Source organism: Acipenser ruthenus, chromosome 37, assembly GCF_902713425.1.
Source record: "Acipenser ruthenus chromosome 37, fAciRut3.2 maternal haplotype, whole genome shotgun sequence".
In the NCBI taxonomy this organism is placed as follows: domain Eukaryota; kingdom Metazoa; phylum Chordata; class Actinopteri; order Acipenseriformes; family Acipenseridae; genus Acipenser; species Acipenser ruthenus.
Window position 1 is genome coordinate 2,111,406 of NC_081225.1, and position 119,640 is coordinate 2,231,045.

The following is a 119,640-nucleotide window of genomic DNA, read 5'->3' on the forward strand; positions in this document are numbered from 1 at the left end:
TTAGAAGGTATGCACGCTTATAGCAGCCTGTCATATCATTAAGAATCTAACTTATGTCCAGACATTGCATTCTTAGATGGGAGTGATCCTATGCGTTCTTAGAACAATGGCGTTCCTTACTCGCTCTTCTGTTTAGTTTAGGTTCTATTAAACATTTAACTGAAAAAAATAGACCTGTGTGACGAAACGGCCCAAACAGACACGCCACCTGAACCACTGGTAGTTCAGGAGATCGCTGTTTCTGTGTTGTGATTCATTTCAACACAATGCAATGCAATACCTGGCTCGGCTCGTCTCGTTATGACGCTTTCATTTTAGACAGGTGTTACTCGATTGTTTGGCACCAAGGTAGCTGATTTCTGGTGCTGCCAGTATCTGCACAAAACACATCCTTAATATAACCACCCATTTCACGTCCTCTAAGTCAATACAATGGTATTTCTCTTTCTTCAGCCCTGGTGGTGTGTTTTATTTCTGTAGAATTTGTACTTTTTTATTTTTTTTTTTTTTTTTATTTAGCAGACGCCTTTGTCCAAGGCGACTTACAGAGACTAGGGTGTGTGAACTATGCATCAGCTGCAGAGTCACTTACAACTACGTCTCACCCGAAAGACGGAGCACAAGGAGGTTAAGTGACTTGCTCAGGGTCACACAATGAGTCAGTGACTGAGGTGGGATTTGAACCGGGGACCTTCTGGTTACAAGCCCTTTTCTTTAACCACTGGACCACACAGCCTCCTTGTACTGGTAATGGGACACCCCAAACAGACCGCGGTTAATAATAAACTAAAGCACAGGACTACTACACACAGTAACAGTGTAACAGTTTGTTCCGTTTCCATACAGAAGGGTAATTATAAAACAATGCAGTACAATTGAGAGCCCCCAGGCTGAATACCTCCCGCTGGGAATGTACGGTATTTAATGGAGGCAGCTGAGAGGTGGTAACCGAAACGTTTTGGTATTTATGTCAGCGAGGGTGTAACTAAATGTGTGTGTGTGTGTGTTTGTGTGTGTGTGTGTGGGGGGGGGGGGGGGGGGGGGGGGGGGGGGGGGGGTGATCAGAATATTCATTTGTAATCCATCTGTTTTCAAACTTAGAGAAAAACCAGAAGAAAGATTGTAACTATTAAAACAGCGCGTTAGTAACTCTAATTGAAATCCTCTCTATGTACTCAGTTTATCAGACAGTGGCAAACGTTGGTTTGCACTTCCATATTCATTGACCAGTTGTGAATATTTCTTTTTATTTCCCATAAATTTAGTCGTTATAAATTATTATTTTGAAGCTCAGTTCACCGCTACCACTTTTTCTGAAGCTCAGCCGACCGCTTTCTTTCACACTGCGGACTCACCATGCAGCCACCCAAGAGCTACAGCGTCGGAGGACAACGCAGCTCTCGGGCAGCTTACAGGCAAGCCCGCAGGCGCCCGGCCAGACTACAGGGGTCGCTGGTGCGCGGTGAGCCGAGGACACCCTGGCCGACCTAATCCCCGGCTTCGCCAGTGGTTGCTACAGAGGTTGAGCACCAGGACGTGGTCATGAGCGAGGAGGTACACGATGCACTCGCCCTAGCGGCTTCTTGGGATGAGGAGTCCTTCTTGCGGACGGAGACTCAGGACCCAGACCTGACTCAGGTAACGGCCCCCAGCTCCGAGCTCGCCTCGGACCCTGAGATTCCAGTGCCCTCGAGCTCGGTTCAGGCACTGATGGAAAGGGCCACCAACTTCCTGCAGGTACCCTGGAAGGCAGGTTCTGAGCAGTGCAGGTCTGTTTACAGACCAGCGCAGACTTCGACCCCCAGCCCTTTCCAGCATTCCTGGACTTCCTGGAGGAGGTCACATCCTCTTGGCAACACCCGGCCTCAGCCGCCACACTTGCCTCCATGGAGGGAGCAGAGGCGGTACGGTTCCCCCCGGTGGACTCCACCATAGCGGCCCTAGTGCGAGCCCTCCAAGTAGGAGGTCTATCCAAGGATCCTGTATGCCCTAACGGCCAATGCAGAAGCCCACCTGAAAAAGGCTTACGTGGCCTACCTGGACGACATGCTGCGCTCTGTTAGCCTTGCCAAGCCGCTAGCTTCAGAGCGACATGCAGTCTCGGGCACCTTATTGAAAATGTCGGGGTTCCAAGAGCAAGCCCTGGGCTGAGTGCCGGCTTACCCCCACCTGGGAGGGTGGCTGCACACTCAACCAGAGGTGTGGCTACGTCATGGGCCCTCTTCAGAGGCGCCTCATTGACTGATATATGTACTGCGGCTAGCTGGACCATTCCGCATACCTTTACCAGGTTCTACCGACTTAATGTCGTAGATCCCCCTATGGCTTTAATAGGCACTAGGGTCCTTGAGGTTGCACGCTCACACCACCAACACTAGATGGTGGTAGCGAGATGTCCCTCAGGTGCTGTCCGCTCATTCTCCCTCAAGACGGCGCTGGTATACTTTCCCAAAAGTATTCAATTTGGCGGTCATCTTCTCTTTCAGGTAACCTATCGTTTCAGCTACTGCAAACTTACATTTCACGGTGATGTAAACAAGGTATGAACATGTATATACCTTAATAGAGAAAGATGTAAAGTATTGCATGCAGGCAATAAAAATGTGCATTATAAATATCATATAGGAGATACTGAAATTGAAGAAGGGAACTATGAAAAAGACCTAGTTTATGTTGACTCAGAAATGTCTTCCTCTAGACAATGTGGGGAAGCTATAAAAAAGGCCAACAAGATGCTCGGATATATTGTGAGGAGTGTTGAATTTAAATCAAGGGAAGTAATGTTAAAACTGTACAATGCATTAGTAAGACCTCACCTAGAATATTGTGTTCAGTTCTGGTCACCTCGTTACAAAAAGGATATTGCTGCTCTAGAAAGAGTGCAAAGAAGAGCACCCAGAATTATCCCGGGTTTAAAAGGTATGTCGTATGCAGACAGGCTAAAAGAATTGAATCTATTCAGTCTTGAACAAAGAAGACTACGCGGCGATCTGATTCAAACATTCAAAATCCTAAAAGGTATAGATGTCGAGCCAGGCGGCTTCTTTGACCTGAAAAAAGAAACAAATGGAGATTAGATAAAGGGGCATTCAGAACAGAAAATAGGAGGCACTTTTTTACACAGAGAATTGTGAGGGTCTGGAACCAACTCCCCAGTAATGTTGTTGAAGCTGACACCCTGGGATCCTTCAAGAAGCTGCTTGATGAGATTCTGGGATCAATAAGCTACTAACAACCAAACGAGCAAGATTATTATTATTTATTTCTTAGCAGACGCCCTTATTACAATGGTTACAAGATATCACATTATTTTTACATACAATTATCCATTTATACAGTTGGGTTTTTACTGGAGCAATCTAGGTAAAGTACCTTGCTCAAGGGTACAGCAGCAGTGTCCCCACCGGGGATTGAACCCACGACCCTCTAGTCAAGAGTCCAGAGCCCTAACCACTACTCCACACTGCTGCCCTGGCTGAATGGGCTGAATGGCCTCCTCTCGTTTGTAAACTTTCTTATGTTCTTATGTAGTTAGAAACGGCAAAATATAAACATTTAAAGACCCGAAATTAACAAAAGCACGTGACTACCACAAATAGAAACTCTAGAAGAAAATGAAACTGAAATACACGGGATCGCTCTGAGATTGTTGCGTTTCTGTTATTATTAAAAAAAAAAAAAACTGTTCAGTTTTTAAACGTCATTGTATGCAACAGTAATTCAAAAACGATTTTGAAACGCTGTTTTGATTCATTCCCTGTCTCCCATTATGACGCAGGCATATTGCCATCTCTTGAATGATCAAACCAAATGGCATCTTCAGTGATAAAGGCAATAGACAGAATCACAGTTTAGAGCACGCACGTGGACTGGTGTTTGTATTTGTGTTGCGTGTGGGTGAACTGAAACGGGACGGTATTATTTCGGGGCAAACGCGCGGATTATAAATACGCAATAGGCCTACACGCCGCTGTATTGCTTCATTAACATTGTTATATCGTTTACTGCGGCTAGCCATCAGGCGTTCAATTATACAGCAATGAATCCTTCATTGCACCTGGAGTATCGTTGTTTGTCTGATTATTGATCACCTGCACCTGCACACTGTTAACCACTGTGCCACAGACACGTATTTCAAAGAACCCCTCGATGTCAAACACATGTCTCTATCCCGGTGTTATGATGAATCCTGTACCCCCTCGATATCTTGCATCCCCGAGCAATCACCAACATGTCGCGCTTGCGCAGATCTCTCTAGATTGATTTGGAGAATGCGCATATTTCTTTAATAAAGTCTGCCTGTGTGTGGCCGTGAACGCGCATTTTCTCCGCTATTGCTGTGCTTACGAAAACGGTAGTAATGTTGCTCAACTACCCGAGCTACTTCGAGTCTTATTTCACGATGTATTTATTTTAATTTTACTGCGGTGTACCAGCTATATTATTCCCCCCCCCCCCCCCCCCCCCCTTGAGAACACTGGGATGCCAAATATTATAGTGACAAAGCCATAATATTTGGTATCCCCTGTGTTCTCAAGGCGGGGATGCCAAATATTATAGCTGGTATTCTATAAAATTTGACATCCCATCTTCTCAAATGTAAAATTAAACTGACAGGGGATACCAAATCTCATTTGGGAAACATACAAAATGTAACGCAGAAAGAACTAAAGATATGCTGAGATATTAAATCATGTTTTGTTTTTCACAGTGCAGGGAATCGATGTATCCCCTGCCATAGTTTCTAAATGCAATTTGATTCCAGTATTAGATTACACATGTTTAGAGGATGTTAGCTTCTCAATCTAACAATATCTAAGTTAGCATACAGAACGAGTAAATCATGGTTAATGTGCAGAAATCAAGCATACTAGTGGGGGTGAAACTTTAATATTGGGTTGAGTTAATATTATACGAAATATTTCAGCTTCTCTGGTGCTGTGAAAAACAAAACATGATTTAATATCGCAGTATTTCTTTATTTCTTACTGCTTTACAATTGGTATTTTTCCCAAATAATGAATTTCTTAACATTGACAGCACTGCAGCTTTTTAGATTCTGTCTGTACTGTACAGCGCAACCTTACGCTGAAAAGTTTTTGTTTTTTCAAATGCTCGGTATTAACCAGCTAAACGGCCTGCCTCCTGCCCTTGATAATTATCTTACAGCCTTGTAAACGCTGCAGTGACAGGAAGGAATGTCGGGATGGGGTAAAACGCGGAACGAGACTCAACGGAACGCTACTTTAATTAATTCAATTGCATTAAAACTAAGCATAGGAAGTTACACACACGTGAGGGGAACATTTTAGCAATCAAAACCGATTAATAACGCGCTGTCATTAACCCGGTCCGGCCCAGAACCCTCTTTTTATCACCAAAAAACTCCCGGAACAGTCGGTTCTGATGGTGCAAAGACGACAAAAATGATACACATTATACATGTAAGTGACAACAACGTAACACTGCTGAAAAAAACCCACCGAGCCCACCTTTAATTACCCATTCCGTGCAATAAACAGCTGTATAAATAAACCCGGCCAGAACACAGGGTTCTGAAGCTGCACAGAGTATGAAAATTATACACATAATCAGGGTGTCACTTCACAAAAAGCTGGGGGGGGGGGGGATAATGCATTTGGGGTTCCTCTTCATAATTATAAAACTCTGCAACAAACTTAACAGATAAAAAAAAAAAAAAACTTGCATTGCATGAATAAACCTAGTGAACCAGTGGATATCGTCTAGGCTTCATTTTTTTCACAGATATCAACCAGGACATCAAAATCAAGTTTTTTTTTTTATTTTATTTTATTTATTTATTTATTTTATCAGCGATTTTTCAGTTGCCATTACGAGCAGATCACTCAGACGAGGATTGCTCATGGAAGTTCATAAATAGGTTTTAACCAAACTTAGAAGAGAAACCAGACGCTAATTGTTGCAGTGGTTACTGGAAGAGTGATGACTCCCTTGATGAGTTTCAGTAATATTCAAGAGTGAACAGGGCTTACATTCTCAGGTTTTATAAGCATTTCTTACGTGTTTTGTTTTTCTGTTTCAGTCGCCGACTAGGAACTTGCATACAAGTACGATTAGTATGCGTGAAGATGCGTGAATCAACCACAGGTGCAACTCTGGACTTCCACGGAGAAGGTCTCCGATTCCCAACACGTTAAGTAAATTGTAACGCCTGTCTTTATAGCAATGCATTCTCAGTTTTAGATTCACACATTACTATAAAGAAAATAAAAAAAAGGTTTTCATAAACCAGTGCTCACAGTGTTCTAAATTGTTTATTGGGCCATTCAGTCAAGCTCCGTTCATAAGTAATAGCAAGTATCCTTTTAGAGTTGTACCAGCTCAAAAAGAGAATACAATCTACTGGTGGCGCGAGTTTGGCTTTTCTTTCCCCTCTTCGACTCAGTAACTTCTTAATTAGTTAACATGGCACTGGCTATTATCAGGGTGGCGGCAAGGTTTTGTGGGCTCCGGGGGCAATGGACCTCCAGTGGGCCCCCCACCTTCACCCCCAAATAAAATATTTTTCTATCAAAAAGGTTTTCATAATCAGTAGTCCCTCGCTAAACCGGACGTGTCTGGAGACATGAGTTATATGATTTTTTTTAAAAAATGTAATAAATCTGTACAGTAGGCCTGACACACAAATCAAATGAATACCTGTAGCACACTTTCTTTTTGCTTGAGCTTATCCGGTAACACACAATCAATAATGCTGCTGCATTTTACACTTTACTGTACACTGTGAATATATATATATATATATATATATATATATATATATATATATATATATATATATATATATATATATATATATATATATAATGTATATATTATTATTATTTGTTTATTTAGCAGACGCCTTTATCCAAGGCGACTTACAGAGACTAGGGTGTGTGAACTATGCATCAGCCGCAGAGTCACTTACAATTACATCTCACCCGAAAGACGGAGCACAAGGAGGTTAAGTGACTTGCTCAGGGTCACACAGTGAGTCAGTGGCTGAGGTGGGATTTGAACTGGGGACCTCCTGGTTACCCGCCCTTTTCTTTAACCACTGGACCACACAGCCTCCTCCTATATATATATATATGTGTGTGTGTGTGTGTGTGTGTGTGTGTTTAATTAAAACTACCGGTATATGATGTAATTTTTTTACTGTAGCTAACTTGGTACACAATTAAATTACACAATTCTTTTTTTTTTTAGTCTTTTCCTTTTTTGTGACATTCAGGTTTGAGTTTCTTTTTATTTGGAGGTTCCAGAGGTTTGGCAGGTTTTATTTTTGATGGTTTAAAATCGTATAATTATCAATAAAAATATCATTAAAAAAATAAAACCGTGTAATTATAATAGGCGTTCTGGCGTTATGATAATAATAGACATTATGATAGTGAGGCTCGACAAAACGCTTGTCAAAGGAAAAGAGGAAAAAAGGGGGAGATCTGAAAAGTTTCACTGCACTGCACGCTTACAGTTTAGTTTAGTTGAGTGAAAACAAAACGTTTCTAGTCCTAAAGGCTGCTGGAGTTGGGTAGCTGGCACAGAAATAGTAGATGTACTCATACAGTAGGCCCTATTTACAGTTTTATTTCTGTATGTATGTGTGGGCCCCCCTCTGGCCCCTATCATCCCCCCCCCCATAATACAACCAAGTGAGGATAAAATAATACTGCTGAAAAAACTGATAGAATCGCCATTTATTTGCCCATTCTGGGTAATAAAATGTTGTCTTTTAATATTTAGTTTTTTAGGGAACTTCACTATATATAATTTTATTTTTTTAAATTAGTCGTTGCCAATTATTTTTATTATGTTCTCCCAATTTGGAATCTGCAATTATTTTTAGGCTCAGCTCACCGCTACCACCCCTGCGCTGACTCGGGAGAGGTGAAGATGAACACACGCTGTCCTCCGAAGCGTGTGCAGTCAGCCGACCACTTTTTTTCACACTGCGGACTCACCATGCAGCCACCCAAGAGCTACAGCGTCGGAGGACAACGCAGCTCTGGGCAGCTTACAGGCAAGCCCGCAGGCGCCCGGCCAGACTACAGGGGTCGCTGGTGCGCGGTGAGCCGAGGACACCCTGGCCGACCTAACCCTCCCTCCCCCCGGACGACGCTCGGCCAATTGAGCGCCGCACCCTGGGAGCTCCCGTCCACGGTCGGCTGTGGAATAGTCTAGACTCGAACCGGCGACGTCCAGGCTATAGAGCGCATCCTGCACTCCACGTGGAGCGCCTTTACTGGCCTTTACTTGTTGCTGCAACTTTTTTGTTTTTCTTGCAATGACAGTGATAAAAGAGGGTTCTGGGCCGGAAACGGTTAATGACAGCGCGTTATTAATCGGTTTTGATTGCTAAAATATTCCCCTCACGTGTGTGTAACTTTCTGAGCTGCTTTTTAATGCAATTGAATTAATTAAAGCGTCGTTCCGGGTTTTACCACATCCCAGGAATATCCACTAGAAAGTGTGCTCAGGGCATCGGATGATTTTTAATGGTTAGGTTTAGGGTCAGGTATTGGGTTAGGGTTAGGTTTTAGGGCTGGGGTTGCTTAAGGTTAGGTTTGGGGGTGGGTTAGGGTCAGGGTGGGTTGATTTCATAGAGATGCCTCGAGCTCAGGAAGTGAAAGGTGGGAGTTCTTGGCAAATGCCCTCGAATCATCATCTGATGCCCTCAGGACAGTCATTCTAGCGGATATTCCTTTATGCTGCTGCACCCCACACTCCCACGCTTTCCGGTTTCAGGACTTCCCGTCCTTTCCCAGAATTTGACTCTGGGATGAAATTCGAACCACATTAACACACATGACACACTGTTGGGTTTTGTCAAGCGTCTGAGTCAGTTCCATTATTCCATTACATCATGATTTCTGTTGCACCTGGCTGTTCTCTAAGTCACAGTGTGTGTAAATGCACCATGTTCAGCTTCCTATCTATGTATCTATTTTATAATGCATATATGTGGTTTTTTTCTTCACAGTTTTAGCAAGGCAATTTCACACAAACTGTTTTAAAACGTCTAAAACTGTCATTTAGTAATCCTGATCGAATGGGATATATTATCAGGAGTGGAATCCTCAGAACCTCAGTATAGTATACACTTTTTTATCAGGGGTTACTATGTGCAAGAGAGCTCCTTTGCTGGTTCTATCTAAAATATTCCATCCACACTACCTAAATACAGCGATCACCACGTGCTGAGACCATGTGATCTACTTCATTCGTATATTAAAACACAGTTGGCCAGCAATGGCATGGTAACGGGACACACATAGAGACGCACACACAGAGACACACGCACACAGAGACACACCCACAGATACAGTCACATACTCACACAAAGATACACACACACACATAAACCAATATGCCACGTCTGTCAAGAGAGCAGCACCTTAGTGCAATCGGCATGTTGGAGGCTGGACTAGGGCAGCATACAGCGTAGCAATTTCAAACCTGGCGAGACTGTATAACCAGACACACTCTGTCAATGATAGGCCACAAATTGGGAGACCGAGAGTCACAACACCTGCCCAAGATCGGCAGATCATTTTGCAGCATCTTCATTATTACTATTTATTATTATTTATTTCTTAGCAGACGCCCTTATCCAGGCCGACTTACAATTGTTACAAGATATCACATTATTTTTACATAGTTATACAGTTGGGTTTTTACTGGAGCAATCTGGGTAAAGTACCTTGCTCAAGGGGACAGCAGCAGTGTCCCCCACCTGGGATTGAACCCACAACCCTCCGGTCAAGAGTCCAGAGCCCTAACCACTACTCCACGCTGCTGCCCATGATGTCAGTTGTTAAACAGCACAATAAAAAGTCACTGCACCTGCTCTAAAACAGAGTTTGTCATTTTTCGATCACATCTAGTGAATTTTATCCAAAGATAAGTGATAAGTTTCTTTTGATGCTCAGTATACATTGCGCAATTAACCGCCATTTCTGCTACTGATTAAACTGCAAAACGAGGTAAAATGAATTGCACTGTAATAAAACACTTTTTTGCAATCACTGTAAATACAAGATAAAACTTTATCAGGTAATACGAACACAGTGCCTTTGAGTCTTTCAGAATCACATACACACACGTTTGCATTGGCTCTTGTGTGTGTTTTGACTTGTTATATACCACAAGCACATAATAAATGTTTGGGCACTAGAAGAGGCTGTTGACAGTCCAGTTTGTGTATACACTCCCCATACCCCACCCACCAGAGCAGAGGGAGCTAGATGCTTCTGTGGGTAAAGAGGGGATTGGAGGATGCCCACTGGCCTTCAATTCTCCTGACTGGGGAAACGCTGCGGTGAGGGAAGCAGCACAGAGGATTATCCTTTACAAACTGTCCTCAGGGCATCCGATGATTCTTAATGTTTAGGTTTAGGGTTTGGGTTTGGGTTGTGTAAGGTTAGGGTTGGGTTTGGGTTAGAGTCAGGATGTGTTGATGTCAGAGAAGTGACGAGCTCAGGAAGTGAAAGGTGGGAGTACTTGGCAAATGCTCTCGAATCATCTGATGCCCTGAGGACAGTTTCTAGCGGATATTCCTTTCCGCTGCATGGGGGAACGTGATCAGGCATTTCTGGAAAGAAATGAAAGTAAAAAAAAAAGGAAATGCCAAATAAAATACAAATCATATATGGGGCACTCACACAGAGTACACAGAGTCTACAGCTTTAACTGGCATCTCTAAGAACCTTCTTCCAGTTTCTGTTTCCTTTCGTTGCCTTAGACTTTATTATTATTATTAATTTCTTAGCAGACGCCCTTATCCAGGGCGACTTACAATTGTTACAAGATATCACATTATTTTTACATACAATTACATTACTTTTTTTACACATTATTTTTACATACAATTACCCATTTATACAGTTGGGTTTTTACTGGAGCAATCTAGGTAAAGTACCTTGCTCAAGGGTACAGCAGCAGTGTCCCCACCTGGGATTGAACCACGACCCTCCGGTCAAGAGTCCAGAGCCCTAACCACTACTCCACACTGCTGCCCCTTTCCAATAAAAGAACAGCGGCCTGGTTGTTAGGGGACTTTGTACGTACACACCCATACACTATTGTGTCAAGAGTAGGCTTATTATTCAGGGCAAACAGCGATAACCAAAAACAAAACAGTTAGGAATAAATTAAATACTGTAAATGGAAGCTGAATATCGACAGCCTCTTATTTTAAGACTGCATTAAGATTAGACTGCTTACATTTTTAGCACTCAGTGACACACACTGTTGTGGATTTTACAGTTACCTGACATTGTGCATTGCGCAATTAACCGCCATTTCTGTTACTGATTAAACGGAAAAATGAGGCACGATGGATTGTAAAACACGTTTACAAGATAAAACTTTATGGAGGTTATCAGTTCGCTGGTTTGCACTGTCCTAAGTCTCAATTCGATATTGTTGTTTTTCACTTCAAGAACATAAGGAAAGTTTGGGAACTTGTTCCATCAAGACTGGTCCCTTGTTAGCGCACCATTCACCCCAACTGGGGGGGGGGGGGGCTAATTTAACAGGAGAGAATCGATTGTGTTTTAATGTTCCCAGTGTTTTAGATGCATCACCTGGTAGGCTAATCCATGCATTTATAACTCTATGTGTAAAAAAGTGCTTCCTACCTTCTCTTCTAAACATGCTTCCTCTCGGACCCCATTCATCCTCTTTCATTTTTTTCAGACCACAGATCAAACATCACCAATATAACATCTGCTAAGAAATAAATAATGAAACGAACAAGAAAAGACTCCGTACTTCACTCCAGCTCCTGAATTAAAAGTCTTGCTCGCTTCTTTATTTCTGGTCTGGTAACCTTATTGGGTGTGTTTCTCCTTGCTGAAAGAATTGTGCTCGAGTAAACAGTTTTGAGAATTTAGCCCGAGACCATACTTTGAGATCACAAAGGTTTGTTGCTAATTCAGTACTGTACGGGACTTCAGACTGGAACGTTTTCATTAACCATAGCTTTCACTGTGGATTGAAAAACACAAATCTAAAAATTACCGAGAACATTGGTTTAGGTCCATTTTTCTATTTTCTAATAACTGGTATTTCAATAGTTGCCGACACTGAGCACTTAAAAAGACACACACAACCATGTACACACTGTGACAGAGCAGAGACCCCGCACACACAACCATGTACACACTGTGACAGGACAGAGACCCCGCACACACAACCATGTACACACTGTGACAGGGCAGAGACCCCGCACACACAACCATGTACACATTGTGACAGGGCAGAGACCCCGCACACACAACCATGTACACACCGTGACAGGGCAGAGACCCCGCACACACAACCATGTACACACTGTGACAGGGCAGAGACCCCGCACACACAACCATGTACACACCGTGACAGGGCAGAGACCCCGCACACACAACCATGTACACACCGTGACAGGGCAGAGACCCCGCACACACAACCATGTACACACTGTGACAGGGCAGAGACCCCGCACACACAACCATGTACACACTGTGACAGGACAGAGACCCCGTACACACAACCATGTACACACTGTGACAGGACAGAGACCCCGTACACACAACCATGTACACACTGTGACAGGACAGAGACCCCACACACACAACCATGTACACACTGTGACAGGGCAGAGACCCCGCACACACAACCATGTACACACTGTGACAGGGCAGAGACCCCGCACACACAACCATGTACACACTGTGACAGGGCAGAGACCCCGCACACACAACCATGTACACACCGTGACAGGGCAGAGACCCCGCACACACAACCATGTACACACTGTGACAGGGCAGAGACCCCGTACACACAACCATGTACACACTGTGACAGGGCAGAGACCCCGTACACACAACCATGTACACACTGTGACAGGGCAGAGACCCCACACACACAACCATGTACACACCGTGACAGGGCAGAGACCCCGCACACACAACCATGTACACACCGTGACAGGGCAGAGACCCCGTACACACAACCATGTACACACTGTGACAGGACAGAGACCCCGCACACACAACCATGTACACACTGTGACAGGGCAGAGACCCCGTACACACAACCATGTACACACCGTGACAGGACAGAGACCCCGCACACACAACCATGTACACATTGTGACAGGGCAGAGACCCCGCACACACAACCATGTACACACTGTGACAGGGCAGAGACCCTGGACATGTTTTGTATTTTTATTTGTGTTAGTAGTTTTAAATAGTTTGCATTTAATTTTGGCAGGGATTATTATTATTATTATTTGTTTATTTAGCAGACGCCTTTATCCAAGGCGACTTACAGAGACTAGGGTGTGTGAACTATGCATCAGCTGCAGAGTCACTTACAACTACGTCTTACCCCAAAGACGGAGCACAAGGAGGTTAAGTGACTTGCTCACGGTCACACAATGAGTCAGTGGCTGAGGTGGGATTTGAACCTGGGACCTCCTGGTTACAAGCCCATTTCTTTAACCACTGGTATAAATGGGGTGCTGAAATCCCATTTATACCAAATCCAGGTGCAGAATGTGGCTGGTGCTTCATTGAATACTTAGTGATCAAATCAGCCCAGGCACATGCTATAAAAGAGAAGCCACATCCTTTGTCAGAGGAACAGAGACAGAGCAGGTACCGCGCTGGCTATAGCTTGGGTAGTGTTTGTTTAACCATTGTTTTGTTCCTGTGTTTGTTTTGTTTGGTTTTGTTTATTAATAAAAGTGCACAAACACGCTGATCTGCAGTTAATGTGTCTGGGTCTAATATTTCAAGGGCACAGACCAGACAAGACACACACACCCACACACACACTCACACACACACACACACACACACTCACACACACACACACTCACTCACTCACACTGACAGAAACGAAAGAGGTACTTTCCCAGTCAGTTTGAGGTACTTTTCCATTCGGCCCGCCCATTTTCTTGTAACCAATCACGTAGGATGAAGGTATTTAAGTGCACAGCAAACACACGCTGACACATTCTGTATACATACACTAGAGCACCAGACTACTTCACTGTATATCCAGTCCCATCACTGAGACACAGACTGGGTGAGAATTCAAGAGATTACCAGAACAGGATCAACCATGGGGAATCGGAACACTCTCTCGAGACTTGGTAAGACACTGATATGAATGTTTAATCATTGCATGTTGTCACTGCATACTGACTATTTAAATATATTACAGTTAATGCCCTTACAAAGGGGTTACAATGGCAAAGGAATAAAGCATAGTAAAAGCATAGCAACGTGTGATAAAGCACAGAGAGGTCTGGTAAAGCATAGAGAAGCATTGTAAAACACAGAGAGGTGTGGTAAAGCATAGGGAAGCATTGTAAAGCACAGAGAGGAATGGTAAAGCATAGGCAAGCATTGTAAAGCACAGAGAGGTCTGGTAAAGCATAGGGAAGCATTGTAAAGCACAGAGAGGTCTGGTAAAGCATAGAGAAGCATTGTAAAACACAGAGAGGTGTGGTAAAGCATAGGGAAGCATTGTAAAGCACAGAGAGGAATGGTAAAGCATAGGCAAGCATTGTAAAGCACAGAGAGGTCTGGTAAAGCATAGGGAAGCATTGTAAAGCACAGAGAGGTCTGGTAAAGCATAGGGAAGCATTGTAAAGCACAGAGAGGTCTGGTAAAGCATAGGGAAGCATTGTAAAGCACAGAGAGGTCTGGTAAAGCATAGGGAAGCATTGTAAAGCACAGAGAGGTATGGTAAAGCATAGGGAAGCATTGTAAAGCTCAGAGAGGTATGGTAAAGCATAGAGAAGCATTGTAAAGCACTGAGAGGTATGGTAAAGCATAGGGAAGCATTGTAAAGCACAGAGAGGTCTGGTAAAGCATAGGGAAGCATTGTAAAGCACAGAGAGGTCTGGTAAAGCATAGGGAAGCATTGTAAAGCACAGAGAGGTCTGGTAAAGCATAGGGAAGCATTGTAAAGCACAGAGAGGTCTGGTAAAGCATAGGGAAGCATTGTAAAACACAGAGAGGTCTGGTAAAGCATAGGGAAGCATTGTAAAGCACAGGGAAGCATTGCAAAGCACAGAGAGGTATGGTAAAGCATAGACAAGCATTGTAAAGCACAAAGAGGTATGTTAAAGCATACCATGGTAAATATTATGGTTAAATGTTTATTTATTATTAAATAATAATAATAATAATAATAATAATAATAATAATAATAATAATAATAATAATAATAATAATAATAATAATAATAATAATAATAAATTATAAATTATAAATACATTGTATAACCATGGGAAAAGCATAGGGGGAGAACTGCAAAATTACCATGCAAAAAACACCATGGCAAACTTTAATAAGGGAAAGTCTTTTAACAAATGCAATATCACAGGAATACCAGAGGAACAGAATTGTATCTGAATATGCATGTTAAAAATCCTTTGGTTGTTTGAGTTCAGTAAGTGGAAGTCATTTTCTATTGGATTCTGTTTCAAGTGGGCTGTGTGATGCGTAGTCTGGTATTGAGTTTGCAATGCAGCGCTGCTTCATTAGACTAACACTTTACCTTGTCTCTCATTACTGTGTATATAGTAGTTACTTAGTAAATACATGTGTCTTACACATCATTACAGTGGTATTATGCACAGTTACAATGTGCTGAATGTGTTAATCTTTTTGCATGATATATGTAAGTACACAAGTAGCAGAAAACGGTTAGGGTTATATCATGCAAAAAAATACACATTAAGTACAACTATGTATAATAACATTGTAACTATGTGTAAGTGCACATGTATTTACTAAGTAACTACTGTATTTACTGTTTTTACTACTGTAATTAGACACTTAATATAAAGTGTTGCTTTCATTACAAGGTAGTCTCTTATACCACTGAATCAGTTATAATGCGGTTAGGCCTCCTATTTGCTCCCAGTTCCACCTGCATTCTCGTTTATGAGGCAGACCACAAACAGCACAGTCTACAGAGCCCTGTGGACAAGGTTAGCAAGCCCCGTGCACAGCCCTGGATTTCAGAGCTCCCCTTGGTATGTTAATAAATGACCTGTGAAATGTGCTCTGACGTGATCGAACTTCTCAACACAGCATGAATCTGATAGGTTTACTGATAGAAGCTGTGGAGGGAGGAACAATTGTTCAAGCTCCTGCCTCTGATCATTGAGGGCAGTTCTGAACCCCCAGGGCTGGGGGCAGCAGCAGGGTTTGTGTGAGTTTCAAGCCATCCTCAAACCCCTGGCTCCTGATCATTTCAATGTTAATAATAATAATAATAATAATAATAATAATAATAATAGACTTCACTGAGGGGAGTTCAGAAACCCAGGGCTGGGTGCAGCAGCAGGGCTAGTGTGAGTTTCTATCCCTGCCTATGCATACCACTGCACACCACATCTCTTTGCTTTTGTCTTCTTTGGCTTAAATGCTGTATCTTATAATTTTGCTACCTTGATAACTCAGAGATTGTGCTCCTTAAGTCATCAACATGTTTATTACCTCCTTGTAGATTTTTTATCGCCACTGCTAACTGATCTACTTTCACAATGGCTCCATTAAATCAATACAGACTGACAGAATATAGCACTACAAGCTCTGTATTATACTGAGGGGTATTGGCAGCACAAAGACAGTGCAGCGTGCTAACTATACCCTTCGCAAATGATCTTCAATGGCAATGCAGACAGACAGTGTGTTACCGTATCAGGACCCCTGTCTGTGCAATATCCAATTATTCATTGGTGGTTTTTTGCAAAGGCTGTGTCAGCTCTGGGCTTCTTTGGAGTAACCAAGAAGAAAAATCTTGCTGCGTTCTTCCAGTATTCTAATACGTCTTCCACAGTTGTTTTACTAAATCAGGCTACCACACCCCACTCAAGTCGATACGTCTTTAGACACGTTTGTCAGGAGTTGGCAGCATTATAATGAATCACATGCATTTTGTTCTAAATACAAATGTCATGCCGTGCATAGTGTGCATAGTACACATACTTTACAAATCCATCATTTAATTATGCATTAATTGTTTGTATTTGTAGTGCAATATGGGGTTAGGAAAAGTGGTCTTAAATCAAGGTTTGAAAGTGCATGGATGTAGACTTATATGCAAAGAATGATTACTTTGTCACAAAAGAATAAGGGGAACACATATTTGTGGGGGGGGGGGGGGGACATATATTCTCTGACAGCAGGATCACCCCTAAAAATAAGGGGTTGATGCAACCCCAGTGGATTCCTCAGTGCTGTAAAATGATCTAACCCTAATCTCAGCCCCTTAGTTTTCCAAACTTTATTGCTGTTTGCCCAGATCAACACAGATTTTTGGCCAGTTAAAAATGTCTAAAGATAAGCACAGGAAAATAAGGGAAAGAAAGAAAACGAGGACATGGGGACCAGTTTCACAAAACACTGCGAACGAGATATCTGATTTCTACCTGTTTCAAAAAACATTTTAAGACAGAACAATAACTTTTGTAGAAATCCACTCAGCAATTCTATATGAGTAAAGGATAAATGTTTTTTTTTTCTTTAAAAAAATAAATAACGATGTGTATGGAAGTGAATTGAATTTAGCAGACTGCTACGTGGAAGTGCTTCGTGAAACCAGCCCCAGGTGTTTACTTGAGACATATAGTAAAGGTCTGGTCTAGCTCAGGATCTTGTACTTCAGTTCTATTATGAAGTTGCTATAAAAACTTTACAACAAGGGATCAAAGTGTTTATTATAAAACTAATCTCAACAAGCGCATAACATTCTAACAATGAAACTAAAACAGGCGAAAACCACCTGTCACAAAATATTACAAAACAAATAAAAGATGATTATCCTTATCCAATTACCAGAATACAGTTTGTGTATTTTTATGGCGTGCCTGATAAAGCCGACTAAAAACGAACCCAAACACCTGTCAGGCCCTAGTTTATGGAGCTGTTTGTTTTACTGATTGCTTTATTTTTATTATTTCCTGTTGGTAAAAATGTATAACACACAATGCATTCCTTCAAAGAAAGTACTGTAGCACATTCCAGTAGTACTATAGTAGAGCTATATCAAAGCTAGTTATAGGATGGCATTTCATAGTGTTTTCTAATAGCACTGTAAGACAGCATGGCTCAACTATAAGCTATAATGATACAGCAACATGAAACAAATGATATATACACAGTACAATAGTACTGCTATGGCACAGTACTGTAGTATGCTCAGGTTACTATAGTACAGTACCATAGTGTTTTTATAGTATTGTAATGCTACAGTACTTTTTTGGAAGGGACAGTTTAAATATTTCATTTTTGACCTACTGCTGCAGGTAATGACAAGAGGGTGGATTGTTTGGGATGTCACGTAGCACCTGCAGCTAACACTTCCTTTGTGGAATGTAAACAGACTAACTGTTGTGTACATAAGCATGTTTCCATGGGAAACTGAGCTTGTCTCCCTGCGGAGAAAACTATTCTGTGAACAAACCGTGTTGTGTATAGTGCGCAGGTACAGCGACAGAGACTAAGGACTCGTATCTGACTGATAAAACTGATAATACAGAATGGAATTGCCATTGCAGTGCCCCTGCCTGACTGCATTGCCATTGCAGTGCCCCTGTCTGTCTACATTGCCATTGCAGTGCCACTGTCTGTCTGCATTGCCATTGTAGTGCCCCTGTCTGACTGCATTGCCATTGTAGTGCCCCTGTCTGTCTGCATTGCCATTGCAGTGCAATTGAAAGTCATTAGCTGTAAGGGTTAAGGCTTCTCTCTCAGTGTGTTTGTTATCCAAGCTGCATCATGACACAGGATAGGGGTGTATTAGTTTCATGACCCAATGCACAGTTGCTTTTCTGAACTCTCCCTGTGGTTTCTGATTAGTCCTCATGTTGCCGAGGCAACAGTTTCCTCTTGGCCTGTCAGCTGCACTCAGTCCACTTTTATAACCTTTTTAACCCTACGTGTCCCAAAGTCTGTACTGCTTGTAGCGTTAGTCCTATTGTCTGCTCTGTGCAATTCCTGTATTGCAAATGCAAAAAAATCCCCTTTTGAAAATACCAGAAAACATTCACAATAATACCTTAGTGACTGCATGTTTGTACCATTTTAACAAGTGATCTTTAATAGCAATACAGGCACTGGCATCGCTCTGATATGTTGTCATCCTTTCAGGGTATACAGACCCCCAATTGGCATAATATTAGCGTACCTGTAGTGTGTAGTCCGAGAGTATTGTAATCAAAGTCCTTTGACACCAGATGCAATGGCATCCAAATGGTATGAACACACTATCCTTTACTCTTGATAATCCATTGCCGTGGCATGGCACAACATCAGCACAGGGATTGGGAGGGAGGGAAGCAGTGTGGCACTAGTGGTTAGAGCTGAGAGACTGGGAGGGAGGGAAGCAGTGTGGCTGTAGTGGTTAGAGCTGAGGAGAGACTGGGAGAGAGGGAAGCAGTGTGGCTCTAGTGGTTAGAGCTGAGGAGAGACTGGGAGGGAGGGAAGCAGTGTGGCTCTAGTGATTAGAGCTGAGGATGGACTGGCAGAGAGGAAAGCAGTGTAGCTCTGGTGGTTAGAGCTACAGAGAGAGAAGCTGGAGTTGAATGACTTCACATTTGTGCAATAAATATTTAAATCTTTTTAATAACAAACAGCAAACCAAACCCTTTCATTTTCACTTAAGCTAGATTCAATATTGACCTGCTATTTATCTATGGTTGCAGTTTCATTTTCAGTCACTAGCTTTTTTATTGACTTGTTTTCAAAAATAATGCAATGTTTACATGTTTTTAAATCCATATAAAAAAAACTGATATCAAATTTCCTTAAGAAAAAAAAAATGTATAATGTCCTCAATGATTTTCTTTTATTTTATTGCAGATCATTGTAAAGGGACCGGCCATGACCTACACCTCCAAACACCCTCCTCCCACGCGTGCCACAGTCAGTGCCTGGGACCCCTGAGCTTCCACCCACAAACCCACGGCTCCCAGATCACAATGCACCCGGGCCTCCACCGGGTGGAGCGGAGAGACACCTTCAGAGACGGCCTCGTGTTCACCAGCCGGCCGGTGGCGCTGATGGAGCACGTGATCCTGCGAGTGGAGGAGAGCGAGGGGCACTGGCAAGGAGCTCTGCGGCTGGGCTTCACCACTCACTGCCCCTCCTGCATGAACCCCGACTCTCTGCCCCCCTTCGCCTGCCCTAATCTGAAGGGCCGGCCTGGGTTCTGGGTGGGGGCGATCCCAGAGGAGTGCGCCCGGCAGGGGGACAGGATCGCGTATTGGGTGAACAAGAAAGGGGAGTTGCTGTACAGAGTGAACAGTGGAGAGACGTACCTGCTGCTCAGAGGGGTCAATGTGAACAGTACACTGTGGGGGCTGATGGATGTGTACGGACAGACACGCGCGCTGCAGATACTAGGTGAGGAAGGAAAGAGACCGTCGTGCTTTTACAGTTATTGTACAATAAAGAAATACACAGGCCACAAGTTTAAAGGATGCTTAGGTGTTTTAAGATGGACCTAGCTCACCCGGGATGGCACGCACTGTTTGTTTAATTATTTATTTTCTGTGGTTTTGCAGGCTCGACGAAGAGGAGTGCGTTCGGCACCCAAACCTCCTGCCCTCGAAACACGCCCTTCGACCGGCGAGACACCCCAGTGAACCCCGAACCCCGAACAGGTCAGCTGGAAAAAAAAACAAGAAATAAAGAATTGCTTTTTGCAGTTTTGCAGAGCGGGGTTCAGAGATGGTAACACAAAGCCCAGTCTATTAACATCACTGCAGAGTGTGGAAATAGAGAACAGTTCTGTGCTATTTGCACCCTGGCTGTGCCAATAACAAGATCACTGTTCTGTATACACAGCAGGGGTGTGAATAGCTTCCAAATGCACTGCTGTGTTTATTATCGGCCATAATTACAACCTTGAAGCTTGCCTTCTGCTATAAAATATATAGATTAAATGGACTCTTGTTAATTTAATGATATATAAGAACAATAAACAGGTGGACTTTAACAGGTATTGTGCCAAATGAATCTTTTGGGGTAATATTTAGGCATCAATATTGAACAACTGATTTCTTTTAAAGTTAGTTCCTTACTGTTCCTTGTTTTTACGCTGCTTTACACCGCACTATAATTCAATATTGATTCTAATAGCGGCACTGTTTCTGTTTGTCCTGCAGGGGGCGCTGAAGACTGCGTGGTTTGCCTCTCCAGTCCCGTGAGCACCGTTCTCGCTTGTGGTCACGCCTGCATGTGTGTCCCGTGTGCGGAAAACGTGTGGGACCGGATCGGAACATGTCCTTTGTGTCGGAAACTAATCGCTGAGATCACGATAACCGGCTCCAAATCTGAGAGATCGCAACTGGAACTGGAAGTGAGTGAGAAACAAGCATTAAGAAGCACTGAGAACTTGGACAGGCTCCTAGAACAAACAAGAGATGAACAGGAGACGACCCGGTAGTAGTCATTCACATCGGTACAAACAATATTGGAAAGATCCCTGAAAAACAAATTCAGAGAGCTAGGAAGGAAATTAAAAGACAAGACCAAAACTGTGGTATTTTCTGGGATACTGCCGGCACCTTGCAAAGGAAATACAAAATCAAAATGCATGGCTGAAATTGTGGTGCACACAGGAAGGCTTCACCTTTCTTGAACATTGGAAACATTGAAAGAGTGCAAAGAAGAGCAACCAAGATTATCCCAGGTTTAAAAGGCATGTCGTATGCAGACAGGCTAAAAGAATTGAATCTATTCAGTCTTGAACAAAGAAGACTAGGGGTGATCTGATTCAAGCATTCAAAATCCTAAAAGGTATTGACAATGTCGACCCAGGGGACTTTTTTGACCTGAAAAAAGAAACAAGGACCAGGGGTCACAAATGGAGATTAGATAAAGGGGTATTCAGAACAGAAAATAGGAGGCACTTTTTTACACAGAGAATTGTGAGGGTCTGGAACCAACTCCCCAGTAATGTTGTTGAAACTGACACCCTGGGATCCTTTAAGAAGCTGCTTGATGAGATTCTGGGATCAATAAGCTACTAACAACCAAACGAGCAAGATGGGCTGAATGGCCTCCTCTCGTTTGTAAACTTTCTTATGTTCTTATGTTCATACTGGATAAACTGCTGCTATATCCCTAATCCATCATTTGAATGGCAATGCAGGCAGGCAGAGAGACCGGCTCACAGACGGTGGTTCTGTACTGTCTAAGGTACAATGGTAGCACAAAGGCATCTACAATGGTACCAGAAGCCCATTCTTCCACATTCTGTCCAGGACATTTGAATTTGAAGATATTACTAAAAAAATGAAGGACATTCTAAGAAGTTATTTCAAAGCTGTGTCCCACAATCGTGAACTCAAACATGATTCCTCTGGGATTCATGCTCATCCAACCCTTACCACGCACTGCACTTGAAACATGTTGACTCTCCAGTTTGTTTACATCTACCTCTGGCAGGTCCTGCGACTGGTAAGATGGGACAAGCCGTGAGTCTATACACGCTGACACTCATGAGCCATGATGTGATTAATGCAAGAGAACTGAATACCTGTAACCAAAGTGAATGCATTGATATGCACCGTGCACGACTCCTGCAGTGAATTTCCACTGTTATTGCACAAATACTCTGAACTGTGTAAATATTGTACGTGCAATTAGTATTGTATTGTGTTGCGCAAGTATGTATTTTTATAATGTATAACATAATAGCAGACTCTGATAGTGAAGTGACTCAGATACCTGTACACTGTTGTAATGAGATAATGCCACTTTAAGAGCAGGAGACATATTTTCAAAGCGTTTCCTCAGTTTTTTAATGAAGTCCTGTGTTTTTTTTTTAAAGAGGTGTAACGCCTGGTTATTTAACAAAAACAGAACCAAGTCAAATAACCCAAGTTCTCTTCGGTATTCAAAAGGTTTCTCATTTTGAAACATTTGATTTTTTTTTCTCTTTTCATAAAGTTAATTAAAGACTGGAGTGTAAGTGCTTTTTAAAATGCGTCCCGTAGTATTTAGTTATTATCATTATTGAACTATATAGAGTATAAAGCATAGAGTGCTTTGAGATACACACTGATTCGCACCCCATTGAACGTCACAGTGACCAGATATCAGCTTGTATGAAATTCTAGATACCACCAGCTTATTGAGACTTTACTGTACTCCACTGAGTCATGTCTGACTCTAAAAAATGACATTGTAAATTATGAATATTTTGTTACTTGTTATCATGTATTGTATAAGGTTGTGTGAAGGACAATTACATTGTGAATAAACACTGTTCATTTTTCTAAAAACACATCTTTTTCTGTAAGCACTAAACTGATACAGTGTATAAGCTAGAAGAGGCTGTGCATTAACCAGCTACCTCACTATCAACCCCAAACAAGTGCACTGAAGAATGGGATCCATTTACTGAGGTAGTTAATGCATCTCAGATCCTGTTACAGTACCTCCTATCACCTGCAGCTGCGGTGTTGTCCATAAAGAAGTTCTTCACTCTACACCTATTCCAATAGCAGAGGAGAGCATTGGAAGTGCATTGCATAGGATAACCTTCTCCCTCCCAGACCATTCCAATGCAGGACTTTGTTCCAATCAGCTCCTTAATTATTTAATGAAGATCAAAGTTTTACAATGCAGCTGAAAAAGACCGGAATTAATGTTTGCTTATGGCGCAGTCAAACCTATACTTTATAATGGTTATGGCGTGGCCATCACTTAGATTTATCCATGCAAGGGTTGTCTATCCCTGGAGTGTCAATTTCTTAATATATTTTTACTTGAAAACTTACATTTAACCCTTTCATGCTTGAAATATTAAAAATAGCTGGGAGGAAAAATGGAGTTTTGGACACATTTGTATTGATTTGTTTCCCCATTGCTTTTTAAGGATGGGAATGGCATTCTCATATGAGGTCATCATGCATTTGCTTGCTAGTCTTTCATCTGTCCCCAGATATATTAAGAAAGAGGAGAGTTTTTTTAAATCCATTTATTTATTTCTTAGCAGACGCCCTTACCCAGGGCGACTTACAGTTGTATACAAAAAATACATTTCAAGAATTACAGAACAATTAAGAGCAAGATACAAAATACAATGACTTCAGTCCTAATAAGAGCAAATACAAAACACAGAACGATCTGATATTGGGGCAGCTCAAGAGCAGATAACAGTGTTGATAGTTACATCAGGGTTAGATACGAGGGCAAGTGAAATATAAAATACTACAGATTGGGTTCAGTGCAGGATTAAATACAGTAGGGAGCAGATAAGCGCAAGTTAAAGTGCATTAAAGGCGGAGTGCTATATTATCCAGAAGGGAAGAGTTACATTTTACAGGTGTTGTCTGAAGAGGTGAGTCTTCAGGAGGTGCCGGAAGGTGGTCAGGGACTGGGCAGTCCTGACATCCGTAGGAAGGTCGTTCCACCACTGCGGGGTGCGGGTGAATCCATCCCCATATGAGGTCACCATGCATACAAGGATTAAATAATTTGACACCAAGCATTGCTATTGCCAAGCACACGGTGAATCACAGACAATGCAGGACTTGTTTGAATTGAGGTCTGCCTTTGCCCTGGCATGCTTCTGTATAACCCTACCTGACACACAGCTGTGTGTGGCTTTGGCCTGTCTGGCTACTTTTCATGACTCTGCTGCAATGACAGTATTTTCCCCATGGCTGTCTTTCACACAAGAAGATGAAGAAATCCATGTGTTGATCAGCCCTGTCTATTTGTAATCTTGACGTGAAACAGGCATGTTCTGTAATTGTTTTGCCCCACGTTGCTTTGCTGTCTGTGAATCACCCTGTATAAAAGGGAGTGGAAATTCACAATGTCAAGATTTGAAACTTACAGTATTGCATTCCTTTCATTCCCTCCCAAACGTGTGCCTAGAGTCTCTGCATATCACAAGTGGAACTTCCAGTTTTTTTGGGGTTCTCTAAAAATAAATTTGGGTGCTGGAATGTTGCCTCATTCATTTATACACATACCGGTGTTGTAGGAAAAAAGTTGACCTGGAAATAAGTTGACAAAAGTAAGGCGGGGCTACAGTTTGATTAAAGGGGAGGTTCACTGCATGGCTTTTTATTTTTATCTGGCCGTTTTATTTACTAGACTGTGTGTGTTGGTGCGTGTTCGTGCCACTGTCTTTTCGTATGAACTTTAAAATGTGTGATCGACGTCTCTTTATACGGTAAAATTAGGAGGCTGTGTGGTCTAGTGGTTAAAGAAACAGGCTTGTATCCAGGAGGTCCCCGGTTCAAATTCCACCTAGCCATTGACTCATTGTGTGACCCTGAGCAAGTCACTTCACCTCCTTGTGCTCCGTCTTTCGGGTGAGACGTAGTTGTAAGTGACTCTGCAGCTGATGCATAGTTCACACACCCTAGTCCCTGTAAGTCGCCTTGGATAAAGGCGTCTGCTAAATAAACAAATAACAATCAAATGTTTTAAATCCCTGTCTTTTTATGTTTCTATAACATCGTTGTCAATCACATGTAGTTTATGTGTGATGGCAGAGATTTATTTATATATTAAATGATTTTACAAGTCAAAATGTTGTCAATCTTTAATCAAAATGAAAATGTTTCAGTAATATAATCTGATGACATGCTGCAGCCATCATATTAGCATGCCAAGGTCGTATTTTTACATTTTAATATGAGTATAGCTGTAACTTTAATACAGTTTAGACGTGGCAAAAACCACTGCCAGTTAAAAAAAATGAATAGCATATACAGGACCTTGATTTGTCTGCATGTCTTATGTTTATTTAAAAAAAGGTTCTAGGTTTAGGGTTGTGGTTTTTAAATTGGGATAGGGTGAAGAAAATGAACCACAAATACTCAGACGAAAAGGAATTGTGTCGTGTACTCAGGTTGGGAATTTAAAAAAAATCTCTCATGTTGTTTGCACACCAATACATTAACATAAATGCCATATTCTTCATAAAAATGACAAATGTATTCCTTGCAGTAATATATAGTATTACTAAGGGATAAGATTTGTACTATGTAAAAAAAAGACCCTGTCAAATCCTCTTGATAGGACAAATACAGAAATGAAAAACGTATGCCATGGTAGATATGATTGCTCGTCATGTCTTACATGGTTGTTCCACTACAGGAATTTATAATGAGGAATAGAGATATATAAAAAAGACATATATAATGAAGAAGAGAGATACTGTATATATGTGTATACATGATTTTAAATCGTGATAATTCACTTTAATTCAATATACTGTATCTCTTTCTCGTTATATGTCTTATTGGTTGTTGCACTACAAGGATTTACCATTTTAAAATGATGCTGATATAGAGTAGCCTACATATACTGTATGATCTCTCTCACAACACAAAATCTTGGTTGGTATTGAACTACAGGTATTTACCACGGTTTAGCAAAGACGTTAACTCTTTAGTTTTTAATTAATGAATGTATTGTTTCTTCCCACACTTGTAATTGAAATACATGCACTATGATAACCAGTCTCCTGTTCGTTTTCTGTCATAATTATATAAAGTACTGTATGAAAAGATAAATGAAAGAACAAATATAAAATAATAATACTGTATAAGCAACGTTTTTCAAGTACATCGTGTGACTGATGTGCACCGTGGCCTAGTTAGTAATCGCAGCATGGAGCTTAATTTTTTCCATGATTGAAACTCATGCTTTAACTTTTGGAAAATCACTTGCATACCTGCTGTCCATACTGTAGTGCTTCCCAAAACAAAAACACCTCCAGAAACGCAAAATAACGTCAATACGCAACACATTTAGCCAGATAACGTCTGTTACACAAACAGAAATACACAATCAGAAATGTACAATCATACAATTCATTTGAAATGATTTATTTGCTGCTAATATATATTACAGCGATATTCACATTCCGTTATTTAGCGTAATACTGTCGAATATATCCGATCTACACGTTGATGTAAATTATACGTACAAAAGTCATTTTAAATTATGTATTTTTGTTAGGCTAATATCGGATCTAAAGCGATATTCACATCATCTTATCTAGCAGCATACTGCCGAATAAATCCGATCTACTAATTGATATAAATTATACTTACAACATTAATTTTAAATTATTTATCGTTCATTAGTATATCCGATCAACATATTTCCTTGTCTCGATCAACTTATTTCCTGGCCTAGGCTCGTTTACATTAGAAACAATGGAACCTCCCCTTTAAATTCTAGAGCTTGATCAACTTATTTCCAGATCAACTTATTTCCAGATCAACTTATTTCCTGGGACACCGGTTTGTTGGTATTTCTATTTTCTTTTTCTGTGGGAAACACTGCCATCTGCTGGTGCGAAACTGTAATCAGATAAAAACTTGTGAGTCCAAACTCAGATGCAGACTGTTGATTCTCACAACAGATTTGGTTTTATTTGGTTCCTGTCTACCATTTGCAAATGTCACACTTTTAAATTCTGCTTCATATGTACACATAATAACAGCGACAGAAAAAACGGAGAATACAGGGGCTAGTTTTACAAAACACTGCTAGTGTTTTTTAAAACACTAATTGTTTCTTCTGACTTGTATCAAAAACACAAGCTCAGTTAGAAGAAACCATTGAGCAACCTTGACCCCCACTACGTTTACAGCTGTGTCTAATTGCTTTGTGGTGGCCAAGGTTGCTCCAATGGTTTCTTGTAACTTGGCTTGTGTTTTTGAGATCTCCACTTTAAATGGCTGGGCTCTTTTGATGACTTGGAGTTTTTTTTTCACATTTCCAATGTGTTTTGTCAATTAATCGTGTAACACTAACAGTATAACACAACACGTTTGCAAACTGAAGGTGATAGTTTCAAATTCCACGCATGCTAGTATTCCTTTTAATATTTGTAACATTTGTGTATATATAAATATACTATGCATATGCGTGGATAAAAGGAGAAGGACATTTTAACCTTACTTTGGCGACTTATTTCTCTTACTGTATGACAGGTATTGACTTTTTTTCTACATTTAACCTAAGCGTGTTCGGAACTACTAATAAAAAGTGAAATGGTGCTTTTGGCTGATTTAATTCTGCTGTGCCAATACCCTGACAACACGTGAAAACTATCTGTGCTGTCTAGAGAGTCTCCGGCAGTTCTCGCTGATAACTTGGCGCCCTCTCAATTTCGTCATGACTCGAGAACACTAATCTCAGCAACTGCATAACATTCTAAGAGCGAAACTAAAACAGGGAAAGCCTTCCCATAAATCATGTGTTACAAAATAATATAAACATAAACAACATAAATGATTACCCTTATCCAATTTACCAGAATACAGTTTGTGTATTTTTATGGCGTGCCTGATAAAGCCGACTAAAAACGAACCCAAACACCTGTCAGGCCCTAGTTTATGGAGCTGTTTGTTTTACTGATTGCTTTATTTTTTATTATTTCCTGTTGGTAAAAATGTGTAACACACAATGCATTCCTTCAAAGAAAGTACTGTAGCACATTCCAGTAGTACAGTAGTACAGTAGTGCTTCATAGTAGTGCTATATCAAAGCTAGTTATAGGATGGCATTTCATAGCATTTTATAATAGCACTGTAAGACAGCATAGCTCTGCTATGAGCTACAATGATACAGGAAAATTCAACAAATTACCCAGTAGTGCCCCTGTCTGCCTGCATGTCCATTGCAGTGTGCCCCTGTCTGTCTGCATGTCCATTGTAGTGCCCCTGTCTGTCTGCATGTCCATTGTAGTGCCACTGTCTGCCTGCATGTCCATTGTAGTGCCACTGTCTGTCTGCATGTCCATTGTAGTGCCCCTGTCTGTCTGCATGTCCATTGTAGTGCCCCTGTCTGTCTGCATTGATCGCATCGCTGCATTGATCGATTTCTGCAGTTTTGCAGAGCGGGGTTCAGAGATGGTAACACAAAGCCCAGTCTATTAACATCACTGCAGAGTGTGGAAATAGAGAGCAGTTCAGTGCTATTTGCACCCTGGCTGTGCCAATAACAAGATCACTGTTCTGTATACACAGCAGGGGTGTGAATAGCTTCCAAATGCACTGCTGTGTTTATTATCGGCCATAATTACAACCTTGAAGCTTGCCTTCTGCTATAAAATATACAGATTACATGGACACTTGTTAATTTAATGATATATAAGAACAATAAACAGGTGGACTTTAACAGGTATTGTGCCAAGTGAATCTTTTGGGGTAATATTTAGGCATCAATATTGAACAACTGATTTCTTTTAAAGTTAGTTCCTTACTGTTCCTTGTTTTTACGCTGCTTTACACCGCACTATGATTCAATATTGATTCTAATAGCGGTACTGTTTCTGTTTGTCCTGCAGGGGGCGCTGAAGACTGCGTGGTTTGCCTCTCCAGTCCCGTGGGCACCGTTCTCGCGTGTGGTCACGCCTGCATGTGTGTCCCTTGTGCGGAAAACGCGTGGGACCGGATCGGATGTCCTCTGTGTCAGGAACTTATCGCTGAGATCACGATAACCGGCTCAAGTACCATAGTATACCATAGCAAGTACCATAGTATACCATAGCAAGTACCATAGTATACCATAGCAAGTACCATAGTATACCATAGCAAGTACCATAGCAAGTACCATAGTATACCATAGCAAGTACCATAGTATACCATAGCAAGTACCATAGTATACCATAGCAAGTACCATAGCAAGTACCATAGTATACCATAGCAAGTACCATAGTATACCATAGCAAGTACCATAGCAAGTACCATAGTATACCATAGCAAGTACCATAGTATACCATAGCAAGTACCATAGTATACCATAGCAAGTACCATAGTATACCACAGCAAGTACCATAGTATACCACAGCAAGTACCATAGTATACCACAGCAAGTACCATAGTATACCACAGCAAGTACCATAGCAAGTACCATAGCAAGTACCATAGCAAGCACCATAGTATACCATAGCAAGTACCATAGTATACCATAGCAAGTACCATAGTATACCATAGCAAGTACCATAGTATACCATAGCAAGTACCATAGCAAGTACCATAGTATACCATAGCAAGTACCATAGTATACCATAGCAAGTACCATAGTATACCATAGCAAGCACCATAGTATACCATGGTAAACTTATACATGGGTATTGCATTATTATTATTTATTTATTTATTTATTTATTTATTTATTAGCAGGCACCCTTATCCACGGCGACTTACAATTGTTACAAAATATCACAGTACAAAGTATCACATTACAAAATATCACATTACAAAATATCACATTACAAGTTATCACATTATGAAATATCGCATTACAGAATATCATAATACAGATAAGAACAGTTATGAAAGTACGATAAGATCAAATTCAAGTAAGAGCAAAATAAAGAAAACAGTAAATTATAAGAAAGAGCAGTTAAAACTTATAATAAATATTTGCTTATTATTATTTATTATTATTTATTTCTTAGCAGACGCCCTTATCCAGGGCGACTTACAATTGTTACAGTTGCTTATATGAGTAAAGACCAGTAAGAACACGTAGTAAGTATGATTTGTGGATGATTTCAGATAAGAGCAATTACAGAAAACATGAGTATGGTTACCTATAAGAGTAAAATCAAATACAAGATACAGTAAGTAGTTGTAGTTAGGAGCAGTGGCTGAATGCAGCAAGGTACGGACTAGGTCAGTACAAGCTGATAAAGTACAGGTACAATTGGGTGCCATGTAGTCCAGTATAGTCGAGAGTTGTGAGGTTTACAGATGCTGTCTGAACAGGTGTGTCTTGAGGAGGTGCTGGAAGGTGGTCAGGGACAGAGCAGTCCTGATATCCGTGGGTAGGTCGTTCCACCACTGAGGGGCAAGGGTGGAGAAGGAGCGGGCTCTGGAGGCAGGGGAGTGGAGGGGGCGAGAGGGGGTGTAGGGAGAAATGATAGTCTGGAGATAGGAGGGAGCAGAAAGGTCAAGACAGCGATAGGCGCGTACAAGAGTTTTGAATTGGATGCGAGCAGCGATAGGGAGCAAGTGCAGAGAGCGGAGCAGCGGTGTAGTGTTGGTGAAACGAGGAAGGGAAAAGACAAGGTAAGAAGCAGAGTTTTGGATGAGCTGGAGTGGACAGATAGCAGAGGCAGGGAGGCTGGGCAGGAGGGAGTTGCAGTAGTCAAGGCGGGACAGTACCAGGCAGGAGATAGAGAAAATGTTACGAGGAAGACTGAATGATAGAGTGGAAGTAGGAGCATTTGGTGAGTGCAGTAGAGAAGGAAGCAAAGAGCAAGCGATAGAGATCCAAGCAGGAAGATTGGTTTCCTTCCATTTCTTTTCAGCAGAGCACAGTTCGGTATTGGAGCACAGAGGAGAGCCAGGGCTGGGGCGGGGAGAGGCGGGCAGGTCGAGGGGTGAGAGGGCAAAGGGAGTCGAGGCAGGAGGTGAGGGATGAGAAAAGGGTGGAGGTAGCCAAGTCTACAGAGTTGGGAAAAGGAGTCAACAGAGGGACATGTGAGAGAGCAGCAGAGGAGAAGAGAGAGGTGGAGAGGGAACAGAGGTTTCGATGGAAGGTGACAGAGGGGGTTGGCGGAGCAGGAAGGGATGGGAGCAACAGAGAGAAGGAGATAAAGTAGTGATCATAGATATCGAGAGGAGTGATTGAGAGGGCGGGGGGGGAAAGCAGTCCCTGGTGAAGACGAGGTCCAGTTGACGGCCCGCTGAGTGAGTGGGGAGGGGGGGATGAGGAGAGACAGAAGGCGAAGGAGTGAAGAAGGGGAAGAAATCCAGCAGAGTGGTTAGGGTTGGAGAGGTGGATGTTGAAGTCACCTGATAGAACAACAGGGGTGGAGGGAGGAGAGGAGGAAGTCAAGCTCATCAAGAAAGTGAGTAAGGGGTCCAGGACAGTAGAGAACAATGAGGAGGAGGCGACATGGGGACGTGATTTCAACAGCGTGAAACTCAAAGGTGCTAACAGAGAGAGAGAGGAGGGGGGGACAGAAAAGAGCAGGAAGGGAGAAAGCAGAAATCCTGTTCCCCCACCTTGTCCAGAAGGGCAAGGAGAGCGGGAGAGGACATAGAGAGAGGAAAGGGCGTCCGGAGTGGTAGTGTTATCAGGGGAGATCCAGGTTTCAGTGAGAGCTAGGAGGTCAAGAGAGAGGTGGGAGTCGAAGGCAGAGACGAAGTCGGCTTTGTTGGAAGCCGAGTGACAATTCCAGAGGGCGCCAGAGAGCACACAGCCGGGTGTGGGGTGGGGGGGGTGGGGTGGGGAGCAGAGGAAAGAGGGAGGGGCAGGGAGATGAGGTTAGAGGAGCGAGATTCGCGTTGGCAGGGAGGAGACAGGAACGAGAGGAGAGGATTACGGGGATATGAAGATAGTCATTATAGGGAGCAATAGAGGAAAGGAAGCAGGAATGGGTACAGAAGAGGGTGGTGCCGAGAGAGAGGCGAAAACAGACAGGTACAGGAGGAGCGAGAGCATTAAATAATAGTGAAAAGAAAAAAGAAAGAAATGTATGCAAACCTGGTCTGGAGTTGGAGCCATCAGTTCGATGCTTGAATAGAACATTTTTGTAGCCAGTCCACGTTGGCCTGTCCCTGTGTGGACTACCACAGTGTTGACTACCAGCCTGTTGGTGATAAGGACCTTTGGTGAGCTGGCTCTGAGTGCTGGCACACTAGATTAGCGTCAGTGCTTATTAAATGAGTGTCAGTGCTTATATAATGCCCTACAGGTTAAGAGTTGAATTGATTGCAAATTATTCTAAATCCAGTCAGCTGTGCCCTGTGCACGTTGCTAGATTGTTACACCAACGCAACACGCTCACGTTGCAACCTCAACTGGCAATCATTCACTTTACAAATTAAATATTATTATTTATTTACAGAGCGATCGGTCCGTCGACTGCTAGCCTTCCTGCAGGGTTGCATTCCTTTCTTTCGCTTTCCCTACCAAATGCGTGCCTACAATCTCCTCACGTCAAAGTGGAATTTCCAGGGGGGGGTCGGGTGCTGGAAAGTTGCCACATTCATTTGTACACAGAGCGGTTTGTTGGTATTTCTCTATTCTCTTTCTGTGGGAAACACTGCCATCTGCTGATAAGAAACTGTATCACACCTGTGAGTCCAGACTCAGACGCAGACTTTTGATGCTCAAAACAGATCTGTTTTTATTTTGAATAAACAAAACAAAACAAAAAAAACATGTAACACACATCATTTTTGTTCCTGTCTGCAAACTGCAAATGTCATACTTTTAAATTCTGCTTCATATGTACGCATAATAATACACCCCCCCCCCCCCCCCCCCCGTACTGAGATGCTAATTAGTTTATTTTAATATGACTTCAGTCACTCTGTGATCTAAATAGCCACACCCTTTCTACTACTTACTTACAGCAGTAACAGGTTAAAAATAAAAACAATTTTTGACGGAGCACATTTATTGACAGTAACAATGCTAAAATAATGTCTGCAAATTCCTATAGAATTTCATGGCATTAACTCAAGCTTTCTGTATTTGTTATACAGTAGTTATGAAGATTACAATAGCCATGTAACCACAATAAATTAAGGTGGACCAACACAAGTTTAAGCAAGCTGACTATAATCTGCACCAAAGGATTGATTGAGACTCAAACTCATTTCATTCTTGATCTAAGTAGCTAGATTTGAACCCAAGTCTCTGGACACGAGAGGGTAGTGAATTATCACTGCTTTATATCTGTCTGTCTGTCTGTGACACCTAGCCCCCAAAGCTCGACTTTAAAAGGAACAGTACAGCAGCCAAGCGCTCAAAAACGATAGCTTGCCTTTCTTTTGCATTTTGTTTTTTAAACCGCACAGTTTTGACGTTTAGCCCCGGCCCCTAAGTTCAGGGAGGTTTTGAAAGCTGGTTCCATTTCCTGCCAGACTAGCAGCAGATGCTGCCAAAAGGCACGTGGGCAGACAGGTAGCTTGACAACTAGGGCAAGCAGCACAAATGCAGGGCAGAGATAACTAACGACTCAGAGATGGCTGATTGTCTGAGTTAGGAGCCTGGGTCGGGCAGAGAGTTGTTTATTTTAAGTGTTAGATTTAGAGGTGAAAGCAAAGGAAAGAAAGAAAGAAAAAGAAAGAAAGAAAGAAAGAAAGAAAGAACTTAATTTTTTTTAACTATTTCAATATTTCCGGTTTTTTGCGGGTTTTGTTGTACAGTTTGTGTGACGTGACTTTTTTAACAAACATGTATATTTTTTTACAGCGATAACCGGGGCTTTCATTGTGCCATCCTGCAAAAAAACATTCATCTCTGCATTTCTACTTGCTTTGTCTTTCTTTTTTGGAAACGATGAAAGGAGCCTTCAGCAACTCCACCGCCAGCACAAGCGATCTGCAGCAGCCTTTGCCGATGTTGTTGTTTTTCAATCTCAGCCTTTATTCTCCTTGTTCCTCTGGCTCAGTCGGAACACCTGCAGATTCAGTACTGGATTAGTTACTGTGTCCACAATACAGCATTTCCGTTGTAGTGACTTCCTGCTGGATTACTGGTGGCAGGGGTGGGATTCTGCAGGGTGAAAGAGGAGGGCAGGGAATAGGCAGTCATGGCTTCTATCTTTATGAGGCTTTTTCGGTTTGGTGGAGAGAAGAAGAAAGTGAAGCACTATGAGAACCTGAAGCGGGACATCGATCCTGAAACAGACTGGGACACACTGGGAGAACTGGGAGATGGAGCCTTCGGCAAGGTCTACAAGGTAGGGAGAGACCAGCTTTAATAACCCCCTGAGTGACAGCATAGCTGCCCCAGACCGTCTCAGAAATGACTGCTACAGGGCTGATTCAAGAAACTTTTTTTGCAAACTTTCTTATTTATACTACAGGTCCCTTTTCATAAGGCGCAGATTTTTTTACAGAATTATTTTCTAGTGCATTTTGATAGACCCTGTAAAGTATTTTTGTATGGAGAAAAGCAACTATTTTGAACTACACCCTGTTCCTTGTACCAAACGCAAATTAATGATCAGCTAACACAGAGTGTTGATATCTTGGAAAGCACAGTCTAGAAAGAGTTTAAAAAGCTTCAAACTTTATTTAATTCAATTAATCTTTGTACGGTAAATGGGCCTTCAATAGATTCCCTTATAAAAGTTTTCCACACTGTAAAAGCACAGCAAAGTGTAATAAAGCACAGTGGAAGCATTGTAAAGCAGAGTGGAAGCAAGGTAAAGCATAGGGAAGCATTGTAAAGCACAGAGAGGTGTGGTAAAGCATAGGGAAGCATTGTAAAGCACAGAGAGGTGTGGTAAAGCATAGGGAAGCATTGTAAAGCACAGAGAGGTCTGGTAAAGCATAGGGAAGCATTGTAAAGCACAGAGAGGTGTGGTAAAGCATAGGGAAGCATTGTAAAGCACAGAGAGGTGTGGTAAAGCATAGGGAAGCATTGTAAAGCACAGAGAGGTGTGGTAAAGCATAGGGAAGCATTGTAAAGTACAGAGAGGTCTGGTAAAGCATATTAAAAAACAAACCATGGTAAACTAACCCTTATACAAGTTTCCCACAGTAAAAGCACAGCAAAGTGTAATAAAGCAGAGTGGAAGCAAGGTAAAGCCAGCGCGGTATGGTAAAGCACATTAATAGACATGGTAAACCATGGGAAAAGCATGGGAAAAATATCAAAATACCGTGGTAAACTTGTATAAGGGGGTTTGGGGATACATTGTCATACCAAATAGAAATCATTATAAAATTAATCATTGATAATTGAGCTTGAAACCTTTATTGGACCAACCTGCTGTACACGTGCAAAATACAAGCTTTCAAGACACTGCTTGAAAGTCGTACAATATAGAAATGCTGACTGCTGTAGTGGAAATTCAAGCCTTCTCACTCCAATTTTATTTTAAAGAGAAAAACACTTGCTAACGTTCCAGAACTTGAAATAAACAATTTCAGAATGCTGAATAGAGCTTGGGGTGTGTTTTAATGATCTGAACAGTGGTAATCTAAATACTGCCCCCCCCCCCCTCCCTCCCCCCTTAAGGGTGATTTATTGACCTTATAACATCATCAATCACGAATACAATGAAAAGAGGGGAGCAAAAAATGAGGTTTAGATTTTTTTACAGAGGGTTAATGTATTAAGATCATTAAACACTTAAATAAATAAATCATGGATGGAAATAAGGCTCCCATTGCATAGCAATTGAATCCATTCCTGTTTAAGAAGACACACCTGAGCTTGTTACCTATACTCTATGGCTAATCGAGCTCGTACTAAAACCTGGAATGGGTGAAACTGCCATGCAATAGGAGTCTTATTCCCATCCCTTTCAAGATTTGTAACTGCAGTGGGTGTTTCATTTCCCTTTCAGAAAACAACAGTCCTAACGTCCTTTGTTTTCTTTGCTATTTTTAATTATTTTCGATTAATCGCTACATAACTTTGACTTGTGCGATCATTCAATCAGATCCCCTGTTTAGCACGCTTGGTTACATGCTTGTCCCTTTGAATAGTTATTCTGCTCGGGTGATTGAGGTCTCCGACAGAGCAGAGACCGTTTTGATGGCGCTGTGCCTGTGCGCTCGCTCCTTCCTGCACCAGTTGCTGACGTGAGGTGCATGTTTGACTCAGACAGGCTTCCAATGATCAACTTAAAACCACAGACACTTCCGTTCCACCTTCAGAGCTGACTATTTTTCTCTCTCTTATAAATATGAAAAGAAACCTAATAAAACCAATTACTAAAAGAAACTCAGGGTCATATTTTCAAAGCGTTTCCACTATTCTTTCAATAATGGATGCAAATTCCTAATGAATCCTCGGTCTGAATCCCACAGGAATAACACCAGAATATCTTCTGCGCTTCCTCTGAGTTCTGAAGTGATTTATTGTGAATTCAGCCCTTGTTAATTCAGTACGGTGAATCCGCAATGCGGATGATTTAAATTGCAATTGAACAGACGATTAAATGATGCTAATGAATTTGTCCAGAGACCTTGTCCGTGGGTGCTGACAGCTATCCGCGATGCTGGCCGGCTAGCTGAAACACGATCACATCGTGTAGTCTAGTGCGGTGGATAGGAAGTGGCTCACCGAGCGACCGCCCCCCCCCCCCCCCCAAAAGACAAGGCCGCCAAACCATGACTGGAAAAAGAAATTGATGAATGGTTAACGCAACAACTGCAGTGGCGCGATGCCACCTGCCCCCCAAAAATAGGAAAAGGATGAAGAAACAGTAAGCAGCTGAAACACAGGCCTGCCCCCCATAGCGTGAAATGCACTGAGGGAGAACCCGGGGCCTGCCACACCCCCTGCAGAAACTAAATACGAACCACTCTGCACTCGGGTAAGGAAAAAACCCTACTCGCTGGTAGGAGGAAACCTTCGGGAATCCATGGCTGAGGGTAGCCCTTCCTCCAGGCTCTAAAGACGGCCGTCTCCCTGTTTGACCTCGCCTCGTGTGACTGAGAGGCCAAACAAAAAAGAAGCGACATGAATGCTGGCTATAACGTGTTGATTAGTGGGTGGATTCTCCTTCCAGGAATGCAACCACGTTTTTCCATTCATGTGGGTTTAATTACCCGGATTTATTCCATGATGAATTCCTCTTACTCGCCCACCATGAGATTGGGAGAAGTGTTAATTCCTACTTACCTTATACATGCGATCAACATCTAATTCATACAGTCTAATTGATATTTATTTCCCTCTAAAAGATAACAGAAACTTGAAATTCACTTTAAAGCAGGGGTCTCCAATCCAGGTCCTGGAGGGCCAGTGTCCCTCCTGGTTTTTGTTCCAACTGTAGCCTTAATTAATTGGACCAATTAAGAGCTTATTGGAAGCTTAATTGGTCCAATTAATTAATTTATGGTTTCAAGTTTCTAAAGTTCTGTTATTATTTTGAGGGAATCTACCTCATCGAAGACATTGAAAAAGACTTCTCGTCGAAACGTTTGTCAGCGAATGACTCAAGGGCCGTATTTACAATGCGTTTTCTCTATTCTTTAATGAATTCCTATTTTTTGAAAGAGAACTTGAAATATATAACTTGAAATATATAACTTGAAATATATAACTTAGTTGTTTGGTTCTAGTTTTGTGAAATTAACAGGTGTTTTACCTCTTTCAAAAAATATCACATTGATTTTGATTGCATGTGTAAGGTAGGCATTCATGCATGAATTCACACTTCTTCCAATCTCCTGGTGGGCGAGTATGAGGGCATGAATTCTGGGCAGCAGTGTGGAGTAGTGGTTAGGGCTCTGGACTCTTGACCGGAGGGTTGTGGGTTCAATCCCTGGTGGGGGACACTGCTGCTGTACCCTTGAGCAAGGTACTTTACCTAGATTGCTCCAGTAAAAACCCAACTGTATAAATGGGTAATTGTATGTAAAAATAATGTGATATCTTGTAACAATTGTAAGTCGCCCTGGATAAGGGTGCCTGCTAAGAAATGAATAATAATAATAATTCATCATGATTTAAAAATATTTTAAGTTGTTACAAAGACAAATCGAATGACTATGGGTAATGAAATCCACATGAATTAACAGAGCTAAATTCAATGACTTCAGAACTCAGAGAAAGTGCAGAAGGTGGGATTCGTTAGGAATTCATTAGGAATTTGCAAACATTATTTTAAAGTGTTACCAAATAATAATTGGCTCTTGGTTTTGATTTCCGATCCCTCAATCGATTTGCGTATTACTCCACAGTCCCCAAAAATCAAACCTGTAACTATCTCTAAAAAAAAGCTATGAAGAAAATTAATATTCACCAGCCACCACTGATACTTAAAAACAAAAAATGTGTCACCTTGGTAACAGAGGCTCACTTGTTGTTTGAGGGTTGAGTGCGGTTTCTTCCTTTCCAGCTGAACAGAAAAAACACAACTTCCTGTCTTTAAACTAAGACAACATCTCAAACCTGTTCGATATGCTGTCCCTCTACAGCTAGGGCTAAACCTTTTGCTTTACCTAGAATTTCAGGGTTGAAACATAATAAACTATATATATATATATATATATATATATATATATATATATATATATATATATATACATATATATATATATACAGACGTGCTCAAATTTGTTGGTACCCTTACAGCTCATTGAAATAATGCTTCATTCCTCCTGAAAAGTGATGAAATTAAAAGCTATTTTATCATGTATACTTGCATGCCTTTGGTATGTCATAGAATAAAGCAAAGAAGCTGTGAAAAGAGATGAATTATTGCTTATTCTACAAAGATATTCTAAAATGGCCTGGACACATTTGTTGGTACCCCTTAGAAAAGATCATAAATAATTGGATTATAGTGATATTTCAAACTAATTAGTTTCTTTAATTAGTATCACACATGTCTCCAATCTTGTAATCAGTCATTCAGCCTATTGAAATGGAGAAAAGTAGTCACTGTGCTATTTGGTATCATTGTGTGCACCACACTGAACATGGACCAGAGAAAGCAAAGGAGAGAGTTGTCTGAGGAGATCAGAAAGAAAATAATAGACAAGCATGGTGAAGGTAAAGGCTACAAGACCATCTCCAAGCAGCTTGATGTTCCTGTGACAACAGTTGCAAATATTATTAAGAAGTTTAAGGTCCATGGAACTGTAGCCAACCTCCCTGGGCGCGGCCGCAAGAGGAAAATCAACCCCAGATTGAACAGAAGGATAGTGTGAATGGTAGAAAAAGAACCAAGGATAACTGCCAAAGAGATACAAGCTGAACTCCAAGGTGAAGGTACGTCAGTTTCTGATCGCACCATCCGTCGCTTTTTGAGCGAAAGTGGGCTCCATGGAAGAAGACCCAGGAGGACTCCACTTTTGAAAGAAAAACATAAAAAAGCCAGACTGGAATTTGCTAAAATGCATATTGACAAGCCACAATCCTTCTGGGAGAATGTCCTTTGGACAGATGAGTCAAAACTGGAGCTTTTTGGCAAGTCACATCAGCTCTATGTTCACAGACGAAAAAATGAAGCTTTCAAAGAAAAGAACACCATACCTACAGTGAAACATGGAGGAGGCTCGGTTATGTTTTGGGGCTGCTTTGCTGCGCCTGGCACAGGGTGCCTTGAATCTGTGCAGGCCACAATGAAATCTCAAGACTATCAAGGCATTCTGGAGCGAAACGTACTGCCCAGTGTCAGAAAGCTCTGTCTCAGTCGCAGGTCATGGGTCCTCCAACAGGATAATGACCCAAAACACACAGCTAAAAGCACCCAAGAATGGATAAGAACAAAACATTGGACTATTCTGAAGTGGCCTTCTATGAGTCCTGATCTGAATCCTATCGAACATCTATGGAAAGAGCTGAAACTTGCAGTCTGGAGAAGGCACCCATCAAACCTGAGACAGCTGGAGCAGTTTGCTCAGGAAGACTGGGCCAAACTACCTGTTAACAGGTGCAGAAGTCTCATTGAGAGCTACAGAAAACGTTTGATTGCAGTGATTGCCTCTAAAGGTTGTGCAACAAAATATTAGGTTAGCGGTCCCATCATTTTTGTCCATGCCATTTTCATTTGTTTTATTATTTACAATATTATGTTGAATAAAAAATCAAAAGCAAAGTCTGATTTCTATTAAATATGGAATAAACAATGGTGGATGCCAATTACTTTTGTCAGTTTCAAGTTATTTCAGAGAAAATTGTGCATTCTTCATTTTTTGTGGAGAGGTACCAACAAATTTGAGCACGTCTGTATATATATATATATATATATATACATACACACACACATATATATATATATACACACACACATATATATATATATATATATATATACATATATATATGAACATAATTTAAATCTTTTGTTTACATTGTGTAATCAAAAGAAACTACAAAATGATATTGCAAAAGTCTACTGGAAGCCATAATAGTAGTACAGTATTTCATTTTAGTTTTTGAAACGTCACATTTTTCAGTTTATGTCAGTGTTTCGTGAAGTATATGGAAAACTACAAAGCGGTATGTAATTCAGTATATTAATGTGACATTATTCAGCAAGTTTCATTCGACTTTATGAAGCTGAATGAGTTCATTCTAAAGGGTGATGCAAAACTTTTGGCCATATCTGAAGACAAGGGCTGATTCCTGCTCCTCAGAAGACCCTCACCTGGGTGTCAGTGAACACTGAAGAAGGCACTGGCCGAAGCATCTGTCTACTTGACTAAGTTTCCTTTAAATTGTGAGCAATTTGCAGTTATTGAATATTTAACTATGTCATCGCAACAAGATACGTGCATCAAGAAAAATACAATAGCTCAGTATAATAACGAAGGCACTGGCCGAATCTTTTGTCTCAGCGTCTTCACATACTTTGATTTCTATTTTAATCTTTTCTAACAACAATTTTTCCATTTTCTTTTCTCAGGCACGCAGCAAGTCGACTGGGATCCTCGTGGCCTCCAAGGTGATCGAGGTGAAGAACGAAGAGGAGCTGGAGGATTACATCACCGAGATCGACATCCTGGCATCGTGTTGCCACGGCAACATTGTCAGGCTCTTTGATGCGCTGTTGTTCGAGAACCGCCTGTCGGTAAGGGCTGGAAGTCACTACTGTATATATATTGACCTGAGTCACTACTGTATATATACTGACCTGTTCTGCGAAAACCTAGCCAAAGTGTGGGGGGAGAGATTCTGCTTGTCCTCATTATTGGAACTAAATTATAGTCATACCCTATTACCCTATCAATAGGGCTGTTAAAGTAATGCACTACAGGAACAAGTTACTTGTAATCAGATTACTTTTTTGAGTACCAAAATACTTGTAATCAGATTACCTTTAAAGTAACTTATTACAATAAGGTATTACTTTAAAAAATGATATTGATAAGTAATACGATTCAGGGCCAAAAGTAAGAGATTACTTTTTGTTATTTTAGCATTTGCACCATTTGTGTGTAAATAAGGTTTCCTTAACAATCTGGTTTTTCTACCCTAACTGCCATTAAAATGAAGATACTGGTCAGTAAAACTGAAGTAGAAAAAGTTTCAAGCTGGTCTTAATTTCTATTACTTCTGCGCAGCGTTTTTGACACTCGTTATGAAAAAGGGGAAAGTTAAATAAGAGATTAAAAGATTAATAATTCCGTGTAAATTAGAAAGACAAATTGTCTCAAGTGTGGGCTGGTCTGTGTGTGTGTGTGTGTGTGGGGGGGGGGGGGTTGGCAGGTATTACTATCAATGTGGGAACAAAATTTGAAAAAACGACATGGGGACGTCCCCATTTTGTAAAGCACCTTTTTAAGAACTAAATACACCTCATAAAACATAAAAAAATAAGTGCCAAAATGTTTAGTTAGTTGTTGACTTTCACCCTGTGTGGAGTTTTGTCTGACTGGAGTTAGATAGTAAATACAAATATAGTGAGAGTCAATGAGAAGTCCCCACACATGATGTGAGTGTGAGTGTGCGAGTGTGCGAGTGTGTGTGTGTGTGTGTGTACGTGTGTGTGTGTGAGTGTGTGTGCATGTGTGTGTGTGTGTGTGTGTGTGTGTGAGTGTGTGTGCATGTGTGTGTGTGTGTGTGTGTGTGTGTGTGTGAGGTGTGTGTGAGGGTGTGTGTGTGTGTGTGAGAGTGTGTGTGTGTGTGAGTGTGTGTGTGTGTGAGTGTGTGTGTGAGTGTGTGTGCGTGTGTGTGTGTGTGTGTGCGTGTGTGTGAGTGTGTGTGTGTGTGTGTGTGTGTGTGTGTGTGTTTCCTGTCTCTCTCTGTGTGCTCTCGAATGTACAGGATGTTGAAGGCAGGTTTGCTTGCAACCCGAATGCTTTGTCAGCCTGTGAGGTAATGGCTGCAAATCTTTTGAACACGGTGGAAACTCTAAAAATAACCCAACCAATCTCCTGGCTTGTGTTTAATGGGGCTTTTGTTTTTTCCCTTATAAAAGTTTACCACAGTAAATCAGCACTGATTTTTAGCAGTTTTGCCATGGTTTTTCCCTTGGAGATACAGTACTATGTATTTACCATAATGTATCACAGGTTGTTTTTTTTTTACCATAACCCTCTGGGCTTACCTATGCGTTACCATGATGTCACTGTGCTTTATTACACTTTCTATGCTTTTACTGTGGGGAACATGTATAAGGGTTGTACCTTCCCAAAAGTGAATCAACTGGCTCTTTCTTTCTGCTATTGTCCAAAAGTACTGTTATGCAGTTGAGAGCTCAAGCAAATAACACAGATGAGAGTCACAGTGAGAGAGAGAGAGAGAGAGAGAGAGAGAGAGAGAGAGAGAGAGAGAGCGAGAGAGAGTGAGAGAGCGAGAGAGAGAGAGAGAGTGAGAGAGAGCGAGAGAGCAAGAGAGCGAGAGAGAGAGAGAGAGAGAGAGAGAGAGAGAGAGAGAGAGAGAGAGAGAGAGAGAGAGAGAGAGAGAGTAGCCTCCATTGTCTGTTTGTTTGCAAGACAAGCATCTGTTTTTATTTGGTTTCAGGGTAGCTTTTATTAGTGTTTCTCTGTTAAAACCAAAAACTATGTCAAGAAGTAGGGTGCTTCAAATGCCATTTTCATTTTTATTTTACATTCCTCTTCCTTACTATGTTATGCTGCTTCCAGCCATTCGGAGGGTTCTGGGTTCCGTGCTCTAAAACGGAGATGTTATCATTTTTCTCAAATTCTGCCTTTACCTGGCTTTGAGCTGCAGGGATGGCAATAAGACTCCTGGTGCACAGCAGATTCACTTATTCCAGGTTTTACTACAAGCTCGATTAGCCACAGTGTATAGGTAACAAGCTCATCTTATTAAACTCAAGGAATCAATCAAACTGCTCTGCAGCGGGAGACTTGTTTCCATCTCTGAAGTGCTTTAAGCTTATCTGGAGAATCCCAAGCACTGGGACTGAACAGCCTTCCTCATTCCATCAATCATGTCTTTTCAACTCTGCCAGCCCCGCCTACTGCACGAGTATAGATACACACCATGCTTAGGCCACGCCCACCGCTTGGGGGAAAACAAACCGGTGCCTCTCATAGGGATCCACTGAAATCCTGCTTATTTTCATAATCGATTAATACATATTTAATTTGCTATATTAACTTAAAACGTAAATAGTATGTCCCATGACTACTTTAATTCATTGGGCCCAGAACACCGGACCAGATATATTTAAAAAAAACTTAATAATATAGGGCTTGCAGACTGTCCTTTCGCATTGCAAAATTACTGCTGGAGGAACGACCCAACAAGCTGGCCAGAGGTGACCTATCCAGACATATATAGCTACTTAATCGAGTCTACCGGTATGTACTGATTTCTTTGAACTTTTTATAAATGACTTTGTGCTTTTATCTGACACGCTAGCTAGGTCAAAACGAGTTTACATTAGTTAACGAGCTAAGATACTTAGCGATTTGCGTCAGTTAGCTAGCTAGTTAAACCTAACTAGTTAAAGTTATGTCCTATGAGTCGACGTTATCAGATATACACCAGCTTACTGAATCTTTGATTATGAGGTCTCTTCTAAAGTCATGTTTGCTCATGTTGTTACTGCTATCACTGTTTTTAGGGATTTATACAAAGGCAATGAAGAACTATAGGTCTCTGGATGCCCACAATTTCTTCATCAGCGGCTGGGTGCAGGTTGTGTACCATCACAAACCTCCAGGTTCAGACAGCACAGTCTTCAAGGCAAATGGCAACCCTTCATGGAGAGTGACAGATAAACCCCATCAGAGTTAATATTACCTAATATTAACATATAATTTGCCTTCATTCCTCTTCCTCGGTAGTTTCTCTGGTATTTCGTTGTCAGGTTTTCTTTGACATGGTTACAAACTAAAGGGACAGCTAGCCAGCTGAACAAGTCTGACATTGTTGTCATGTAGCTAGCTAAGTTAGACAACTCTAACATCGTTGGCTTTGGTATAGTTTAGTCTACATACATAGCCTGCAGTCGATAAATTGTAAAGTTATTTCTTACCAGTGACCAAGTGTTTGCTGCACACATACGCATATTGGGTGCTGGGATCCCAAATTTTGCCACCCTCCTCCTGATGAATAGCTTGCAACCACCGAGTCCTTCTCTCCAGCTCCGTACGGCGACGTGGAATTATGTAAAACTTGAATTCTTGTTTTTTTAGCTTGTTAGCTGTGCAAAATGGAACACAGCAGCTTTTCGGCATTGTTATGAATTTACCAGATTTGAGTCTGATGGATGGTGTTGAGTGGGCAATGGGGTAGTAGGCTAGCCCTCGGCTTTTCTATGGCTTTGGGTTGGCTTTGTTTTCCTCCAAACGGTAGGCGTGGTCTGAAATGTGACGCGATGTGGTGTGTATCTATACAGACAGAGAGTGGGTGTGGCTGACAGTGGGTGTGGCTGACAGAGTGGGTGTGGCTGACAGAGTGGGTGTGGCTGACAGAGTGGGTCACGTGCTTTAAATGGAATGACGAAGGCTGTTCAGTCCAAATTAATTTCTCAAAGTAGCTCACAGTCAGATAGAGGCAGATTTAAAGAAACGTGGCCCTAATAACTCAATGTTGGATTAACAGAGCCCACAGCCGCACGCAATCAGGGTCGGATTAGCCCATCATGGGGCCCTAGGCAAACATACACTTCTGGGCCCCTATCTTCTTATATGAATAACAACAAACATACGATATGTATATATAAGCTTAACTCACGCTCCACCAATATGCAAAAGGTATCATTTTTAAGTTATTATACATGGTTTTGATCAGAAACGGTCAATTATGGTTATTAATTATGATGAAAGTTTCACACACAGCTCTGAAGGATTGACCGAATCTGCCAGAAACAGTTAATTTGAAGGCAGTGTGCTAAATACATTTCAAAATATATTCGGAGAAACCTGAAGCCTACGTCAAATCTCATAGCGCAGCTTGATAATCTCCTTTCACGATTTACTGAATAAAAACACAACAGTTCAAATATGGACAAGAGTACCATATTGATCGTTATCTAATTAAAAAAAAACAAAAAAAAACCATGGTACTTCTATATTCAGAATTCCATTCAGAATGCCTGTAGACAATTGATTTCTTACGTCTGTTTTTACAAGGTCATATGTCCTAACCCTGAGCGTTGCTGCTTGTCTCCCTGCAGATCCTCATTGAGTTCTGTCCCGGTGGAGCTCTCGATGCTATAATGCTGGGTAAGTACTGCAGTGTGTGGGCTGCTGCTGCCCATTAAATGTTCTCTCATTGTAGTCTCCTTTGCCCCATTGGAAACTAGTGAATGAATGGCACTCACAAAGCCACAATTGAACTTATTCATCATATTTTGTTATGCCGTTCCCTTCCCACTCAGAGAAAGCTCAGCTGGGATCCACTACAGCAGCTGAAATGTTTTTCATGTTAGTATTGCTGTATGATTGCCTAATTTTAAAGATCTTATTTGGGAATTGCTTCGAACCTCCTGCCAATGCTTCTCCTCCAGTCCACATTAACACCTAGATGCATGTCTCATTTAGTCTGGTCTTTGATCTCAGTGTGCTGCTGATTCAGTTTGATCCGCACATGTTTTCATTGTGTAGTTTGTACTTCCCGATTGTCCTTCTATTGTTTTCCAGGACCCCCCTCTTTCTCGATGGGTAAATCTCCTGGTTAAATAAATTAATTAGTTAATAATATTGTTGCATGCATGTCTAATTAGCTTTGATTATGATCCCTATTGCTTCAAATGTATTACAAAGTATCTTTTTTTGGGATATCTGCTGTATATTTTATGAGTGGTCGATTGAAATTACATTTGCAGATTACATTTCCAGATTACATTTTCTGATTACATTTTCTGATTACATTTTTTCTATTACATTTGCATGACTTTTGCCATCATTCTTTGTGGTCCTTATCGCAATTATATTCGGCTTTCACTCTGAGTTCATGAGCTGCTCTTCAGCTCTAGATATCAGCCGCACACATATATAAAGCAGGCTTGTGAAACCCAGTGTATTGCCAGAAAAACAAAAGTATGGCTCTTACTTGTACAAACACTTTGGTAGAACCTGTGTTCCATGCTGTATACCTACAGCAGGCAGCTAGACCCAAAGAGCAGCTCCTGAACTCACACAAAACACAGTATTTTCGTCACTGCAGTAAGAAGCACTCAAAATAATTGTGGACTGCAATCAGAGATGGCAATGAATCTCCTCCCAGCATCTGATGAGTTCATAACACTGACATTGTGTGTCTGTGTGGGTGTGCGTGGGTGTGCTTGTATTCCTGTGTCTGTGTGCCTGTGTGTGTCTGTGTGTGTGTGTATTCCTGTGTCGGTGTGCGTGTGCATGTTTGTGTTTGTGTGGGGGTGTGTGCATGCTTGTATTTCTGTGCGTGTGTGTGTGTTGTGGGTGTGTGTGTGTGTGTCTGTGCGGGTGTGTGTGTGTGTTCGTGTCTGTGCCCTTCTCTTCACAGAGCTGGAGAGGGGTCTGTCGGAGCCCCAGATTCAAGTGGTCTGTAAACAAACGCTGCAGGCCCTAGAATATCTCCATGGCAACAAGATCATCCACAGAGACCTGAAGACAGGGAACATCCTGCTCACAATGGAGGGAGACGTGAAGCTGGGTGAGTGAACCAGTAAACCAGTAAACCAGTAATCCAGCCCACAGCACGAAGAAGCAATTCGACTCCACAACACAATTAAAAACACAGGGAAGCATTGTGAGCCGAGGTTCCCAAACCTTTTAGGCTCTCAGATCCTCCATTAAATCCCTTATAGAGGTTTCTCACAGTAATTTAGCACTGTCCCTTATACAAGCATACCTTAGTAACATTAAAGTAAAGTGTAAAGTGCAATATGGTCAAGTACAGGTAAATATAGGTCTGGTTAAGCATATTAATAAACATGGCAAGCCAGGGTAAGCTGTTGTAAACGTACAGTAGAGCCATGTGAAAAGCATGGGAGTAAAACTGCAAAAATACCGTTAGAAACTTATAGAAGGGGTAGTTTTGCAGTTATACTTTGCATTTATCATGGTTTGCCATGGTTTTTGTATATGCGTTACCAGACCTCTCTGTGCTTTACAATGCTTCCCTATGCTTTATCAGACCTCTCTGTGCTTTACAATGCTTCCCTATGCTTTACCAGACCTCTCTGTGCTTTACAATGCTTCCCTATGCTTTACCAGACCTCTCTGTGCTTTACAATGCTTCCCTCTCTGTGCTTTACAATGCTTCCCTATGCTTTACCAGACCTCTCTGTGCTTTACAATGCTTCCCTATGCTTTACCAGACCTCTCTGTCCTTTACAATGCTTCCCTATGCTTTACCATACCTCCCTGTGCTTTACAATGCTTCCCTATGCTTTACCAGACGTCTCTGTGCTTTACAATGCTTCCCTCTCTGTGCTTTACAATGCTTCCCTCTCTGTGCTTTACAATGCTTGCCTGTGCTTTACCAGACCTCTCTGTGCTTTACAATGCTTCCCTATGCTTTACCAGACCTCTCTGTGCTTTACAATGCTTCCCTCTCTGTGCTTTACAATGCTTGCCTATGCTTTACCATCCCTCTCTGTGCTTTACAATGCTTCCCTATGCTTTACCATACCTCTCTGTGCTTTACAATGCTTCCCTATGCTTTACCAGACCTCTCTGTGCTTTACAATGCTTCCCTATGCTTTACCAGACCTCTCTGTGCTTTACAATGCTTCCCTATGCTTTCACTGTGCTTTGTTACACTTTTCTGTGCTTTTAGTATGTGAAGCTTGCAGAGACTAGGCTTCCTATCCAGTCAATCCTGAATTTTCAACCCCATTTTATTAAGTTATGCTCCAAATGCCTCGTCATTAAAAAAAATTAAAAAATTACATTTTCAAACTGGGTGAAGCTGTACAGTAAAATACAGCACTAGCCCAACTGACTGTCAACACTGTTTGATTATTGTTCCTTTCCCAGCTGATTTCGGTGTGTCTGCTAAAAACACCAGCACTCAACAGAAAAGAGCAACCTTCATCGGCACCCCCTACTGGTGAGTCTGCGGTACAGTCCCTAATGTTTGCACAGAGAACCCATTCTCTTGTAAGGTATGCGTGCATCTGTGTGGAGTGTATTTTTGATCTCCTGAACATTTTTGGGGTAAATTCCTGTTTTTTAATTCAAATCCAATCCTTTTTAAAATCTATTCCCAATGCCAGTAGTTCCCATTCCCTATTTATCCATTCCACCACATCGTTGATCAAAATTGCAATCCGCAGTATTCTGTTACAATGAGCTTCTCACCGTGGCAACACATGACTTTAAATTGAAGTCACTGATTGTTTGTCAATTAAACTGGCTTCAAATGAAAGCAGTTGAACAATCACAAAAATTATTATGACTCTAAAATATCAATTCCAATTCCTTCGAAGGGATTGGAAATGCAATTAACCCCAACCCTGCTCCTGAATATCCCAGATCCACAAGGATGAAAAAAAGAGCTTTCATTTGAAATTGAACTTCAAGCAATTACTTTGTTTGCCTAATTGTCCAGTGTCCAAAAATCATATTAAATATTAAAGGATAGATTTCCAGGGAACACTGTAGACCATAATAGCCACGGAAATGGATTTCCTTGGGCAGAAACCCTTTGGGAAGGGGCGGGCAGTGATAATGTTGTTGCTTATGCAAACAGCAAAGAAAAGGAATTTAAAAGCCTTGCTTTGCAAACCTTCAGATCCCACCCTTACTATGCAACCCCCTAAAATGCAGACTGGCTGATCGTTGGGTGCACACTGCTCCCTGTGAAAATGAATTCACTCATCCAGTTTACTGTATTGACCCTGAAGGAAAGCACAAAACATGGAGGGCTAATGCATCTGTATTTTAGACCATATCAAGTTTCCTGTTTATAAATCTATTTTCCACTGTTCTAAATTACGTTGCTAAGGAGATGCGGTGCTTGACCTATGGAAAGTAATTCTGCGAATAATATACTTCCTTTTCTGTACGCTGCACTGTGTTATATAATGTTCACAGAGTGCAGGGTTTGTTTCACTCTTCAGGAGGGCCGCAGACACCTCACTCCACCCGTTCAGGGGCTCCTCAGGGTTATTCGTGGAATAACTACAGGACTCCATGAAAGTTCATGTTGTATCCTAGATAGGTAGATAGATAGACATCCATCTCTCTCTCTCTCTCTCTCTCTCTCTCTCTCTCTCTCTCTCTCTCTCTCTCTCTCTCTCTCTCTCTATATATATATATATCTATATATCTATATAGATATATATATATATACATATAAACATATTCTTGAAAAATAAGTTTACACAGCTGAAGGGCTTTTGTCCATAATCATTTAATCATTTAAACCTTTTGTGTACATCAAAAAAACAAAGAGTTTTATTTTATATATGTACACACAATATATGTATGTATGTATGTATGTATGTGCATATATATATCTGAAGAAGGTGGTAGCGTCACATTGTAGCTAATTATTAAAATAGTGAGTTTTCAGTTTATCAGTTGCTTTTCTTCAGAAGTATTTCTAGTGATTGATGAGTATCCTGTTGGATCCTTGGATATAGAGCTGTTTCTGTTTTTTAATTCTCTTTCTCTCTCTCCACACACACACACACACACACACGCACACACACGCACACACACATGCACATACACACACGCACACACACACACACACACACACACACACTCACGTTGTACCCGTGTTCAGGATGGCTCCAGAGGTGATTCAGTGCGAGACCTCGAAGGACGCCCCGTACTCCTGCAAGGCGGATATCTGGTCTCTGGGGATCACGCTGATCGAGGCTGCGGAGATGGAGCCCCCCTATCACGATCTGAACCCCATGAGAGTGCTGCTGAAGATCACCAAGTCCGAGCCCCCCTCCCTGTCCCAGCCCCGCCTCTGGTAAGCGAGCTGCAGTGATGTTAAAATGGTTCCACTGAGGTTTTGGGGTTCTCAGAACTCTTCAACCTGATCCATACACAGCTAAACAACAGGTAGTCACCATCTTTGTTCTCACTCCCTTGTGCCCTCACTCTAGCCTAAACTAATCAATCCCTGAGTTGATCCCTCAGGCATGGCAAGTCAAATACTATTGAATGAACATTGTGTCACAGCTGTACAAGTAGTTAACATTAACATTAGCTTTGGAAGCGTTGCACATTACGTGTCACAGTATGTACTCATTGGTATCTACGATGAAATCGCTCTGCTTTGAATCTGGAGGTTTTAATTAGATGTTTTAATTGCCCCTCGAGCAGTTTCCCATAGTAAAAGCACAGCAAAGTCTAATCAAGCGCAGTGAAAGCATGGTAAAGCACAGGTAAGCATTATAAAGAATAGCGAGGTATGGTAAAGCATATTAATAAACAGGGTAAACTATGGTAAATGCAAAGTATGACCATGGGAAATGCATGGGAGTAAAACTGCAAAAATGGCGTGGTAAACTTTTATAAGGGGTAATTGTACAGTTATGCTATGCATTTACCCTGGTTTGCCATGTTTCTTTTAAATATGCTTTACCACATCTCTCTATGCTTTACAATGCTTCCCTATGCTTTACCAGACCTCTCTGTGCTTTACAATGCTTCCCTATGCTTTACCATACTTCTCTGTGCTTTACAATGCTTCCCTATGCTTTACCATACCTCTCTGTGCTTTACAATGCTTCCCTATGCTTAACCAGACCTCTCTGTGCTTTACAATGCTTCCCTATGCTTTACCATACCTCTCTGTGCTTTACCATACCTCTCTGTGCTTTACAATGCATCCCTATGCTTTACCATACCTCTCTGTGCTTTACAATGCTTTACCATACCTCTGTGCTTTACAATGCTTCCCTATGCTTTGCCATGCTTTCACTGTGCTTCATTACGCTTTGCTATGCTTGTACTATGGGAGACTTGTAGGGATTAGGCATCCTACCCAATAAATAATCTCTGGAGGTGACTGTTTGTCACGGGTCTTTGTTGCTGTTCATTTTTATGAACGCGACGCTAATGGAAAGCGCTCCTCTCGGCTCCGGCAGGTCATCTGATTTCAAGGACTTCCTGCGGCGTGCTCTGGAGAAGAACGTGGAGGCCCGGGGGACGGCGGGCCAGCTGCTGCAGCACAGCTTCGTGTCGGGGGTCTGCGGAAACGGACCCCTCAAGGAGCTCATCGCAGAGGCCAAGGCTGAGGTCATGGAGGAGGTGGAGGACGGGGGTAAGGCCGAGGCCGGCCAACAGCCTTCAGGGTCAGAGGCCACGCCGGTCAGTACCAGGAGCGTTTTAGAGTCAAACTTATGCAATGTTATTTACACTGTTGAAGCCACTAATAGAAACATTTCTCTGCTTCACTTGGTCGATTTGACCAACCTATATTAGCTTTTACAGCACCAGGGAATCCTTCTGGATTATTATTTTGAGGGGCTTATTTTTCAAGATCCCAAATCGCATGTTTTGTTTTCTGACAGCAGCTGCTTTGAGTAGTATACAGTGCAGTGCAAAAGCATTCATTTAACATAGAGTATAAATAAACAGCAGAAATAGCTCAAATTAATGGTACATAAATAAAGCATGTTTATTCATTAATTTATTGCCTCATTAAAGTGATACCTTTGCATTAAATTATATTCTCAAGAGTGAGTTGATCTAATTCATACTCTATCTTGTCTCTCCCACACAGGCTTCTCAGAATTACACACAACATCTTTCCGGAACCAGCGAAGGCGAGACGCCCTCGAAAATACGGCGCGTTTCCTTGGAAACGGGGGGAGGAGCTACCATGCCCCGCCAGGGAACTGTCCCTCCCGAAACTGGAGGGACAGAGGGGGCAGGGGGTGAGGAATCAGCAACGCAAACCCCCGCTGAGCCTACGGGACTCACAGACGCAGTTGAGAACGTACCCGAAGATACTGTCAGCAAACCAGAAATCAGCTCCCCTGATCAGACCCAAACTCTAGGGGGAGAAGCAGAACTAAGCTCAGCTGGTCCGTCCCAAACCGTACAGGAAGGGTCTGCAGGAAACCTAAAACGGGCCAGACGCCTGTCCGACCCCATTGCCTCACTGCCTCCCTCTTCCTGCAGCCAAAGGCGTTGCAAATCCTACTACTGGGATGAAGACAGGATCCAGGATCAAGAGTCTGTTATCAGGATGTTAAAGGGGGTCGATTCACCCAATGTGCTCAATCTCCCCCCACCCTCAAGCTCAGAACACCTCGTACCCAATGACCAGGCTGGGAGCATCGTGTCTGCTTGTACCTACAGAGGGGCACTGCCTGGAACGGAAGGCAATAGTTCCTTCACAGGGGAAGTCACCAAGGAACTGCAAAGTCAAGCAGCATCTGCAGAGGGGTCTGGGATAAGCAGAGTGGAGAATGGGGTACACTGGGGTTCGGATGGACCTCCTCAGGGAGATACAGTCATCACTGACTATGAAACTGAGAAGGACAGTGTGGTTGGGCTGCTGGGCTCGGACTGTGCTATTGGGGAGGGTATGGAGAGTGTACAGAGAGTGGATGAGACACCAGGGGTTCCTGTTGCTGAGCTTTGCAAACCAGACCAACATGATTTAGAAGATCTACAAGAAGCAGATCAGCCATTGGAGTTCTGTTCTGGAGATACCAAAGACTTCAAAACACTAGGGGAGAAAGCAGAGGGTCATTCCACAGCTGGGGTGGACAGTGATAGGGAAGACAGCGCAGACGGGGACACACAGAAATCTGAGGTTGCCACCTTAGAGAACCATGATGGTGTAACTCTAGCCCAACAACTGCTGCCTGTGGTTCAAACTGACCCCCTTGGTCCCGCTTCTAAAGGGCACCTGGATCTTCCTGGTAGCAGGTCAGCCAAACGCCCTCCTGACTTCACGGAGCAGTCGTACTTAGACTTGGCAGGGGCTCCCTGTGTATTACGGGCATCTGGGCACACTTGTCCTGTTGTGGACTCACTGGACTTGGCTGTGAAAGGTGTGCTGGTTGAACTTAAAGCAGCCCCCCTGGAGAAACCAAAGCGTGTTTTAGACTTGGGCAGGCTGAGCAAGGAAGAGGTCAGTGGTGTTGTCTCCCCAACTAGCATAGAGGAGACTCCAGGACTGTTAGGAGTAGAGGAATTCACAAAGGCACAGGTTGAGACTGAACCTGACAGGTGTATGGATGGGGAAAGCTTGGGTCAGGGGACCACACAAACTGAAGACACTGAAAAACCAGAAGTGGAGAAGACATCTTCACAAGGGGAGGCCAAAGACTCCCTGACTGGAGAAGGGAAAGCTACGCATGAGGAAAACCTGGAGAGGGATTTGACACCACAGCTAGATCTGAATTCCCGGGATTCTGGGATCAGGATTAAGGAAGGTCCAGGAGGAATAGGACCAGCCGAAGATTCCTTAAAGCCGACTGGGATCCAACCTGGGAATGACAAAGAAGACTCTCCTAGAAGTGGGAATTCAAACGGGATGAACCAGGAGCCACCAATCTCCCTTTCTCCCGACGAAACTGATCCCGCCAAACCGAAGAAATCTGTGAAAAGAGTGAACTTCATCTGCCAGGAAGAGGACCAGAGACAGGCAACAGTCAGGCTAAGAAACGATGAGGAGGAGTCGCAATTGGGCAGAGCCGCAGTCAATGGCATAGCAGGATCAGATGGGAATCTCGCCCCACCCGGGGAGCAAGAAGACCCCCCAGAGAGGAACTGTGTCAACGAAAACACAGAGGATCAGGAGAACTCTGCCAGTGGAAATGGGGCTGGCCTTTATTTCAAGGTTAGGAATATTACAGAAGCAACACTTTGCTTGGCAGTAGTTTTTCTAATTGATTTGGAATTGCCAATTTAGTTCAGAAGTTCAGTTCCCAAAACAGTAGTCTTGCAGTAAGGAAATGCAAGACATCAGTATTATTCCAAAACTGAAGTCATTATATAGGTTTTATTTATTGTAATATAATATGTTGTTGTGGCTTCATAATATGTTTAACCACATGGTATATTTGCTTTATCTTCCAGAGTGCCCTGGTAAACGAGGGGGTAAGTTATTCTGCTATAACAAATACAATCTCTGAAATATTAGTTCATTAACTGTAGACAACTCTGTGCGAATTGTTAGTTAACATATGTAGAAACTAATAAAACAATGTATAATAATATAAAGCGTGTGTTGATCATGAATAGATACAAATAGGAACGGAACGTTTCGCTAAATTGGCAGGACCCTTTTTCTTGTTCCTCAAAAAAGAAATTCTGCATGCTATGCAAGCCAATAATCTTGTGCAAAATCTTACAATACAAGTAGCACAAGAGAAAATCGTCTTGTATTTTACACAGCACGCTGTATTTAATTTTTTATATGTATACATGATCTTTTTATATTTTACATATTTACATATTATATTTTACATATGCTATTTACACATTGTATTTGATATTTGATGTTTATGTATTATATTTTAGATTAGATTTTTTATATTTGATAATTATACATTATATTTTAGATTTAATAATTTGACATTTGATATTGTATATTTATATATTACATTTTGCCGCAGGAGACTACTATAAACAGGAAGACGGTTAAGAAGACCCGGAAGTTCATCGTGGATGGAAAGGAAGTGAGCGTGACGACGTCCAAGATTGTGAGCGACAACGACAAGAAGGACGAGCAGCTGCGATCGGTCAGGTACCGTAGAGATACAATAATCAATCAACACTCGATTAGCGATCAGTCAGGCACACGAGAGTGGAGCCACTACCGTAGAGATAGAACAATCAATCAACACTCGATTAGTGATCGGTCAGGCACACGAGAGTGGAGCCACTACCGTAGAGACAGAACAATCAATCAACACTCGATTAGCGATCGCTCAGATAGACTAGAGCGGAGCCACTACCGTACAGATACAACAATCTCAAAGACTTTTATTTTGTGGGCCGAAGCATTCAGTAATCAATCAGTGGCCCTGGTGCCCTATTGGAGCCTCACCTAGCCAGCTACCCAGTAACACATGCTTCCCCTGAGCACTACTACACTAGAGCTCCTCTACATGCATGTATCTGTGTGTTTTGTGATGAGAAGAATCTAATGAATTATCTTGCTTTTTATTAATAGAATTATTAGTTATGATAGTCGAAAATCATAATTCTGCTGTGTAGTATAGTATTTCCGTAGTTATAATGGTCTTCAACACTGATTATTATAATTCGGGCATTTAGTTGAGTATTTCATGTGCACAGCCATTGCTGGTAGCTGAACCTCTCAGCATAACAAACAGGAGGGTTAAAGGGGACAGAAAGCCAGAGCAAGCCTTGATTAATACCAGCCCCCCTTCTACTCCCCCTAGACGTCAGGAGCTGCACGCGCTCAGACTGCTGCAGAAGGAGGAGCAGCGTGAGCAGACCCAGTTGGAGCAGAGGCTGCAACATCAGAGAGAGCAAATGTTCAGACACATCGAGCAGGAGATGACGGTTAGACAGCCCCAGAACCCCGCCCCCTGCCCCAGGACCCTCCCCCTCCCCCTCCAACCCACACAGCCCTGCCCCAGCTCCAAGACCCTCCCCCTCCAGCCTCCACAGCCCCGCCCCCAGCCCCAGGACCCTCCCCCTCCAACCCATCACAGCCCTTCCCCCCAGCCCCAGGACCCTCCGCCCCCTGCCCCAGAACAAAAACAAAAAAAAGAAACAGTCAAGTAGACAAACATTTTGTCTGGCGCCTTCTTCACACTATAAGAATCTAATTGAAGCAGACGAAGTAGGTCAAGCAGACCCATGTCCATTCAAAACTTTTGTCGACTCTACTTAGTTTCTTGTAGTTTATACCTCTGAATGTTTCTCAACCTTGGCCACGTCGCACACCAGTCCCCCTGTAGTCGCAAGTAGAAACCAGCCTTGCGGGAGGTTATTGGAAGTGTCACTGTGTGTCTGTCTGTGTGTGTTTGCTGGGCAGGGTAAGAAGCAGTACTACGACCAGGAGATTGAGAAGGTGGAGCGACAGTACCGTCAGTCCAGCGAGCGGATGGAGCAGGATCACACCGTGAGGCTGCGGGACGAGGCGCGGCGGCTCAAAGCTCTGCAGGAGAAGGAGTACGCGAGGCGCAGCCAGCTGCTCAGGACCGACTCCAGAGAGGTAGGGATGTCATTACCATTGCTCTCATGTGAGAGTCGATCAGAGGTCTCCAGTCTCCGTGCTGGAGGTCTATTCCACTCCAGATTTAACAGACTTCTTCAGGGTCAAGATGGAAGTTAAATTGGTTCAAATTATTTAGAACAGGGTTGGATCAAAGACCAGGAGTGGAAGGGCTACCTTTGGCCACCACTGGCATAGATGTGAGAGATCCAGGGGTCGTGGTTTCATCTCAGCGATCACTAGGGGTAGTGCTGTCATCACCATCACTACCGTCTTGAACACAAATTGAAGTAATCTTAATGGCGTCATCTAAGTGATCCAAAGAGGTTGCTCCATTGTTACCATTGCTCTCATATGAGTGATCCAGATAGGGGTGGCTCCATCGTTACTATTGCTCTCAAATGAGTGATCCAGAGAGGGGGTGGCTTCAACTAAGTCAGGGCTTCCCAACTGATGTCTCTTAAGCCATATATGGCTTATTGCTTTCCGCTATATGACCCTTTTGTAGTATACCATCTGAGGTTTTGTACTTTGAAAAGACTGCAAGGGTAAGCTGTAGTATTAAGCTCGATTCGCACAGGACTAACAATCACCAGATAAACAGGTGGATTCTGAATTTTTACCGACATCAGTGAAATTTAGTCCCATGCTAACCATCCATTTACTTTTATCCCAGATCATTTTCTCAGGGGTCCTCCGATTTCTTTACAGGACATCGTGATCTTCTGTAAAATGTCAAACTCAGGAGCCCTGTGTCTTTTTACTCCTGTGAGAATCGAACATGTCAGCATTTCCAGGGTGTTCGCCTCAGAGCAATACCAGCCTTTACAATGAACCCTAATATAATATTAAAATTGGTACGATCTGTCCTGAGATTCTCCAGTTCAGTAAAACTCTACGATTGTGGATAATCAAATTGGGGATGAGCAAAAATACAAAACATAATTGGTGACTCTTAAAAAAAATGGATGCTTTGAACGATGCAGTTGAAGATATGAATGGAAATACATATCACTCAAGGGATGAAATGGTTATTCTAGCCTTTGGAAAAGTAGGTACAACTAAATTTGTTATTTACATCCAGTTCATTGTTTACAAATCATGCACAAAACCGCCTTCTATGGCCACAACATCGCATTTCATTTTGAATTTACCAACTTTCCTTGATGAAAACGAATCCACATCTGGGAGGTTACTAGATGTCTTCTGCTTTTGACCAACTCTGAGGACACCTGGTTTTTAGTCCTGTGCGAGTCACGCTTCCAGTAGAACAAGGACAGCCAACATGCAGCATATTAATGTTGTTATCAGTGTAGTGTCTGACTGTATCTTCTCTGCTGTAGCGTCAGAGTTTCACGACTGAATTCTGACAGTAGTGTCCGATTCAGGGATGGAAACATGCTTTTTTCATGCTTTAATATGAGATTGATTAGCCACAGAGTGTAGGTAACAAGCTCAGATGTGTTCTATTAAACGCATAGTAAAACAAACCAGGAACGGATTAGACTGCTCTGCAATGGGAGCCTTTTTTCCATCAATGCGATTGTATCTTCTCTGCTGTAGTCAGTTTTGAGGCTGTAGTGTGATTGTATCTTCTCTGCTGTAGTCAGTGTTGAGGCTGTAGTGTGATTGTATCTTCACTGCTGTAGTCAGTGTTGAGGCTGTAGTGTGATTGTATCTTCTCTGCTGTAGTCAGTGTTGAGGCTGTAGTGTGATTGTATCTTCTCTGCTGTAGTCAGTGTTGAGGCTGTAGTGTGATTGTATCTTCTCTGCTGTAGTCAGTGTTGAGGCTGTAGTGTGATTGTATCTTCTCTGTTGTAGTCAGTGTTGAGGCTGTAGTGTGATTGTATCTTCTCTGCTGTAGTCAGTGTTGAGGCTGTAGTGTGATTGTATCTTCTCTGCTGTAGTCAGTGTTGAGGCTGTAGTGTGATTGTATCTTCTTTGCTGTAGTCGTGTTGAGGCTGTAGTGTGATTGTATCTTCTCTGCTGTAGTAAGTGTTGAGGCTGTAGTGTGATTGTATCTTCTCTGCTGTAGTCAGTGTTGAGGCTGTAGTGTGATTGTATCTTCTTTGCTGTAGTCAGTGTTGAGGCTGTAGTGTGATTGTATCTTCTCTGCTGTAGTCAGTGTTGAGGCTGTAGTGTGATTGTATCTTCTCTGCTGTAGTCAGTGTTGAGGCTGTAGTGTGATTGTATCTTCTCTGCTGTAGTCAGTGTTGAGGCTGTAGTGTGATTGTATCTTCTCTGCTGTAGTCAGTGTTGAGGCTGTAGTGTGATTGTATCTTCTCTGCTGTAGTCAGTGTTGAGGCTGTAGTGTGACTGTATCTTCTCTGCTGTAGTCAGTGTTGAGGCTGTAGTGTGATTGTATCTTCTTTGCTGTAGTCATGTTGAGGCTGTAGTGTGATTGTATCTTCTTTGCTGTAGTCATGTTGAGGCTGTAGTGTGATTGTATCTTCTCTGCTGTAGTCAGTGTTGAGGCTGTAGTGTGATTGTATCTTCTCTGCTGTAGTCATGTTGAGGCTGTAGTGTGATTGTATCTTCTTTGCTGTAGTCATGTTGAGGCTGTAGTGTGATTGTATCTTCTCTGCTGTAGTCAGTGTTGAGGCTGTAGTGTGATTGTATCTTCTCTGCTGTAGTCAGTGTTGAGGCTGTAGTGTGATTGTATCTTCTTTGCTGTAGTCATGTTGAGGCTGTAGTGTGATTGTATCTTCTCTGCTGTAGTCAGTGTTGAGGCTGTAGTGTGATTGTATCTTCTTTGCTGTAGTCAGTGTTGAGGCTGTAGTGTGATTGTATCTTCACTGCTGTAGTCAGTGTTGAGGCTGTAGTGTGATTGTATCTTCTCTGCTGTAGTCAGTGTTGAGGCTGTAGTGTGATTGTATCTTCTCTGCTGTAGTCAGTGTTGAGGCTGTAGTGTGATTGTATCTTCTCTGCTGTAGTCAGTGTTGAGGCTGTAGTGTGATTGTATCTTCTCTGCTGTAGTCAGTGTTGAGGCTGTAGTGTGATTGTATCTTCTCTGCTGTAGTCAGTGTTGAGGCTGTAGTGTGATTGTATCTTCTCTGCTGTAGTCAGTGTTGAGGCTGTAGTGTGATTGTATCTTCTCTGTTGTAGTCAGTGTTGAGGCTGTAGTGTGATTGTATCTTCTCTGCTGTAGTCAGTGTTGAGGCTGTAGTGTGATTGTATCTTCTCTGCTGTAGTCAGTGTTGAGGCTGTAGTGTGATTGTATCTTTGCTGTAGTCGTGTTGAGGCTGTAGTGTGATTGTATCTTCTCTGCTGTAGTAAGTGTTGAGGCTGTAGTGTGATTGTATCTTCTCTGCTGTAGTCAGTGTTGAGGCTGTAGTGTGATTGTATCTTCTTTGCTGTAGTCAGTGTTGAGGCTGTAGTGTGATTGTATCTTCTCTGCTGTAGTCAGTGTTGAGGCTGTAGTGTGATTGTATCTTCTCTGCTGTAGTCAGTGTTGAGGCTGTAGTGTGATTGTATCTTCTCTGCTGTAGTCAGTGTTGAGGCTGTAGTGTGATTGTATCTTCTCTGCTGTAGTCAGTGTTGAGGCTGTAGTGTGATTGTATCTTCTTTGCTGTAGTCATGTTGAGGCTGTAGTGTGATTGTATCTTCTTTGCTGTAGTCATGTTGAGGCTGTAGTGTGATTGTATCTTCTCTGCTGTAGTCAGTGTTGAGGCTGTAGTGTGATTGTATCTTCTCTGCTGTAGTCATGTTGAGGCTGTAGTGTGATTGTATCTTCTTTGCTGTAGTCATGTTGAGGCTGTAGTGTGATTGTATCTTCTCTGCTGTAGTCAGTGTTGAGGCTGTAGTGTGATTGTATCTTCTCTGCTGTAGTCAGTGTTGAGGCTGTAGTGTGATTGTATCTTCTTTGCTGTAGTCATGTTGAGGCTGTAGTGTGATTGTATCTTCTCTGCTGTAGTCAGTGTTGAGGCTGTAGTGTGATTGTATCTTCTTTGCTGTAGTCAGTGTTGAGGCTGTAGTGTGATTGTATCTTCACTGCTGTAGTCAGTGTTGAGGCTGTAGTGTGATTGTATCTTCTCTGCTGTAGTCAGTGTTGAGGCTGTAGTGTGATTGTATCTTCTTTGCTGTAGTCATGTTGAGGCTGTAGTGTGATTGTATCTTCTCTGCTGTAGTCAGTGTTGAGGCTGTAGTGTGATTGTATCTTCTCTGCTGTAGTCAGTGTTGAGGCTGTAGTGTGATTGTATCTTCTCTGCTGCAGAGAGAGTTTCAGGCTCGTATTGAGGCAGTAGTGTCTGATTGTTTCTTCTCCACTCTCCTCTCTCCAGGAGCACAAGTTCTTGCAGAAGCAGCAGCAGGATCTGAACGATGCTCTGCAGAAAGCAGTTCAGGAGCACAAGAGAAAGGTGGCGGCTGTGGAGTGGGAGTCTCTCACTAAGATCCAGCAGCTCAAGAGGGGTACAAGTGGCTTCCTGGAATATATATGCAGACATATAGACACACATACACACACAGACACAATACACACTTAAATAGGCATTTAGAAATTGTCATTCTGTCTTACCCCCCCCCCTCTCTCTCTCTCTCTCTCTCTCTCTCTCTCTCTCTCTCTCTCTCTCTCTCTCTCTCTCTCTCTCTCTCTCTCTCTCTCTCTCTCTCTCCCCCCCTGCAGCCCGGGAGTCTGTGATCTGGGAACTAGAACAGCGACATCTTCAGGAGAAATACCACCTGTTCAAGCAACAGGTGAAGGAGCAGTTATCTCTGCAGAGACAGCAGCTGCTGAAGAGACACGGAAAGGTGAGACTCCCTCTCACTACCCCCTCTCTCTCCCTCTCTCCCTCTCACTGACCCCTCTCACTCTGTCCTCTCACTGCCTCCCTCTCACTGCATCCCCTTTCACTGTTCCCTCTCTCTCCCTCTCATTGCCACCCTGTCACAGCCCCCTCTCTCTCCCTTTCTTCCCCTCCCTCCCACTCCCTCCCTCTCAATTTCTCACTCCCCCTTCTCTCTCTCTCTCTTTCCCTCCCTCTCACTGTCCCCTTCTCACTGCCTCATTCTCACTGCCTCCCTTTCCCTTCCCCCCTCTTTTCACATTCCATTTTCTGTCCACTAACTCCCCCCTCTTCTAGCTCCCCCTCTCCCCTATCCATACCACATCCCCTCTCACCCCCTCTACCCTCTCCCCTCCTCCCCTCACCCCACTCTCTATCTATCCCACTCATCCTCTCTTACCCACTCTTTCCCCCATTTCTCACCCTCCTCTCTTACTCTCTCCCCTCCTCATCTCGCTCCCCTACTCCTCTCTCACTCTGTCTCTCTCTCTCTCAGGAGAAAGAGCGAGCCAGTCGTTTCCACCAGTCCCTGCTGGAGGACCTGCGTTCCCAGCAAGCCCAGGAGCGCGCCCGGCTGCCCAAGAACCAGCGTTGCGATGCCAAGGCACGGCTGGCCCTTTTCAAACAGAGCCTAAAGATCCAGGGCGTAAGCAGTGGCGCTGAGCAGAGACAGCGCCTCACGCAGGTCAGTGCTGGTATTGCACATTCTCACAAGATCAGCACAGGGCAGAGGGGAGATCCACAAAGTGTTATTCTTTCTACAGTCAGTGTGTAGCTTCTGAAAGAGGAAAAAGCACATTAAGTGGTATGCTGTCCTGGAGTGGCTCACCTGGTAAAAGCACAGCCGCGTGGTGTGCAGGGTGTCATGCAGCGCAGGTTCACGCCCTGGCTGTGCAAAGTCACCGGTCTTCGGTAGGGATTCCGGAGGGAGCGTCGCATTGGCCTTGGCGCTCCCACAGGTTAGGGAGCCAAAACCAGAAGGGACTGTTTCTCCTCATCGTGCTACAGCAGACCCTGCCGGTCAGACACCCAGTGAGCTCAGAGCGGACACCTGCAGGGCTGGCCTTTGTCCTCCAGAGGCCGGCAGCTTGCTCGCCTCCGCTCTCAAGTTCCTGGGTGTAGAAGAGGAAGCTGGTTCGGTCGTGGGATCGGAGGACGCCCGCTGAACCTTCAGTTCTCCTGAGCTGTGTGGGGAAGTACAGAGGTGTGGGGCAAAAATATAATTGGACATTCTAAATTGGGGAAAAAGTCGTGGGTAAAATAATTGAGCAGACCACGGATTAGCATTAAGGTGCTACCAAGGTAGTCCATTTATGCTTGGAAAATGACCATGCTACTAGCCTTTCCAGCAACAGCTGCAGGATTCTGAAGAGTGGTCAGGGGAGTTAATGGAGTCAAGCAACACAAAGTTCAAACCTTCTCCACGTTCTGCAGTTCCAGGCAGAGGAGGAATCTCGTCAGAAAGCAGAACGATTGAGGCAGCAGCAAAACCACGAGCAGCGGCTCAGAGAACTGCAGGAGCAGTGTGACAGCAACAGCACAGAGCTGCAGCAGCTGCAGGTAACACCGCCAGGGCAGAGAGACAGCAGCATTGTCAGAGAGAGGGGCAGAGAGCAATGTTGCAGGTGTGTATGGACAGCCTCTTTATTGAAAGTTATATCGTTTCCCCTGGTGTGCAGAACGAGAAGCTGCACCTGCTGGTGGAGAGAGAGAAGAGGAAGATACGAACTCTGGAGGAAGAGCACACCATGGAGCTGAGCGAGTGGAGGGAGAGGCTGGCCTGTCGCAAGGAGGTACGATATATTCACAGCATAGAGACCAGAGACACAGACACTAACACAGAGAATAGACACAAACAGAGAACAGACACACACTCATGTACACAGACACACTCCCACACAAACAGCCACACACACGCACATGCAGAGACACACACACACATTTGAATATGCAAATATTTTTATTTTGTACAGATGTTTAGGTTAAAGATTCACTGATTATATGGGAAATAATGGCACAGTTGATTAATGGGTAATTTTCTTTTGTCAACTTGTATTCGAACTACACAAAAGCAAATCTGTGTTAATCGTGGAGGATGAGGCAAATGTGCAGAGGGCTCTGCCTGTGCTTGTCAGTGAGTGTGCACATCGATCACACAGTCCCAGCCCTGCCTGTGCTTGTCAGTGAGTGTGCACATCGATCACACAGTCCCAGCTCTGCCTGTGCTTGTCAGTGAGTGTGCACATCGATCACACAGTCCCAGCCCTGCCTGTGCTTGTCAGTGAGTGTGCACATCGATCACACAGTCCCAGCCCTGCCTGTGCTTGTCAGTGAGTGTGCACATCGATCACACAGTCCCAGCCCTGCCTGTGCTTGTCAGTGAGTGTGCACATCGATCACACAGTCCCAGCTCTGCCTGTGCTTGTCAGTGAGTGTGCACATCGATCACACAGTCCCAGCTCTGCCTGTCCTTCTAGGTGTTGGAGGAGGATCTGGCTCGAAGACGCAAGACTAAGAACCAGGTCCCTAGGAGGGGCAGCGAGCCGGAGACCCGTGCTGGGAACAGGCTCTCCCGATTCCTGCCCAGCCTCAGCTTCTCCGGCTAGCCTCCCGATACCTGGATATCTGGAATTCCCAACATGGCTTCTTTGCAGGAATTCCCAGGTGGAACTGTGGGAAATCTGAGAGGGAATGGATTCTCAATACCCATTCAAGCCTCTCCTGCTCGCCTATATTGTGTGTGTGTGTGTTTGTGTGTGTGTGTGTGTGTGTGTGTGTGTAACCGGTATATATATATATAAGTATGAAAGTCTGAAAGGTACATACATTGAAAATAATTTAACCCTTTTGTGTACATCCCAAAAAACCTTGTCAGTAGCTTCAAATGATGTTTAAAATGTAATCAATCTATGTGGTTCCGGGTTCTGTTGCTCCAAATTTGAGTTTCATTGAATTTATCACATTTCTGCCTCTACCTGGTTTTGAACTGCTTTCAGCTTCATTCACGTGACAATATTAACTTTCAACTCTGTTAGTCCCCCCCCCCCCCCCCCCCCCCCCGCCTATCCTCTTTCTGCCGCTATATTTGTAGAGGGGGCTGTGTCACATGATCGGAATGGAACGTGCCCAGCAGTTAGGATTCTCCAGACGAGCTCAAAGCAACTTAAAAGCAGGTAGATTTCAAATGATAATACCTCAATATTGGAGCAACAGAATTCAGAACCACTCGGAATTATTGCAAACACCACAAGAGAGTAACTGAATTCCAATCTAAACATGAAGCTTCTTAATTAATACAATCGCAGGGATTACTTTCTTTAAGTCAAAAATATTTCACAAAACCGGAAAACGGTTTTTTGTTTTTACATAAAAAATTGGGCTCACTGTATATTTCTTTTTTTCTGTAAATAGGATTAATAAATCTCTTTTGTACATGAATTGACAGTTTGTTGTTGCTGTACCTTTCTTTTTTACTATAATAATAATTGATGTTTTTTTAAGACTTTCAGATTCTTCCTTTTTTTAATTATTATTTTGTTTCTGAGCTGAAACAACCTTTAATTCCCCCGCTGCATGCAGTTAGACTGTTTCTCGGGTTTTGCATAGGGTTGCAGTATAAATAAACGATCACGACAAATACTCTTCAAAGACAAACATGTTTATGTTATTACTCTTAACCCATTAAGTACCAAATCCTGCTTTCTTTGAAAAATCAGAACACGGGCTGTATGCAATTCGACTTCACTTTTCCAGTTAACAAAATTAGAGTTGGTTATCATAACAATATAGTTAAAGAGAACATTTAAATAACAGGTAGACGCCAGTTAAAAACGCACCAGCGAATTACAAAGTAGCCTGTCCTCAAATGAGGACAATGGCACTTTGGGGGTTAAGGAAATACTGCTCTGGCGAAAACTGTGCAGTAACTCAAACCTGCGGAGGATCGATTGTGTATTTTCAGATCAACACCAGGTTTAGTTGTTACAACAGGGAACAAAAGGAGCGACTTGAATTCCTTATGTGTGTGACACACATATGGAATCAGTGATGCAGTAAGATCACTTCATGTGCAGCAGGTATTGGAGCCCACATAGAGTCGGATGCATTGAATTTGAGTGAGGGGCACAAGTGGGGGAAAATGAAGAAAAAACTAGATTTACAGATATTTTTTTTACCGCTGTATAGATATGCAAGAACATTCCTTCTTTCTAAAAGTTTTCTATGAGTCGTACAGCCGTTCAGACAATGATTTCTTTCACTCTGCAGCTCTGTGCCTGCCCTGCTGCTGACTCCACCCGCCTGTGTTTTTTTTTTCTCATTCGTGATGCTAGTTGGGACAGAGAATATGCAAAGTTTAAACACAATTGCCACCCCCAGAATGTTTCTGGAAAAACGCCGACTGCACGCGAGGCAGGATATTTCACAACCGCCGCTGCTGTTCAGCGTCTCTCTGGCAGATGGAACAAGCGGACAGTCTGATATTTGTTAACATGTAATATTTACTGGCAATTTAAAATGTGCAGAACATATTTTTAAAAATAGCTTCTCGTTCCATATTAACGTCCGCTTAATTTGAGACAAATGTTGAAAAGGCTGCAGTGATCAACGCGTCTTGCTTGCAACACGTTGTGTTTCTGTTGTGTGAAGAGCACCCTCTGTTATTCCCAAACTGCGTTGTTTTTGGAAATGGTTTGTGAGGTGCGACATGACCCAAGGCATGACATCTGAGGGATATCACATTGTGCTACTGCCAAAGAAACCTATTGGGGTGCTCTTTCTGTCATATCGCTCCCGGATAATTAACCCTGTAACACACCACAGTAATATCATTATCCCTTCAACACAGACAGGCACACAGCGCTCTGGAGAGCTGCCAAATGGGCTTGTCCACATTACCCCTAGACACGCACACTCAGGGAGGAAGAGAGAGAGAGAGAGAGAGAGAGAGAGAGAGAGAGAGAGAGAGAGAGAGAGAGAGAGAGAGAGAGAGAGAGAGAGAGAGAGAGAGAGAGGGGGATTCTGTTTAATAGAGGGAGGGAGGGGGCACTGTTTAATATAGAGGGAGGAAGGGGGTACTGTTTGATATAGAGGGGAAGGGAGGGGTTCTGTTTACTATATTAATATAGAGGGAGGAGGGTTACTGTTAGTATTAAAAAATGTATTTGTATATTTGAGCCGGTTATGCCATGTATGTGCTTTGGCAACACAATTATTTTTATTGTCATGCCAATAAAGCCAATTTGAATTGAATTGAATTTGAATTGAATTGAGAGAGAGAGGGGGGAGAGAGGGGGAGAGAGGGGGAGAGGGGGAGAGGGAGAGAGGGAGAGGGAGAGAGAGAGAGAGACCATCCAGCTTCAGGACAACCCCAATCTAACATACAATCAGAGTCAAACCAAATTATAAATATCTTATTCATTGGGACACACACACTAAAACACAAAGCAAACTGGAATGCTATCGGGCCCTAAAAAGACACTACACCCCGGCTGCATACCTGACCAGGGTGAAAAGCAGTAAACAGAGACAGACCTTAACAAAGTACAGGCTCAGTGAGCACAGCCTGGCCATGGAGAAGGGCTGACACAGGCAGACATGGCTGCCCAAAGAGGACAGGCTGTGTGATCACTGTCAGCTCAAACAGGTCGAGACAGAGATACACTTTTTACTGCAGTGCACAAAATATAAGAATATAAGGGAAGCCTTCTTCCCAAAAATACAAAATCTCTGCATAGATTTCTCAGACTTGCCAGACCCAGAAAACTCCCCATCCTCCTCGGAGAGCACACAAGCTGTATAGAATTGGCAGCCCAGGACACAAGCGCCTGCCACAGCCTGAGGGGGAGGGGGGCAGGGGGGCTGGAGGGGGGAAGAGTGGGGGGAGGGCAAGTAGCTGCGCTGTTTGTGTAAAAGTCCTGTCAGATGTTAACATTAGCTGATTGCGACTGAGAGCGACACACTAACTCGGCGTTGTATTTCAATAAGAAGAAAAGAGCTGTCGTTTATTTGAATACAGGCATGTACCGTTAAATTAATTACGTATCTTATTGTGAGCTACATTTTGTAATTGCTTTGCTGCTATAAATAATAGCTGCATGAAAACAAAATTGGATGCATGTCTTAGCATGTATATAGGGTCCTACTAATAGCCACCAAGTACACAAAGTACATGTATTTATGTATTTTTATTTATACAGGGGAAAAGGTACCATTAATGATAAGCCATTTACACATAGATCACACCCACGTTCTCGACAGGCTGTTTTATAGCTGGTTCCTGTCATGCAGGGGAGATGCAGGCGAGAAGGGAGAAGAAATAGATTGAAGAAGGATAGATGAGATCGCGATGTGATCGTTCGCAGTGTTTATTCCATTCCCCGTGCTGTATGAAAATGCACTCATGAAGTTACGTTTAGTTATCCTCATTTATATAAACATATATTTTTTTTTTTTAAAAACTGTCTTCTTGTGAGGTACTGCACTGAAACGCAATAAAGTCGGCTCAGATGATACAAATACATTGCTGTTCATGATACAATGCATTGCTGTTTATAATATAATGCATGGCTGTTTATGCGATTTAAAGATGTTTATTAAACATAAACAGTATGTTGGTAGTATGTGGTTACTTTGTGGTAACTTTGGGGTACTTTGGGGTAATTAGTAGGGCAGTATATGTTGTGTGTGTGTATAGACAGATAGATAGATAGATAGATAGATAGATAGATAGATAGATAGATAGATTTTGAAAACAACCTAATGACTTGACGATTGGTGTATTAATTCGGTTTGTATATTATTATTATTATTATTATTATTATTATTATTATTATTATTATTATTATTATTATTAATAGCACGGTCGTGTTTATAATTCCAGTCAGCCTGTATCACACGTATTTTAGCTGCATATCGCCATTTTTAATGTTATGCTCCTTATTCCAAACAAATCAACGTCGTTCATTTTTTTAAACTGCGTTAACTGTTCTTATATCTGGTGAAGTACAATTGTTTTTGCCTGAAGCTGCAATTTAAACTCGATGTAGAACGGTTTAGAATATTTTTATTATTTATTTTTATGTATTCGTTTATTAAACCATATTCCGTTCAGGAAAAAAAAAAAGTTTTCTGCAACGTGAAAAACAGTTTGCGAAACACCTTTGGAACATCACATGGCAAACGATTTGAAAAGTCCTGTAAGTCCGTTGCGCAATGGCATTTCAGGGCGTGCGCTTTATGAAAATGCCCTCGCAGCACAGCTTTTGTTTGGCAATTGAAGTCCGTAATTAGTTCTATGTGTAAATAACTACTTATGTTCAAAAGGTGCAAAACACTGATGTGCCCACTTTAAACACAAAAATACACTCGCCAATTAAACTGCAACCGCTGACAGGGCTACTGCGCTGTAATCTACAGATATCGAAGCACGTCCAATTCTTCAACTGCAGCACGACAGGGAAGGGAGGGAGGAAAAACGACCCTATCCTAAACTCCGAATATTTCGCCCCCGTCAGACCATTTCTAGATCTAACTCTGAAACATGTTATGCGTAGATACAGATTGGATCTGTGTGATCTGCTTAAGTCTGATTTAGAATCACAAACAGCCCGCAGTCACGCTATACCTGTACCTGTAAAGGTTACAGTAGCCATTAACGGGTGCCATCCAGACAACAGCTGGACAGGTCAAGCATCTGTCAGTCTTCTATGTCAAAGTGCCTGACGTCACAGATGCACTTTTCCGTATAGAGCAGGCGAGTATGTACGATTTACAACTGAGGATGTGGAACAAAATAGAACCAAACAGAAAGTGTGTCATCAGTTGTCTGGCTGCCCAAAAGCGGTAGATTGTACACATGTTGCAATATCCCCAGATTCAAAACTATAGTTGCCAAGTACCCTGGCTCATGCATCACAACTTTTTGGACTTTATTTGACCTGTTTATGGAAGATGTTTTTTTTTTTTTTTCGGTATATCCTTCCTTAGTTTAAATTTAGCAGTGGCTCTGGACATTTGCCGAAAAGAACAGTTTATGTGCTAAAATATCATCGTGCAAAAGCTCAGCTTGGGTGGCTAAGAATGTATTTTTCCTTTCTTTTTTTCCCATTGTTGCGAAATGCGCTGCCTCGTTGTTTTCCAGTTTAAGGAAAGTCCAGACTACTGAAATGTGACCAACTGGCTTGTTAGAAACGCTCCCCTTGAGATGATGTTGTGTGGGTGTACTTCAAGCTCACACGTGTGATTTTTCACATGTACAAAATTTGAATTCACGTTTTTGGGACCCTTTTTGCAAACTGCATTGACTTCCATGTATATGTGTGTTTTTTTTCATAACTTTTTTATTTGTACACGGATTTTCATGGGACTGTTTTCCACGCGTCTCGGTCAACTCCCTGATTCTGGGAAATGAACTGGAGGGTGGTCTCTTTAGATGCAGGAGGGTCTTTCTGTTGCACCTAGAAATATATATTAGCGAAAACGTGAATGCATTACTTGGGTGCATGTCTCTTTAAATCCGCGCTTGCCGCTCACAGAGGCTGAAGCAGACTGTCAACTTACAAGAACTGTTATATTTTAAAAAGTACAAAAGCTAAAATTCTGAAATTTTCAGATTTTGTTCCCAACATTCTCATGGATGCAATGTGTTAATTTCTGAATTACAACAACAACAACAACAACAACAACAACAACAACAGCAACAACAACAAAACAATGTTGTTGTTTTTTTTAAAACTGATATCAATTACCAATTACATACCAAATTTATCATTTATATCTTTCATACCTATCATAATTTATATCTCTACACGTGTAATACTTTTTAAGAACACATTCAATATGTACATTCATAATATGTTTTAAAAAATCGTTTGAAAACAATACAGTACGAAAAGGTTAAAAGAAATATATATATATGTTTTAAACAAATCCAGTATTGAAACGGTGACGTAACCGACACAGATTTGTAGTTCTGTGGAACGCAGCCGCAAAGCATGGTGGTAGATCGAGTAAAACGTAGCTGGGTTGTGTTAACGTTTCCTTTGTGAGACCAGGTTACGTGGTTTCATGCTTGTATAAATAAAATAATAATAATAATTATCAGGCTGATTTTTATTTATTTATGTATTTATTTATTTATTAGGTGCGGTGGGAGTCTGAAGTATTTTTAAAATAAAATAAAATAAGGTGAGGAAAGAGGGGCTGGCCTGTTCAGCTAGGGGCCAGCTGAGGGAATAGAAATACTAATTCTAAGATTTAAATATAAACTCTAACCCTAACCCTAATCTTAATTTATGTTCAGGTTAGAGTTGGGGCAACTGCTCTGAGAACGTCTCGAGCGTGGCCATCTTGTAAACAGAGTTTTTTTAGTTTTTTTAGAAAATGTCTATTAACGAACATAAATCATATCCGTTCATAGTAACTATAAATATAACTAAAACATAATATAAAACAATAACAAAATAGTAAATAAAAAAACCAAAAACATTTCCTTATAGTTAGGCTTGCTACTTTTTGGGTTGTAAAGCTCGTTAAATTGAATTCCCCGAAAAATATGAGTTTGACTGAAATAAATGTATATAGGATAAACGTCGGTAAAACCACTCGCTATTTTTTATTTACTTACCAAAAACAATCATTTAGAAAACATCTCTAGTTTGTGTAGTTTTTATATTTGCTGTCTGTCCTGTCTCCGTTGTCAGTCAACCCAGTGATCCCCTAATAGGCTACTGTAGTTTCACTGTCAATCATTTCATCCTGTTTTGACAGATCTTGTTGACTGAAGCAGCGCTAGAATGCTCTCATTTGTTTAAATGACTCTCAATCATCATTAGACTTTCATTTGCCAGCTACAGCGGCTGTCATTCAAAGCGCCTACTTTGAAATTAGCGGGTTAAGGTGTAGGTAAGCTTTTGCTATTGGTATACGGTGACAGTTACTAGTTTGATATTAAAATGGGGCGCAAGAGGACAACTCTGAATGAATATTGTTCACAATACCCTGACCGACAGCAGTCTCACGCAGCAGGATGAAGCGGGCCCGTCTGCTTTGCCTTCCAGTGACTCTTGAGTCCAGCTGTGCTGAAGCAGGAGAGGGGCAGACCTCAGACTCTGAATAATAACTGCAAGTTAGTTCTGTTCAGCTATCTCTAGTTTTGTTCTGTGCATATTATTTTTACCTGTAAATCTGTGCTAGTATAAAAGTCTGTGTAATACTGTGACAGAGACAGAATGATTCTTGGTGATAAATCTCTCACCCGACCTGTGAGGGCGTTGTATAAAGGGAACAGAGTGCCCTGGACTGGATGGCCTGGCAATTCATTCCCAGGGTTAGGTGGAAGTCTGTCATTTAGAAAGGGGGCGGAGCTGCGGTACATTAAGTCATCGCCCCAGAGGGAAAGCGATGTGGCAACCACGGATTGGAGGAGAAACGGCTGCACTCGCTAACCAAGGGGGCGTGACTGAAGGTACAAACAGGGGACATAGCTAGGTGATCTGTTCCTGTGTTTATGGTCGAGAGGATGCTAAAGGACGAGCACTACAGCACTCACTGTTTTGTGATCGTGTCTGTGTTTTGTGTGTGTGTTTAACTGTGTCTATTATTTCAGGACTGCAACCCGTTGTTTACTGAACAGTGCAATACACATCGTTGTGTGTGTGTATTGCCAGCCCTCCATTTCTTCACTGTTGTCATCAGACTTTGGATTATAAATAAACCACCATTTCACCAGTACTTTGTTGTTTGTCCTCAGCACTGCATCACCTCTACACCTGCGCACTGCAAACCACTTTGCCACAGGCACACTTTTATATGCTGCAGTTTCTGCGGTTTGTTTGAGACAATTTTTAAATGTAGGATCTTTATCTATACGTATAGATCCTCTGTGACCAAACGTTATTTTAATTAGAATGTTGGTAACCACGGTTTTGTTGCATGTTGAATATGATAAAGGGGTTTTGCTAAATGAGACGTTTCTCAATGGCATAAAAAGTCTGGGTTTTTTTAAGCATAAAGGACGATTTCACCCATTCTCTGCTTGAATGGAAAAATAAAGATTGAAAAAAAACCTGGTCAATTCTTTAATCAAAGTTAATCAAACAAGTGCGATATTACATGTATGAAATGAAAATGTATCTTGCGGCAAAGCTGTATCAGAATATGGAATGGTAATGTAAGCCTGTAGAAAATGTACATTTTAATATGAGTTTTTGTTTCAATATGGTCCATATTCATAAAGCATTTTCAAACAAAATCATAAATAAGCATCTGACCTGCCTATAGGGACTGTTAAATTAGCCCATGAAAGATGTATCTGACACTACACTTCTTTGTGTTGTTTTCTAATAAGGAAAAAAAAAGAATATGCTTTATAAATATGACCCTACAGTATGTTTTCTCCAGATCTCATGGAAAGCCTGTGAGTCAGGGACATTTTGTATTGTACAGAAAAGGCAAATGTTTTTATTTTTTATTCACTGTTTTTTTTTCATGGGTACCTTTGATTTAGTCAAGTTGCTTATATATTGGCTGGGCTAGTAAATCTCTGATCAATACATGTTTGTGGTTGGCTAGCCTAAGGAGTGTACTGTGAAGAGGTGTAGAGCCTGCCATTACCCACGTTATTTTTACCTCAACAGATTTCAAGGCCATCACCACTCTGTTAACTGTAATAATAACTAAAGTTATAGTTAACTGTAATAATAACTATAACTAAAATTAAACTAATAACTATAACTAAAATTAAAAAAAATCATAACTATAACAAAAAAAAACATAACTAAAAAAACACTGCTTTGATGGATTCGATTTTCATTAGCTGCAACAACTAATTTGGTTTTAACATAAATCAGTGATTAAATGCACCTAACCAAAGCATCAGCATTTTTTAATCAACAAAATGTGTTTATAAACTAGCAAAGGCTTGTGAACACGAAACATCATTTTACAATGTATTGTTACCTGTTAAGTCTACTATTGCCCACGTACCTTTTTGACTTGTTGAACAAAGATGTAATTGATAACTGTGTAAAAATTACTTGTGTCACTTCCTCATAGATGTTGGTTACCTCGATTGCTTAATCCTTTTGCAGATCTTGAGGAGCACTGAATCTATGTTTTGGTTGAAACACCAGGCTCTGCTTCTGGAGCATTTCTACGTTGATTGTGTTGGATTTCGTCATCACGAGTTTCGCTCTCTCCAGTGCTGTGTAGAGGTGTATTTTGCATCTTACAAGTCTGTGGTCACTTCCTGTGTTGAAATTGTTTAGTACTGAGACATCTTGTACGGTGTGCTTCTTGTTGGTGAGTATGTAGTCAATTTCATTCTTCACTCAGTTGGGTCTTCTCATGTCCATTTCCTGATGGGATTCTTCTGGAAGAAGGTGTTCATGATGAATAATTTCATGATCTCTGCAAATTCGACTAGTCTGTCGCCCCTCTCGTTCATGTCGCCATGTCCAAATTTGCAGACCGAATTCTTCTTGCTGGGCTCCTATTTTGACGTTGAAGTCACCGATGATGAACTTATAGTGGTTCTTCCCATTTTCGTGTAGTTCTTGTATTTCTTCATAAAAATCTTCGGCTTCCTCATCCGAATAGCTTGTTGTTGGCGCTTATACTTGGATGACCTGAAGTTCATACTTCCTTGAAACTTTCACTATCAGTCTTGTGGACCTCTCTGACACGCTGTCAGTCTCTACTGCGTTATTCTTGATTCTCTTGTGGACAATAAATCCAACACCTCCTGTGCGTCCATCTGTAGTGCCTCGGTAGAAGAGAAGATGTCCACTCTTGAGTTCTAGTAGTCCTTCGTCTTTTCTCCATACTTTGCTTAGTCTTATGATGTCCCACTTGCTTCTTCCAAGTTCTTCTTCCAACTCTTGAAGTCTTGCTTCACCTGAAAGATATCTGCAGTTGTACGTGGCCAGGGTCAGTGTTCTGTGTCAGCCTAAAATCGTAACCCGGTGATTCTTAGCACCCTCTGCCTTCATGCCTAACCGACCGCTGCCTTGGTCACTGGCAATCCAGCCTCCTGGGAATGAGGGCCATGTTTTTGTCTGTGCTTTCATGATGGATGGGTTGGCCATAACTCACCATGCTGGCCAGGTGGGTTGGTGAGTGCCCCTTCCACTTTGGCCGAGTATGTTACTCAAGCTTTCACAGCATGGTTGAACCTGCCAGAGTCAGGGGACCCCGCTGTACTTTGTCTTGAGAACCCGTTGTCACCCTCCTGCCACTTTGAGGCACTGGAAGTTGGACTTTAAGAGGGATATATATATATATATATATATATATATATATATATATATATATATATATATATATATATATATATATATATACACACATGATATTTACAAGAACTGATTGCACAGATTGTTTTTTATTATTATTATTATTATTATTATTATTATTATTATTATTATTTATTTCTTAGCAGACGCCCTTATCCAGGGCAATTTACAATTGTTACATTGTCACATTATTTTTTACATACAATTACCCATTTATACAGTTGGGTTTTTATTGGAGCAATCTAGGTAAAGTACCTTGCTCAAGGGTGCAGCAGCAGTGTCCCCCACCTGGGATTGAACCCACGACCCTCCGGTCAAGAGTCCAGAGCCCTAACCACTACTCCACACTAATCCATGCATGCTCTGTTAACCCTTTCCCCCCCTGAAAGGTGCAGAAATACCTGCAAGTGCATTAGTGCACACCAGCAATACAAAATACCAAATGCAGTTGATTCATGTGTCTATTGATTGATTGACTGATTGATTCCTACAGAATGCATTCACCTTAATTTGTTATGTAAAGAGGATTTGTAATATCATTTTCTTTATTCAATTCCAAAACTTAAAAAAAAGTTACAATTTTGAGAATATAGATCAGTACCTGATGTATTATTAATAATTAGAATTTCAAAGGTATTCATGTACCTGTTCCCTGACCCTGTAAGGTTCTCTTCTTTTTCCTCTTGCAGTGTGCTGTGGTGAGGGCTGCCCCTACAGTATTGCCAGCATGGCAAGCAGCAGAGCCTCCCTCTATCGCCTCGCCCTCCTGGCACTGCTCGTGGCGCTTCTGCCTCATGCCGCCTTCACCAAAAAGGGAAGCGGATCCAAATCCAAGAGGTCGGGTGGGACCAGCAGCGGGATCACCAGCAACACAGGACAGGGGGCTGGATCTAACTACCCTAACACTGGAGGAGGCTACCCCAACACTGGAGGAGGCACTCCAAAAATCTACGGGCCAGGCTATAACAGCCACAACCAGGGCAGGGCTCCCTGGAACGGTGGTGGCGACTCTTACTTCTCTCAGTCAGTGGCAGGTCAGGGTTCAAAGCCCTCCCACAAGTCCAAGGGGTTCGGCAAGAAGGCAGATTTGGCAACGGGGTTAGGTCTGGCCGCGGGCATGGACTCATTCCCAGGTGTCTACAGGGGCCCAAGGCTGGAGATCGACTTCAACAGTGAGGAGGAAGAGCGCTACTACAACTACTACATGTGGAAGCGCTACGTGGCCACCCCCTTTGGTGGAGACAGCGGGACGCTGATGCATTACTACTTCCGGCAGCCGGCGCAGACTTACGAGATGTTTCGGGATCGGTGCTTGAAGAGAAACGACCTGCTGCCCGGAAAGGAGACTGACCGAGCTGTTCAGAGCCCAGCCGGTACCGATGAAGACGTTCCGCGCAGCAATATTAACACCACTGCCGCAGATAACAGCAAAAACACCATGGACATCCTCCCCAGCAGAAACAACAGCGCTGTTGATGCCACCAGTAACCCCCCTGTAAGCGTGAGCCCAGGAAACATTAACGTCACGGAAACTGAAGCAAAAAACAGCACCGGAAACGCTACCGTGAATAATACCACGAGCGAAGCTGCAAGCGCAACCCGGCCGGCTCAGGAAGACAAAGACGATGACGACGTGGACGGCGTGATGGACGTTGGCAATCCGGAAATGATCGAGCAGATGAAGCTGTACCGCTGCATCGAGCTCTACGTGGATTACACGCACCAGTACCTCACGACACGCACCGAGACCGACACGTGGATCCTCCAGTCGAAAGGAGCGGCCAGGCTCACCGGCTCCCTCCTGCTGCTCGTCAGCACTCTGCTACTGCAGTGACTCAGCGGGTCCAGCCTTCGAATCCGGTCCGGGTGTCAGTCCCTTAGTTAACCCTGCTCCCCTGCAGCACGTCGGAAATTGCAGCTCATCAGAGCTTTGTATCGCTTGCACATTTTGAATTCTCTTCCCTTCTGACTACATGTAAATCCCAGTTAGAGACTTGTGTGTGGACAGCTTTAAAATAATGAAGCACTATTTTCTATTTTATATACCTTTTATATACATCTATGTGTATCTCTCTCTCTCTCTCTCTCTCTCTCTCTATGTATATATATATATATATATATATATATATATATATATATATATATATATATATATATATATATATATATGATAGCTCAGTACTTTAACCCTTTCAGTCCTTATCTTAGCGCATGTTAGCATAAGCTGTCGGAAGTCACGTTGAAACCTCACAGGACTCCTTGGTCCCAGTCAAAGGTCGTGTAGAAATACATGTGTCCTGTTCTCATGTATACTCAATAAAGGAGCTCCCTCCTGGCATTGCTCGTGGCGCTTCTGCCTGACGCTGCCTTGACCAAAGGATTTAGAATATAAATTGGCAAAGTGCCACCCAAGGGAACCCCTGGAAAGGTCATCGCCAGGCCAGGTTTTAACTACGACCAAGCAATGAAACAGCCGGGCCCGTGCTATCGAGGACACCCTTATAACAATGACAACCAGGAGTCCAAGCATGAACCTGGATCCTGGGACACACGTGGTTCTTCATTCTTCCAATCCCTGGAAACCAGGGAGATATAACCCTCCCAGAAATCCATAGGCTTCGGCAGTAGGCTGTCTAAATCAGTTAGAGTGCCAGCGCTTGCTGCTCCTGCAAGGAGCCCTTGCTGCCCCTTCCATTGAAAGCCCAGCTTCTTAGAACGACTCCTTGAAACCAAGAGCCACGTGTGTGCGGTTGTGGCAGAGATCGTGTTAAAGTGATTGCAAAATCATTCCATGCATTTTCCACATCATGTACATTCAATCACTGAGCAGGTCTGAAATGAGTCATTTGGAAAGAAATTTTAGCAAACATGTATTTTAATTGTTGCTTTCAGATAATCTTGAACTTTCCCCTTTTACCTGAAAATAGCAGCTGTACAGAGCTGTGTTCCTGGACGTTAGCGATGTCAGCAGCCGCGGATCCTAATACTCCTTGACATGCTCATGAACACTAATTTCCGCTGTTTTGATATTTGAAGTTAATTAGAGCTTTGATAAAAATGTCTATTTTATCATAAACTTTTTTTTACTCTTTTTACAAATGCAATGACCAACACTTTTTGTACCCCTCATTAGATGGGGAGCTCGATATTAAACACTTTTTTATATTCTGTCTCTGTCGTTTAGATTGTATCGCTTTCCTTCTAAGCCATCACATTCCAGAGTGTTTGTAAGGTTTAAAAACACCCCTGTGGCCTCATAAGAGCTCCCAGAATCATGTCTAAACTCACAGTACATCCCGAGTGCAACCACTAACCTGCCTCCCTGCAACCCGGCTGCTCTGTGTGGTATTTCTTACATCAACTAGAGGCAGAGGGTTGCAGAGGGACAGGTTAACAGTTACAAACAAGAGAACCAGATGTACTTGGGGATCATACATTGTTACGAGAGTTAATGTTGACCCAAAATGAAAGCTGCACTTGTATATGTGTCTCTGTCTATGTATGCACTGTTGTAAGCACCTCAATACTTATATCATGGGGAAGTTGATAGAATATACTCAGGGTGTAGCGATGCAGTCATGTCAGGATGCGATATGCACGTCGCGAGGTAGAGGTATGTATCACGGTGCATGGGATAGTCCTGACGGACTACTTGCATGATTTATAATAAGATCATTTAATTACTGACTATTATGACGGTTCAATCCAGAGAAGCTTGGATGGAAGCTAGGGTGACCAGTCATCCCTGGATGTGACAGTTCCAAAATGTAAAGATGAAGAGCCTCCGGGACAGCATTTGTCCGACACAGACACAGTGCAATCTTACAGTTTAGCTCCAGTCAAACCATAAGCATATCTGTTTAATAGCACATCATAGAACCGCCCCTGCCACATTATTTTGCAATGTCTTACACTCAGTAGTCTTCAAATGAGGATTAATGAATTGCTACTCCCCTAATGCACGCACCTTATAAAACCACATACACTTTTGACTTAAATGTACTGAATATGAATTCTGAGTTCTTCTTCCGAAGTTCCGACATGTAACTTTACCCATTGCTGTCAAAGTCATGTGACGTCTGTGTCTCGCGATGTGCTCACTTTGCCTCTGTTACCTTTGACCCCTGAACTCTGAAGGCTGGTTTGTACATCAGACAATATAGGGTTAATATACTGTGACCGGTCACCGGTGGTGTATTCCTAAATCTGAAGGGACTGGAATGCCACTGAATTATTTTCTTAAACAAGAAATGATCATACAAATTCACTTTTTATTTAGATACTGAACTTCTAATAACACTTAATAATAGTTAATGCATTTCTCCTCCACCTTTATTTACGTGTCTGTGTGTCAGTGGCTTTGGTTGTGTTTGTGTCCACAGTCGTAGTTGATGCGGGGTTGCAGTGAATTATTTCTTACTTATCTCTAACCGCTGCCTTCTCTAATAAACAGGACTGAATTAAATTAGCAGTCTTTAAGACCTTTCCTACATTGTGAATTTTTTGAAATTGAAACTATCAAGCTGACCGAATGGGCGATCCCTGGTAAGTGTACCTGGCATTCAAATAAGCTCACTTACACAACACAAGGGTCATGAATCCCATTATAACCCTGACTGGTCTGCCAGTAAGCCAGTCTTTGTCACCGGACACGGCTCTCCCGTTGTTTTCTGAGCAGGTCAACCGTTCTTACCACTCAGTAACGGAACAGGTGACACAAATGAACTGCAGCTGTTCTCAAACCTGAAACTCTTTCAGTGACTACACAGATCATTTCAGACCAAGAGATAAATAAATAAAGAATAATGGATAATGGCAGGGGCGTGAATTCCATTATAGCCCTGTAACACACCACAGTAATATCATTATCCCTTCAACAGAGACAGGCACACAGCGCTCTGGAGAGCTGCCAAATGGGCTTGTCCACATTATCCCTAGACACGCACACTCATACACTCACTCGTACACACGCACACACACACACACACACACACACACACTCACTCATACACTAACTCGTATACACGCACACATACACACACACATGCACGCAGTGACAGAGACACACACACTCATACACTCACTCATATACACACACTCTCACACGCACAGATACACATGCACGCACTGACACAGACACACACACTCATTGCAAGCAGCTGGATCAGGTTCCTAATATCCTATTTTTAAATCTTTAATTAGCACTGGACTGTAGCCTGTGTTCCACTTCGCGTTATCCCCCCCCCCCCCCCCCTTCGATTACGCGGCATATCCATTTCCCCTTTCTCTTCATTTAACAGTTCAAGATCAATAAAACGCTGTTGTTTCTAATGGTAGGTTTTTAAGCGTTTGAAATCGATTTTAAACTTTTTTTTTTTTTTTACAGGACGTTGTTTAAATGTAATTTGCCCAACTCTAAACAACAGAGAGAGAGAGAGAGAGAGAGAGAGAGAGAGAGAGAGAGAGAGACAGAGAGAGAGAGAGGGGGGGGAGAGGGAGAGGGAGAGGGGGAGAGGGAGAGAGGGAGAGGGAGGTAGAGAGAGAGAGGGGGGGAGAGGGAGAGGGAGAGGGGGAGGGACGGAGGGAGGGACGGAGGGAGGGACGCGACGCGAGAGGGACCGGCACTGGCAGCCCAACCCTATTCCTTCATTTCCTGTCGGTGCTTCGCTGTATGAAACAGTCCTGTCGAATGTTAGGATTAGCGGATTGAGACTGAGAGCAACACACTGACCGGGCGCTGTACTTCAATAAGAAAAGAGCTATCGTCCATTTCAATATAGGTATGTACCCTTAAATGTATTGTGTTATTCTGGGCTACATTTTGTAATTGCTTTGGGTGCTATAAATAATAGATGAACGAAAACAAAATGCGTTAGCCCATATATACAGCCTATAATATATATATATATATATATATATATATATATATATATATATATATATATAGAAAACGACCTAATGACTTGACGATTGATCTATTTATTCGGTTTGTACTGTTTTCTTTGAAATAATAATAATAATAATAATAATTATTATTATTATTATTGTTATTATTATTATTATTATTATTATTATTATTATTATTATTATTATTATTATTATACGTTCGTGGTGTTAGTCAGACTGTATCACACATATTGTTTATTTTAGCTGCATATCGCCAATTTCTTATGTTAATGCGCGTCACCAGTTTATTTACCAAATCAACGTCGTTCATATTTTTAACTGCATGAACTGTTGTTGTGCCCGGTGATGCACAATTGTTTTCCCTGAAGTTGTAATTTAACCTCGATGTAGAATTGTTTAGAATATATATATATATATATATATATATATATATATATATATATATATATAGATAGATAGATAGAGAGATAGAGAGATGTCCTATGTTATGCACTCTGTCACAAGCATAGCGTATTATTTTATAGGTATGTATAGTATGGCTACGTCATTCCTGTGTACAACTCCACCCGTTAAGGTACCGCTCCCCTTTATCGCTGTTTCCTATTATACATACGACTTGAAATATCACATTAAAAATATCACATTACAGATAAGAGCTGTTATAAAATACAATAAAGTCAGTGGTAAATGGGAGCAAATTCAAATAAGAGAAAATAAAAAAGAAAAATACAGTAAATAATTTGTTTGAGAGCGATTTCGATTAAGACAATGTCGACCCAGGGGACTTTTTTCACCTGAAAAAAGAAACAAGGACCAGGTGTCACAAATGGAGATTAGATAAAGGGGCATTTAGAACAGAAAATAGGAGGCACTTTTTTGTATACAGAGAATTGTGAGGTTCTGGAACCAACTCTCCAGTAATGTTGTTGAAGCTGACACCCTGGGATCCTTCAAGAAGCTGCTTGATGAGATTCTGGGATCAATAAGCTACTAACAACCAAACGAGCAAGATGGGCTGAATGGCCTCCTCTCGTTTGTAAACTTTCTTATGTTATTAAGAGCAGTTAAACTTATAGTAAAGGTATTTGCTTATTGTTATTTATGTATTTATTTGACAGGGACAACGTACCATTTTCTTTTTTTACATTTATGATGTCATAAGATGCACCCAGATTTAGCTATGAGCTCATTTTTAGTGGCAGCCAGTGCCCTGTATGTATGTATGTATGTATGTATGTATGTATGTATGTATGTATGTATGTATGTATGTATGGATGTATGTATGTATGTATGTATATATGTATGTATGAATTTAATAGGTGAGGGAGATTTAGCTTCAGGTTTAGCTTACAAAATGAATATTTATTTTGCAAGTAACAGATTTATTTTTCCAGATTTATTTTTTCAGATTTACTCGCTGACGACAAAGATTTAACTTATTTTAAATGCTGAAAGATCGGGTATTTCGGATGTATCTGTAAGCTAAATTTTGGATGCCAAGGAGGGCCGGCTTGGGGCCTACACCCTTTAGGGGGTCCCGCGCTCAACCGGACTGCCGTGAGATTTAATTTGTTTGTTACGTGCATGCAAAACGCTCAGGGGTGCAGATTTGGGGTACCCCAAATAGCACCAACAACATTAAATTCTGGCACCAGTAGTGTTTTTTAAATTGTTTTTTAGTCCTTAGCAGTCATAGGTGATGATAGATTCTCATTGGGTCTGGACTGCGCACATGACCCACCCACACTCCTCCACACACACACAGGAGAGACGGTGCGTGTCGTGTGGGAAAGTGATTACAAACATGTCGCATAGCACTTTGCCACAGTTATCAATACATCTTTGTTCAAAAAGGTACGTGGGCAATAGTAGACTTAACAGGTAACAATACACAGTAAAATAATGTTTCGTGTTTGCAAGCCTTTGCTAGTTTCTAAACACATTCTGTTTATTAAAAAACGCTGATGCTTTGGTTAGATGCATTTAATCAATTGTTTATGTTAAAACCAAATTAGTTGTTGCAGCTAATGAAAATCGAATCCATCAATACAATTCAATGCAGCTGAATTCACTAGCTGTGGTTTCGGTAATATGTGGAATGTTTTGGGCAACTCGGATCTGCAGTCTAGGTTTCTTAATATAGCAGTTTGGTGTTAAGAGATTATATATATCGGTCCCGCGCAAACAGCTGACTGGAGGAGCCAAACACAAATCACAGTGCAGCCAACACAGACTCCTCTCTCATACAGCTGCACTGTGCACGTGACACCCCAGGCAGTGTGCCAGCACTGCCTAGACACGAAACACGCTTCCACTCACAGACTCACGTAGCGTGACACACACAAACGGCAGGGAAGACAGGACAGCACACACACACACACACACACACACACTGTACAGCAATACACAGAAATTCTGCTATTTACAAGAAAAGTAATAGCCTCAGTCCCCCCGCAAGTTCAGTGTACTGCGAGACCCGACACTACAATATATAGATATGTATATATATATATAAAGTTTGAGAAAAAGGAAAACTGCTGCGTACCAAAATGATCATATATATACAGTGGCTCTCAAAAGTATTCACCCCCCTTGGACTTTTCCACATTTTATTGTGTTACAACATCAAATCAAAATGGATTTAATTAGGAGTTTTTGCCACTGATCAACACAAAAAATAAAATCTACAAATTGTTCTAAATTAATTACAAATATAAAACAGAAAATAATTGATTGCATAAGTATTCACCCCCTTTGCTATGACACACCTAAATAAGCTCCGGTGCAACCAATTGCCTCCAGAAGTCACATAATTAGTTGAATGGAGTCCACCTGTGTGCAATTAAGGTGTTTCACATGATTTCAGGTTAAATACACCTGTCTCTGGGAGGTCCCACAGTTGGTTAGTACATTTCCTAACAAAAACTACATCATAAAGACGAAGGAACATTCAAAGCAAATCCGGAATAAGGTTCTTCAAAAGCACCAATCAGGGGTAGGATATAAGAACATTTCCAAGGCATTGAATATTCCCCGGAGCACAGTAAAGTCCATTATTAAGAAACAGAGAGAATATGGCAAAACTGTGAATCTATCTAGAACAGGCCGTCCTCAAAAACTGAGTATCCGGGCGAGAAGGGCACTAGTCAGGGAGGCCACCAGGAGGCCTATGGCAACTCTAAAGGATTTACAGTCTTCCACAGCTGAGCTGGGAGGCACTGTGCATACAGCAACAATAGCCCAGGTGCTTCACAAAACAGGCCTTTATGGGAGAGTGGTAAAAAGAAAGCCATTGTTAAAAAAACTCACATCAAATCTCGGCTAGAGTTTGCCAGAAGGCATGTGGGAGACTCTGAGACCAAGTGGAAGAAGATTCTATGGTCTGATGAGACCAAAATAGAGCTTTTTGGCCTCAATGCTAAGCGCTATGTTTGGCGCAAGCCTAACACCGCACATCATCCTGAGAACACTATCCCTACCGTGAAGCATGGTGGTGGCAGCATCATGCTATGGGGATGCTTCTCTGCGTCAGGGCCTGGAAAGCTTGTGAAGATAGTGGGCAAAATGGATGCAGCAAAGTACAGAGAAATCCTGGAGGAAAAACTGCTGAAGTATGCAAGAGACCTGGGACTTGGGAGAAGATTCATCTTCCAGCAGGACAATGACCCCAAACATACAGCCAAAGCCACACTGGAGTGGCTTTAAAACAAAAAGGTCAATGTCCTGGAGTGGCCCAGTCAAAGCCCGGACCTCAATCCAATTGAGAATATGTGGAAAGAGTTGAAAATTGCTGTTCACCAAAGGTCCCCATCCAACTTGACGGAGCTTGAGCAATTTTGCAAATAATAGGCAAATAATCTCACAGCGCCGTGGAGGAATTTTGGCCCACTCCTCCATGCAGCACTGCTTCAGCTCAGTGACATTTGTGCTCGTTTCAGGTCCTGCCACAACATCTCAATGGGGTTTAGGTCTGGACTTTGACTAGGCCATTCCAAAACTTTAAATTTCAACCATTCTGATGTAGACTTGCTTGTGTGTTTCGGATCATTGTCTTGCTGCATGACCCAGCTGCGCTTCAGCTTCAGCTCACGGACAGATGGCCTGACATTCTCCTGTAGAATTCTCTCATACAGAGCAGAATTCATGGTTCCTTCAATGATGGCAAGGCATCCAGGTCCTGATGCAGCAAAGCATCCCCAAACCATGACACTACCACCCCCATGCTTGACCGTTGGTATGAGGTTCTTACTGTGGAACTGTGTTTGATTTTAGCCAGACATAACGGGGCCCATGTCGGCCAAAAAGTTCCACTCTTGACTCATCTGTCTATAGAACATTGTGTGTGTGTGTGTGTGCGTGTGTGTATATATATATATATATATATATATATATATATATATATATATATATATATATATATATATATATATATATATATATATATTATATATATAAATCATATTTAAACATGAACAATGTGCATCTTTTACAAGAACTGATTGCTTAGATTGTTTCACCTGAAATCCATGCATGTTCTGTTAACCCTTTTCCCCCCTGAAAGGTGCAGAAATACCTGCAAGTGCATTAGTGCACACCAGCAATACAAAATACCAAATGCAGTTGATTCATGTGTCTATTGATTGATTGACTGATTGATTCCTACAGAATGCATTCACCTTAATTTGTTATGTAAAGAGGATTTGTAATATAATTTTCTTTATTCAATTCCAAAAGTTTTCAAAAAAGTTACAATTTTGAGAATATAGATCAGTACCTGATGTATTATTAATAATTCGAATTTCAAAGGTATTCATGTACCTGTTCCCTGACCCTGTAAGGTTCTCTTCTTTTTCCTCTTGCAGTGTGCTGTGGTGAGGGCTGCCCCTACAGTATTGCCAGCATGGCAAGCAGCAGAGCCTCCCTCTATCGCCTCGCCCTCCTGGCACTGCTCGTGGGGCTTCTGCCTCACGCCGCCTTCACCAAAAAGGGAAGCGGATCCAAATCCAGCGGGGGATCCAAGTCCAAGGGGTCAGGCGGGACCAGCAGCAAGACCCCCGGCAACACAGGACAGGGGGCTGGATCTAACTACCCTAACACTGGACAGGGCAAACCTAACACTGGAGGAGGCTACCCTAACACTGGAGGAGGCTACCCTAACACTGGAGGAGGCTACCCTAACACTGGACAGGGCAAACCTAACACTGGAGGAGGTTACCCTAACACTGGAGGAGGTTACCCTAACACTGGAGGAGGTTACCCTAACACTGGAGGGGGCTACCCTAACCCTGGAGGAGGTTACCCTAACCCTGGAGGAGGTTACCCTAACACTGGAGGAGGTTACCCTAACACTGGAGGGGGCTACCCTAACACTGGAGGGGGCTACCCCAACACTGGAGGGGGTTACCCTAACACTGGAGGAGGCTACCCTAACACTGGAGGAGGCTACCCTAACACTGGAGCGGGCTACCCTAACACTGGAGGGGGATACCCTAACCCTGGAGGAGGCTACCCTAACACTGGAGCGGGCTACCCTAACACTGGAGGAGGCTACCCTAACCCTGGAGGAGGCTACTCTAACCCTGGAGGGGGCTACCCTAACCCTGGAGGAGGTTACCCTAACACTGGAGCGGGCTACCCTAACACTGGAGCGGGCTACCCTAACACTGGAGGGGGCTACCCCAACACTGGAGGACGCTACCCTAATACTGGAGGAGGCTACCCTAACACAGGAGGAAGCTACCCCAACACTGGAGGGGGCTACCCTAACACTGGAGGAGGCTACCCTAACACTGGAGGGGGCTACCCCAACACTGGAGGAGGCTACCCAAACACTGGAGGAGGCACTCCAAAAATCTACGGGCCAGGCTATAACAGCCACAACCAGGGCAGGGCTCCCTGGAACGGTGGCGGCGGCTCTTCCTTCTCTCAGTCAGTGGCAGGTCAGGGCTTCAAGCCCTCCCACAAGTCCAAGGGGTTCGGCAAGAAGGCGGCGCTGGCAGCGGGGCTAGGGGTGGCCACGGGCATGGCGATGGGGTACGGGCTGAGCCGGACGAGGTTCCCAGGCTCGTTCCCAGGCTCGTTCCCAGGTGTCTACAGGGGCCCCAGGCTGGAGATCGACTTCAACAGCGAGGAGGAAGAGCGCTACTACAACTACTACATGTGGAAGCGCTACGTGGCCACCCCTTTTGGTGGAGACAGCGGGACGCTGATGCATTACTACTTCCGGCAGCCGGCGCAGACTTACGAGATGTTTCGGGATCGGTGCTTGAAGAGAAACGACCTGCTGCCCGGAAAGGAGACTGACCGAGCTGTTCAGAGCCCAGCCGGTACCGATGAAGACGTTCCGCGCAGCAATATTAACACCACTGCCACAGATAACAGCAAAAACACCATGGACATCCTCCCCAGCAGAAACAACAGCGCTGTTGATGCCACCAGTAACCCCCCTGTAAGCGTGAGCCCTGGAAACATTAACGTCACGGAAACTGAAGCAAAAAACAGCACCGGAAACGCTACCGTGAATAATACCGCGAGCGAAGCAGCAAGCGCAACCCGGCCGGCTCAGGGAGACAAAGACGATGACGACGTGGTCGGCGTGATGGACATCGGCAATCCGGAAATGATCGAGCAGATGAAGCTGTACCGCTGCATCGAGCTCTACGTGGATTACACGCACCAGTACCTCACGAAACGCACCGAGACCCACAGGAGGATCCCCCAGTCGAAAGGAGCGGCCAGGCTCACCGGCTCCCTCCTGCTGCTCGTCAGCACTCTGCTACTGCAGTGACTCAGCGGGTCCAGCCTTCGAATCCAGTCTGGGTGTCAGTCCCTTAGTTAACCCTGCTCCCCTGCAGCACGTCGGAAATTGCAGCTCGTCAGAGCTTTGTATCGCTTGCGCGTTTGAATTCTCTTCCCTTCTGACTACATGTAAATCCCAGTTACAGACTTGTGTGTGGACAGCTTTCAAACAGTGAAGCACTGTATTCTCTTTATATAACTTTATATATATATATATATATATATATATATATATATATATATGATGTGTAGCAGCATTTATGCGGTCCCGTGGCGCTTTGTAAAAAAAAAAAAAATGTATGGTCCAGATTTATCTGTGCCCATTTGACCTCACACTTATTAAAGATGTAATAACAGGCTTATTGCCGTACTTGGCATTAATGTAACTACTGTAGCTGCCTGGATTGAGCTCTCCACAGAAATCAGGTGCTGACAACACAGTGAGGCTCAATATATACCATTCCAAGTGTGTGTCATACACAGAGCTCAAGAGAACGCACACTCTGACCGTGATTACAGGCAGCCGCCCAACACAGAACCTGTTGTGGTTTCGACTTTTAGAATGCTTTGCGTTTAGAAGAAGTGTAGTTGCTGTGAATAGGATCCAATGGGGAGTAATTATATAGAGCATTAACTATAGGCAGTGACGTCACAGTGTCATTACACACACCGACATGGTAGTAATAACACTGTAAACTTCATCAAGCTCTATGGGAGATCACAACTCTCCATATACAATAATGAAATTACTGTATTTGTGCCCTGTGATCTACACTGCTGTGCGGGGAATGAATCAAGCCCTGGTTATTAACTCTTTCATATTTACAAAACCAACGTATCGTAGATGTGATTGTAACTTCTAGACACACCAAAAAGTCATACTGTGTGCATGTGTGTGTGTGTGTGTGTGTCTACACCTGTATGTCTATTTAGCACCTTGACCTTATATTTATGGAAATATATACATTTGCATTATGAAACAATCTGCATCTTAACCTTGAATGTGGAATTATTGGACTCGACTTGCTGGGTTTGACTTATATTACCATGTGGAGTTTTGGTATTGTTATTTTTTATTTTCTTAACTCCTATTGCACAGCAGTTTAAGCCAGTCCGGGTTTTTCATTCTGTGGGCTTGTTAACAATACATTGTACCAAAATAAGCTCTGGAATATAGGGAAGCTAGTATAGTATACTATAGTATAGTATAGTGGAATGGAAATAAGACTCCCGTTGCACAGCAGTTTGATCCATTCCTGGTTTTATTATGAGTTTAATAAGACACACCTCAGCTTGTTACCTATACAGTTGGGCTAATCGAGTTCTTCGTAAAACCTGGAATGGGCGAACTGCCATGTAATAGGAGTCTTATAGTAGTATAGCATTCGTCCGCTATAGCTCAGTACCTCAAACTATATATTAGAATATGAAACGCATGTATTTTGAAACACGCATTCTGCTTTACCTATATACGTGAGTGAAAGTTCCAGTGGGGCGATTCCATGAAAATGGTTTGTTTGTTACACTAAATATTTTAGATGGTGATCATGGATCTGTACTAATCCAGTGAAGTTTGATCCTCAAAACGTCTGGCCACATGTAAAAATGTTAACGGGAGAGCTCAGCAGCAGAAGCAGTTTTAATTTGGGTGGAAACCAGCTATATCTTAGCTCTAGAATACACTAGTCTTATTGTCACTCTCTGTCTGTTCTGTTTCTGTCCATTTTTACTGCATGCAATTTAATAGTCCCTCCAGGAAAAAAAAACATGTGATTCTGCAATCGCAGAATTATTTTTTTTTCATTTACAGATTTTATAATTGACTGCAAAAAAAAAAAAAGAGAGTTTATACATCAGGTACAGTAATGCTGCTGGGTGGTGTCAGTGTTGCGAGTGTGAGGAGGAGAGGGGGCTGGATATTGTGTCGGTGATTGGGAGGTTCATGAGACTGTCCTTAACCTACAAATACAGAGCAGAATTACACACCCCTGCAAAACAAGGGCGAGCAGCAGTCCACGTCTGCATGCATTTTACGGATTTGTTACTAAACTAAGTTTTTGGGTTTTTTTTCTTGCATGTGATAAACACAAATTCTAATAAAGCACTCCTTCGTATAGCCTTGATTTTCCTCGTTGCAGATTTTAATGCTGCTGATTTCCGGGGAGACTAATGTCCCTTATAAAAGTTTCCTATGTAAAAGCATAACTCAATCAGTGTAATCAAGCATAGTGTGGTAAAGAATAGGGAAGCATTGTAAAGAATAGCAAGGTAAAGCATATTAATAAGCATAGCAAACCAGGGTACGCTGTGGTAAAAGTATTTATAACGTGGTAAATGTTTATAAGGGGTGTAGAAGGTTAGCATAGTTCTCATCCACATTTCTCAGCATTGATTTGGGAAAAGTCCTAACCCTTGTGCTGGTGAAAGTCAAACCCAGTCTTTCTTTGATGTGGGTAATTGTGAATGTACATTTTTTACTTGAACTTCAAATTCTGTTATAAACATTAATAAAGTCTTGTGAAGCCTACAGCCCAGTCCTTGCTTTACCTTATCTGTCACCTTTGACTTCTGAACTTTTTCTCAATAAACTCCGGGTCAAATTTCTCCCTGAACAAACAGCAGGGATGGAAATAAGACTCCTGTTGCCCAGCAGTTTCGCCTGTTCCAGGTTTTACTATGAGCTTGATTAGCCGCAGTCTGTATAGGTAACAAGCTCAGGTGTGTCTTATTAAACTCAGAGTAAAACCAGGAATGGATCAACTGCTATGCAGTGGGAGTCTTATTTCCACCCCTGAACACACCCATTATTCTTTAACCCTTTCAGTTGTTATCTTTGTGCCGTTTGTTAACATAAGCTGTCGGAAGTCACGTTGGAACCTCACAGGACTCCTAGCTCCCAGTCTCAGGTCATGTAGAAATACATGTGTCCTGTTCTCATGTATACTCAAAAAAGGAGTTTCTGCTTCAGCTCGACAAAAATAATTCAGGACTGAAAGAGTTAAAGTGAGCGTACAGGTCTCTTAAACACAACCACCTTCTTCTCTATCAGACTCCAAGCAAAAGCACTTTGATCCAGTGAGTGCAGCTGGCCAATTAATTGTGTCCTTTTTAAAGGAGCAGACCTCCTCCTAACAAAAACAGTACAACTGCATTCCTGTGCAACACTACACTGTGTCCACCAGGTGGAGCAACGAGTCAGCCAAACAAGGACAACTGTGGGCCAATGCATCTTTAATTATAACAACAGCGATGACTGTTTTTCCACCTCCCCAATTCTATACAAGCAATTCCAACACTGATCTTGAAAGGCAAAACTGGGTTATGAAATTAATAATTCACAACCTCAGATTGAGGAATAGGATAAATAATTAATACATGCAAGAGCAAACTGGTTTAAAAAAATAATGAGTTTCTGCCTGGGGGAGCAGGGAATTGGAGCACAGGCTTCAAGAGGCTAAAAGCAAAATTTCATAAATCTAATCTCGTCACTTGTATTCATTACATAGGTCTCAAACGTGCAGTTCGCAAGGTCTCAAACGTGGTATCGCAAACAGGCATTTATATTTTAAAATGTGATGTCTGGCACTACACTGGCCAGGGAATCTCTCACACTCGCACATCCTAGGTCAGTCCAGCTCAGCCGTGTCTTCAGGGTCATGTTACTGACTGTAAAACATGTCAGTCATTAGGGGAAGCAGCTGGTTGGCTAAGGACAGGAAAGCAGTCACTGATAGGGGAGGGGACAATTTCACTCTCCAGGTTACCACGAAAGTGCAAGGCTGTTGAAAGTAGAGCTGCCATCTGTCCCTGTTTTTCCTGAATAGTCCCGGTTTTGAGGAAGGCATCCCGGGAATTCAATATACCTTCCCGGGACACTAAACACCAGGATCATAAACTGAGCACTAGTTAGATACATCAGGATGCAATATTACTGTAAGACTACTATATTAGTAATGGCTTTATTAGCATGACAGGAGTGATCCAGTGTTGCCAAAGCATTTCAACACACGTTACATAAAATAAAATATTATTATTATTATTATTATTATTTATTTCTTAGCAGACGCCCTTATCCAGGGCGACTTACAATTGTTACAAGATATCACATTATTTTTACATACAATTACCCATTTATACAGTTGGGTTTTTACTGGAGCAATCTAGGTAAAGTACCTTGCTCAAGGGTACAGCAGCAGTGTCCCCCACCTGGGACTGAACCCACGACCCTCCGGTCAAGAGTCCAGAGCCCTAACCACTACTCCACACTGTTTCCTATTGGATGAATAGAGAATTTCTAAAGAGAGTTTAAACTTTTAACAACGCTTCTTCCATTCGGAGGTCCTGTTTTTTGTACCTCAGAGGTGACAGCCCTATCTGAAAGCAAGGCCTGCACACAGCGATTGCATCACCCTAGTGTTGTTTCAGATATCATACAGCCTTGTAAGAACATTCCTTAAAAACTGCATATTTGACACACAGATAGTGAATGCATGTGCAAGACTCACCTGTTTAGACGGTGCTTGTAGGTCTCTCGATCTGCTTCTTCTACGGTGCACTGGGCCGACCCCAGCACCACGTTACTGGATCCTTAGCTGATGTTTTAATCTTAATTTACTGCCTCTTATCTTGGACTGTATTTCAGTAGTATAATATAGTAAACTGCACTGCATTTAAATATTGTTTTGCATTGTAACCTCTATCGCCTTGGATAAAGGCAATAAATAAATACATAAATAATAATAATAATGATGAATGGAGTTACTTTGTTAGCTGTCATCATGCTCATGCTGGTTAAGTGATACCCAGCAGGTATATACAACCTGCATGGGCTTACAGCAATTAGAATGCTGGCTTTCGTGAACCAGTATCACCAGCAATGACCAGCAATGACCAGATGAAAACCAGCTTGCTCACCCCCCCCCCCCCACACACACACACCCACACCCCTACACACTCACCCCACCACACACACACACCCCTACACAAACACACACACACACACACACACACACACACACACCCCTACACACACACACACACACACACACACACACTCGTATATTGCTGGTTATGCGACAGGGCGAAGTCCCTGTGAATTTAAATGGACTTCAAGACGAAAAGAAATGTAAAAAAATACACAAAATAAATAAGATAAAAAGCTGCCTTGTAAACATGCCCCCTCTTCCATCTCAGTGGGAGGTCTCCATGGCAACGTGCTGGATAAGAACAATGTCTTTTGCGTTGCTAAGCAACCCCTTGTCTTGGGGTTTTGCTTGGCACAGTCTGGATGGAGACGCGCTGGCTCTGTGAATCCAAACCGGTCGAGACAATGCAGTGCTGTGCTGAATGACAGAGATTGAGATTGTGTAATGATGGCCTTGTAATACAGTGCTCCCTCCATCATTTACAAGTTCATTTAATTCCCTTTCAGCTCATGCTGACATTGTCCTATATTTGACTGTTTTATCAGGGCCTTTCACCAATTCACTGTTTTTTGGATGAGAGCGCCAGCTAATTCAATACAGTCTAGTGTAGAGAACTCAGTGCTGTACTGGAGATCTGAGAGCCAGCTAATTCAATACAGTCTAGTGTAGAGAACTCAGTGATGCACTGGGGATCTGAGAGCCAGCTAATTCAATACAGTCTAGTATAGAGAACTCAGTGCTGTACTGGGGATCTGAGAGTCAGCTAATTCAATACAGTCTAGTGTAGAGAACTCAGTGCTGTACTGGAGATCTGAGAGCCAGCTAATTCAATACAGTCTAGTGTAGAGAACTCAGTGATGCACTGGGGATCTGAGAGCCAGCTAATTCAATACAGTCTAGTATAGAGAACTCAGTGCTGTACTGGGGATCTGAGAGTCAGCTAATTCAATACAGTCTAGTATAGAGAACTCAGTGCTGTACTGGGGATCTGAGAGCCAGCTAATTCAATACAGTCTAGTATAGGGAACTCAGTGCTGTACTGGGGATCTGAGAGCCAGCTAATTCAATACAGTCTAGTTAGAGAACTCAGTGCTGTACTGGAGATCTGAGAGCCAGTTAATTCAATACAGTCTAGTATAGAGAACTCAGTGCTGTACTGGAGATCTGAGAGCCAGTTAATTCAATACAGTCTAGTATAGAGAACTCAGTGATGTACTGGAGATCTGAGAGCAGCTAATTCAATACAGTCTAGTATAGAGAACTCAGTGCTGTACTGGGGATCTGAGAGCCAGCTAATTCAATACAGTCTAGTGTAGAGAACTCAGTGCTGTACTGGGGATCTGAGAGCCAGCTAATTCAATACAGTCTAGTATAGAGAACTCAGTGCTGTACTGGGGATCTGAGAGCCAGCTAATGCTGATTCATGATTTTGCACAGCATTATTAACAATAATGTGTCTCTGTCATAGACATTTTCCCCTTTGCATGTCATCCTCCATGTCATCCTCACTGTTCACAGATCCGATTAGAGCGAGCCTGGCTTATGGATGACTGTACAGGTCACTGCATACAGACAGGAGGGATTAGGGACTCTGTGTCTTTACAGCATGGCTTTGCAGGCATGTAAACAGAACCTTCTAAAAGTTCCCCACAGTAAAAGCCTGATAAACTGCAATAAAGCCCACTGAAAGCATGATGAAGAATAATAAGCATTGTAAAGAATTGCAAGGTATGCTAAAGCATACTCATAAACATGGCAAACCAGGGTAAACTGTGGTAAATGCATAGTATAAGCATGGTAAAAACTGCAAAAAATACTGTGGTAAACTGCAACGTTAAACAGCATCCGTCAGACCTCTGTTAAAATAATATATAGAAAAATTAAACCGGTGACACAAAATCGGTTCTCGTGTTTTCCAGCTGACTAATTAATAGCTCAATGTTGAGTGTGAATTATTTATGAATATATTAATAAATATGGAAACATAAGCACATAGCGCTGAACATGAATCTTATTAACGGTTAATATTTTAACGGTTTATTTTTTGTTAGGAATTGGTAGAGTGTGATCTTTTAACAATTCTAGTTATAGAATTTATAGAAGTATAAATGGAGGGAGCACCCTTTCTCTTAGAGGGTGAGGGAGGGAGGGAGCAGTTCAGTCTCTATGCCTCAAGCCTGCCCTGGACTGGAGGGAGCCCCCTTTCTCTTAGGGGGTGAGGTAGGGAGGGAGCAGTTCAGTCTCTATGCCTCAAGCCTGCCCTGGACTGGAGGGAGCCCCCTTTCTCTTAGGGGGTGAGGGAGGGAGGGAGCAGTTCAGTCTCTATGCCTCAAGCCTGCCCTGGACTGGAGGGAGCCCCCTTTCTCTTAGGGGGTGAGGTAGGGAGGGAGCAGTTCAGTCTCTATGCCTCTAGCTTGCCCTGGACTGGAGGGAGCCCCCTTTCTCTTAGGGGGTGAGGGAGGGAGGGAGCAGTTCAGTCTCTATGCCTCTAGCTTGCCCTGGACTGGAGGGTTGAAATAATTTCAATAACATTTTGAGAATTTTAAAGAACATTCTACAACACATACTGTAACATCAAACATATTTTATTTTTCATTTCAATACTTATAATATAGCCGTGTTGAACAGCAGAACAAATTGCAGAATTCATACAAATGTGTACAAAAGAAATTGTAACAAAATACAGTGTCAATAGTAAACCAGACAACTGACACACGCTTTCCCATCCCTAAATTCAAAGAGCACAATATGTATACACAAAAGATTTATATGGAAAACTTCTCATGGCCCTGAACTTCAATGCAGCACTGGCAGTGCAATGCAACTGTACTGAGGGCAATGCTGGGAGATCTGTTGCTATCTTTGATTAACCCTTTCATGCATGACATATTGAAAATAGCTTTAAAAAATGTGGACACATACTACAAACTTATTTCTATGGGGAAATAATGACATCCTCATATGAGGCGACCATGCATTTGCGTCTCCCCTGTGTCCCCATATAAAGACTAAAAGAAAGTTTTCTTTATCCATCCCCATATGAGGTGCATGAAAGGGTTAAAAAAGAAAGTACTGTCCAGACTATGGTTTACTGTAGTATACAGCAGTACATACTAAATGAAATTATAGGAAATTATCCTTAGAGTGAAACTCGCAATCCAATTGTCTTACGCAGGGAGACAGCATGAACAAAAACAGTTGGTGCTGTTGCCCACAAAATCAGTCGATAGCTCCTTCTGACCCCACCTCACAACAAACTAAATAGAGGACCAGCCCCAGCACCATCGATATCTCTGGATTAGGGTTACTGTAGGATTCCTGTACACTGGGACAGTTCAGGCTTTTTAACTCACACCGCAATGCATTCTGGTAAATGTAGTCCTGCTTCTCTAACAGTAAAGAAACAAGTAGAAGGTACCCGAGACAGGTGAAACGTACCAGACTGCATTGGAAAGCATTGTCCCAGTGTACAGGATTATACGGTAACCCTGCTCTGGAGGGGGTTAGTGTCTTATTGCTGGTGTCGGGAGCTGCATGTCCACCTTTGCCTCGCCATGTTTTACATAATCTTCAGTTTTGAACAGTACCAGCAGCGGGCCGACTAATCTGATGAACAGGAGCGACCACGCTGTTGCTGTTAAGAGCGCAAGTTTTTTGGAAAGCTTTTTTTTATTGTACAAGATATGCATATAGAGTTCTTCTTTGCAACATACAGGTCATTGTTTGCAAACTGTATAATAATGTTGCCTGTCAGACCAAAAGGTCCTATAGCCTGTACAATGATGCTAGTTCAATCCAATATAAATCAATCAGATCAATGAATATGATAAAAACCGACGTGCCTCCGTGTATAAAATGAAACCTGATCCTCAAGTCAGAGAAAGTGACAGGCACTGGATCGCTTAGCCCTTATAAGATGCAGCCATTGCATTTACAACTGCAGCGAGTGGGGGAGCGCACGCTACATCTGTCCTTGCCTTCTGGGCACTGTGCTTCATCAGGAAGCAGGCATTGCTGGTTCACCAGTTGGTTTACATTGCCTAGCTGCAGGCACGTGGATACTCTTTCTTTCTGTACCTGTCATGTGATCTAAACAGACAGACTCTTGTTACTACCTGCAGCAGCAGGAGGTTATGAATACCAAGCTCTGTTCTGGCTCGGGTAAGAATCCCTTTAATCGTATCTTATTCTCTGTCTTTAAGAGACAAGATTTCCAAAACCCCCTACCTGATTGCCTGTTTCTGCCCCTATATTTAGGAATCTAAAGCACGGGGCAATCCATGTAAACATAAAACCAACATCTACACAAAATAGCGTTACTAGCTGAATCTGTAAAGAACATTTTTAAATAGTTAGATCATCAAAACTAAACTAATTTACAAGTTTTTTTTGTTTTTGTGTACTTATAATGCAAGCCTGCGTACAACTACAAAAAGAAATGAAAGCATCTGCTTGCTGGAGATGACAAGCAGCACTATTCACACAGCACAGGACAATAACACACACACACAGTCAGGATGGGGATCTCTTGAATTGAAGACCTTGCAGAGATGGAAATGAGACTCCCGTTGCATAACAGTTTGATCCATTCCTGGTTTTGCTATGGGTTTAATAAAACTCCTTCTGGGTGAAACTGCTATGCAACAGGGAGTCTTATTTCCATCACTGCCATGGCCAGTATAACCTGGCCGGGCTGGAATTGCATTGAGCCCCTCAAGCCTTCATCCAGGTCCCGAGCAGCCCCAGTGCGAGGGATCCCAGCAGGGTGATCACGCTGGCAGCGTGCTGTCCGGCCTCATTGTTGTACTGATTTTCGGACAGCATCATGGAGCGGTTTCCGTTCATGGGGTCGGGGTAGTAATCGCGCTGATTCTCCTCTGAGAAGTCGTCTCCGTACCTCTGGTGAAAGCGCGGTCTCCCCATGGACCCCAGCCCGTACCCCATTGCTGCCCCGGCAACTGCCCCAACCGCCGCCGCGCCCGCCATCTTCATGCCCTGATTGGACGAGCCGCGGTTTATGTGCTCTCCCGCTGGGGGCGGGGCCTTGGGCTTGGATCCGCCCCCGAATCGGCCTCTCAGCCCGCCTCCTCTGGATCCGCCCCTGCCGCCTCGCGATTGGACCACGGGGGTGAGCGTTGCCAGGAGCAACAGGGAGGCCCAGGTGAGAGCCAGCACGCCATGGCAACGCATTCTGGTGCACCCTGGGAAAACACAAACAAATAAAGTTTGTTTTATTTACTATACTATACTATACTATACTATACTATACTATACTATAGGCTGTATTTCTTTCAGTTATCATGCATTTCACAGTTTACATGATATGTACCCATTGCTGTGTAATATGTAGTTCCCATTTCTGAAAGATTAGTGTAAATATACATGTTTTTATCACTTAAAAATAAATACAGCAAATGCTTGTCTTATTGACACGCTGCCTGATACACTGCATTTAGGAACCTGGCAGCCAGTTTAGTTTGCTTCCGGTAAATGACTGAACACACGCTGCATAGAGCTGCACGATTTCTTTGAAATGTCTTCAACAAAAAAAGACACCAGCTGCATCAAAGATCGGAAATCTTTCTGCCAAAGATCCCTGTACATCTACATTTCACACGTCTGTTGTTATTTTGACATGTGTTTATGTTTTCATTTCGCTTGATAATTCACTGATGGTGAAAAAAGAATTAAAAAGGGGGACATAGAAAAAGGAAATATTCTACAATTTAGCATTTACTGTTTTTCGGGTAAGCATCTCAGTATTTAGTAACGTTTGTTGTAGAATAACTCAAGAGAAAATGATTTTGAATGTGACAATGAGATTATTTTTCTGCTTTAAAAAAATATTATGTTTAAATCGTGAAACATCTATTTTTAGACCGTGAAATTAGGCATTTTATACAGTGAACAAAATGCAGCCTTAACTATACAATACTATACAGAACACTCACATGATGCCAGGACACCACATGATAGCTCTTCTGTCCTCAACGTGACTTTTAAAAATAAGTAATTTACAAAACAGCACCTGTGATACTGATAGCTTTGACTATTGCATGCAGCGTTAGCACTGAATGATTGCACACAGCTCTCACAGTGGCTGTGATTTGGCGTGCTGTGGAATCATTGTTACAATATTAACCCTGCGTTTGCTGGAGATACAATTCCACAGAACCACTGAATTCAGATGAAAACAACTTTGAGCTGCAGAGAAACAAAATGACTAGAGCAACACAAAACTAATAATAATAATAATAATAATAATAATAATAATAATAATAATAATAATAATAATAATAATAATAATAGGTTAAAATTACAGCTATGGCCAAACGTTTTGCATCACCCTGTAGAATTAACAAATTTTGCTTAATAACATAAGAACATAAGAAAGTTTCCAAACGAGAGGAGGCCATTCAGCCCATCTTGCTCGTTTGGTTGTTAGTAGCTTATTGATCCCAGAATCTCATCAAGCAGCTTCTTGAAGGATCCCAGGGTGTCAGCTTCAACAACATTACTGGGGAGTTGGTTCCAGACCCTCACAATTCTCTGTGTAAAAAAGTGCCTCCTATTTTCTGTTCTGAATGCCCCTTTATCTCATCTCCATTTGTGACCCCTGGTCCTTGTTTCTTTTTTCAGGTCGAATGAAACCTGCTGATTAATGTTATGTTAACATATTGAATTACACACCGCTTTGTAGTTTTCCATATACTTAACGAAAAACTGACAAAAATTGAAAAATGTGACATTTCGAAATCTAACATGAAATACTGTACTACTACTAAACATTGTTAAATAACCCCAGGGAAATAAATAAATAAATAAAAAACACCAGTGTTTCTGGAACACACCTGAAAATAATACAAATAACGAATCCCCCCAATAACCCCCCCAAAAAAACTAACACCAAAAACGGGGGGGGGAAACCCCACTGATAAACACAAACCTGAATTACAATCCTGTGGATTTGTAGCTCACCTGGCTGGTGTGCAACCTCCTCCCAGCTGTGTTTAATAAGCCCAGCTGGCTAATGAAGTACCAGTTTCAAAAAGCATTTCTATGGAGCAGTCTTCTGAACCCCAGTAATTCAACAGAATCAAATATTCTTATTATAATAACATAGACAAGCTGATTTCATTACAAATATTGCTTTGAGAAATACGCAGAAAAGCAGGCAGCTTGCTGTCTAGTAAAACTGCCCACCCCCACTCCAAATAAACAGTCTTACCTTTGCTTGCTGGATTTGATAAATAAAGACAAAAGGCAGATTGTATTCTAGATTCAGATACAAGCCAAGACTCAGTTTATTATTCCCAGCTCCTACGCACCTTTTGTGCTGCAGCAGCTAATAGAATCCGAGGGCAGCCAATCCCGGAGCTTGCCTGTTGTTTTTCTCACACCTGCCCCTCCCCTCGCAGCCGATTGGGCGGGAGTTCATAAACAGGGGTGGTGCCCAGCCGTCCGTCATTTACAGCTATTTTTTTTCTTATTTAGGTTGTCAAGGGAGACGGTCAGAGGCTGTAAGAGTGATGTTTTCAGGGGTTCTCTATCATACTGAGAGGCAATGGAAGCACAAGGACAGCCACAATGGAATCATCTTCAGTGGCAATGCAGGCAGACAGACAGTGGCATTACAATGGCAGTGCAATGGTTCTCATTATTAAGGTGCTGGTAATGACAGCGCTGGAGAGCTGAGAGTGGAGTGTGTAGACTAGTGCTCATTATTATTAAGGTGCTGGTAATGACAGCGCTGCAGAGTGGAGAATGGTATTAATAATGTGCATTATTCAGAAAATTTGCAGAAAACGACTTTATTAAAAACAGGAGTTATTTATTGCAGACACTTCAACATGTAAAATAGATGATCTTACTGGTTGCATTTAAAAAAAAAAAAGAGACATTTTTAAAAGCAAATTTTAAAACGATGAATGTGGTTGCCGAATTCTTTGAACTTTTTCACTGGACAGAAGCTCCGAGGAGTGCTGCAAGACCAAACAAAGTGACTCTCAAGGTACAGCCAAGCCCAGTCAATCAGCGGTCAGAACATTCACAGTCAAAACTAACGCATCCAATACCCCCAAGAACTGCTAAGGAATGTCCCTACCAAGTTTCAACACAATTGGATGCACCGTTCAAGATATAAGTAATATAGTGCAATGGTTGGAAAATGAGATGCCAGAATTATTATTTTTTTAATGCTGTGCGTTTGCCGATGACTGAATGAACTTATAATACCCCTAAATTTTACCATCCAGTTAAAAAGCAAATTGAATTATCTCCCAAAACAAAGCGCTCCCCATGCAATATTAGGGGGTCATTCAGGCTTTAAATTAGCCAGGCAATAATGAACATAACACCTGGCGATAACATGTGCTGGCACAGACTGCTCCAACTAACAGAGAACGCCAAAAATAAACACTTCAAACCGCAAAAACAACACTCCGTCACTCTGCTTTATCCTTGTGCTTCAAATATACAAGGGCTTGGACACAAAATTAGGAACACCTGCCATAACACTGTCAACAGGCCGTTTTTTTCTGAGTAATTTGTGCCATTTGGCCTATAGAAGCACCTACCAACCAAGCCCCTGCTATCCGAGCCTGTCGGACCTCGCTGCCTCACTGTGACTGATTGTGAACAGGGAGATGCAGCTTTTATATTATACAGAGCACTTATGCACCACAGATCACTAACGTTAAGGGATTATTTTGACTTGTGTGAGCTACACATTGCTTCTAATTATATGTCCAGCTCCCTACAGTCTATGTTCAAGTGCTTTGACGATGTAGACGCCGTACAGAGTTTTTAATTGCTTTGTTGGGTTTGCTGTGCTGAGCAGCTTCTGGATTATCCGGGACAGCTGGTCAGGACAGAAGATTCCTCCTCTTCTTTTGAAACGGGGTCCTACTGGCCACACAGGCATCAGTCGCACAGCAGGTTAGAAATGACATCTTCAAGCTCTGCTACAGCGCCAGTAGAACAACAGACATGCGTCACAATCTGGGCTCCAACACTGGGGTGCTATTGCCTTGGTTCCATCTCCACTGGGTACCGAGTTGAAAGTGGGCTGGAAATCAGTCCTGTTGGTTTCCATCTGGAGCAGTCTGGGTTCATCCTGGTTTAAACGGAGACCCTTGTCTGACAGCCCCGGTCAGGATGGAGGCTCGCTAGCAGAAAGCAGGAGATCGATCTCCAAGCGTCCTGAACAGCGTTAGATAAAGATGACTCACGCTAAACCTCAAACTGCAGGAACAAACAAAAAACGTGCAGGCACGACAGGTGGAGAGCTGTCGATTCTATACATAAACATACATTCAGTATTGCTTGCTGGGACACAGAGAAAGTGCATTGATTCAAATGGAGGACGGAGCAGGGCACAGTGCCAGCAGGCTCTGTGCCACGGTGATCTTTGCCCTTGGCTGGCTGGCTGGCACAGAAACAAGCCCCCTCTCTCGTGTGAGGGGGGGGGGGGGGGGGGTGAGGGTGGAGGTTACATGGAGGTCGGCCCATCGCCTAAGTGCTGGATCTTCTGTTGGATCATGGAGCGAATGGCCGTGTACCTGCAACAAAGGAAACTTGTCAGTTTGTGGATGTGAGGGGCTCAGGGTGGCGCAGTTTGTAAACACAGGTTCAGCTGGGTTGCCTGTCATCGAATCTCATGGAATCTTACACCCAAACGCAGCTGGATCAATACAATGTTGAGCAATACTGCTCAGGTCTGGATCAAGGTAGAGAATTTTTTTTTTTTTTTCTTATAATTTTAATTCTCCAATTGTTTTTCATTTTTTTTCTCCCGATTTGGAATCTGCAATTATTTTTAGGCTCAGCTCACCGCTACCACCCCCACGCTGACTTGGGAGCAGCGAAGACGAACACACGCTGTCCTCCGAAGTGTGTGACATCAGCTGACCGCTTCTTTTTCACCTCAGAGCTACAGCGTCGGAGGACAACGCAGCTCTCGGGCAGCTTACAGGCAAGCCTGCAGGCGTCCGGCCAGACCACAGGGGTCGCTGGTGTGCGGTGAGCCGAGGACACCCTGGCCGACCTAACCCCCCCCGAAGGCGACGCTCGGCCATTTGAGCGCCGCCCCCTGGGAGCTCCCGTCCTCGGTCGGCAAAGGAATAGCCTGGACTTGAACTTGCGACGTCCAGACTATAGAGCGCATCCTGCACTCCACGTGGAGCGCCTTTACTGGATGCGCCACTCGGGAGTCCCTGGTAGATAATTATTTTAATCAGCTTCTTTTAGTTCATTCGGTTATTGTACATTTTTTAAAATCTATTTCTTGTGATCTGTTTATTTCACTCACTATAGGGCAGGGGTTTTCAACCGGGGGTACACGCCCCCCCGGGGGCACTTCTAAGGGTCACAGGGGGGACGCAGGACGAATTAAAAAGAAAGTAAAAGACAATAATGATCTTGAATTTAACGGTATTATATATTCTCTAAACCACGGTGTATAATTTCTTAATCTTTGTTTAGCAGCTCAAAGTGAACCGCAGATAAAAACACACACACAGAATCTATCACGTCCACATTTTCCACTCTGATATATCGTGAAGCAGGCGTCTGCCGATTGTGGCTCTGGAGAGCGCTCTGTGCTGCTCATGAGTTTTGTTGTTTTCAGCTTGTCGTGTCAGTGAAGCACAGTGTTTCTGCATTTTTTTAGAAGTATAAATGCTCCGGTAAACACAATACGGCTTCATTTCAGTAACAACAATAGCGGCTGATTAAATATGTTTTCGGTGTTTGAAATGGATGCATTTCTTACTTGCAAAAGAAAAACGAAGGAAAAAAACACAAGAGTCTACAGAAAGTGCAAAGCGACAGAAAGTTATACAGAGTCCCTCTGGATACCTTTTATGGTGGCTTTAATGATAAAAAGTTTATCATTGTTAGTTATTATAGTTTAATCTTGAGGTTAGTGTTTTTGATGCTGTAAACATTTGAAATGGCGCACAGAATTATGCTGAGATGGGAAGTAAATGGTAACGTGATAAACACGTAATAATTCTATTATTTATGATGACTTTACCAAATAGAAAGCAAATACGAAGAGATTCCTAAATATTGTCTTTTAATTCTGTGCATCCAAAGACATGCAATTATATATTAAATAAACAGGGGAAAAAAGAAATGTGTTAATCAGATTATTCTGCCTTTTATTGCAACCCTGGTACCATTCAGTGAGTTGAAAATTGTAAAGAATGCTTTAGCTGAAACCTCCCGACAGAAGGGGGACAGTTTCAAAATAAGGTTGAAAAACCCTGCTTAGGGTAATCAGTTCCCTGACGTTTGTGCAGCAACAGCGCCCTCTGGGAGGCACTCCCTGGTACTGCAGCAGCTACGAGGCAGTATTACGAGGCTGGTCTTGGATTGATGCTGTGAGGTTTCCGTGTACACATACTTTGTCTTGAGTTTCTGAACCTCGCGGTCCTCCTCCTCCTTCAGCTTGGTGATGAAGCTCTGCAGCACTGGCATCTCAAACTTGATGTACTGAGCCACCTGAGAGAGGGAGAGGACAATGCACTGTTCATTGTTCAATTAGACGGGGGGGGGGGGGGGGGGTATATCGTTTACATGCTGTTAAGAAGGAAGAAGAGGGGGGAGGCATTGATATTGTGTGTTATTAAGATTATAGTGGTTAGGGCTCTGGACATCTCACCCTTGACTTGATTAGTTTTATAGTTTTTAAGTTATGGATGGGGTGCTGACATTGGAATGAAAATAATACAGAAGCCATAATATTTTCAATAATATTATTATTATAACATTTTCATTGTCAGTTTATGGCAGTAAAAAGGTCAGTGTCCCAGATTAATCGGCTTTTTGAAATGAACATATTGATAAATGGATTTAATGAAAACGTGCCAATAAATACTTCTTAAAGGTATGCGTATCTGCATCCCTCTGAGAGCCTGCATGAGAATCACTCACGAGTATCTGCAGCCCTCTGAGAGCCTGCATGAGAATCACTCACGAGTATCTGCAGCCCTCTGAGAGCCTGCATGAGAATCACTCACGAGTATCTGCAGCCCTCTGAGAGCCTGCATGAGAATCACTCACGAGTATCTGCAGCCCTCTGAGAGCCTGCATGAGAATCACTCACGAGTATCTGCAGCCCTCTGAGAGCCTGCATGAGAATCACTCACGAGTATCTGCAGCCCTCTGAGAGCCTGCATGAGAATCACTCACGAGTATCTGCATCCCTCTGAGAGCCTGCATGAGAATCACTCACGAGTATCTGCAGCCCTCTGAGAGCCTGCATGAGAATCACTCACGAGTATCTGCAGCCCTCTGAGAGCCTGCATGAGAATCACTCACAAGTATCTGCAGCCCTCTGAGAGCCTGCATGAGAATCACTCACGAGTATCTGCAGCCCTCTGAGAGCCTGCATGAGAATCACTCACGAGTATCTGCATCCCTCTGAGAGCCTGCATGAGAATCACTCACGAGTATCTGCAGCCCTCTGAGAGCCTGCATGAGAATCACTCACGAGTATCTGCATCCCTCTGAGAGCCTGCATGAGAATCACTCACGAGTATCTGCAGCCCTCTGAGAGCCTGCGTGGGAATCACTCACGAGTATCTGCATCCCTCTGAGAGCCTGCATGAGAATCACTCACGAGTATCTGCATCCCTCTGAGAGCCTGCATGAGAATCACTCACAAGTATCTGCAGCCCTCTGAGAGCCTGCGTGGGAATCACTCACGTATCTGCATCCCTCTGAGAGCCTGCATGAGAATCACTCACGAGTATCTGCATCCCTCTGAGAGCCTGCATGAGAATCACTCACAAGTATCTGCAGCCCTCTGAGAGCCTGCGTGGGAATCACTCACGTATCTGCATCCCTCTGAGAGCCTGCATGAGAATCACTCACGAGTAGCTGCAGCCCTCTGAGAGCCTGCATGAGAATCACTCACGAGTATCTGCAGCCCTCTGAGAGCCTGCATGAGAATCACTCACGAGTATCTGCAGCCCTCTGAGAGCCTGCATGAGAATCACTCACGAGTATCTGCAGCCCTCTGAGAGCCTGCGTGGGAATCACTCACGTCGTAGGTGACCTCCTCGCCCAGGTCCTTCTCCATCAGGAAGATCTTGCTGACCTGCTCACAGGGGCCCTGCAGCACTCGCACAACCAGGGGGTAGTCTGTCAGGATCAGCCTCTGCCGCTCTGAAATACACACAGAGGGACACACAGAGGGACACACAGAGAGACACACAGAGGGACACACAGAGGGACACACAGAGGGACACAAAGAGGGACACAAAGAGGGACACACAGAGAGACACACAGAGGGACACACAGAGGGACACACAGAGTCAGCTCTGAGACCTTTCCACCGTGCACGCTTGGTGTGAAAGGACTGTATGAATCTGTGTGAAATACATAGAAAGGCCACTAGAGGGAGTCAAGTCAGTTTAGTTTACTCTCCACTACTGCTGAACGTTTCAACATTAGAAACATGGGGAGAGGGGTGGAGAGAGGAACGGCCATGCAGACGTAGGAGAGGAGAGTGTGACAGGTTAGGAAGGAGAGGGGATGGGAGGAGAGAAAGGGAGGGAGAGAATCGTACCTCCACTGGTGTGCACCAGGTACAGGGCAAATTCATCAGGAGAGTTTTCAATCTGAGGAAAAAAAAAATTTTAAAACACAGGAATCAATGCAGAGTCAAGTGCTGCAAACGAGCTCACAGCTGCTCCAGTCCCGGCTGCACACAGCGCAGGTTTCATTCTCAACGTACCTTGAATTTGTTCAGCAGCAGCTTCAGCACTTGAGGCGTTGTCATGCTGCTGTTGATCCGCACGTTCGTCACGGAACCAAACGCAGGAGTGAAGACTGCCGTCTGGAACAGACACACAGACACACACGCAGACACAGAGGCACACAGACACACACAGACACACAGACACACACGCAGACACAGAGGCACACAGACACACACAGACACACAGACACACACGCAGACACAGAGGCACACAGACACACACACACACACACACAGAGACACACACAGAGACAGACACACAGACACAGAGACACACACAGACACACACAGAGAGACACAGACACAGACACACACAAAGACACAGAGACACAGACATACAGATACAGACACACAGAGACACACAGACACAAAGATACACACACACACAAAGACACACACAGACAGACACACACAGACATACAGATAGACACACAGAGACAAACACACAGACAGGGTGTAGGGAAATGTTAATGATCAGAGAGAATGGCAGAAAACCAGTTTGCTATAAAGACACTGGCATAAGTATAGATGCCAAAGCAACAACTCGCTTAGCCTTATACTTAGCATGTAGAGTGATATGTATTTGAAAGGAGGCCTGTGGTAAATAATGAACCACAGTACCCTTGTAACAGAGAGTAGTTAGTGGTTGGTTGCACCTGCATGGAGTAACAGCTGAATAACTCATTTCTATTATAATTAGTAAGATAACAGAAACACACTGTAGTCACGTACGCTCTGAGCTGATAGAGTATAAATAGCTGGTATAGAGGCAACACACACAGAGAAGCTCCCAATGCCTCCAGATCATCAGTAATAGCTGGTATAGAGGCGACACACACAGAGAAGCTCCCAGTGCCTCCAGATCATCAGTAATAGCTGGTATAGAGGCGACACAGACAGAGAAGCTCCCAATGCCTCCAGATCATCAGTAATAGCTGGTATAGAGGCGACACACACAGAGAAGCTCCCAATGCCTCCTGATCATCAGTAATAGCTGGTATAGAGGCGACACAGACAGAGAAGCTCCCAATGCCTCCAGATCATCAGTAATAGCTGGTATAGAGGCGACACAGACAGAGAAGCTCCCAATGCCTCCAGATCATCAGGAATAGCTGGTATAGAGGAGACAAACACAGAGAAGCTCCCAATGCCTCCAGATCATCAGGACCATCTGTGTATCAGTCTGAGGCTGTCTCTCCAGGGGTTCAGGTAATCTTGTCAATTGCCCGTCTCCGTTAATGCTAGAGGCACATATTGTATCTAATCCATATCGTTCCATGTAGACACAGGAAGAAAGCGTCTGTTTGATTAGCTGCTGTACAGGTGTCACTGCTCTTCCCTGTCGCTGTGCATTATAAATCACAGATAAGAAATCTGCAGTTTGACAAGATCCTAGTTCCTCTTATCCCGTCACATCTCGCAGAGAACATGCAATTCAAAAGTAATAAGAACACCTTGTTATCTTGTATAGCAATTTCTGAGAACTCTGTTTTTTAGATTCATTGTGAGTTGATAAGCTGTATGTAGGGTGTCCCTTGTTCAAGATCAAACTGCATTATTATTAAATAAGAGGCACCCAACACACCTCATATCCACTTACTGTATAGCTGAATACAGTAAGTGAAGTCCTGAAGGTTTTCAAAACATTTATTCTACCATTCATTGTGCAACTGAATGTTTCATAATCCCCACTCCTTCTATCCCCTTATTACCCTCCCTCCCCTTCTCTCCCTTCTCCACTCCACTCCCCCTCCCCCTTCCCCCTCTGTCCCCTCTCCCCCCTGCCTCCCCCTCCCCCTCCCCGTCCCCTCTCCCACTGTCCCGCCTCCCCCTCTCTGTCCCCTCTCCCACTATCCCCTCTCCCCCCCTGCCTCCCCCTTCCCCCTCTCTGTACCCTCTCCCCTCTCCTCCCCCTCCCCCTCTCCTCCCCCCCCCCTCCCCTCTCCAGTCACCTTGTGGTTGTAAAAGTGTCCGTTGATGGAGAATCTGTGGCGTTTGAGTCGTCTCTGGTCGCTGGGGGTCCGGCGGTTGCCCCTCCTCCACACGCCCGCATCGCTCTTTGTTCGGAGGAGCTGAGGGGAGTCCTCCTCTTCACACTCTGTCAAGCCTGCGGGGGCAACAGACTCCAGAATATCACAAGGAGCTGCATGGATTTTATACACTGCGTTTCATAAACTGCTGATCAGAGCTTTTAATTGTAGCCCTCTAGTTATTTCTGATTGGATCACGTTTCCTTCCTACCTGCATTGTTCTCCTCGGCGACAGAACTGCTCTCTTCCGATTGGCTCTCTGGCTCTGTGATCTGGATAGTGGGCGTTTCCCACTCTGTGCTCTCAGGCCTGCAAAGAAGACAGGTGTCAATCAATCATCGAAAACATTCTAGTCCTGAAGATAACTTTAAAAGATAACTCGCAGCTTGAAAAGCGAAAGCGCTACCATTGGAATTGAGATACGTTCTTGTAAATCAGTAACACCAATAAGACTCCCATTGCACAGCAGTTTGATCCATTCCTGGTTTTACTAGGCGTTTAATAAGACACACCTGATACACTGTGGCTAATCAAGCTTGCAGTAAAACCTGGAATGGATGTAACTGCTATGCAATTGGAGTCTTATTAACATCCCTGTTAAGATTCTGTTTCATTTCTTAAGCATTTTAACGTTAACATGATATATACATACGTGTGCAAGGCTGTATGTATACATCATTTATGATATGGAAATTATAAATTAATAACCTTACATTGCACTGTTGTATGAACACTGCAGCTGACCCCATGCACGTCTCTGATAGCGTTCAACACTGACGTTGTTTAAATGTGTTGAGTGTCTGAACTTCACATCCCTATTTCATATCTATTGATTTGAAGGTTCAGTTAAATTCGGAATGTTCTGGTCCCACTCACTTCTGTGCGTCCAGCGTGCAGCCCGAGTGCCAGGATGTGGAGGAAGGGGGCGGTTTGATTCGCTCGTTGTCATCTTGCATCTGCAATCTGATAGGCCGGCGCAGCCCCCAGAAGATGTTTAATAAGCCCTCCACTATCAGCTCCTCCTCCTCCTGTAAAAATGAATACAGTGGAGTAACACACACTGACACACACACACACACACACACAGAGACACACTCACAAACACACACACACACACACTCTCTCACACACACAGAGACACACACTCACAAACACACACACACACACACTCTCTCACACACACACACAGACACACACTCACAAACACACACACACACTCTCACACACACAGAGACACACACACACACTCACACACACACTCTCTCACACACAGAGACACACACTCACAAACACACACACACACTCACACACACACTCTCTCTCACACACACAGAGACACACTCACAAACACACACACACACACTCACAAACACTCTCACACACAGAGAGACACACACTCACACACACACTCTCACACACACACAGAGACACACAATCACACACACACACTCACACACTCTCACACACACTCTCTCTCACACACACACACACTCACAAACACACACACTCTCACACACACACTCTCTCTCACACACACTCAGCCCCACGCAGGGTAATCGACTCCCCCACTGTCTCGCACAGCACACAGTCTGTTTAATTATTGAAGAGGACACCGAAGGGGAACAAAGCACCAGCTGACTAAGTGGGGGGGCCGCGGGGTGTCAGAATGATGGAGGAGGGGAGGGCTTTACATGCTCACCTGCACACAATCGTTTCCGTGGCGACTAGCTGACACCCAGATGGAGCAAAACACAAAAAGACCCCCCCCCCCCATTCGATTTCCAGTTTTTCAAAGCAGAGGGGCTCGGAGTCAGTGTGGCTTAGTGGTTAGAGCTGAAGGACTAGGAGGCAGTGTGGCTTAGTGGTTAGAGCTGAGGGACTGGGAGGCAGTGTGGTTTAGTGGTTAGAGGTGAGGGACTGGGAGGCAATGTGGCTTAATGGTTTGAGCTGAGGGACTGGGAGGCAGTGTGGTTTAGTGGTTAGAGGTGAGGGACTGGGAGGCAATGTGGCTTAATGGTTAGAGCTGAGGGACTGGGAGGCAGTGTGGTTTAGTGGTTAGAGGTGAGGGACTGGGAGGCAATGTGGCTTAATGGTTAGAGCTGAGGGACTGGGAGGCAGTGTGGTTTAGTGGTTAGAACTGAGGGACTGGGAGGCAATGTGGCTTAATGGTTAGAGCTGAGGGGCTGGGAGGCAGTGTGGTTTAGTGGTTAGAGGTGAGGGACTGGGAGGCAATGTGGCTTAATGGTTTGAGCTGAGGGACTGGGAGGTAGTGTGGTTTAGTGGTTAGAACTGAGGGACTGGGAGGCAATGTGGCTTAATGGTTAGAGCTGAGGGACTGGGAGGCAGTGTGGTTTAGTGGTTAGAGGTGAGGGACTGGGAGGCAATGTGGCTTAATGGTTAGAGCTGAGGGACTGGGAGGCAGTGTGGTTTAGTGGTTAGAGCTGGGAGACAGAGGCAGTCTGGCTTAGTGGTTAGAATTGAGGGACTGGGAGGCAATGTGGCTTAGTGGTTATAGGTGAGGGACTGGGAGGCAGTGTGGTTTCGTGGTTAGAGCTGGGGGATTGGGAGACAGTCTGGCTTAGTGGTTAGAGCTGAGGGACTGGGAGGCAGTGTGGTTTAGTGGTTAGAGCTGGGAGACTGAGAGGCAGTCTGGCTTAGTGGTTAGAACTGAGGGACTGGAAGGCAATGTGGCTTAGTGGTTAGAGGTGAGGGACTGGGAGGCAGTGTGGTTTCGTGGTTAGAGCTGAGGGACTGGGGGCAGTCTGGCTTAGTGGTTAGAGCTGAGGTACTGGGAGACAGTGTGTCCCAGCGGTTCGAGCTGAATTTCATAAATGAATAAACATACAAACCAGTCAGAGTGCCTACCTCTCTGTGTCGCAGCTGCAGGTTCTGTCCCTCATAGTACAGGTTGTAGGTTTTCAAATGTGACAAAAGTTCACTTCTGCAACAAACGAGTAAAACATACGTCAAGAGTCTGAAAAACTGTAAAGAAAACACTTGTACTGTAGGGTCCTGTCCACAAAACTCTGAGGACTATTTTAAAAGACTTTTTAAAAAAGCATTTATAAACATTCTCTCAGTTTAAAACAGTGCATTCACAATTGGTTTGCATGGGCAGATTCTTTCTAACTGATTCGGTTCGTTTTGCAGTTTAATTTACTTTTCTATCATGCCCATCCTGATCCAACATTATAAAAAAACTGTCAAGAGTGAAAAAAACAAAGCCACAAAAACCACACACATCTCAGGACAATAACCCAGGGTGCACTGCACAGCTATCATGTTGCCATGTGACATAACCAGTCTGTGTCCAAAAGTGCAACGAGAATGCAAATCCAGCAAAGACCGGAGTGCTTCTGAAGGGAAAACAAAAGGAACCGATTTGATTTCCTCCAGAGTTTGTTTCCAAGTGAACTCCGTTCGGTTCGTTTAGAAACTAAACATACATGAAAAGACCCTTAAACACTTTGAAAATGGTTTGAGGAGCTACAGACTTCATCTCATCGGTAAAAACGGTCTTTAAAAAAAACAAAAGGGCTTAACAAAGCATTCCTGGCAGTTTCGTGAATAAGAGCCCCTCCCAGCACTTACTTGGCGATGTACTTATTCTGTCCGATCTGAACCGAGTCCTGACTGCAGTCCATTCTCCCTCAGCCAAGGGGAACCATCGGCAGCGCTGCAACGGGGAGAGGGGGACACATTTAGAGAGCGCACATCTCATAACAAGCCAAGTACAGCATCACAAATCAAGGATCACAAATCAACCAAGCACAGTGACTGCTTCTCAGAATTCCAGTCGTACACACCATGTTTTGCCTGATATATTCATGCCCTTTCAAAGAGTGCAAGCACTTTGTTATCACTGGCACCCCTTTAAAGGGGAGCAAACCTCTTACCTCTATTAGCAATCTGCTATGTTTTTACTGTGGGAGACTTTAATAAGGGCCTGTGGTTGCTTAGGCAGGGAGGGGCCAGGCTGCCAGCCAGGTTTGAATTGATTCGGTTTGGAAACACAAGGCAGAATGCAGCCTTTATCACTCTCAGGACGATGGGGTCCCATGCAATCACATGACTGGAGCAGCGAACTGCAGAGTGCTTCATACCCGATGTGTTCCAGCTTGTCTGGCAAGTCTACACAGTGTAATCTGCACATCTTTCCATCTGTCTGGGTGTGTGTGTGTGTTTGCCAAGTGAAGTGTGCAGCCAAGGTAAGAAGCTAAGGGCTCGATCTGATCAAACGATACCCAGCCGGGACAAGCCACCGCTGGATTTTATTAGAGAATTTTAGAGCACTAGGGGAATCATCCTTGGCAACGATAGGTGGTTGAAGCAATGCAGCGCTGTAAAATGCTCTGAAAAAAGATCTTGCTGCTGTATACAGAAGACTGGACCTCCTTTCAGCACTGGACACGGTTCTGAATGATGTGCTACACACTACTGCATTGTTTTTCAAGATTCAAAATTGTGGGGCAATACACTGTATATATACAGGTAGAGGACAAAAAAATGGAAACCCCAATGTAAAGTCACTTAATAGGGCGTTGGGCCACTATGGTATCCCGCTCTGTGGAGTTCTCGGCGGACCGTTTTTGATGAAACTGGCTGCTCACGCCCCAGGTTTGAAATTTGCAGTCAATTGATCTGCAGTCGCTCGTCTGTCTTGCACTTCGAATTAATGCACGGATATCACGATCCTGGAGTATGCGCTTCCGCCCACTGTTGCCCTTTGCTGATGATGTCTTTCCCTCGGAGTTCCATGCCGACATCACCTTAGACACTGTTGCTCGTGAAGCATCAGCAAGTTGAGCTGTCTTGGTCACTGAAGCTCCTGCCAAATGCGCCCCAACAATCACTCCTCTTTCAAAGTCACTGAGGTCTCTTCTTGCAGCCATGCTAGCCATAATTATAGGCAACCAGGCCTGTCCAGCATTTTTATACATGACCCTAAGCATGCTGGGATGTTATTTGCTTAATTAACGCATGAGCCACACCTGTGTGGAAGCCCTTGCTTTCAATATACTTGGTGTCCCTCACTTACCCAGGTGTTTCCATTTTTTTGTCCAATGTCTGACATTCTAAGATTAAGATCCAGGCCAGAATCAACTTGAAAAATGCTTTTCTATATTGTGAAGCTGACAGTAGGATCCATAGTAAGAAAACCAGCAATCGATGAACTGTAGACAGTACACTGCACTTCATACTGAAGAAATGTTCTGGAATCTTTGATGACCTGTCTGTGACCTCATCACCAGAGGCTGGAAGCAATATCCCTACGCAACCCCATAGAGAACAATGGAGAAAAAAAGAACTACTTTTCAAGGCACTACTTTCTACTAGCAGAAGAGCACAAAACCTAAAGTGCATCACAGAAGTTTAAAATCCTCATTCTGTATCGGCTCTGACAGCAGCAACACCGGGCACTGACTGACCAGTGAAGATGGACTGCTCTGGTCAACAGGCCTCATTACCAACAAAAACTGGGCTGGTCTGCCTGGTGATTCCCTCTGTGTCAAGTGCTATTGCTCAATTGCTGGCATTCTTATCTCCAACAGGAAATTATATGAAATACATTAATATACATTAAACACCTATTTAGTGTTTAATAACAGCCATCATTTAAATACATTTTATTTTCTAATTGTGTTGTGGTGGAAATGACTAGCAAGTTGCTTTGTACAGTATACAATCATATATATATTGTAAAAGGAACTCACCCATTCGGGTTCGTTGCCCCTTTAAGAACTTGACCCAGCACACAGAAATTGGGTTTTCAGCGCTGACGCGCTAATTTTTTTAATAACACACAATAAAACAAAATACAAAATAAACACCTAGCTCTTTCTGAGCACTAACTGCACACGCAGGAACCTAACTACCACAGGACAGCTAAGCCGTTTCCCTGCCCAAAACTTAACCACACAGGTTTGCACTATACCTTTTTTTATCTCGGGACTGCCAGGAAGCAGAGCACTCCCTTCTGCCTCCTTCTCCTTAGCAGCCCCGAGCAGACTGCCTGCTCTCCTTTTAAACCCCGCACCTGGGCCTAATTTTCCAATAACGCCCAGGTGCGGATGATAATTAATAATAAAACAATTAAACAATTAAGAAATCAATTAGAAAATCAAATGAAACAATAAAGCAACACAAATCAAAACTGTGCATTTCCCTCGCAGGGAGGTTTTAACCCCCTCCCTGCTGTCTCTCACAACCCTCTATCTCACAATATATATATATGTAATGTAGCAGTTTTCAAATTGTAAGTATAGCCTATTATATAACAACCTGTTCAAAAGCAATGGCAGAAATTAAATTTAAAAAATCTTCATACTTACAGTTTCAAGAAGGAATTGCGATGAGTTTGATAAGAGTGTTTCTACAATCCCACAAGTTGATCAACGTGCAGTACAAGACCAGAACTACAAGCTCCAGGTTATCAAGTTATTAATCCCCAAGCAGCCCATGCTGAAGTCTTGAACGAAGCTCTGAATACACGAGCCCCAATCTCACTTCAAGACTGAGTGCAGGCAGACAGACAGGACAGCCCAGCCTTCCCTGATAACAACCCCAAGCAGCTCTGCAAGCAGGCTGGGTTTCAGAGTTTGAGTTTCAGATCAGCTCCTCTCAGCTTCCTCATTGAACCCTTTACAGGAAACTGAAAAGTAACGCAACCCAAACTTCCCCTTTCTCACTGACAGCTTAGAAAAAACATGCAGCCCACTGCAGAAAAAGCCAGGTCCACGAGGCTGATACAATTACTTGTAGCCAAAACTAAGGATTTCCTTTTATTTCCTTTGATTTAGAATGTATCACATTACAGAAATCCAGCTTGTGTTCAGATTTTCTGATAGAAAAATGAATTTGGCACGTAATGTGTTAAGTGAGATACATGCTCCACGCTGGATGCTGGTAGAAAAGTGGTTTATATTATAGCCTCACTCTGCTGTTGTTCAGCGATGAGGAGTCTGCAGAACTCTGCTCAGCCCTGCCTGCCTGCCTGCAGTAAATCTACCAGAGAGGAAGCACTGCGGATCTGATCAGGAGATTATAAACTCCGACAGCAGTGCCTCTGAGTCGAATCTTTCTTTACCACTCTAGCATCTACAGGGACATGTGTGCAAGCCCGAGGAGATGACGTGTTTATGGCAACAGCAAGTGCTAAAACACAGCAGAAACCCAGAACGTCAGACAGCTGGTGCAATCTGGGTAAAATAACTCTATCCAGCACAGCGGACCAGTAAACTGATCCCAGTCTTGGGTAAGCCCCTCTATCGCTGCATGACTTATTTCCATTCAAGACACTAGGTTGTAGTTCAGTTTTGCAAAGTGCTAACACAGTGATAATTCATTCGTATTATTTATTTTTTTTGAAGGAGAAAACCCCATTTCACAAAATCAGAAGGGGGAAGCAAGCGATCTTCAGCATTCTCAATTTTCCCATTTTGTAACATTAACCTGAGATTCTCTCCTTTTTAAACAAGTTAATGACCAGCGATGCAACAGCTGTGAATGCACGACTCGCAGGGGCTGATCAGTTGTTCTGTACTGAATTTCCGGTGAGAGTTTCACCAGCTCTGTTTCCTGCCACAAGCCTCGTGGAGTCGAAGTCGCAGTCCTCATCTGTGATGCGATCAACACCCTTCCGATCGCAGAGCGATTTAAAAGAAAAAAAGAAAAAAGAGACCAACAGTTCAGACTCATTTCGAAGCAGCCTAACCAAGGTTTTAAAGTCCAGCCCAGCCCCTATTCCAATGAGCTAATCAGGCCGTGGCTATATATAATGCAGGCGTGCATTTATTTGAAATGATATTTAAGCTACAGACCAGTTCCTTGTTTCTTGAGCTCTGAAAGTTGAACCTGCTGCACAGCACAGTACAGACAGTTCATGTAATTCCTGCACTGGATATAAATAGGGCTTTACATTTATCTGCTATATAATTATGGCTTCAGAGGAAATGTCACGTGGCTGGGTTGGGTTGGGTTGGGGTTAGATACTGGCAGGGAAACATGAAATATTCTGCGTTTACTTTGTTTGTTATTTTCACAACAGCAATGACTCTATCAACTCTCTCTTTGGGAATATCTGGAGCACAGATTTTGCTACAGATTTCCACCCCTGAAGCAATTAGTGGCTGGCCAACTCGCTAACCTGCCACGTCGAATCAGACAGCGACCCCACACCCTACTGACAGTGTTTTGGCGGGTGTTTCTAATTTAATGTCCAACCCCATACTGTGCATGATTCAGTTTCTGTTGCCATGGCACCGTTACAGCTGACCACCGTCCCCACAGAGTTCTATGAAACCGGTCTAGCCACATCAAACGGATGGACTCTGACTGTTTTGTGGCTGTAAACCAACTGTATTTATTTAACAGAGTGGAAACTCTTAGAATGTTAACAATAGTTTATTTTTTTTAGGATGTAGCGCCAAGCATGTTACAAGATGGGGATGGAGGGGGAATGTGCAAACTAACAGGACTGCCAACACAGCCTGCTCTCAGATAAAGCTCTGCAAGGCCCCTGGTTCAAATCCCAGCTCACTCACTGACTCACTGTGTGACCCTGAGCAAGTCACTTAACCTCCTTGTGCTCCGTCTTTCAGGTGAGATGTAGTTGTAAGTGACTCTGCAGCTGATGCATAGTTCACACACTCTAGTCTCTGTAAGTTGTCTTGGATAAAGAAGTCTGCTAAATAAACACATTAAGAAGTTGAGTGATTAGCAAGGGAGAAAGCTTGTGTACATTGAACCTACACACACACTGACACATGCAAGGACAAATGCCTTCAGGGAATGTAAACTAGCTGAACTGCCAACACAGCCTGCTTACTGTTAAAAGTTAAGCGCGCAGACAGTATGATGACATTGTAACCCTACACACATGCAGTATACATCCCCTCCAGTCACAGCGTGTATAATTGCACCATGATAAGTTTCTCAGTTTGTATCTAGTTTATTTGACATATATGTTTTTATTCAAAGATTTGGTAGGGCAAACTATTTTAATATTTCTAAAAAAAAAAAAAAAAAATCTTGACCGAATGTGGTATATTTTGGCGGTATAAATAAAAAAGAAAGACAAATGGCCAAGTAATCTTGGGATAACACAGCTATTAACTCTCCATTATAATTAATCGCCAGCCAGCTGCGGCACTGGAGACGCAAACAGATCAATACAATTCCACGCGGTTAAGTTGATGGATGGAGACGCTCAACCAGCCCGTGTTATGCATCCCCAGGCACCGCTTGGATCCTTCAACGACCTTCACCGTCCAGATAAGCAAAACAAGCGGCGGAGCTCCCAACTTCCACCCGTGCCGGGTGGGGGGTGATGGGGTGTCGACTACCCTCTGAGGTCAAAAATATAGGCAACTCGAGACAGCGAAATGCAACGAAGAAGGACGAGCTGGTCGTGTTTGAAACACGTGTGCTGGAGCGTTATTTTAGGGAAGTGAGGGGGGGGGGGGGCACTGTCTTACCCAAGTCCGCATTCAAAATGGGGGACAAGCAGCCGGACTGTCATCCAAAACAGAACCAAAAGGAAGAGACGCCAACGCATCTCAGCTCTAGAGAGTTCTTAAGCAATCATAAACCTACTGTTACAAACTCAACTCAGGACTGCAGCACCGTTACAAAAAAATACATCGTCGCAAATTATACAAGCACCATACAAACTGAGACACATATGTGATCAATGCATTCATAATAAGTGCAGCCAGCTCTATTCACGAGATTTAAATACATACATCTAACCTTGTTACATAACCTCCCCTTCATTCAGCTGTAATTCAGTTAATCTCTTTATATAAAAGTGCGAGACGTTTGTACAGACTCCAAAACTGTAGTGTGACTTTCTCAGGGTTTGCACCGCAGTCCTGTGTGTCTGTGTGTCTGTGTCTGTGTCTGTGTGTGGGTGCTACATTGCTAATTAATGTTTATTTATTTTTTTAATTAAGATGTCCCGATCATCAAGCCACAACAAAATGCAATGAAAAGTGAAACGTTTTTTGCAAACATCACTTAAAAAATTAAAGGCGGCGTAAAAAAAAAATATATATATATATATATATATATATATATATATATATATATATATATATATATATATATATATAAACACATACACTTACTTAAAACATCCCTCCAAGTTCTGCCATGTAATTCCCGCCTCGGAAACGCCGGTGATTGATTTTTTTCTGTTTGTTTTTTTTATTTTATTTAACAAAGTGGCGATTTTCTCCCCCCTGTTTTCTTTTTTAGCAACGCATTGATCACAATGTCCCAATCTGGTAGGGGCGGGGCCCCGCGGTCTCATCAGCTCGTCACGGATAGGCAGCGGCACCCAATCAGCGCCGACCTCACTCCCTTTTGTTTGGGTCCGTAACCAATTGCCGTGGAAGGGGGCGGGTTCTGCTCGCAGACAATGCACGACACGGACAGACAGTTCCACATGTCAAAGCTTAATTTAACCCACTGAGAGCTGGGCGGTTTTTAATTTCATCCCATTATACTTTCCCTAACATCTGGTCGGCAGAGCACTTTAAGAACGGGGGGTGTCGTGTACGTGTTCATTATGTGTCTCAACGCCAACAGCGAGACCAGACATCTTGTTAAAAACCTTTAAAATGCTACCTCAATTTATACAGTCGGGCTGGTGTGTTTGTGTACGATTCTCTTAATCCATGTTGTAATTAATATATAAACGTATTCTTCAAATGCATGCAGTAAATGGTCACGTTTATTTAATTGGGACTCACGCATATTATATTACCTTAATCAACAAAATTCACTTACAGTACACGATGGGACAATGTTTTATCTCAAGTTAATTTAAATAATTTATTTTCAAAAGTTTTTTTTTTTAGAAATAAAATCAAGTCTGATACTAAACAGATTCCGAAATGTCAAACTTGATTTTATTAATAAAAAAAAACAGATTTAAAAAAATGAATCTTTAAATAACTTTCATGAACTAAACTTGTGACTAAAGCGGCATTGTGTTTGGATATACTTCATTAGTATCGCTTACTAAATCGCATGAATGATATGCGATGTGCTTGCCTCCGTTTACAAAAGCCACGATTATGAACCCTTTCAGTCCTGAGCTGTTTTTGTCGAGCTGAATTGAATGCAAAATGAAATTATAAAATTCAAAAAG

The 119,640-nt window shown here is 42.9% G+C and overlaps 6 protein-coding genes across 9 annotated transcripts; 4 read left to right on the forward strand and 2 right to left on the reverse strand.

Annotated features, from left to right (window-relative positions):
- Positions 1 to 14,039: 14,039 nt before the first annotated feature.
- Positions 14,040 to 23,331, forward strand: LOC131706835 (E3 ubiquitin-protein ligase NEURL3-like). Its single transcript, XM_059008675.1, has 4 exons — positions 14,040 to 14,170; positions 19,899 to 20,441; positions 20,603 to 20,701; positions 21,206 to 23,331. The coding sequence occupies exons 1-4, from the start codon at positions 14,140 to 14,142 to the stop codon at positions 21,484 to 21,486; spliced, it is 954 nt and encodes a 317-aa protein (XP_058864658.1). The 5' UTR covers positions 14,040 to 14,139; the 3' UTR covers positions 21,487 to 23,331.
- A 10,560-nt stretch (positions 23,332 to 33,891) lies between these two features.
- LOC117966134 (serine/threonine-protein kinase 10-like) lies at positions 33,892 to 64,818 on the forward strand. The gene is made up of 18 exons (XM_059008682.1): positions 33,892 to 34,734; positions 41,371 to 41,535; positions 46,060 to 46,108; positions 47,367 to 47,516; positions 48,845 to 48,917; positions 50,601 to 50,795; positions 51,919 to 52,141; positions 52,557 to 54,629; positions 54,869 to 54,889; positions 55,408 to 55,538; positions 56,200 to 56,323; positions 56,802 to 56,981; positions 61,262 to 61,391; positions 61,606 to 61,730; positions 62,262 to 62,450; positions 63,200 to 63,325; positions 63,445 to 63,558; positions 64,243 to 64,818. Exons 1-18 carry the CDS (start codon positions 34,585 to 34,587, stop codon positions 64,369 to 64,371), a joined length of 4,347 nt encoding a protein of 1,448 aa, XP_058864665.1. The 5' UTR covers positions 33,892 to 34,584; the 3' UTR covers positions 64,372 to 64,818.
- A 2,847-nt stretch (positions 64,819 to 67,665) lies between these two features.
- LOC117966126 (uncharacterized) lies at positions 67,666 to 78,227 on the forward strand. Its single transcript, XM_034911570.2, has 2 exons — positions 67,666 to 67,781; positions 75,747 to 78,227. Exon 2 carries the CDS (start codon positions 75,785 to 75,787, stop codon positions 76,889 to 76,891), a length of 1,107 nt encoding a protein of 368 aa, XP_034767461.2. The 5' UTR covers positions 67,666 to 67,781; positions 75,747 to 75,784; the 3' UTR covers positions 76,892 to 78,227.
- A 2,441-nt stretch (positions 78,228 to 80,668) lies between these two features.
- Positions 80,669 to 90,289, forward strand: LOC117397885 (apomucin-like). Its single transcript, XM_034912536.2, has 2 exons — positions 80,669 to 80,837; positions 85,827 to 90,289. The coding sequence occupies exon 2, from the start codon at positions 85,865 to 85,867 to the stop codon at positions 87,749 to 87,751; it is 1,887 nt and encodes a 628-aa protein (XP_034768427.2). The 5' UTR covers positions 80,669 to 80,837; positions 85,827 to 85,864; the 3' UTR covers positions 87,752 to 90,289.
- A 4,967-nt stretch (positions 90,290 to 95,256) lies between these two features.
- On the reverse strand, positions 95,257 to 100,074 carry LOC117397882 (shadow of prion protein-like). 2 transcript variants are annotated; one of them, XM_033996820.3, is made up of 2 exons: positions 99,916 to 100,074; positions 95,257 to 97,888 (listed from the first exon to the last, which is right to left on the reverse strand). In XM_033996820.3, exon 2 carries the CDS (start codon positions 97,875 to 97,877, stop codon positions 97,401 to 97,403), a length of 477 nt encoding a protein of 158 aa, XP_033852711.3. In that variant the 5' UTR covers positions 97,878 to 97,888; positions 99,916 to 100,074; the 3' UTR covers positions 95,257 to 97,400. The 2 variants fall into 2 exon arrangements, with proteins under 2 accessions (XP_033852711.3, XP_033852712.3); XM_033996821.3 differs by lacking the exon at positions 99,916 to 100,074 and adding an exon at positions 99,666 to 99,900.
- A 423-nt stretch (positions 100,075 to 100,497) lies between these two features.
- On the reverse strand, positions 100,498 to 118,772 carry LOC117966480 (ras association domain-containing protein 2-like). Of its 3 annotated transcripts, none has more exons than XM_059008496.1 (11): positions 118,613 to 118,772; positions 112,077 to 112,161; positions 111,351 to 111,426; positions 109,362 to 109,513; positions 108,697 to 108,794; positions 108,408 to 108,562; positions 106,432 to 106,533; positions 106,264 to 106,315; positions 105,739 to 105,860; positions 104,095 to 104,192; positions 100,498 to 102,247 (listed from the first exon to the last, which is right to left on the reverse strand). In XM_059008496.1, the coding sequence occupies exons 2-11, from the start codon at positions 112,127 to 112,129 to the stop codon at positions 102,178 to 102,180; spliced, it is 978 nt and encodes a 325-aa protein (XP_058864479.1). In that variant the 5' UTR covers positions 112,130 to 112,161; positions 118,613 to 118,772; the 3' UTR covers positions 100,498 to 102,177. The 3 variants fall into 3 exon arrangements, with proteins under 3 accessions (XP_058864479.1, XP_058864480.1, XP_058864481.1); XM_059008497.1 differs by lacking the exon at positions 118,613 to 118,772 and adding an exon at positions 114,818 to 115,537; XM_059008498.1 differs by lacking the exon at positions 118,613 to 118,772 and adding an exon at positions 114,421 to 114,484.
- Between the last annotated feature and the right edge of the window lie 868 nt (positions 118,773 to 119,640).

Coding starts and splice junctions, on each gene's coding strand:
- LOC131706835 (XM_059008675.1), top strand. CDS start 14,140: ATGGGGAATCGGAACACTCTCTCGAGACTTG. Junction 14,171..19,898: donor GAACACTCTCTCGAGACTTG/GTAAGACACTGA, acceptor ATTTTATTGCAG/ATCATTGTAAAGGGACCGGC. Junction 20,702..21,205: donor GAACCCCGAACCCCGAACAG/GTCAGCTGGAAA, acceptor TTTGTCCTGCAG/GGGGCGCTGAAGACTGCGTG.
- LOC117966134 (XM_059008682.1), top strand. CDS start 34,585: ATGGCTTCTATCTTTATGAGGCTTTTTCGGTTTGGTGGAGAGAAGAAG. Junction 47,517..48,844: donor GGAGGGAGACGTGAAGCTGG/GTGAGTGAACCA, acceptor TTCCTTTCCCAG/CTGATTTCGGTGTGTCTGCT. Junction 52,142..52,556: donor CAGGGTCAGAGGCCACGCCG/GTCAGTACCAGG, acceptor TCTCCCACACAG/GCTTCTCAGAATTACACACA.
- LOC117966126 (XM_034911570.2), top strand. CDS start 75,785: ATGGCAAGCAGCAGAGCCTCCCTCTATCGCCTCGCCCTCCTGGCACTG.
- LOC117397885 (XM_034912536.2), top strand. CDS start 85,865: ATGGCAAGCAGCAGAGCCTCCCTCTATCGCCTCGCCCTCCTGGCACTG.
- LOC117397882 (XM_033996820.3), bottom strand. CDS start 97,877: ATGCGTTGCCATGGCGTGCTGGCTCTCACCTGGGCCTCCCTGTTGCTC.
- LOC117966480 (XM_059008496.1), bottom strand. CDS start 112,129: ATGGACTGCAGTCAGGACTCGGTTCAGATCGGACAGAATAAGTACATC. Junction 108,795..109,361: donor TGCACGCTGGACGCACAGAA/GTGAGTGGGACC, acceptor TCTTCTTTGCAG/GCCTGAGAGCACAGAGTGGG. Junction 106,534..108,407: donor GACACTTTTACAACCACAAG/GTGACTGGAGAG, acceptor TGTCTGTTCCAG/ACGGCAGTCTTCACTCCTGC.